General features: G+C 36.8%; 1 long non-coding RNA gene and 1 pseudogene across 1 annotated transcript; one reads left to right on the top strand and one right to left on the bottom strand.

Moving 5' to 3' along the window:
• Window positions 1-32,750: 32,750 nt before the first annotated feature.
• On the top strand, window positions 32,751-32,864 carry LOC150065844 (U6 spliceosomal RNA; annotated as a pseudogene).
• A 34,712-nt stretch (window positions 32,865-67,576) lies between these two features.
• Window positions 67,577-115,825, bottom strand: LOC150065843 (uncharacterized). The gene is made up of 3 exons (XR_016534806.1): window positions 115,762-115,825; window positions 72,213-72,308; window positions 67,577-67,668 (listed from the first exon to the last, which is right to left on the bottom strand). It is a non-coding gene; the product is annotated as an uncharacterized LOC150065843 (long non-coding RNA).
• Between the last annotated feature and the right edge of the window lie 28,354 nt (window positions 115,826-144,179).

Genomic DNA, 144,179 nt, shown 5'->3' with positions numbered 1-144,179 from the left:
CTCCTATTCCTTCTTGTAAAGTTTTTAGTGTGTCAGCTTTTATCAAACAGGATTCGTCATAGGGAGGCAAAGCTGGTTCAACATATGCAAATCAATTAATATATTTCAACACATCAACAGAAGCAAGGCTAAAAATCACATGATTGTCTCAATAGATGCAGAAAAGACATTTGACTGATTTTGGATTTTTTGAATGAAGGATATTCCATTGGCACTGTAAGAGAGGAAAGGGGGAAATAAGTGGCTTACAATATTGCCCAGTTGTTATACTGAAAGATTTGGGCTAAACATCTGTCTAAGTCTAAGCTCTTCTGCTTCCTTGTGTCAAAGCTTTTCCTGTTTTTTCAAATGAAAACTGGGTAGATGTTACACCAATCTCATCAAATAATTGTGAAGATAAAAATGAATGTAATTAGCCTACAGAACAAGAAATAAGATGTGTCTGATAGACATTTGTATAATTATCAATATTTATGCAGATCATCTTTCTATAAGAAGAAATTGTCTTCTGGCCTCTCTCTTACTGTAGGAATTCAGACAAGGATTTAGCAATCTTATAGGGTACAAGAAGACACCAGAGAAATCCATACCAGGCGAAAAGTTACCCTTGTTTCCAACTTGGTTTTTTAAATATTTTAGATAGCATAATGGGCAGGATGATGAGTAGTGGTAAAGAATGAAGAGAGCGAGGGAGAAACAGAGTCAGAAAGAGATTGAGAGACAGATACAATCTTCAATGACCAGGTTTCCATATTTTAACATAACCTCCAAATAATCTCTCCTGACACCTAGTAAACAACATTTTACCCCATTCTTTTCTAACTTCCTTGTCTTAGAGAAACTCATATTTCAGAAAAGGACTAGAGGAGACACTGGGACCTGGAAAGATGCTAACTCAGCTCTTCAGTATTTTCAGCCCCCACTCAAGAAGCCATGAGGATGAAGGCCTGCTGAGATTCTGTGCCCTCATCCTTCTCTTCCTCTTTGCTGCTTCCCTGCCCCAACCCTCTCAGTGGTTTTACTTATCTAAGTCACCTTGGAGGTAGACAAGGGGTCTTGACACCTGGGAAAACATCTGCCTCTGGGTGGAAAATGGCATTTCCATAACTTCATAATGTGCTTTAGCAAGAAAGTTGGGAAAAAATTAAGTGAGTAAATGTATCCCTAAAGGCTGTTGCATTCATGCAAAAGAAAAAAAGTTGCAATATTCTCTAGGTTTATTACAGGATCTTGTCCTTGGGAAATTCTCTCTTCCAATACACTCCAGAAAGTACTTCTTTTCAGTACAGCTCAAAAGAGCTCTAGCACTACCCATACTCTAATTATTTTTTAACAGGACTCTGTCATACCAATTGGAGAGAGAGTATAATGTTAACTGCCAAGATGTCCCTAAGTTTTCAGACAGGTCATTAAAATGCTATGCATGGGAAAGTTATTTTTCCAAATAATACATACCTTCCTCACACCTACTCAATTAGTGCTTTTACTCATATATGCTTCTCATAGAATTGAGAAGCAGTAGAGGTATGGACCAATATTCCACTTAGATACTGTTGTGGTTGCCCTAAGTCACTGAAGTCTTAGGGATAGAAATGGCCTTCCAGGAAGGATGCCAAGGTGGAGATGATCTAGGAAGATGAAGAACTCAGACCTGCTGAACTCCAAAACTATGTTCTTATGCTTTATCGCTTCTTTTACTTCCTTGTCTTTATCTATCACACACATACAAGGTCACTTTACTTTCAAATTTTGGTGAAATGAATGGACTATTAATACAGAAAGGGTAGCACAAACATCCAGTAAATCATCTACAGTTAGAAAGTAATCATATAATACTGCTGAGATTGTCTTAGATTGTTTAGTTGATCCATTGTCTGGAGACTAATTAAATTATAATATCATTTTGATTTATTGGTCTCATTCAATAAATATCTACTGAGCACATACTTTCCTATAACCTGTGGGGTATATTTAATAACCAATAGAAAAGCCAAATGAAATAAGTTTAATAACTTACATGCCCTTCCAATGGAGGAAAGTATATGCTAACCATGCAAAGAAATTCTTAATTTTAGCTGCTGAAGTTGTTCTGTTAGCCTCACTCACTTGAAAATATACTTAATAACTCCAGGCTCAGGCCTGAGACTGTCATTACATGAAAGCATTCCATTCTGTCCTTTGCTAATTGGGTTTCATAGTCTCTGATGAGATTATACTAAACAAATAGAATTCTGACACTCAAAAAGCAATGATGAGCCTTTAATATCTCTTACCCTTATATATTTTTGGTCATCAGAAACATTATGGTTAGCTGGGCACAGGTGGTTCAAGCCTGTAGTTGTAGATACTTTGGAAGCTGAGATCTGAGGATAGCGATTCAAAGAAAGCAAACCAGGCAGGAAAGTCCATGAGGCTCAACACACTATGCAAAACAACCCCCCCCCCAAAAAAATACAGTTGGAAGCGGTATTGTGACTCAAATAGTAGAGCCCTTGCTTTGAGCAAAAAGAAGCTCAGTGACAGCATCCCGGCCCAGAATTCAAGCTGCAAGACTGGTAAAACCAAAACCAAAACCAAACCAAAAAATAGAAAACACTACAGTTTAGGAATTACATTAATTTTTAATTTGGCATCTCATATTTTAAAGTGTATTAAGTTTTCAATGTAAGCATGCTTATACATAGGCAGATATAATGAAGGAAGATTTTTTTTAAGCAATGGATTTGGGACTGGGTACAGGTAGCTCATGTCTACCTAGGTCTAACAAGGCTGAGATGTGAAGATTTCAATTCAAAGCCACCCTGGCCAAAGAAGACCATAAGACTCCAATTAGCCATAAAAATGTTGGGAATGGAGTTGTAGCTCAGTTGCAGAGTGCGAGCCTTAAGCAATAATGCTCAGGGCCAGTGCCCAGGCCATGAACTCAAGCCTCAAGACCCACACATAAAGAGTGTGGGGAAAAAATAAATGAAATCTTATTAACTGTGGGTTATCAAAGTTCATTACTGAAGTTGATGCTTAGAATTTAATTATATTATTGCATTGTATCTGGGGAAGGGGTAATACTTGTACTCTCCTGTTATAAAAACAACATATTAAAAGAAATTTTATTTTTCACAGTGGAGGTGCTTCAAACAAGTAAACAACATATGGTAGGGTCCATAAAATTAATGTATATCAAATGCCAATGTTTTCATTGTTTTAGCATCAAGTTGGGATTTGCTTAAAGGCCTTACCTCATTTGGACAGAGAAAAAACTGTACTCTCTCAGGTAGGTCTAATATTATCAAGATGGACGTGTCCAGCATGCTGAGATGTGTTTCATTAAAAAGATAACAGGCCAGGCATCAGTGGTGCATGCCTGTAATCCTAGCTACCCAAGAGGCTGAGATCTAAGAATCTCAGTTAGAAGCCAGTCTACACAGGAAAGTCCATGAGACTCTTACCACTAAGTAATCACACACACACACACACACACACACACACACACACACACTCACGTGCTGGAAGTCTCAAGGTAGCTCAAGCGACAGAGTGCTTGCCTTGAGCAAAAGGAGCCCAGGGACAGCTTTTAGGGTTTTCAGCCTTATGCAAGACCGCCCAACTGGATGGGAAAGACTTAGGACAGGTTTTATAGTCTTGTACTCTCCCCTGCCTTCGAAAATGCAAATTGCTCCTTTGCACATTCACATTTGAAGGAAAAGAAAAAAGAGATGTGCTCTCATAGTGAGGGATTGTAAATGAAGCCTACAGAAGTGGCTTTTTCTATGTGAAAGTGACATTATCACATTTTTATCATCTTAAAGTTACTTACTGACTCCATGCATCTACACTATATTAACTGCATTTATAGGCAAAAGCTATTTCCCTTCCAAACATAACTTTACAAGCCAAACAAGCAACAGGCATTTGATGTAGTTGGTGGCAAACAGGAACTATCTGTTGACATTTTTGTGCTATTTTATGTACGCTGTGTCTGTGTGTTTATGCAATTTTTTTACATTAATTTCTCCTTTAAATATATCTGCCAGCTAGCTACATAATTGGATTTTCTTTTGTTATAAGAAGTGAACATAAATTACCCCTGTTGGGTGCAGATTAGGCTATAGAATTTCTTTTCTTCTGTCACCATCAAAACCAGGGTGTCAGAAAGCTTTAATATTTAATGCAAGCCTAATTAGTCTCCATTGGGCCCAGGGCACTTAGCAAAACCTGACACCAGCCACAGAGTCAAGTTCATTCAGAAAGCATAATTACCAGTTCTTTCCATACTGCAATAAATGCCCCTATTAGAGTAGATTTCCTCCTCTCCTCCCCAGTTATACTAGTAAATGGTAAAATAAAGAAGAATAAAAATATGCCTTTGATTATGGGTGCTAGTGGACTCTGATTATATAATTTGGTTTGGGGTCTGACATCTCTAAGCAAAAGAACTGGCAAATATATAAAAATAGAATCCAGGCTGGCTAGTTAAATATGAGGAAGATGAATTTCTAACAGATTGTTAAAAAAAGAAGATGTAAGAGCTTCGGGGGAATGAATTGGCTTCCAGGAATGGTATGCTGAATACAGCTTTTACATGTCTGATAAGTCATTCAGAAAATGTATATTGAAGGTCTGTTATGGGCAGATGTAACACATAGTGCTAGAGATACAATGGGAAAAAAGAAAAGATTTTTCCTTTCCCGGGGCATGTATTCTCATAAAGAAACAAAGAAATTAATCAAATATCATCATTTAGTTTGCATTTATACATTTTGGTTACTTCTTTCAGTGAATCTTAAGATGTTTGGAAGCATAGTAACCTGACCTCATTTGGGATTTCAAGAAAAGCTTCACTGAGGTGTGACTGTATTAGCTAACAGCCTGGAGAGGAGAAGTAAAGAGGATTAAGGAAGCAAGCATAAAGGGGTCCCCAATAGGGAAAGAGGAACTGAAACGTTCCCTCTTTGCAGATGACATGATTCTGTATTTAAAGGACTCTATAGACTCCACTCCTAAGATGCTTGAGCTGATTCAAAACTTTGATAAGGTAGCAGGGTATAAAATTAACCTTCAAAAAGCAACTGCAATCCTATATACCAACATTGAGAGGAAAGAGGCAACAATCAGGAAAGCAATTCCTTTGCAATAGCCTCAAAGAAAATAAAGTACCTAAAAATTAGGTTAACTAAGAATATAAAGGACCTTTTTAATGAAAACTTTAAAACTCTGAAAAGGGAAATTAAAGCAGAACTGAGGAAATGGAAAAACGTCACATGCTCCTGGATTGGAAGAATTAACATCGTGAAAATGGTAGTCTTGCCAAGGGCTATCTACAAATTCAATGCAATACCCATCGATATCCCAATGTCACATTCTTTAAAGAAATAGAAGAGGCAACCCAAAATTTCATATGGAATAATAAAAGACCCCGTATAGCAAAAACAATTATTAGCAAAAAGAACAGTGCAGAAGCAATTTCAATACCAAACTTTAGACTCTATTACAGAGCTATAATGACCAAAACAGCTTGTACTGCACAAGAATAGGCCTGAAGATCAATGGAATAGAACTGAGGACCCAGATATTAACCCACAGACTTATGGCCACTTAATCTTTGATAAGGGAGCCAAAAAAATAGAATGGAAGAAAGACAGCCTCTTCAACAAGTGGTGCTGGCAGAACTGGTTAAGTATCTGCAGAAAACTAAAGTTGGATCCTTCTTTTTCCCCCTGCACCAGGATTAACTCCAAGTGGTTCAAAGACCTGGAGGTAAAAGAAGATACACTTAAAACTTTACAAGAACGAATAGGAGATATACTAGGTCTCCTTGGCACAGGTCAAAACTTTCTTAATAAGGAACTTCTGTATGGCAAAGACATTGCTAGCAAATTAACTAGAAAGCCTGCAGAGTGGGAGAAGATTTTCACTAACCATACAACAGAGAAAGGTCTCATATCTAAAATATATCAACAGCTCAAAAAATTGAATCACTCCCAAACTAATCTCCAAAGTAACAACCATCCCATTAAAAGATGGGCCAAAGTCACAGTGTCAGCTCCTGAGTCTGCACTGTGTCCCTGGCTGGTCAGTTCACCATCTATTTCCCCAATAAATTCACCTTTTTATATGAAAAAAAAAGATGGGCCAAAGACTTAAAGAGAGTCTTCTCTGAAGAAACAAAAATGGCCTACAGACACATGAAGAAATGCTCAACATCTCCCGTCTTAAAAGAAATGCAAATCAAAACAACTCTTAAGATTCCACCTCACTCTTGTTAGAATGGCCAGGATCAGGAAAATGAATAACAACAGATGCTGGAGGGGATGTGGTCAGGAGAGATCACTACTACACTGTTGGTGGAAATGCAAACTCATTCAACCACTATGGAAAGCAGTATGGCAGTTCCTCAAAAGACTAAACATAGAGCTCCCCTATGACCCAGCAATTCTACTACTTGGCATTTACCCAACCGTCCAGAAACTAAGACATACTAAAACAACTAACACAGTGATGTTCATTGCAGCACTATTTACTATAGCAAAGATATGGAACCAACCCAGATGCCCCTCCATTGATGAGTCAATCAACAAGGTGTATTTATACACAATGGAATTCTATACTGCTGTCAGAAAGAATGACATTGACCCATTTGTTAGGAAATGGAAAGACTTAGAAAAAATCATATTACATGAAGTAAGCCAGACTCAAAGGAACATAGGCTCAATGGTTTCCCTCATTTGTCATAATCAGTAGAAACCTTGGGCTCTCCTAGCAGAGATTTACAATAGAGCAAAACCTGAATAAATAAGGTACATAGTATGAGGCCAAATGAAAGGACCTCCAGGATATAGAAACAAAAGCCATATAATGAATGATTGTTGTCCTTAATGTACTATGTTATCTCTCATCTTTTTTACTGTTGCTTGGTTATCTCATATTGTTACAATATTTCACTTTGTTATCTGATATATTGTATATATGTGTATTTGGTTATTTGAAATAGGATAGGGAAGGGGGGAAAACAAGATGAGGGATGGGGGTGGGGGAGGAAAATGGGGACCAAGACATGAGAAAAGGTATCAATGTTTGTGAAGTAATGCACCTTCTATCTGGTAAATATAATGTAACTCTTCTATTAATTACAATTGTAATAAAAATATATGGAAAGAAAAAACAAAGTTATAAACAATTTTAAAAAAAGAGGATTAAGGATAAAGTACTCCTGCCCTATGAAGAGTGTACACAGAATATTTAAAAAAAGTATAAGCCACAGAGATGACCCCACACTATCTTCATGGCCTGGGAGGTTGAAATAACTGGGATGTAGATAATACAATCCCAGAAGAGCCAAGCAAACAAACCATATAGCTCATTAGGTAAATATCTGCACAATATTTTTCTTACATGAAATAATTAATGTTTGTCTTATTTAATTTCAAAATCTGAGTAAACTAATACTGAGTGAATGAATGACTGGATTTGAATAAATGTTGGACAGTGACAAAGTTCACTAACCCATTCTCAGTTATTTGTTGGCTTCATTTTACAGTACAAAAATTGCCCTCATTTCTATCCAGTGTAGTTCGTTCTCACCATAGAATGTAATTAATACATGTAAACAAATTCAACTGTACTGAGTCACAAGAATGTTCAGGTTTGGGGCTGGGACACAAATAAAGAGAAATCCTCATTAAACCAGAAAGAATGTTTAAAAAACAGTATTTCCCCAAACAATCTCTTCCAACCTTCATTAATTTTTCCTACTTGTTGATCATCATAGTCATCTTAAGTATCAGTTTGGGCCTAGACTTTCTTGGGGAGACCTCTTAGTCTCCAGAACTTTTACGATAATTCAAATCTGTATTACAAATTTGATCACTTGATTCTATTGCTTTTTTATTTTTTACTTTTAAACTTAAATTTCATTGTAAAGTGGATGTAGAAAGAGATTACAGTTGTGTAAGAAAGGTAATAAGTACATTGTTTTGTGATCAGTGTTATCCCCTCCTCATTTTATTCCACCCCCTCTCCAAAAAAACCCCTTCTCCCCCAAGTTGCAAAGTTTATTTCCAACATAGTGTCTGCAAAGTATCACTATTACATTGGTTTACCCTTTGTCCCACCATTTCTGTAATTCCTCTTCCCTCCCTCAAATCAGATGAACTTATATCCAAGACAAAGGGTAAAGACATCCAAAACAGTGAAAACAGAATGAATCAAAGTTGATTAAAAAAAAAACCAGAACTGCTGACAGTACACCTTACAAAATCTCTAATTTCAATTTCTTAGAGATCATTTCAGTAAACATCAATATATCAGGTCATATTCATATAGCTATTGAGCCATTGGATCAGTTAGTTCTTTGATCCCATTCTCATTCCTTTCTTTTATTCCATTTTATGTGACCTCGGTCCTAACACAGCATATGGCTCCCTGAGGAAAAAGACCATCTGTTTTCTTCCTAAGCCAGCATACAATGCACTGTAAAAACTCAACAATAAACAGTTGCAGCTGAATTGTTGTCTGGGAGAAGCAGATTCTTCTTCAGAAGATTCTTGTCTCCTTTTCTGTTTACCTACAAAAGTTAACTATTCTAGAATTGCTAGCGATTGTGTGGGTTAGAGGAATAGTGATTAGAGGGAAGGATGGATCAGGAATGGCAGAAGTTATATCCTTGACATAACTGTCAACATTCCCAGCAGAATTCAAAGTTGCCAAGGTGATCTTCATATCACCGTTGACCCTTTTAGGCAGAGGTCTTTGCACTTGTAACTGGCTCTAGCTCTTTTTCTCTTTCATTAGGTGACCATTGACCGTTGGCTGAATTCAAAGATTTTCCTAAAATTTCATTCCTACTTGACATTTAAGGAATACCAGTTATTCTTGCACATTACCTCCCCTATTTTAGAATTTCTACCCCAACTTATTTTTAAGAAAACCATATTAAGAAGTACTTTTTTAATCAATCCTATTTGTATCTTCTTGTTACTCTTTTTCTTTTCTATTTGTTGTGTTTCTCTAAATTTATTCTCTTTTCCTCTTCAATCAATGAATTTAAGTATGTTTGTCGTTTAAAAAGGCCAAATCAGTTAAAGTCCACATTCTGTCAATTTTGTCGTCATTTTTATCAATTCATTCTTGTTTTACTTTTGATGATTCTGTGCAATATATATTTTGAAGTTTTTATAATATTTACACACATGTTTGGAGTTTGGATAGTTGTATGTTGACTGTCATTTTTCACTATAAAATAAGTCACAAATGTGGAAGAGAGAGGGAAAGAGTGATGCTTAGAAAACAAATATATTCACTACATGACATGTAATCATAATCCTTCTGTCCATCACCTTTATAATAACAAAATAATAGGTCACTTTATTATTTATATTTTTACTTTGTTTCAAATCCATGTGCATAACTATTGTAAATTTATTATCTAGTTCCTGGTCAATATATATCTTTCTACTCTTTTTACTTATAAGCAAATAACTGCTTGATATGTCTTCTAAAGTCATAAAAAAGCAGGTATTTTAGTTGAAAGATAGCTAGCAAATATAACATATTCCTACCTGGTTCCAGCACTGCATTTTTTTTACTTTTATAGGCATAACCATCAATACCTGAAAGGGGAGCTTTAATGTGCATTTCAAAGTGTTTATCTCTGGAATATTATTCTATCAACAAAGAGTTAAATATTGTCTGTCTTCTTTACATCCATATTTCCCACACGCTCTTGAATGTGAGTTGAAATGAACAACAATGAATCCTATAAACTCAATACTTCAAACTTTAAAAATGCAGGTTTCTACCTTAATGCAAAACACAACAAATCAACCAAAAAACCTACTCCATTTTTCCTAGAGCTAACTTCCTTCAACATTTTAAAGTAGTTTTAAGTATTTATATTCCTGTTTATAAGACATTAAGGCATGCTGCTTTGCTTATTAAAATGCTTAACTATCTTGAATTTATATTGTAAAAGAAAATAACTTACTTTTTGCAAGGCCCACAAAATGAACTCCTGTCTACTTCCTTTCAGTGGAGCTCTGTTAATATTTTCAAGGCATTGGAGGTCATAGTTGACATTATTATAAAATGAAAACATTACCAGCAAAAGCATGTAATAAATGATGATCATACATGTGCTTTGTATGTATACATATATTTATATTTTTTCTGAAATTAACATTTGAGTCTTTGTTTTCTTTTATTAGCTAAATTGCTTACATTCTTACTATAAATTTAGTCCCAAGAATTTTTTCTCAAGGGACTACATCACTTCATGCAATAATAATATTAACTTGCTTTGTTTTGTTTTAACTGTATTTTTGTCTTTTCTATTTTGGCACTGGGGAATCAAACCCAGGATGTTGAACTTGGTAGGCAAACACTTTGCCATTGAGCTACATCCTAGCCCTTAACTTGCTTTCTTTTCTTTTTCCCTTCCTTTGTCTTTTAATCAGGTACCAACAGTTCTCTAACACCTTTTTATTTTCACCTCTGCTGGTCAACAGGCTCTTCAGATTTGTACTTATAGACTCTACAAATAGACTTCCCTCTACCTTCATCCTTTTGGGTTGACTATTTCCTATTTCTTCTATATTCCTTCTTCTTGCTTCATTTTCTCACTTTAATGGCATACATTCTAAATCCCCTTAGTAAAATTAACTTGGAAGTTAAGTTTTTCAGATCCTTCATGCTCTAAATGCTTGACATTCCTTAGACAGTTTGATATTATTTGATCTGGTTGTCATTTTCTGAAACCCTATGATGAGGCTTAAATATGTTTGGTACATAACATTGCATTATTATATTCTTTTCTTTTTGCGCTTGCTACTTGAAAGTTGAATCTCTAAGAATAAGCCTTGAAAGCCATGCATGATATTCTAAGTAATTTGGGCACATATCCACCAGTTTAATGTTCTATTACTACTGAATATTACTGCCGAGTATTAGCAGAGCCTTGGGATTTCATTTATTACTTAACATACTCAAATATGTCACATATATACACATAGGCACTCCACATGTTTTAATAAGGGACAGATTTAATTTATAGATGTGTGTGTGTGTGTGTGTGTGTGTGTGTGTGTGTATGTGTGTAAGAGGGCTTGAGTTTAGGGTCGAGGGGATGCCCTTTAGCTATTTAACTCAAGGCTGGTCCTCTACCACATTATCCACAATTCCACTTTGACAATTTGGCGGTTGGTTAGTTGGAGATTACAGTCTCATGGACATGCTTTTTGTCCTTGTTGCCTTTAAACTGCAATTCTCAAATCTCAGTTTCTAGAGTAGCTAGGACTATATACTTGAACCACCATTTCCCAGTTAATTTCTGGATTTTTTATTCTCAATGTCATCCTGAAACGAAGAAAGGAGAGACAGGATGTTGGGGCTGGGGCTTCTCAGGACATAGGATGTATTTCCATAGCCAGAATAATCAACATAGGATAGAGTATACTTCAAGTGTCTCGGTAGGGATCAGCAGAACAAACACATGAGGGGCCTCTATGAACCCACATTGATCTTGGTAGCAACGGGGCTTCCTAATTCTAAGGTGGCATCAGCTCTTGGCTCCTATCACTGTCAGCAGTAGTCGCTCAGACATTCATAGAGTGTAATGGAAAAACAATTATTGGAAACACATTCTGTAAATAATCTTTCCACCTTTAGAAAAACAATTACAATCTAAGTCATATGAAAAAATTAACTTGTCTTAATTTCTGAGTTCTAGAAAGAGTTTATGGGCCTCTGAATTCTGGGAGGTCAATAAAAAATGATGATCAGTCTTGAAAAAGCAAAGAAAGCAAGGAGAGCATATACACAAGCTGTTGATTATAATTTGTAATGCCTGGCTTGTAATTTGTTGCTTATATCTTGAGAGAAAGAGAGAGGAAGTGAGCAAGAAAGAGAGAGACACAGACAGAAATACAGACAGAGGGAGAGAAAGTATGCATCATTCTTTACCTTTAGACCTAAGAAAAACTCTGCAGGAAGCTGACTTTTGCTCAAGGTCATACACATAGAATGTCACTGAGTTCCAGTTAGAATCATGTCTCAGCTCCACCAACCTAGATTCTACTTGACACTGATTTCCTCTCTTACTGGGTGTAGATCTAAAATCAGACTATCAGGACTTAAACCAGTTAACTCCTTCCTCACTATTCCATTATAGCCATGGAGAGGATGACAGACTAAACTATTTAATAATCATTGAAACAGTCCAAGGCACATATGTGGAGTTTATTTCTTAAATCTTATATGCATTACTCTTCATGAAAGCAGGAAATAAGGGGTTAAAAAGGAAGCAGAAGGAAGAATAATTGACATGTGGGTCTATTGGTCTTTCCTCAGGCCATCTGGGAACTTAAATAGCCAACAGTTAATTAAAAATAAACTGACACTTTACTTTAAGGATAGTTTTAATAACCATTTATAAATGTTACATTAAAAATTCATGCACTGTTATCAAGTCCTGCTAAGGATTTACAGCACAATGAAGGTGTTATGAATGTTTTATAGGTTCTGGGGAGAAAGCTTTTCCTGTAGAGATATTTTCAGAAGACTATTTGTCTTTTCTGGGCCACATCCTAAGTACTTAAGACAACAACTGCTTTTGGACTGAAAACAGTCCCAAAGTTCAGGCAGAGATCTTTCCTTTGCACTTGTAACTGGATCTAGCTCTTTTGTTCTTTTCTTAGGTGTAGTGTGTTATAAGTAGGGTGTTTGTTCCCAGTAATGATTGATTTATAGAGGGAAATAAGGCCAGCATAAAATGGCATAGACTCAATTCACCACCCAGATACTAACAGATAATAAGTAGGTAAGAAAGGTGAAAAGAAAGAATCAACCATGATGACATAATAGCTGAAATTCGTGAATTCTGTTTCACCATAGTATCTATTCCAAGTTTTGAGGACTGTGCCTTACTGTTAAATACCAGGTCTGATCTACCTTGGCCACATCCGTGAGTGTGTCTAAGATCACAATTACTGGAGACACAGCTCTGGAACCAGGAGTTTGTCTATACAGGGGTTCGACTCACAGCAGTTGAGCATCAGTTAGTATCAAAAATAAAGGCAAGTCTATTCCAGCAACTGCCTCTGTTTTTTTTTTTCCTGGATAGTAATGATAAGGCTGCATAAATTGTAAGGAATGCACAAGTGGACCTTAAATTGTGTGCTTCACAGTTAACAATTGGAGAGCAAATTTCCTTTCCAAGGATCAGAAATTACAAACTGTACCTTTTAGCAGTTTAAAGACTGTAACTTTGTACCAATGCATGACTGAACTTTAAAACACTAGAGGATTGTCTTCAGTGGTGGCACACTTCTAAGATAAAGCAAAAGGAACAGAAATAAAAGTCAGTGAAAACTTTACTTTTATTTCTACCTTTCTTTGCCATTTTGTAAGTACCAAATCTCTAGCCTGTGGACTAAATTATTTGATGGTATTACAAATGGCTAAATGCTCATTAGAAACTTTTGCTAATTTAGAAATACAAAACAAGCTTTATAAGTAATAAACCACTGTATATAAGATGAGAACTATGTTAGACCATTATCAGTTTATATTTTAGTCATCATTCATTTTCAGAATTTCATTTCTTCTTCCCCCCTTTCCTTCCCTCCCTTCCTTTTTCTCCTTTTCTCTTCTTTATTTACCTATTCGCTTTTCCTTTCTTTTCTCTCCCTCCCTACCTTTCTTCCTTCCTTATTTATTCTTTCTTTCATTTTGACAGTACTGAGGATTTTGAACTCAGCCTTTTATTTGCTTGGTTTGCTTGAATGGCTTACACGCTACCACTTGAACCATACCTCTATCTTAAATTCTTTGGGAACTATTAGGTCCCATTTTTATAATTTGTCATTGAGTTAGTATATCTCTATGTGTGTGTTTATATGTGTCTACATGTATCTTTGTATGCAGTATATCCATTTTTCTTTATCATCCATGACATAAATAATAAACAAAATAAACAGAAGTTATACTTACCATATATTATAGTACTTATGTGCATATAGAAACTTTGAATTCTCTTTATTGGATTTCTTTGTGGACTTGGAAAGAAGGAATTACTAATTTTTTGAAAGTTCAGAATTATGACAAAAATGGATTAGGAGTCATGTACTTTTAATTTCTTCTACAGTAGAAGAAATTTAAAAACTGACAGGAAGGGCATCAGACAGATAGATAAGAAACCAGAATAATGGAAGAAGCAGAGAGAGAGAAAAAAATAGTGTAAGAACAAGACAATGCTCAAGGAGGAAAGAATAAATAAAAGATAGGCAAAGGACAGAGAAAAAAATAGTTGTAGGTAAGTGTAGATTATTGGAACTAACAAAAATAGCACATAGAACTTAGATCACAGAGTCTTTAAAACATCAGCTACAAAATATGGGAAAACACCATTAACTTGGTCTCAGGTTTTCCTATATTTGAGAGAGTGCTATACTTCAATATGTCTTATGTTTGTTCTACTACAGTGTTCAAATACATACCTCAGTCTATCAAATAACATTGCTAAAAGCCCAAAGATTTCCTAACAAAACACAGGTAAAATAAAAGTTAATAAAAATAAATTCCTGGCCGAGAGTTTGGCCTAGTGGTAGAGCGCTTGCCTAGCATGCACGAAGGCCGGGGTTCAATTCCTAGTACCACATACATAGAAAAAAAGCCAGAAGTGGTAGTGTGGATCAAGTGGTAGAGCTCTATCCTTGAGAAAACCCAAGCATAGTGCTCCAGCCCTGAGCCCAAGCCCAGGACTGGCAAAAACAAAACAAAACCAAAAAACTATCCTTATCTGAGACTAATGTGAGAACCAAATGTGATGGGCATAAACATAAAATAATCCTTTGGCTACATTTCCCATATGAAAGATATCATCATATATTATGAGAATGATGCAGTTACATTTTGCGAAGTAAAAATAAGAAAGTATAGATCTCCTGATCCAATCTCCACTGGGCATGCTCACTTTTTCCTTTCCCCACCCTCTTTTGGGGACCTTTGCCTACAAAGATGGCTTTCCTATTGCCGTCACAGACAACTACGTTGTTCTGTACAAATCTATGCCAGGGAAGGCAAATTCACTAAAGTGTGCATGAGAGGGATTATGGCAGCTCAAGCTTCAAAAGTTTATTTCCTTTATTTCTTCCTTTCATTCAAACAAGTTGAATCAGATTCCCACTGCTCCTCAGCCTTATCAGCTACCAGGTCTGCCATGGATTTTCTGAAAACACACAAATCAAAAGCACCCACACTGACTACATTTTCATTCAGTTTCCAAACAGATGGCCTTTCCTGTGCATTTCTCACTTCTGTCCACCTTACACATTCTTACACCTTGACCTGTGGGAATCTACCATGTGCATCTAGACCTATACTCATTTAAAGATAATAAGAAAACTTCCCCATCCACAGTGTGGATTTATTGGCACATTCTGCCTATTACAATTGAGGAAAACCATGCAACCTGTGTTTCTTTGGATCTGACTGACTTCGCTTGATGTTAACTTTTCCAAGTCTTTCCATTTCCTTATGTATAGGGCGATGCCATTCTTTCTGATGGAAGCATAGAATTCCACTTTATATACATACCACATTTCCTTGATCCATTTATTCAATGAGGGGCATCCAGGTTAATTGTATAACTTAGCTATGATAGTGCTACAATGAACATGGTTGTGCTGGTGGCTTTAGTGTGGCCTTGTTTGTGGTTAGTTGGTTAAATACCCAGAAATGGGATGGATGGGCCATAGGGAAGCTCTTCATTTATTCTTTTGAGATCATGTCTTCTTATATTGTGATAAAATATAATTATAGCTGTTATTCTGTGGGAGATGAATACTGAATTCTAATCCACTTATGGTATTTCTTTTAAACTTTATATAATGATTTTAAATATATGTCACAACTCACCCAAACTTCCTTTTCTTCAAACTTAACATTCCAGTGCCCCTCAACTGGCTTATATAGTATAAGTAAAGCAATTGTAAAATTGTTCTCCAACTCTATGGCTCATTATTAATACAGTGCATTCTTTCAAAAACTGAATTTCTTATTTCTGATTTGAGCTAATTTAGTGAATCTGAATGGGTTTTCAAAGTTTCCTTTCTTGAGGAAACAGACTGATGGAAAATCTGCTGCCTGTATTTTTATCAGTTTTACAGCCAGACTCTACAAGCCACTGGCTAGACTTGATGGAAGTCACTTCCATTCTACTTCAACTGGCAAAACCAAGTGAGAAGGCCATAGGCGTTTTCAAATTTGAATTACAGTGCAAAAATCTCAATGCAAGTCAAGGAGAGGAAAGAAAGGAAAAATAATGATCAACAGGATCAAGTCAATTTTTTTATGCAAACTCAGAAGTGCAAATATTTCTTAAAGGAAAATGTCAATAGCAACAGCAAAAAAAGGGTGGAAAATAAGGTGATGATGGAGAAAATAAAGGCATGTTGAATAATTGCTGGGATTGATAATACTCCATATACCTCTAAAGATACAGAGGCAATTCAATCTCATTAATTCAAATGTAAACTTTCTTAAATTGCTTGGAGGTTTTCTGTATCTAACAGGAACTCTTCCTAAAGCTCAGAATTCCAATTTAATGAAAATAAGGGTTTGAATTTTCAAACAGAAGTTTTAAAAACCCATTGTCATGTAATCAGGGAGTCTCGTACTTCCTCTAGGAAATTCTTACTTTTCCTTAACTCCTCTGAATCGAGGGAGAAATTATTGGCCATACTTAGTTCAGAAGAAGTCTGGTTTACTTACCAAAAGTCAGAAACTACTAGAAACTGCCACTGCCACACAGTCTTGTGGGACTAAAGAGCCCCATCTACACTCACACTGTCTACAACTGCTATTTTTGATTCTCTGAACACATGCTAAGACTTGTGATCAAGGTTTATTCCACACACTTAAGTGCTGAAAAAAAAAAAAAAGATCATCCTTTGTTCGAGTTCTTCAACTTGTCCGACTTGCCACTGGCCTTTTCGTTTGTAATTCTCTCATCCGGCTATGCTTCAGCAATAATGAGTCACATTTCGTTACTGAAATCACTGCTTTTGATTAAGAAGCAATGTCTCCAATTGTTGTCCTTAATGTACTATGTTATCTCTCATCTCTTTTGCTATCCCTTGGTTATCTCATATTGTTACAGTATCTTACTTTGTTATCTGATATATTGGATATATTTGTATTTGGTTATTTGAAATTGGATAGGAAAGGAGGGAAAACAAGATGAGGGGTGGGGGGATGGAAATGGGGACCAAGACATGAGAAAGGGGATCAATGTAGGTGAATTAATGCACCTTCTATCTGGCAAATATAATGTAACCCTTCTATTAATTACAATAAAAATATATGAAAAGAAAGAAAAAAAAGAAGCAATGTCTCTTTTCTGCTTGTGAAATCCCAAAAGTTCTATTTGATCCCTTTTTCCAGATTATAGAACTGTACTTTCTAGAGGCTGTTTTCACCCTTCCAATTCCTTGAATGTGGAAGAAAAATGGAACAATGTTGCTTTCATTAGCTTCAGATGAATTTATGCTTCCAAATTTGAGCATATCAGCTTTCAGTCACAGCTCTTTCCTAGAAAAGCAAATTAAAACAGAAGAAAAACAAATCAATATAGAAGCAAAACAGACCCCCTGAAGGGCTTCCCACTGCATTGTTCTAGAAAGTCTTTGGTTTTTTCATTAGTGATCATTACATAATTTGTAATCAATGCTTTTAAAATGCAATCTGTTTAGAAATAGGAAAGGAAGTTTAAACATTGTGATGCACCTAGAAATCCATGTTTGTTGAGTGGATGTGGGAATAAATATATATCCACTATTTCATGCTGTTTATAGCTTTAAATGATAGCATGCAATATTATCTGAATTACCTGGAAACATTATAGCCTGTGCTATATCAGTAGTTATTTTTCCAGTTGTTCAAAGACTGTGAAAATTAACATAGACTGGTAAAAGCACAGACAATGTATCTGGGAGCCATTTTTGCTTCTAAAAAGATTTCCTTAGATAATACACTGTCTACAGGATCACAGAAGATGAGAGGCACACTGGGCAGAGACCAGCATTAAACAAATACTAAGAACAAAAAAAACACCATCGGAGTGCTCAACACTGTGTGCTACAAAGCAGACTTCAGCTAAGATGTGATATCACACAGGCAAATGTGCTTTGCTTATCCATGACACTGTGGCAACTAAATTCTGAGGTGGTTTAGGAGAAAACTCATAAGGAGCTGTTGTAAAGACCCTGCATGACTGAACTGAAACAAATTAAATAAATGGCTATTTATACTTTCTTAGGTATGGGCCTTATCACCAACTGTTCACAGACTTGAAACTCTCAAAGCCCTGTGATTAGTAAAATATTTTATAACAATCTCATTTGACAAAAACTAGGAGTACAGAAGAAAAATGAGTGAAATTGAATGGCCTATGGGAATAGTACACTTAGCCCCCAAATACAAGGTCCGACATCACAACGTATAGTTGGCCACCTCTTCCAATGGATTCCCTATCTGAAGATGAGAAACATTCAGACCAGTAATGTTCATCTATACTATGTACAGACTATTTTTGGTCTCTATGGCACTGTCTCAATAATACTATATACCTACTTTATACGTAGTATTAAAGAGAACAGTTTCATATGTAACCTCAAGATCATTTAAAGCATAATGGAAGAAGCCAGTAGGTTATATGAAGTACTATAGTATCTGATATAAATGACTTGAACACCTGCAGCTGAGTATTTTACTGGGTCCATCTCTCTGTATATATCAAAGGACACCTGTATTTATCGATATCCAACTTGTTTCTTCTTTCTTATCTTCCCTATCCCCTTTGCATAGGCATACCTTATTTTACCCATTCAGATTTTATTGATGGCTGTACATTCACATGGCTTCACTGTTCATTCCCTGATGGGTCTCAAGTCTCCTTTTTCCTCATCACTTCCTGATTTTCTTACTTCTCAGTTCACTCATCTGTGTCTCCCTGCAGCATTTTTAATCTAATCTCCTTTGCTATTCCAAGATGAGAGTCATTTATAGACATTCTCTTTCATAAAAACAATATTTCAGAGAAAATACAAACTAGCACTCAGTGGTCACAAAACTCATCAGTGCAAATCCAGAGGTCTGTCTCCCTCCACTGTTCAGCCTGGAGAGCAACAAGGCATTTTCTTTTTTTTCATATATTTTTTATTGTAATTAATAGAAGGTTTACATTATATTCGCCAGATAGAAGGTGCATTACTTCACACACATTGATACCCTTTCTCATGTCTTGGTCCCCATTTCCCTCCCCCCCACACCCACCCCTCATCTTGTTTTCCCCCCTTTCCTATCCAATTTCAAATAACCAAATACAAATATATCTGATATATCAGATAACAAAGTGAGAGACTGTAACAATATGAGATAACCAAGGGACAGCAAAAGAGATGAGAGATAACATAGTACATTAAGGACAACCATCACTCATTATCCAGCTTTTGTTTCTATATCCTAGAAGTCCTTTCATTTAGTGCCATACTATATGGCCTTATGAATCTAGGTTTTGCTCTATTGCAAATCTCTGCTACGAGAGCCCAAGCTTTCTACTAATTATGACAAATGAGGGAAACCATTGAGCCTATGTTCCTTTGAGTCTGGCTTACTTATCCTGGAAATGCCATCATTCTAACTGGCAAAGGATATCCCAGAGATCCCTTAGCTGGAAATCTGGCACCAGCGCTGCTGAAGTCCATCCCCTGCACCAGCCACAGACCTGGTAAACAAAGCCACCCGCGGTTCTTTCAGCTTCGTTTTACCAATCAAGTAATCTGATCCAAAAAACCGCAAAGCCAAATCACAAGAGAAAAAGATTTTGTGAAGTGTTTGGATCCCAAATTCAGTGGAGACACAAGTTTCCTATCCTGCCCCCCACCTCCAAAAAAACTGAAGAATACCCTTTTTTTTTGTTCTTCTACCCCTTTTGTTTTTTTAAATAATTTTTTATTTTGATTAATAGAAGGGTTACATTATATTTACCAGATAAAAGGTGCATAACTTCACAAACATTGATACCTTATCTCATGACATGGTCCCCATTTCCCTCCCACCATCCCCCTGCTTATTTTTAATAAGAAAATTTTATTTTTAATTGCTGAATATAGCAATTAAATTACATATGGTTTTCTTCCAGTTGTATATTTTAATTCTTTTCATATATTTTTATTGCAATTAATAGAAGGGTTACATGATATTTGCCAGAAAGAAGGTACATAAATTCACGCACATTGATACCCTTTCACATGTCTTGGTCCTCATTTCCCTCCCCCCCCGACCCCTCATCTTGTTGTCCCCCCTTCCCTATCCATTTTCAAATAACCAAATACAAATATATCTGATATATCAAGTAACAAAGTGAGATACTATAACAATATGAGATAACCACGGGACAGCAAAACAGATGAGAGATAACATAGTACCTTAAGGACAACAATCATTCATTGTATGGCTTATGTTTCTATATCCTAGAGATCCTTTCAATTAGCGTCATACTATATGGCCTTTTGTATCAAGGTATTGCTATATTGCAAATCTCTGCTAGGAGAGACCAAGGTTTCTACTGATTATGACAAATGAGGGAAGCCATTGGGCCTAAGTTCCTTTGAGTCTGGCTTACTTCATTTAATATGATTTTTTCTAAGTCTTTCCATTTCCTAACAAATGGGGCAATGTTGTTCTTTCTGACAGCAGCATAGAATTCCATTGTGTACAAATACCACAACTTGTTGATCCATTCATCAACTGAGGGACATCTAGGTTTTTTCCATATCTTTGCTATGGTAAATAGTGCTGCAATGTACATTGTTGTGCTGGTGGATTTAGGATGTCCGTGTTTCTGGATGATTGGGTAAATGCCAAGTAGTGGAATTGCTGAGTCATATGGGAGCTCTATGTTTAGTCTTTTGAGGAGCTTCCATACTGTTTTCGATAGTGGTTGAATGGGTTAGCACTCCCACCAACAGTGTAGTAGTGATCCCTCCTGGCCACATCCCCTCCAGCATCTGTTGTTATTTGTTTTCTTGATCCAGGCCATTCTAACTGGAGTAAGGTGGAATCTTAGAGTTGTTTTGATTTGCATATCAAGCTCTTCAACGAAATTGAAAATGAAGGTTCTTTATCAAACTCATTCTATAAAGCCAGTATAACCCTCATCCCCAAACCAGACAGAGACTCATCAAAGAAAGAGAACTATAGACCTATTTCTTTGATGAGCATCGATGCAAAACTTCTCAGCAAAATATGGCCCAACCATCTACAACAACTCATCAAAAAATTATACACTATGATCAAACAGGATTCATCACAGGGAGGCAAAGCTGGCTCAACATACGCAAATTCATTAATATAATTCAACACATCAACAGGAGCAAGGACAAAAATCACATGATTGTCTCAATAGATGCAGAAAAGGCATTTGACAAGATCCAACACCTCTTTATGTTAAAAACTCTGGAGACACTAGGATTCCATGGAACATTCCTCAGTATAATAAAGGCTGTGTATCACAAACCCACAGGTAGTATTATACTTAATGGCGAAAACAGCTTGGTACTGGCACAAGAACAGGCCTGAAGACCAATGGAATAGAACTGAGGACCCAGATATTAAACCACAGTCCTATGGCCACCTAATCTTTGACAAGGAACCCAAATATATAGAATGGAAGAAAGATAGCCTCTTCAACAATGTTGCTGGCAGAACTGGTTAAGCACCTGCAGAAAACTAAAGTTGGATCCTTCTTTGTCATCCTTCACTAGAATTAACTCCAAATGGATCAAAGACCTGGAGGTAAAAGCTGACACACTGAAAACTTTACAAAAAGGAATAAGAGATACATTAGGCCTCCTTGGCACAGGTCGAAACTTTCTTAATAAGGACCAAGAATCACAACAAATCAGGGAAAGGCTGGATAAGTGGGATTGCATTCAACTGCAGAGCTTTTGTATGGCAAAGGACATAGTAAATTAATTAGGAAGCCTACAGAGTGGGAGAATATCTTCACCAACCATACAGCGGACAAAGGCCTCATATCTAAAATATATCAACAGCTCAAAAAATTGAATCAATCACAAACTAAACTCCAAATAAGCAACCATCCAATTAAAAGATGGGCCAAAGACTTAAAGAGAGTCTACTCTGAAGAAGAAACAAAAATGGCCTATATAGTATGATGCTAAATAAAAGGATCTCTAGGATATAGAAACATAAGCCATATAATGAATGATTGTTGTTTTTAAGGTACTGTTATCTCTCATGTCCCTTGGTTATCTCATATTGTTAAAGTATCTCACTTTGTTACCTGATATATTTTATATATTTGTATTTGGTTATTTGAAATTGGATAGGGAAGGGGGAAACAAGATGAGGGGTGGTGGTAGAGGGGAGGGAAATGGGGACCAAGACATGTGAAAGGGTATCACTGAATGGGAATTAATGCACCATCTATCTGGCAAATATCATGTAACCCTTCTATTTATTACAATAAAAAATATATGAAAAAATGGCCTATAGATACATGAAGAAATGCTCAACATCTCTGGTCATAAAAGAAATTAAAAAAAGAAATGCAAATCAAAACAACTCTTCTTCCCCTTTTCATTTGCATTTTTAGGTGTTCTGATTTTCTCTTCGCCATTTTACCTGCACCTTTTTTTCTAATGTTATGATTCATTCCTTTTTTTTTGCTCCTCTCTTTTCCCGCATTCCTTTAGTCACTGTGGTCGTTCCTAGAAACACAGTGACAGCTCTGGGTACAGTCTGAATAAAAATGATATCTATAGTGATACAGTCACCTACTTTTTAAACTCCTGGTTCTCAACCTTAGTATCTCTTGGGTAAGAACTCACAATAGTGAGGAATGTCCCCCCATCTTTTCTTTTGTGTCTCTGTGTGTATGTTTGAGTGTGTTCTGTTTTCTTTTCTTTTATTGTTGTTTCGTTTCCTTTTTCTTTTTAAAAGTTGTATCATTGAAATCTCCTATATCTATCTCCCTCTTTTCTCTATATATTCTTCTTATTACTCTTCTTATTTTCATAAGTTTTATCTAAGTTCATCTAAACTTTCTACTCAAATATTCTACCTGTTTATCACCTTAGGTCAGTTATCCTTACACGATACCTTTTCTTCATTACTATAATAATCTTACAGTCCTGCATTATTCTTTCCCTACCTCCCTTGTTTTCTTTCATATTAATTTTCTATCTCCGGTCCTCTGTTCATCCTTCAACTCTTATAATGTTTGGATGTACATTTGATGGTTGTTGAGCAATGCTGTTTATCTACATGTTCAATTATACTCTAGGTCCCGAGGGACTTAAATACAATAGAGATTGGATTGAGGGGCTTATTATTTTGGTCGTAAATGGGTAAACTGTGGTTGTATTAGATTTGTATGTAGGTGCAAAAAAACAAAGAGATGGATATTACCAATCTAAAAGTGAGAACCTCTGTTGTCAGCCAACTAAAAAGGTCTAGGTTGGTTATATCTGAAAAATTATAATCTTGTTTAGTATTAATCTTGCTCCCATTTTCAAATGGGGAGAACAAGAAACTCAAGAAAAATGTCAAATCAAGAAACAACATCCCCCACCCAACATAAACAGGCAATGGAGCAGTCAGTGGCAAATCTAGAGGAGAGTCATCCAAGTGCTATACAAATGCAATTGATAAACATCATTAATGAAAAGTGTGAAAAAAAGAAAAAAAAGGGAGGAAGCCATAGCTAAACAAGAGGAAACCATAAATAAGGTGATATGTGAAAAGGGGGAAGCGATAAAGGAGGTCATAATAAAGGTTTTTCAAAGAAAAATGGACGAATTCAAAGAATCCACAAACAAAAAGTTGATCGAACTCCAACAAATGTCCAATGAGAATAAAGCTGCTGAGCTAACCACTCAAATGGAAATGAAGGAGCTAAAGAAATCCATACATGATCTAAAACAAGAGATGCAAGGCATCAAAAATGAGCAATGAGAAGCAAGGCGGTTGAAAAATAAAGTGGAAAGCTTTGATAGCAGGTTAGACAAAGCAGAAGAGAGAATTTCCAGGGTTGAAGATAATTTAGTTGTTATAGAGAAAGAACATAAAATGAGTCAATTCAAATCTAGGAAATATGAGAAAACGCTACAGGAGGTCCAAGATAAAATTAGGAAGCCTAATTTGAGGAGGGTCTGGAAAAAGAGGTCAATGGTATTGGAAATATACTTCAGGGAATCATCTCAGAGAACTTCCCAAACATCCAGAGGGGCAGGCCCATCCAGATGCAAGAAGCTTTTAGAACCCCAAACAGACCTGACTAGAAAAGGACCTCCCACTGCCACATTATACATAATCCAAACTGGATCAATAAAGACCAAAGAAAGGATCCTAAAAGCAGCCAGGTAGAAGAGAACAATCACCTATAAAGGCAAACCAATCAGAATAACCCCACTTCTCAGCAGAGACCATGCAAGCAAGAAGAGATTGAAAGTATATATGTCATGCCCTGAAGTCAAATAACTACCAACCAAGAATACTGTACCCAGCTAAGCTCTCATTCATAACTGAGGGAACAATAAAAACATTCCATTCCAGGAAAAGCTGCAACATTATGTAGCAACCAAACCAACATTACAGAAAATTCTCAAAGATGTTCCACACATAGAAAACCAACACAAATGTAATACAGAGAAAGTAATGGCACCTAAAACTAATACTATCTAAGTACCACAAGAGCTGTCAAGGCACAGGCCCTAATGAAAGCTTTTAAAAATGGCATGAACCCATAAATATTTCTTAATCCTGACTCTCAAAATCAATGGACTTAGCTCTCCAATTAAATGACATAAACTATCTAGTTGGATCAAAAAGCAAGATCCATCGTTCTGCTGTCTTCAAGAGACACATTCTATGCAAAAATAAATAAATAAATAAATAAAAATTAAAAAAAACATTTTTTGAAAGTGAGAAGTTGGAATGAACTTTATCAAGCTAACGGCACCCATAAACAGGCTGGAGTTGCCATCCTCATATCAGATAAAATTAGCGAGAAAAGACAAAGAAGGTTACTACATACTACTAAAGGGATCTTTCCTCCAGGAGAACATAACCATCCTAAGTATCTACACACCTAATCCCAGAGCTCCGAACTTCATCAAGCAAACTTTACATTCACTGAAACCACACATAGATCGAAACACAGTGATTGTTGGTGACATTAACACACCACTCTCACCTACGGACAAATCAACCAGGCAAAAACTCAACAGAGAATCCTTAGAAATGAACAACTGTATAGACCAACTAGATCTAACACACATCTGCAGATTATTCCATCCAGCAACAACACACTATATGTTTTTTTCAGTAGCACATGGAACATTTTCCAAAATAGACGACATTTTAGGCCATAAAACAAACCTGGACAGATTCAGAAACACTGAAATCATTCCCTGCACTCTCTCAGACCACAAGGGCATCAAGTTGGAACTGAACACCCATCTCCACCAACGAAAACCCTGTAACTCATGGAGATTGAACAACAAATTGTTGAATCACCAATGGGTCATTGAAGAGATCAGAACAGAAATCCAACAGTTTATGAAATTTAACAATAAGGAGCACACAAAATACCTACTCCTTTAGTACATGGCAACACGGAATTTTCTAAGTTGCCTGTGCCCAGAGAGCAAGATGCATTGATGTATGCCCGATTGCCCACTTGAACAGGACAGACCAGTCAGAGAGAGGGTGAATGAAGACTCACATTGCTACTTGGCTTGTCACTCTTTTCTCCCTCATGCTGAGATCACTGATACAAAATTCAATTCCAGAGAGCAGACAAATTGCATTTTCCTTTCACAAATGCCCTGAGCCTTTAGCTCAACTGTTTCTGGTAGTAACAGTTTCACAATCCGTGACAATGCAACAAGTAGTAGAAACACTGGGGAACCCATTCAGACACTTTTACTTTTTCTGTGGTCTGACTTATTTGCCTGGGGGAAGCTCACATCCATGATCTAATCCTCTCTCAGGTCATCTAAAAAGGAATGCAACATCTAAAGATAAGAGGTAAAGTACAGAAAAATAAAGTTTGGGAAGTCACACTAGCTGCTCAATTACCCTAATTCCCTAACTATCTGTATAGGAAAACTAAAGCCATGACTTTAGGTCATTTATTAGAAATTCCTGAGCTCTGTGGACAAAACCCTTCACAGCTCACAATAGTAAATGGTTTGGAATAAGGCTCAGCATCAGCACTTTTGGAAGACTTCCTGTGCAGTTCCAACACACAACCAAATTTTTAAAACAACATACATGTGCACATGAATTCACACAAAATATAGATTAGGAGAACACTGTCCAATATCTGCTTAGGGACATGGATATGGATATTCATCTTCTGCTCTGTGTATTGTAAGCCCATGTTATCCCTATGATCTCAGAGGGAAAGCAATCCCTCTAACTTACTTTAATTTTTAATTCTGCCTGGTAAAGTAACTTGTTTATACCACTATATAAAACCTCCTAAGATTATGAACTTGGAATTGTAAAGACCACATTTAAATCTTTTATTAATAGTCTGGGATTATACCAAGGTTTCCTGCTCACTACAATAGATGCTGAATTCTATGCATCACCATCAACACCTCCCCCTACTCATATCCTCCTTTACCTGAGCCTTGTTCTCTGCTGGACTAATGCATTCTGTATTTCTCATTATTGAAATTTACAGCTCTGTATCTATCTATCTGTCTATCTATCTATCTATCTATCTCACATCTCTGTCTAATATGCCTCTTCTACTTTCTTTTTTTTATCCATTGCTCAAAATAATCTGATGGATCAAACATTCTCCCTAAATGGCCATTTATAATTCTCAAGACAATGAAATCATCTTCATTCTCATGTGAATACCTTCACTCTTCACTTCCTCCTCTGGAGACTATGCTTAAAGAATTTTAAAAGGAAAAGCTGTTTCCACCAAGGATAAAGATAAATTCCCTTGTGGCAACCGCAAAAATAACCTGTTATATATTATTTCTTTTTATACTTACCAGTGTACTACCAATCATGCTTTGGCTTTTCTGTGGATATTACACCCCTACCTACTACCTACCACTTCCTTTCCCTCTCTCCCTTTCTGTATCTGTCTCTCTTCATGCTCATGCACATAAACACATACACAGACACATCTATCTTGCATTGCACTAGGCTTTTAAATAACATTGCTAAATTTATTTTCCCACATCCTCTTTTCCATTAGTACATTTCTTATCCATGATCCAGGGACAAAAAGATCTAGCTCTCTTTTAAGAAACTTTCTTTGACCTCCCTAACTACTGTCTGTCATCTCCACAGAACTGCCTTAAAACAATTTTCTCAACCATTGTCCATATATTCAATAACAAAGTATCCAACTAGATTATAAACTCAAACTCCATATTGAAGAAGATGTTCCTCCTTTTCTTCTGCACAGCATAACTCAGTCTCCATCAAGAAACACAAGGGAATGTGCAACTGAGCCAGATGCACTACATATCGGTAGTTCTAGAGTTTAATCTACTCACTTTCAATAATTGACTAATTTAGTCCTTCACCCCTAAGAGATCATGACTGTGATGATTTATAATCATTGTTCAGGAAAAAAACATACAAAGATATCCACTAATTTAAGTTTATGTACCTAGAAAGTAGAAAAGACAGTATGTGAATCTAGTCCAACTATCTCCAGAGCCTGTGGTGTAAATTTCTCTTTAGTGTAATATGCACATATTGTGTTGTGATGAAGACCAAAAGACATGGTTCTATAAATCCCTCACAGAAGTCCATTGTCAATAGTCAAAGGAATATTCACAGGCTGGACATGGTGATTCACCTCTAATTCCAGCTACTCAAGAAGCCCAGGTTAGGAAGGTCACAGTTCAGGGTCATAAGTTAGTCAGACCCCTATATTTATAACAACAACAAAAACAAGGCAAATATAGGGTTTCTTGTGTGTAATTCCAGCTAGGTTCGAGTTGTATACAGTAGGATCACAGTATCTGGAAAATAAATAAAGCAAAAATGATTGAGGGCATGGTTCAATTGGGAGAGCATGTGCTTTCATTGCAAAGAGTTCAAACTCTACTACCTGCCTTCTCTCTACCAATAAAGAAGAAAAGGAAAGAAAAAAAAAACTAGAGAATCATTTTGACTCTGCATCCTACCATGTGACATTGAATAGTTCAGTTATCTTCTCTATACCTCAATAGCTACGCAGTAGTTCAAAACCTCTGTAAAATACTACAAAACCAATTGGAGTAATCATCAGTCTTCATCTGCTAGTAGCCCTCAAAACCTGGCATCAAACTTATGGAAGTTTTCTAAGGTGCATACATACACATTTCTGGTTCCTATGCTGACATGGGAGAAGGACAAGCCCTGAGCAGGTGAGGAAAGGAGAATGCTAACTAGTGGGCTATTTTCAAGCAAGTCTTGCCCCAAATGCAAAGTCATCCTTATTGCAAGATACTGTGTCATAAAATTCTAATGTGTTTTCAAAATTAACACAACCACAGTGCTCATATTGAGCTTTTTGCTGAGATGTGCTTCCCTGCCAAAGGTTTTAACCTTTATCACTTACTAAAAATTTAGCTCAGCACTACTCATCAATTACCCAGTACTTAAAACACCACTATTATGCATTTATAATTAATATGGATTTGATATTATTTTCCCCACAGTTTGGGAGACAAGTCAATTTGGAAAGGTACACAGCTATTCAATAATGCAAATGAGGCTTATTTAAATTAATGCATTATGGGCTTTTAAAAGTATGAGATGGGTCTGAGTAGTAGTTGGAGAAGCACAGTCTGTAAGTAGAGAGCCCCAGTTTCAAGCGTGGCTTTATCCATTATTACTAGGTTAAGTTGGACGTTCCATATTACTTTGTGGACTCCCAATTCCTACAACATGAACTAGAGACAATGAGGCCAGCTTCAAATGATGTTGTGAAGAATTAGATGAGAAAGACCAACGCATATTCATGGCAGAATAAATGGTACCCACATTCAATTTTATTATTCTTTTTATCATGTAAACTGTATTATTGGTTCTTCCCACTCTGCTAAAAATAGGAAATGCAATTTTGGATCTGAGTCTCAGAAAATAATTAAGTTTTGGTCTGGTGGCTAAGTAGGCAACTTTATGGCCACAGGATGTAACAGTACTAATGCATGCTTTTTATTATTATTATTTTCACAAGTATTTATTGGGTTGCTGCTGCATGTTAGGCACCCCAATAGGACCTAATGATAGATGGGCTCTATAATCACAGATTGAGAAATGGGTCTGTAGCAAGAGGATGTAATGATAGATTTCATTTTCAAAACTAGTTTAGAGCTGGGTGACAGTGGATTAAACCTGTAATCATAGCTACTCCGGATGCTAAGATCTGAGAATCATGATTCAAAGCCAGCCCTGGCACTAAAGTCCCTGACACTCTTATCTCTAACTAACCACCAGAAAATAGGAAGTAGCACTGGGATTCAAGTGGTAGAGTGCTAGCCTTGAACTGAGGAGCTCAGGAACAGAGCCCATACCCAAGTTCAAGCCCCAGGCCCAAGTTCAAGCCCCAAGACAGACAGACAAAAAATAAATAAATAAACAAGATTTGATAAGTTTCAGGAATGCAATTGAGAAAAACATCATCCTTTAGCATATGGAGATCCTCTTCTGTACACCAGAAATATATATTTTTTCCATTCAAGAGCAAGTATATTGGTGGGTATATTACTCATACTAGCCTGGATTTTTCTCATTACTAAATTTTATTCATAGATCTTTTTGATCTATTACTTGAAAAAAAATAATTAGCTATTAAAAGAATATAGGATGGGTCTCACAAACACTTTTTTTTTAAATTTTTTTTATTGTAATTAGTAAAAGGGTTACATGATATTTGCCAGATAGAAGGTGCGTTAATTCACATACATTGATACCCTTTCACATGTCTTGGTACCCATTTCCCTCCCCCCCCCACACCCCCCACCTGTCTTGGTTTTCCCCCCTTCCCTATCAAATTTCAAATATCCAAATACAAATAAATTCAATATATTAGATAACAAAGTGAGATACTATACCAATATGAGATAACAAGGGACAGCAAAGGAGATGAGAGACAACATAGTACATTAAGGACATCAATCATTCATTATATGGCTTTCACAAACACTTTTGAGCTGAGGAAACTTTCAAAATTTGTTTCAAGCATTGTATCAGATTTAAACAAATGTGAGAAATGCTTCCATACCTATCAGTTTTTTTCTCATAGAGATTTCTCTGCTTTATAGCTCGTTAACATTTTATTTGAGTATATTGAATGTAGTATTAGTTTATCTTTATTTTTTGTAGTTCATGGAATTTAACTCTGGGCCTGGGAGCTGTCCCTGAGCTCTTCAGCTCAAGGCAACTGCCCTATTTCTGAGCCACAGGCACATTTCCCATTTTCCAGTGATTAATTGGAGATAAGAATCTCAGGTTCTTTAGTGCCTGGGCTGACTTTGAACTGTGATCCTCAGATCTCAGCCTCCTGTGTAGCTAGAATTGCAGGTGTGAGCCACTGCACCCAGGTAATTGATCATTCTTGAAAAGTAGGAAATAATTTTAATTGTTTTGTTTTCAGCCTGTGACTATAACTACCTCAGTATTTTATTTTCAACACCAGATATCAGGTGACAGTGAAATATATTAAATACTTAAATTCTTTCATTTATGTCTGTTACATGCCTCTGTTCCCAAAGAAAGTAAACTTTGATTGACAGAAAGCAAATGCTCAATTTTGTTAATGTGCATTCTGTGAATAAATAAATTCCCATTGCACATGTATACAAACCCAGTATAGTTCATAAATGCAAAAGGAGATATTGAAGTCAAAGAATTAAAGTATAGTTCATGTTTAAGGTGCTTATTTAATCTGAAGATATAAATTTATAAAACCATATTACTAGAAAACATTAATATTATTCTTTGTGTTGGTAATATTATTCTCTTACATTTTATATTGTTTCATACTCTAATATATTGTTCATAAGAAAATTTGCTCATTGGTTTTTACTTTTCATTTTATCTTATTTTATTTTATTTTTTGGTCATGAGGTTGAACTCTGGGCATGTGCGCTGTCTCTGAGCTCTTCAGGTCAAGGCTACCACTCTACCAAGTGGAGCCACAGTGCAACATCTGGTTTTGTGGTGGTTAATTGTTGATGAGAATCTCATGGTGGCTGGGAGTTTGGCCCAGTAGTAGAGTGCTTGCCTAGCATGCACGAACACCTGGATTCAATTCCTCAGTACCACATACATAAGAAAAAAGCCAGAAGTAGTGTGAGCCACAAGCCTCCACCTGTTTTGTTCATTTTTCTAATTGAGAATAATATATAGTCAATAAGTCACTTCACATCACAGATAAAAAGCAATGGGCTCGAGGCATAGTGTGTCATCTTAACTTGAGTATTTTGTTTCAAGCAAATTTGTGTGTGTGTGTTTGTGTGAGTGTGTGTGTACACATGCAAGTACAAGCACACACTTGTGTATGTGAAGCTGATGGTAGAGCTAAACATTAAGGTGTCAGAATCACCTGTGATGATGTGGGAAGAGCTAATAAGATTTGTGAACTAAAGATTGCCTTAATTCTCAAATTACTAGTTACTCTTATTCAGAAGGTGACTTCAATATTTTCATCAGGCTTCATGCCAGCAATCTCAGCTACACAGAGGCATGGGTCAGGAGGATGGAGATATAAGGGCAGCTTCACATAAAAATGTTGAGATTAATTTGGGAAGTGGAGAGGAAGAGGAGCAGAAGGAGGAGGAGGGCAGTTGAGAATAAAACAGAAATGTGTCTGATTATGATACATTGCATGTATGTATGGAAGTGCCAAAATGAAGGCACTTGTAAGACTAAATGATGCTAATAACATGTGGTGAGAAATGTGATGATACCATCCAAAAACACACTAAGAAAGAAAGAAAGAAAGAAAGAAAGAAAGAAAGAAAGAAAGAAAGAAAGAAAGAAAGAAAGAAAGAGAACCGGGCAAGGTGGCTCACATCTATAATCCTAGCTACTCAGGAGGCTGAGATCTGAGGATCAAGGTTCAAAGCCAGCTCCAGCAAAAAAGGACCTGAGACTCATCTCCAATTAACCTCTAGAAAATGGAAAGTGGAGCTAGAACACTAGCTTTGAGCTGAAGAGCTCAGGGACAACGCCCAGGCCCAGGGGTAGGGTAGTAGCCTTGAACTGAAGGTCTCAAGGCCAGCACCAAGGCCCAAGTTCAAGCTCCATGATGCACAAAAAAAAGAAAGAGAGAGAGGGAGAGAGAGAGAGAGAGAGAGAGAGAGAGAGAGAGAGAGAGAGAGAGAGAGAGAGAGAGAGAGAGAGAGAGAGAGAGAGAGAGAGAGAGAAAGGAGGGAGGGAAGAAGGAAGGAAGGAAGGAAGGAAGGAAGGAAGGAAGGAAGGAAGGAAGGAAGGAAGGAAGGAAGGAAGGAAGGAAGGAAGGATAAGCTGGAGGTATGGCTCAAGTGGTAGAATCTGCTGAAATACTTAGGAGTATGATCTCAGTATCCTGTTCTATCCAAAATATTTTTAGAGCCATTATCAGACAAAATTTGCCTATTGGTCTACCATATATTTCCTTAGGAATTTTTAATCATTTTATAATTGTAAATATTAATCTTAGAGTGCTCAATTCAGCAGCACCTATACTAAAACTGGAACAGCACAGAGAAGATTAGCATAGATTAGCATCCCTGCTCAAGGATGACATGCAAATTCATGAAGTGTTCCATATATACATATATATATTTACCATAGGTAAGATATGCAATCAACTCAGATTCCCTTTGGTGGATCAAGATAATGTGGTATATATACACATTCTCTATTTCTGTCAGAAAAACTGATCTTGCACCATTCATAAAGGATATGGAAAGACTTGGAAAAAATTATATTAAGCGAAGTAAAAAACATAGGTTGCATGGTTTCCCTCATTTGTAGTAACTAGGGTGTGCCTATAAATCTACAAATAAACACACTGGGTAGTAAATGACTGAAAGTTACACTTGGACATGCTAAATTTTTCAGGAATCTAAACATTCACCCAGGGACACCACAAGGAGGGGCTCACAAAAGCTCAGTAGCTATATGCATATGATCATGTAAAATGAACTCCAAGAAATGGAAACAAGAGGTTTGTGTCATTTTTTTCCCTCTCCTTGCTACTGTTCTTATTTCTGTGCCTTTTGTCTTGTATGTAAGTTTATCTGTTTGGAGGGAGAAAGTGTGAGAAGATAAATGGTGGCATAGATGGTGTACAAATGCAGTATTGTTAGTCACTAGATACTATATTGAAAAAGAACTATACAACTTGAGGGACAGGCAGGATGGAGGGAAAACCTGGGAGAAAATAAGGGAAGACATGACACTTCAAAAAGAAATGTACTCACTAACTGATTTATGTAACTATTACCCCTCTGTACATTACCTTTACAATTACAATAAAAATCTTTTTAAAGAAACACAAAAAAATCCACAATATAATTTTATGCTATAAAAATCTTGGAAATTATATAATCCACTTAACTGATGTATCATGATTACAAAAGTTAACAGGTAACACATTCTTAAGATGTTTTGCTCAAGGTTGTGTGAAATTACAGCCTCATTGTGTATAAATAAATCCATTTCTCTCACCTGCTCCAGAAAGCATAGTGGGGCTCAAATGAATGACAAACAGCACAAAAAATTTAAACCAGGAGATCATGAAAAAATCAGTTATTTCTAACTGTATCCTTTACCTCTAAAGAAGAAACTTAACATAATGCATCTCATGATAGAAAAGACTAACCAGGGTGCCATAACACAAGCTTTTAACAGATATTGCATGTATTGAATAATGTTTTTCTTCTATCTTTATTATAAACTAATGCTTAAAATGCAAGCTAAGCTAGACTCAGAAAGGCAAATCGCATATTTTCTCTCATGTGCAGGGACTTATTTATAAAATAAATAAAAAACATGTGTGGAGCAAGGGAAATGTTCACAGAAAAATAGAAAAGGACAATTAGAATTAGGGGGATAGAGACAATAAAGAAGCAAATATGAGCAAAGCATATTCATATGTATGTATAAAAGCATCTTAATTAAACTTATTATTTTGTGTAACTAATATGCACTAATTAAAAACACCTTCAAATATAAACACAGTAATATGATCTTTTGTTTGCAGTCAATCTCATTTGGAATTCTTCAAGACAAAGCTTCTTGGAAAGTTTAATAACTGAATGGTTGAATCCCTAGAATTGTTTCAGCATTTTATAATTTGTCAAGTAATTTCATGCCCATTACACTTGGTCCCCCAGAATCTTGTGATATATGCCACATTTCTTATTTCAGGAAATGCTAAAAAGATGTTGGGAATATAGGAGACTATATTTACTGATAACTTGGGTATTTTAAAAATAGAATTCTCATAAAAGCAAGAGAAAAGTCAGAACTTTCAAATCCAGGGAGAATTACCACCAAATCAGGAATTTAGCATTAACCTGAGATTCTTCATTCTGATTGGTTAGTTCCGCATCACTACAGTTAATTAATATACAACTCCAATTAGCTTTTGCAGGCAAGGAAATGTCAGTGGGTTTCTTCTTGTCCTCCCCTGAAGGGGAGGACATTAAATCATTATTCTAGGTAATAGTTCCTAATTTCAGAAACTATAGGAGCTCCTGCATGTATAAAAACATCACTCTGAGCCTGAAGGTCACCAGTTACACATTGGATTGTTTTGGTTTCCTGCTGGTCATTTTTGCAACACATGTTAATGGTTACCATAGTATCTTTCTTCCAAAGCAAATTTATGACCTGAACTTCATCTTTTCTTTATGATTTCAACACATGGTAGCTAGGAAACCAGACTGTCAGCTGCATTTCCCTCACAGAAGAGAAGAAGCCCAGAGAGGTTAAGTGGTTCACCAGAACTCACACAGATAATTGGACTTTACACTGGACCTCTCTGCTTAGAACAAGCCAGAGAGGGAGCTTAACAACCTATTTCTTCCTCCTTATCTAAGTGTCTTCTCCCTCCTCTTATATTTCTCCACTCCATGACATTCAAGGGGACAGGAGAAAACACATGGCTTCACCAGCAGCCAACATACTCTGTAAATAAGACTGCAATTACTGACTGTGAAGACTGGAGCTCTCTACTGCAGTGTTTTATCTGTTGGATGGGCAATTCATTAAAACAGATATCTAGAGTGTTAATCACTCTGCCAAACCACCATCTGTTTTCATCCCAGCCTTCTCTCAACCCTAACCCCCCCACCCCGCTCTACCTCCTGTCACAGTCCCAATCAGGTCTCGTAGGGTAATGGACAGCTTGTGAGAGGAATGTCTGGGGCCTGTGCAATAACTCATCGCTGGGCATGACAGAGCAAGCTGCTGGGTGCTGTGAATAAGCATAGCAGGGCACACTGGGCAAAAAACTATGGATCTGGAAAGAGGATACTCCCTCTGGCTGGGAATACATGCTCATACATCTTTCCATACCCTAGTCAAGATTGTCACCAATCCACATAGAATTCCAGGAAAGATTTCAGACCCTAAGCACAAGACATCTGGATGAAGAGATCTCATTGTTGCCAATCCTCTGGAGTATAATCAAGATCAAGGGTTTTAAGTTATTGCTAAGTGCCCCCATATGAGTTAATGTGTTTCCAGAATGAGTCAGGACCATACTGATTACTGTATATAAACATTTGAATTTCTACAATAATCTAGTTGGACTATAAACACCACTCCCCATTCAACAGATAAATCAACTGAATAATACTCTGATTTTTTACTTCAGTCATTAATTCATAGACCCTATAATTAGGTGACAGAGAATGACAAGGGTTCTTCTTTCTCTGACAGCAAGTCATGTATCTATCATCCATCAGTCTTCACAAAGCCATACAAGCATTAGCTAATGTGCTTCCTTCAGTAACTCTTGCATGCCATGTGCTATGGTTTAGCATATTTATTGCTTTGCTTCCTTATTTCAACCAATGAGGCTTTGTTTTTCTTGTTAACTTTTATTTTTATGAAATAACATAAGCAAAGTCTTAAAAAAGTCAGCAAAATCTCAGTAATGTAGATTATAAAAAGCATTTTCTGAGCAATATTTCATCATAAGTGCCTACCCCAGACCTTAATAAATTGGGCAAATCTGTAAAATTTGTTGCTCAAGATTCAATCATAGCCTTGTCCTGTTTCTTAACCAGGAGAATCAGGATACACATTTTTATGGCCAGAGACATTAAACCTCCTTCATACTGGTTCACATGCTGGGCTCCGGGAGGTCAGGTTTGTAGATCACATCCAAGAATATAGTTTGCAGGGCCTAATGAAAAAAGACAATATGGAGACACTTGTTAAAATGTCAAGGACTTCACCAGAGTGACATGGGAACTCTACACCAAGCAGTGGGGCCTGGAGAAAACACATATTCTCTTCTGCCTAGAAGTTGACCTTGACTGGAGACCTGCCACAGTCGAGTCCTCAGAAATGACCCTACTTCCCTCCTCCCTTGTCTGATGGCAACTCAGAGTGGACCACATGATAGACTGAGAGGATATAGCCCTGCAGCCTAATTTTGAATGTACTGATAAGTGACTCTGTAGTCCTGTACCTTCTGTCATTTAATCTCTAGTGCTGAGAAGTCTTCCAAAACTCTGTGTTTAGGTATATCCGTTATCCTAACTACTCAAGAAGCAGAAGGAGGTGGTGGAGATGAGCCCTTGCTAAGTAAGTGAGACCCTGTATTTAACAACATTCAAACACAATAAAGTTGGGAAATGTAGAGCATTAAGTAAGTGCTAGACTCTGAATTCAATCTGCTATAGTGAAAACCAAAACAAAGCTTCAAAATCTCTAAAATCCAGCTCATGACTACTCCACCCTGAAAGTCTTCATCCACCATGTCATCTCTTGTCCCTTTCTCAGCTTCCTATGTCCTTTTCAATTCCCTTTCTGCCACATCAGGCTAAGCTGCCCAGCCTGCACAACACCTGACCACAACCAACCACAGTCTGCTCTCCCCAGGACCTACTCTTGACACTTCAATAACGAGGTACCTCTGGCCCATATCAGCCTTCCCAGCGACTCGAATGCCTATCTCAGGACATTAAAACATCTTAAACTATTAGAAGAAAAATATATCTACCCTGTTTATTATCCTTCTACAGGTTGGATCTTCTAAGATAAGTAAGGAAAATAACAGGACTTTTTTTTTTCCTCCATAGGTTCATAGTTGCTGAAAGCTTGTTTCTCAGTCTTCTGTAAAACAATACTCTCTGTATTAGGTAGATAAGAAAAGGCATACTGAAATGGCTTCCTTATGTATAGGAAAGAATAAAATTACTTTTGCAAACAAAAACTCTATGCTATAAAGTACAGCAACTGTAACATAACCTCACTTTTCTTCTTCTCTAAAAGGAAAGCTAGGTCTTGTGTTTCAGTTTTACTGCCTTTCTAAAGTCTAGGTTAAATCATACTCGATTCTTTTTTTCAAACTTTCTCAAGCCTCCCCATCCTGCTATGGCTACAGCCAACACCCAATCACTGACTACCCAGAAACTTTTGGAACTTCCCTCTCCTCCCTGTCCTCAGAAGCAGACTTCATTAACCATACATTAGCAAATGTCCTCAGTTTAGCTCCAAATAGATTGTGAGTTTTGTTCTTTGTGATGTCTCCCTGCAAAGCACTCAGATTCTTTTTTATAATGAACATCTGATTGCTATCTATCTTCTATTTAACAACCCTCCCATTTATATCACTTTTTCTCATTAATTTTCAGTTCTGGTAAAATATACATAATATTTACCATCTTAACCACTTTCAATGCATGGTTCAGTGATATTAAATCTGCTCACTATCCTCCTCCTTTCACTTTGTAAAATGAAATTTGCATACCTTCAACACAATTACTCCCTGATCCCTTATCCTTGCCTCTCTCAACTTCTGGTACTTTGATTTCTACATTTCATTTTTATGATTCGTGCCACTCTAAATATCTCATAAAAGTGGAATCCTACAATATCTGTCCTTTTGTGCCTGGCTTATTTTACTTAGCATAAGTGCCCATTATTGATCTAGGCTGCACCACATTGTAGAATGAGTTTGGAATATATGTAAGACTTTTTTTTCTTATAACATCATTTAGTACTGTGCACTCTGATCACTTCAACATTTTAACCTTTCTGAATTATACTGCTGTGAACATGATTGTACAAAGAGTTTCTGGAGTGGGATCCAATTTTAATTTCAGTGGTGTATTTTCAGGCCATCTCTCCTGCTGTATTTGTTTGAAACTTTGAGTTTATTGTGTAAATGCTCTTGGTATATTCAGAGTTCTTACCCATACCCTCTATACTTTAATTCACATGTGCAAGACATAATTATTTTTCAGGTATTATATTAGCCATTAATTATCTTTCCCAACTACTATAGATCATCATGGTGCTTTGATCTTATTGCAAATGGATCATGGTGTTTTAGAGCTGATGGGAACTGTAATTTAATCATAACCTATAACTACCTTTTGATTAAAAAATTATCATGAATGAAAAGTTAGAGTATTTACTACTTATTTACAGTGTCAAGAAAGGTTCTGAGCCATTGAGTTTTGATAGCTATTGATAGAATATATGCAGTCATCGGAAGACTGAGTTTCTGCTCCTGAATGCATCTTTAATTTCTTTGAGGAGATTGAATAGTCAATATCACAGGCATTTAATGGAGTTGGTTATAGGATGCCACTGGGGCCAAAATCATGAATGTGAGTTCTAGAAATGTAAAGAAAAACAATCTTCATAAAGGCACCAATGTATTTGCTTTACCCTTAGTGTGTTGTTTTCAGTTTATTAGAAAATGATCTTTCATTGTTTATGTTTGCTTCAGTACTAGAGATTGAATCCAGGGTTTCAAGCATGCTGGGTAAATACTCTCCCATTAACTTCTATATATCCTCTTTCCCCTTGTAAATTTCATTTCGTGACAGCATTTTGCTAGTTTGTCTGGGCTGGATTTAGTCTTAGTATTATCTACTTTTTCCTCACCAGTAGTTAGCTTGTGCCATTCACCTCAGTTTATTCATGTTTGTCAGGCCAGCACTTCCCATTCTATTTATCCTAGGTTACTATTTCATCATCAGAGATTTACTCCCTTCAGACTCACTTCTGCCATCACACATACTCTATATGAGTTTATTTTATTTTAATACAAACCACCCAAAGCAAAAACTTTCTCCACATTGTATCTTATGTAATTTCTAGTGCATTAAAAATTTCTCTGAAGATATTAAGCTCCTCAAAACAGTTAATGTTTTTACATTTATGATGCTGAATACTAGCTTTGGTCTTCACATATGTACAGCAAATGCTCTACCACTAAGCTATGTTCTCAGCCCATAGCAGAAGAATTTTCTGTATTTGACTTCCTGCCTTATCACCGCAACTATCTGTATTCTAACTATCTGTATTCAAATTTTATTCAACAAAATTCGTTCTAATTTTTCTTGTCAACTTTATCAGTGACCTCCACATTGCCAACTTTGATAGTAATTTTTCAGTTTGTCATATTCAGTTGCCTGGGCATAGTTGATCACTCTTCTCAATATGCTTTTTCTCTTTGATTCTGGAACATGGCATTCTTTTGATTTTCCACTAATCTCATTGTTTATTTCTTCTCTAGTCATCAGTTCTGTATCTTGTTTATTGTCCTGGTTATTTCTCAGGGCTTATTTCTTAGTTATTGTCTTTACACACAGACACACACACACACACACACACACACACACACACACACACACACGGAGGGGAGAGAGAAAGAGAGAGAGAGAGAGAGGGAGAAATTGTATTTAACCGTCTCATGATTTTAAATACTGCCAATATAGTATCAACTTCCATATTTTCATGCTAAATTTCAGTATTTCTTATAAAGTCTCTCCCTTCTATTTTACTTGAATGTCAAATATTTCAAAATTAGCTTGATCAAAAAAGTCAGGCTCTTGATTATTTTCCCTCATTTTTTTGTTTCCACATTAATGTTTTCAATAAATGATTCAATCTAATCTCCTTTCTTGGCTCAAATATATGAGTAAAATTTCTACCGTGACTATGGATTGAATATAAAAACTATTTATATCATTATTTTTAGGGCATTATTCTGATCAAACTTATATCCATTCAGACTTAAGTGCATGAGCATGAAGAAGAAATAGAAGGAAATCAAATCTAGTTAAAGTATCCTTATTAAGGCAAGAATTGCTAAGAAGGGGTAAGATATAATGTATTATATATAGGAATTAATTTTGGAGCAGAATAAACTCATGTACTGGTACAGAGTAGCCTAGAAAAATTCTACAAATAATCAATGGACTCACAGGTATTTCTCTTTTCAGAGGGGGAACTGATTATTAGGTGGACATAGGTGTTGCATGTGAGAAAGGGTGACATAGTGCCATCTGCATAGCAGTTAGGATTCAGAACCAATAACCTAAGAATATATGTGCATACTTCATTAATTTTCCTTTTTCCTCCACTGAACGCAGCACATTTTATACTGATGAAAGCTCAATCACTGGAAGAAAACAAAGAACAAAAGTCCAATGGATAAAAATAAAGCAAAAAAGAAACAGAGGATGTCCAAGTAATTTACTGGGATATAAGTGGATTTTTATGGGTTTTGGTCCCAAGGTCTGAGGGATTTTTAAGGAAACTGCAAGATATTGATTTCTCTCCTGACTCCCATTCGGATTAAGTTATGCTTTGCTGTATTTCTCATCCTAAGTGGTGATAAGCTTAATCAAATTAACTCAATAGTACAATACATTACTTTACACACTTCTTAGGTTTCCAAAATGAACAGTGGACAGGCCCTGGGCTATGAGTATATGTTACAGCTCTGGAAAGTTAAAAGCCATTCTATGCAGAGGAGTCTGCTAGGTGTCCTCATGTTCTTGTTCCTAAAATTGATATATTATTTCTGTGGATACTAAAACAAATTATAAATGATGTTTAATTGCTTTGCACTCTATAATGGGCTACCAGAAATTCTAAGCCTTAGCTGGAAATCAGAATAATATAGGGAACAGATAAAACACACCAGTTAGTCCTTCCCTCTAGACTGTTTTCATTTAAGTTTAACAGATGGTATAGAGGAATGTGGATTTTTAAAACAAATTTTCCAGGTTAGTGAGCTGCATCTGGCCTGTCAAATTTGTTGTTTTAAGGAACTGTTTTGTGTGTTTTTCTGAAGTATGTCACAAATGCTTGAGAAATGAGTGTTTAGAGATAAGAGGATAAAAGTTATTTTCTCCTTCATCTGGTATCTCTTAGAGAGATCTTGCAATTTGGGACAGCTTATTAAGTACCAATGAACAGGTGACCATCTACTGCTTGCTGTAGAGACATTTGGAGGTCGCAGAGGCTGATCTGGAGACCCACACTGAAAACATCTGCTATGCTCTGAGTCCAGGGCAGGGAGTCAGGATTGATGTTGTCTTTTATAGCATTCTTTTGCTTTGAGACAAGATGTAGGACTTTTAATGGACTTAAAAGCTTGGCTCTGATAAATTATCACTTAACCCAAATTAACAGTACAAAGGAATGATCTCAAAGACACAGACACTGTATTTGGGTTTTGATACAGACAGAAGTTAAGAAATAAGAACAAGGAACACAAGAGAAGAGAACTAGGTTGAAACGAAGTGTTCATGTTTTCACTTGTTACTTGTTCATTTTCACTGGATACAAATTGTCCATCCCTTCACTCAAGAAGCACTTCACAAAACTGTAATCAATGTAATTTTTTGTTATTGTTGTCCCATGAATTGTTCTTCAGCTTTTACTCAGGTGAATAATTTCATTGAAAATTATGAACTGGTAATGATTGGGAGAATATTCTGAGAATCTGCCTCACCAAAACAACAATTGCACTGGCTCAATCAATTTACTGTTGATTATTTGGAAATTCTATGTCTATTGAAGATAGAACAGTTCCTAACAAATGATATTGGGGAACTGGATATCTATGTGGAAAAGTTCATACAAATGAGGCAAAAAAGTCAAAATGTGGTCCTGGAGTATGGCCTAGTGGTAGAGTGCTTGCCTAGCATGCACAAAACCCTGGGTTCAATTCCTCTGTACCACATATATACACAAAAGCCAAAAGTGGTACTGTGGCTCAAGTGGTAGAGTGCTAGCCTTGAGAAAGCCCAAAGACAGTGCTCAGGCCCTGAGTTCAAGCTGTAGGAATAGCCAAAAAAATCAAAATGTACAACTAAAAAGATTTAAACTATTAGAAATGTTGAGTAAAAGCTACACATCACCAATTGGCTTTGTCAGTGACTCTTTGAATATTATCTAAAAAATCATAGGTTATAATAGCGACTGGACTTTCAATAACACAACATTAAAAGTTCAGAGCATATATAACATCTCATGCTTGTAAATTACAGCTACTAAGAAAGCAGGAACAGAAAGGATCATAACTGTAGACCAGCCCAGGCATACAGTTATTGAGATGCCATGTCGAAGAACAAAACACAGGGTCATACATGCATGTAATCCCGGCTACAGTGGAAGCAGAAGTAGACAGATTGGAGTCTGAAGCTGTCTTGTATAAAAATGGAGGACACTGTCTAAAAACAACTAAAGTTTAAAAAAAGGAAGTGGCTATGGCTGTGAATTCCTGCCTAGCAAGCATGATGTCCTTTGCACAACCTCAGCATGGCCATACATTTTTTTCTTTTCTTTTTTTTTTGCCATATATTAGACACTCAGCAAAGTAGAAGGACAATACACAGAGTGGTTTAGATACTTGTAAATCATATATCTTAAAAAATACTGCTATGGAGAACATAAAAACCACTCCTAAAACTCAACACTGAAAGAAATAAATGAACAACCTGAATAGGCATTTCCCAAAGAAGATATACAAATATCCAGCAAACATATGAAAAGATGCTCAAAAATCTCTAGTGATCAGGGAAATAAAAAGTAAAGTTGCTGGCCAGGAGTGTGGCCTAGTAGTAGAGTGCATGACTAGCATTCATGAGCCCTGTGTTCTATTCCTGGGTACCACATACATAGCAAAAGCCAAAAGTGGTACTGTGGCTCAAGTGGTAGAGTGCTAGCCTTGAGAAAGCCCAAGAACAGTGCCCAGGCCCTGAATTCAAGCCCCAAAATTGTCAAAAAAAAAAGTAAAGTTGCTGAAGCCTACCTAATAGAATGTTGGCTACCATAAAAAAAAAGAAAAGGAATATATGAAATAGTGTGAGAGAAGGCACTGGATTTTTTGCACTGTTGTCAGGCATGTAAAGTACTACAATTGCCAAACAATAAAGAGAATTTTAAAATATATATATATATACACACACATACACTCATATAAACTTATATGTATTAGTATATTTAAAATTATATAATACAGTATCATTAGATATTATATAATAACACAATTTATTATTATATATCATATAATATATTCATATAGAAATTCATAATGTATGTAACATTTATATTTAAAACATATAAGTATATATGTTTTATAAGTCAGCATACATAATTATAATTATAATTTATAAATATCATATATGCAAACTTTTATTTAAAACAGATCTACTCTTATCATTCAAGAGAGATCAGTTTATGTCAGAGGAAGAGGATCTTATCATATCACATAGGATTACAGCAAAAGGTTAGATTTTTAGATGAAAAATATAAAGAAGAATTTGAAGTAGGTTTGTTCTATGGATCAACTAGGACTCATCTGTAATGCAAAAAGATGATTTTGATTTGATTTGTATACTAAATATGTATTTTATTAGCATTCATTAATTGTTCCAAACCAGAGATTTTAGTATTATAGTTCTCTGCATGGATATAATGAATTTTGATCACACAATATTCAACCCTAGTTCTAAGGTACTTTCATTTTCTTCTCCCCCCTCCCTATTCTCTTCCCTCTTCCTTAAACCCTCACTTCAGCTCCTTCCTCATTGTAAATCTACCACCAGGTTGGAAGGTTCAGCTTCACCCAGGAATGTCAAGAAGGAAAAGAAAATATTCAAAATTGGTATCTTTTAACAAGGAGACATTCACTCCTTTAAAACGAACAGAATATGGTGTGAAATATGCTAATAACATTTATGCAAATGAGAGTTCACTGTATTAACTACAAGATCAAAGGATAACTGCAAGTAATTCAGTAATGTGCTGTAATTACTCTTCCATCTCAGCACGGTAGATGAGGGTAGCTCACAGATCAAACACTGTTACTAAACACTTTCTTGTTTCACCAAGGCCTCTTCTTTATCATTCTATCCAGTGCACCTGAAAAAGTGCCACATAATTAGGTGTTTTGAGCATCAGATTCAATAGTGGGGGAAAAAAAGAAAAGAAAAGCAGTTAATGTTTAATACTCATTCGCCCTTTCTTCATCCCTTCCTTAGTCTGTTCTTCTCTTTCTTCCTTCATTTTCTCCTTCTTTTACTTCTTTCCATAACTTAATAATGTATGACAAAGATGAGATTTTTCTTATATGATTAGCAAGTAGGATTATAATCTCAGATTTGTCAAAATGTTAGCTGTGTAACTTTTATTAATGTAACTTTTCCTAACCCTATTTTGTTATTTTTATATAAGAATTATGAATTTGTTATGATTTCTTCAGAATGTGTCAGAAATGACTATCTTTTGGTTTAGCTTAAGACAACTTTCTACTTCTATGAAATGCTTACAAAGTAAATTGCAAGCATCATGTGAAAGAAGATATTTTAACATTGAATTATTTGTAAATAACTTATTCATGTTTTCCTTGAGTGTATCAGTAAACTTTCTTACAAACAAGGATATTATCTTACATAGAGTACAGTATGGTCAACAAAATTGGGCTGTTAACACATGCTATCCACCATTGAGGCAACAAAATGCACTCAATTGCTCTCAGCTGTCACAGTGGTATGCTGTGTAGAAATATTGTTCAAGCTGGGATCATGTGTCTCATTGAGTTTCCATATCTCTGTAGTCTCCTTCAATTTGGAAAAGTTCATCAAGTCTCTCTATGACATTCATGACCTTGATATTTTTGAAAATTGAAGCAAATTGCCTCATAGAATATCCATCAAATTGAATTTGTTTGATCATTCCTCATAATTATATTCACGTTATGCCTTTTTAGGGGCTGACATATGACAGGAATAATTTGAGGTCTTACTGCATCCTACTGGGAGAGTGCTCCATTACATTCATGGTGAACCTTTAACTTAGTTGTGATCTGTCAAGATTATCTTTACTCATTGCTTTTGGCTCATTACTTTTCTTTTGGGGATTAATAAGTGTTTTGGTGGGAGCTATTTTGAAGCAGAATCTCATTCACTTCTAGATTTTTCTCAACTGGCTTTAGTGTTTACTATATGTATTTTAGGTATAATTTGTTTTTACTTTTTATTGTGATGATTTAAAATGGTGTATTGTTTTAGTTCCATTACTTATTTTATATTCAGTAGTTGACATTTTACTTCTAGCCACTTAGTTATTAAATTGTATTATTATAAAATTCATCTGTTTGTGTTTTTTGGTGATAAAATCAGCTATGTCTTTTTTGCTATTGTTAAGAATTTTTGAATGTTTTTATTATTTTTTATTTTTAAATAGTTGTAAAAAGGACTTGCCACTCACCAAAGTAATTTATAAATACAGTGCATTTTTAACAGTGTCACCTATTTCAAAATTCTCATCCTTCCCTCTCAACCCACCTTTTTTCCCAGTTGTGGAACTTGAACTCTGGGCCTGGGCATTGTTTCTGAGCTCTTCTGCTAATGCAACCTCCCTACCCCTTGAACTACAGTACTACTTCTAGTTTTCTAGTGCAAATAAGAGTTTCTCTCTTTTATGCCGAGAGATGTTGAACATTTCTTCATGTGTCTATATGGGGACCAAGATATGTGAAAGGGTATCAATGTATGTGAATTAATGCACCTTCTATCTGGCAAATATCAAGTAACCCTTTTATTAATTACAATAAAAATATTAAAAAAATAAAACAATGGAAAAAAAAGTTTCTCTCATTCCCAGTCTGGCTTTGAAATGTGATCCTCAGATCTCAGCCTCCTTAGTAGCTAGGACTACAGGTGTGAGCCACCACACCTGGCTTTCTTTTACTTATCCTTATTTTAAGATGTATATTGAATTATTTTGCCCTTTAATATCTTGATCTGTATTATCACTCACCCTCCTTCAATCCACCGCTACACATATTTTTCAATTCTCTGGTATATGCAATGAATTCTTGCCTTTATACTTCTCCATTTCCAGCTTTAATCTTCTACTACCTACTATCTTGTGAGTACCCTTAGACTGATACTTATTTTGTTGGTTTTTGACTTAGTCTTTCTAAATAATGATATTATATGTGCATTGCCAGAGCCTGTTATTCTTCATTTAATTCATTTATAACTGCTTGTGTGCCACTCAGTTTATTTCTAGATTTATAGGCACATCCTAGCTCTGTCAAAATCATGAAACCTGTGTTTCTCTGGGTCTGACTTCCTTCAATTATTATATTTTTCTAAGATTTTCCATTTCCTTACAAATGGTATACTATCATTTTTTTCTGACAGATTAGTAAATTTCATTGTGCATATACAGCACATTCTCTTGATCTATTTAGGGACATCTGGGTTAATGCCATATCTTGGCTATGGTAACAATTCTGCAATGAACATGGTTGTGCTAGTAATTTTGGTGTAGGCTTGTTTGTGGTCTACTGGAAAAAATGCCCACGAGTGGAATTACTGGGGTATAGAGAGGCTCTATTTTAGTCTTTTAAGGAAACTTCATACTTCTTTCCAGGGTGGTTGAACAAATAGACAGTTAACTGTATAATAGAGTTCGATTTTAGCCATACGTATTTCTTTTTAAAATGTCTCAATCATTCTGTGAGCTCTGCTTTGCCATTCACACAACAAAATGTTCTAGATTCATCTTGGACTTCCCTTGTCCCAGATTTACATTCGCCCAGTCTTTCATAGACCCTTGACTCTTTTTAGAAGAAGATGATATTTTGATATTTAATGTTGGTTACCAAGTGCTGCTGATTGTATGTGATACAATTTTCAAAATGTTTTCTGCTCAAAGTGCTGGTCCAAAATTGTCCACTCCTACAAAATCACTTCATGTATTACCTCAATCACAAAGCTATCTTACAGAAGGTCATATTCTTTGTTAGAGGTAGTTCCCCATAAAATTACTGCCTTTGAAAAGTGGGCTATCTTTTTTACAAACTGATATGCAAATTCTGGCTTAATTGTGAAATTAAAATGAGTATCCATTTTAACTTCTTCTGTTCTCTAACACTTTTTTCTTTCTTTTTTTTTTAATCAATATGGTTTCCCTTAGCAATCCCTAAGATGATTCCTGTCTTGAAGTATTCTTGTTGAAGACCACAACCTGGGAGAGGTGGAGAGTTTCTGCATTTAGCACTTCTCAGTGAACAAACATAGAAAAGGCAGATTTCTACCTTTGCTTTTCCATATTTTTTCAGTATATGGAAGATTATGACTACAGGAAATAATAATGTGTTACCAAAAATGGGCATCCCTCCAGAATCTAGTTCTCTGTGAGTTATATAGCAAGGGGGAATTGACTATTTAGATAAAATGGCTATGAGTAGGCTGACCTTTGAATAAGAAGGTGGTCTTGGCTTATTAGTATGATCTTAATGTAACTACAAATGTTCTTAATAATAGAGTATGAGACATAAAAATGAGTCTGAAGGGTAAAGAGATACAGAAGAAGAGCAGCAGGATACAGTATAAAGACTTGACCCAAGGTGGAGGGAGAGAACCACACACCCCAGAATATAGATGATTTCTAGACATTGAAAAAGCATAATCACTCTTTCCTTTGCCTCTAAGCCCTCCTTATGAGTAATCAAATCCAAAACCTTCAAGGGGATAGAAGACAGATCACACTCAGGAGAAAAACTCAGTTGACCAATCTCTGCCCAGTACATGTGTCTAGACAAAAGACAAAGAAATAAATTAGGTGCATTGAAACAACTGGGAATAATACGATGCAATGGAGACTTTAAGCAAAGAAATTACACTATGATTGAAGCTAAAAGTATTCAAAAGACATCTATAGTTCCTGAAAATGAACAAAAACAATGCTACCTGACTCAAACTCCATGCAAGAAGTAAGGAGAAAAACATGTCCATATGTTTTACTTAAATGGTTTGTGAAGAAAAAAAAACAAAATTAAATCCTACTTCCAATATCATTGGCCAATTCCTGCCAAATATGGCTCTTCTTTATCTCATATGGTATTTAAGAATATTAGATATTCAATAGCTAAGTTTTCTTCATTGCTTGTTGGAAGAAGCTATTAGAAAGTTAATTTTTTTATTGTTTAACTTGTTCTTGCATGAGTGGGTAAGTTAGCTTAACTCTAAAATCTGCCTCCAGTTATAAACTCTATAATCCTTAAAGCTATTACCCAAGAGTCATTAAATGACCTAAAGGACACTTTAAGGAGAAGGTGAGAAAGATGTTGTTCCCAGAACTTTAAGGCTAATTATATTTACATTAGCCTTTGGATATTATAGTTCACTTATTTTGTCTTTTTCAGGTAAAAACCACTTAAATACACTTAAGATTTTCAAATTTAGTATTATTGTTATTCAAATTTATTCACTCATTAATGGCCAAGAATACAAGTACATTTCTTCCCTCCAAATATCTCACCAAAACTCTTAGACCAAAATACATACCTGAAAATCACTAGGAGAAAGAATGTATAAGTTGAGCTCTTTAGAAATTATCAGTTACCACATAAGCAGTTATGTGCGTTTATTTGTGTTTGTGTGTGTGTGCCCATGTGCACACATGTATACTGTTACTGGGCCTTGATTTCAAGGCCTCGACACTCTAAAGTCTCTGTCTCTGTCTCTCTCTCTGTCTCTGTCTCTCTCTGTCTCTGTCTCTCTCTCTCTCTCTCTCTCTCTCTCTCTCTCTCTCTCTCACACACACACACACACACACACACACACACACACGTTCATACACAATTTAATCACAGTATTTATCTTTCTTTTCTTTTCTTTTTTTTTTTTTTTTGCCAGTCCTACCTTGAGCTCGGGGCCTAAGCACTGTACTTGGACTTTCTCAAGGCTAGAGCTCTACCACTTGAGCTTTAGCACCATTTCCGGCTTTTTTCTATGTATGTGGTACCGAGGAATCGAACCTGGGCCTCCATGCATGCTAGACAAGCACTTTACCACTAGGCCAAACTCCCGGCCCCCAGTATTTATCTTTCTATACCTCCATATTTCACTCAGTGTAATGTCCTCTGTGCTCATCTATGTTGACATAAATGGCAAAATTTCTTCTTTTCATTACTGAATATTATTCTGTTCTCAATAACTACTCTGATTTCTTAATTCATTAATTTCTCAATGCACACTGAGATCGTTTCCATATCTTGGAAGTTGTCAATAGTGTTCTAACAAATGTGAGTGATGGGATCTCTTTAAGATAGTGATTTTATTTTGTTTTGGGACTATATACCCAGATATAGAATTGCTGGATCTTATGAATAATTACCTGAGTTCTTTTAATGTAAAGAAGCAAAGACGCTGGCAATCATGGCTGATGCCTGAAATCTTAACTACTCAAGAAGTTAAGATCTGAGGATTGTGCTCCAGACCAAGCCAGGAAGGAAAGTCTGTGAAACTCCTATCTCCAGTTAGCCCCCAGAAAATCAAAAGTGGCACTATAGCTCAATGTGGTCGAGTACTAGCCTTGACCAAAAGAGATCAGAGACAGGGCCCAGACTGTGAATTCATGCCCTATGACTGACTTTAAAAAAAGAAAAGGAAAGAAACAAATAACGGCTAGAGGATTTAAGTATATCTGTCATAATATAACAAAAGAGAAGCTTAGGAACAAGAACCAGACTTCGCTTCATTGCATTGCAGAAATTAATCCTTTACTTTTATACCAAAATGTCTAATGACTCTGAGACCAGAGGGCTTCATCATGAATGACTTTCATATTAAGGCCCCACAGAAAATCATTGCTGTTTTCATGCTTCAATTATTCTCAGGCTTAAATGTGTCAGTGAAGGTCAAGCATCTATCTAGTGGATTTCTACTTCTATTTGGATTCATAAGGCAACACCTATTTCACATAAAAATTTGATTTGACTTACATACAAGAAATAGTCCAGACATACCATCAATTAACGATAGTTAAGAGCAGTGGGAATTTCACAAAAGCCAAAAATCCACAGTACAGTGTCCTCAAATGTCAAGGATTTGTACTTTGTTAGTCTCTGCATTCTTAGCATGGAGTATTTGAGACTAAAAGATAGAAGAACTTCGGTGAGACTCTTGTGGGCACTTGTATTCCTAACCCTTGGGTGTCTTTGCAATCATAGATAGCGGAACAGAAAGTGAATAAAGTGATGAGCATATTGATGGGAGCATAAAATCAATCTTTTTCTTTTTTTTTCCTTGGTTGATCCTGGGGCTTGAACTCAGGTCCTGGACACTGCCCTTTAACTTGTTTTGCTCAAGAGTAATGCTCTACTACTTGAACCACAGAATCACTTCTGGTTTTCTGGAAGTTAATTGGGGATAAGAATCTCCTGGCCTTTCCTGCCCTGGCTGGCTTTAAACTGCAATCCTCAGATTTCAGCCTGTTGAGTAGGCAGTACAGACATGTATTTGGTCAACCATCATTTGTTCAAGGGAAAATTATTGACCACAGAGGTCTAACTCTTTCATTCAATGATCCAACCACAAAAATTAATTATAAGGAAGAGAGTGCTATTGCAATGTAGGCAAACTGAAATCAACCTAGTAATTATTCAACTAAAAATACTAATTCAATAAATCTTGACAAAGTAATGTAATGGATTTGTAATATTTTTTTCTTTCTTATTGTAATTAATATATTTGCCAGATAGTTGGTGCATTACTTCACACACAGTGATACCCTTTCTTATGTTTTTGTCCCCATTCCTCTCCCCCTCAGTAAGATTTTTTTAATGAGTTATGTCTCTTTAAGTTCAAGAACATGTAGTTATGTGGCTTTGGTTACAAGAGAAAATGGTTACAAACAAACATGTATTTATTTCCCAAGAGTATAAATATCTATGTCATGGCTCAATGCCTTGCATTGTTCCCATTGCATCTCTGTCATGCATATTCTGCATGTGCTTTTGTTTTGTAAATATATAGAATAAAAAGCATCTATACGATCATTCACATAATGGTAAATGAATATCATTTAGGTACACTCTTTCACATATGTTTTTCTTGTCAGAAATATTCTTAATTAAAATGTAATTAGTATGTATTCTATATAATTGGGAAAGACAGATTCACGCAGAAAAATGTGCAAATACAGACCACTGAAAGCAGTACACATAGACTTTTCACCATGATGGTTCCACACTAAAGGACCCAGAAGAGAAAGAAAGATATTGAGAACAGTACAGATGGATGCTCTACCTTCTCAAGCAGTTAAAGAGACAAAACGCTATTCCCAGTGAGAATCTCAAACAGAAAAGCTGTGACTCAGTGGGAGTGCTTCTGAGTGGCTGAAGCTTTCTGAGCCAGAGAAGCAGATCCATGAATTACAGTTAATTACAACTTGTGAAGCAAACCTAGAAGTAAACTTTATCAACTGTCTCCAGAGCTCAAAAATCACTTCCTGGGTAGATCTTAGCAAGAAATGACATTGTTCACCTGGTCTCTGCAGGAGGCAATGCACCTGGATTCCTAGAGGAGGTCTTTGTTCTGGCATGGATATACAATTTATAATCCCTGTCTTCCCAAATATATCTTTCAAGGAAAGGTCTTTAGAAAAATACCAACATAGGTATGAAATATATCCATGATCCAAATAACCCGAGGTGGAACCAAATCTGAGCATAATTTTAAAGTCATTTGGAGATTCTAAACATGTAGCCAACACTAAGAACCAATAGCCTTAGATAAACAAGTCTTGCATTCTCCATATATTACTATATCTAGTTAATGTCCCTTTCCCAAATATGTCCTATATCCAGTGTCAGTAAAATAGGTTTCTGTTTAATATTGTGATTCATGAATTACCTGTTTCGGATCCATGTGAAACCATTTGTTGAAATTACAAAGAAAAAAATAACAATAATATTTTAGGGTCATTAGATCTAGATCCCAGATCTACATTTTGAAAAGGCTTTTCCATGTGTTGTTGGGAAATGATTGGGTTGATGCTGAATCTGTGCATCAGACTGTGGTCACTCCATGGCAGGTGAGAGATACTTCAAAACAAAGCGTTCCTAGCATCATCAGTTTTAATTAGCTATAACAAAAGCACATCAGAAGATGTTAAATCTGTTTTTCAGCCTTCCATGTCAGGGTGGATTCCCTTCGAACCCTACTTAATTTCTGTGATAGATTTCAAGACAAGATTTTGTATCATCAACAGGAAAGAATAGTTTACCATTCGAATTTAAACCAATGTAATACTGGCATATTTCTTTATATCACTTTCCCACTACCCTAACAGTAACCTTTGCCAGCTTTCATCGATGGGTGACTCTGCTCATTCTGCTACCTACAATCCCTACTTCCATGGGCTGATTTCAGTCCCTTGTGAAGAACACTGATTTACCTTTCCTGTCCTCATTGTCTCTGCTTCCTAAGTAGTACAGGCCCATGTTTTGGTTGGAAGTATTCTAAGATCTTCCTAAGAAAATGTCAAATTTTTCAATGTTGAATACTGTCCCCCAAGAGTACAAATACCTCCTTCATGTCAGACAAAGTGCTGGGACACTTGAAGTCAATATGAATAATTCCTACTTTCCTAGCTTCTGAAAAGTATCACCTAGTAGACATTTGGTTAAGTAGCACAGAGTGGGGGAACAGTTTGTTCAATATGCTTTTCTGTGGGAACCAAGAGCACTGGACTGGGAAGCTGATGGTTTGGGATTTTCTGAATCAATCACTTGTAAGGTAAATCAGCAGGAACAAATCACCTCACTTTCCCAAGCTTCAATTCATAAATCTGCACAACTTAGAAAGCAAAATGTTTTAAGCATTTCAGTTTCTCCTCAAGAAAAACAAAAGATGTTCTGAGGTTAGTTTGGGGAAAATGTTAAAGTATTGCATAGAGAAATTATAAAAATATTAGGTAAAGTTGTATGATTTTGTCTGACTAGAGTCAAGGTAAAAAAATGGCTAAGTAGGTTCTTTTTCAAGTAAGATTATTCCTTGTCAAAAACTTCTGAAATGCTTTCATAAGAGGCAAAAGTCCCATCTTCCATTCATCACAGCCATAATTTGGAGTGTGCAGGACTTGCAAAGCATCATGAATCACAAAGGGCAAGTTGTGTCCCTCTTAACTTCCAGGAAGACTGTAGAATACTAGGGTCTAAAACTGAGAAAAAGGAAGTGGGAAAATGATGGTGAGAAAAATGGGGTCATTCAAAGTTTATGAGTCCAGGAATGACCATAGAGAAGGAATTTAAATCTTATATTAATTTAAGAACACCAGGCAGGCATGATGGAGACATGCCATCCAACTGTTTGAGAGGTAGAAGCAGCATTATCACAAGCTCAAGGCCAACCTGGACGATTTTGAGACTATCTCAAAATTGTAAACAAGGAAGTAAATATGAGGCTCAATGGTAGAGTGGAGAAGCACAAGATTTTATTTTCAGCAATGAAATAAACTATTATTATTAATTGTAGTAGTAACAATCTAGTTCTTCTTCCTCCTCTTCCTCTTCTTCTTTTTCTTCCTCCTCTTTCTACCTTCATCTTTTCTCTTCTACCCCTTCCTCCTCTTCCTCCTCTATTTTCTGACTTCTCCCATGAGCCATCTTTTCTCCATAGGTCATTAAAAAAAAAGGAAGCTGAGCTCTAGGCAGCAGAGTAGATTAGTGACAGGTCAGCTCTTTCATAAGGATGAGTTATTCTGTGATAAAAGTATGCTGCCCTGAGAGATGGAGAAGGAAACACTAATTCACGGGCTTTTAGTGGCTGACAGACACTTCCCATTCATGGCTCACTTTCTGCCTGCAATAGCCATTAAACCAGTGGCTGTAGGACTGAGGCTTCCAAAGAGAACGAGGTGGACTTGGTCAGAGAGCAAGATGACCTTGGTCAAGGTTGGTAGAAAAGAGCAAAACAGGCAACAAAGAAAGATACTGAGAGCTGCTCCACTATCATGGCAACAATAGAATTATTAAATTCTCTAAGAGTACTGTCATGTGCCTCTGAAAACCTCTCACAAGTCCAGTCAACTGAATATTCCAGGGCTGGACAATATAGTCAGTAACAAATAGGCAGTGTGAGGAAAATCTTGAAACACAATCTAATTTCTCCCCTTTCTTTGTGGGATGCAGAGAGAATATCCAGTTATTCCATATTCAGAGCCATATTCAGAGTGGACTGCATGACATATATGTTGAAATTATTTCATAGAGCGAAGAACAATTTATTATATTTATTTAATATGTTTACTTAATATATTTGTTTAATGCATTTAAACTTATTTAAAATATAATTTATCATAGTACATTTTAAATTTACCTTCTGCTTTGTAAATAGCCATAAGGAAAATAGTCTAGCTACTCATTTCAATTACAAAGAAAATGAAGTACATCCATGGGTTTAAATGTTGCTAGCATTTACCATGTGTATGAAATGTATATGTGCCAGGCATCAAATATGCCAAATATGCACAACCTTCTCTAGTCTTCACAGGAAGCTGGCCAGGCCAGGACACTTGTTTCACATTTGAAGAAAGTAAAACAGAGACTCAGTAAAGTTAAGCCACTTCCTCATAATCTCCCAGTGAGTAGGGAGTGAGCCTAAATGGAGGAAGAACTTACAGGCCCACCGTGATCCTGGAGATCAGGCAAAACACAGTAGCAACAAGAGGAAACTCTAAAGATAGGCCCTCTTGTATACTATAGAGTTTTCGAGTTGCTATTTTTAACACTTTGGCCAAGCTATCTAACCTCTCTTTACCTCAGTTTCCTCATGTGGAAAATGGAGCTGTGTATTGGCAAACTATTACACCAAGTCCAAAAAGTAACAAATTTAATTTTGAGAGGACATCTCATTACGTACCCAAGCTGGCCTCGGACTCAGTCCTCCTGCATTGCTCTTTTGGTGCTGGGATTGTAGGCCTGAATGACCATACTCAGTCCATGGGAACAAATCACATATGCAAAAGAGGTAGATCAATTTATAGTGCATATTTGAGGTTTTGCAAGTGTTATCTAAAATTGACACTCATTAGAACATCAAGAGAAAATGTATGAGAAATAAAATATAGTAAGGATTGGATCCACTCTTTATAATTTAAAAATATGGAAAGCTACTATGAGACTTGCACTGACTACCCACCCAGAAAACAATGAAGAAATTTTTGATTACATTCAGTTACAACATAAAAAAAGAGTTTATAATAAAATAAAAATGAAAAACACTACCTATGACTGTCATAAATGTTATGAATTTTGTGGTAGGTGTTTTATAAGTGAGGAAATTGAAGTTTAAGGGTCATAGCTGCCTAAGATTAGAGGAATAATGAAGACAGGTACCAGAAGTAAAATGTTAAGTCTTTATTTTTTTGATTCCAGAAATCTTTATGCTCATCCTCTCTAATATTCTATTCCACTAAATTTGGTGTCATTTACAATTTTAAAAAAGATAACAAATGACCAGGATGATAGAAAAGAGCATGATATCTGACTTTCAATTTAAATAATTTCACACAATTCATGAGGGTTATGAAAGTGCTAAAAATTAAAGATGATCTTGAGATTCTCCAAGCCATTTGGCTTAATTAAGTTCGGTTCAGATTGAATTGCAGAAGGAAAGGTGACTTCTATCCGATGGACAGTCTCTGTGTTCACCCTGTCTGCCACATCTCTTTCTAAAGCAGTAACCCAGCAACTTATGACTTTAACTACAGGGAAAAGGAGTCTGAGTCCTACATTCATCCTATGCACAACAAACAAGTATTTAGTTCAAAAGTGGAAATCAGACTATATATCTTTATGATAATACAAATGTATTTCTAAGACCAAGAAATACAGTACAAATGGAGGTGAATTGAACAGCTAATTTTTAAAAGCATAAATGTCCAACACATTCATGAAGAAACATTCAACATCGTTAGCATAAAAGGAATGAATATCAAAAGTAAAACTATACTAAAAATTGATTTCACCCAGTAGAATGGACCTCACCAATAAATAGATGAATTAACTTATAAATAAGCAAACAGGTAACAACAAAACTTATTCAGAGGCAGAGAAAAGAATATCCTACACTGGTAGTGTTGATGTAAACCTGTACAACCACTATGAAAAAAAAGGAAATTGCAGATTCTTCTAAGAATGTAAGAGCGACATTATGACTTTGCCATGTCACTCAAGTACATATCCAAGCGAGTAGGTAATTTATGCCAGAGAGATACCTGCATTCCTGTACCCTGTTTACAGTTGCTCTGCTTACAATAGCCAGATGGAAGATCAATCAATGTTTACAACAACCAATGAATAGAAAAAGAAACTATGGTATGTGTGTATGTGTATATTTTACGTGTATGTGTAATATTACATATATTATATGCACCCATACATACATACATGCATGTGTAAACTGGGTGCTGGTGGTTCAGGCTTATAATTCTAGCTACTGAGAAGACTGAGATCTAGAATCTCAGTTTAAAGCCAGCCCAGGCAGGAAAATCTGTGAGATTCTTTTTTTTTCATTTATTTTATTGTAATTAATAGAAGGGTTACATTATTGTGAGATTCTCATGTCCAATTAACAACCAGAAAATCAGAAGTGGCGCTGTGTCTCAAAGTAAAAGAGCACTAGTCTTGAGTGAAAGAGCTTGGAGATAGAGCCCAGGCCCAGAGTTTAAACCCTTTGACTAATAATAACAACAACAACAAATATGTGTGTGTATATGTGTGTGTTTGTATGTTTGTCTGTCTGTTTGTATGTCTGCTATGTCTGAGTTTCTGTATGTGTGTGACATACACACAATCAAATATTAATCAGCCAGAAAAAGTAGAATACAATCATTTGGAGAAAAATAAAGACAAGTGGAGTTCATCAAGTTGAGCAAAATAGCCAAGTTCAAAATGCAATATCACACATTTTTGCTCTAGATGTAAAATTATGATGAGGGTGATGATATGATGATGATGTTGATAACAAAACATAAAAATAAATAAGGACATGCAGCTACAGTGATCAGCAAGAGAGGGAAAAAAGACTGAAAATAACTGAGGGGAAAGAGAGTCAAAGAATGTGTTTATGTTTATGTGTGTGTGTGTGATTGTGTGTGTTGTGTGTGTATGTGTCATGTGAGAGAAAGAGTAAAGACAAAATTAGTATAGTGTATGCATCTATGGAACTATTACAATGAAATCCTCTCATCCTATGAAACTATGCTAATTAAAAAATAAAAATTTTAAAAAGAACGCAGAACTTTCAACTCTAAAGGTAGTCACTGATGGACTACCATATGTCAATGTTAAATACAACTGTTTAACACAAGAGAGTGTAAATAAAGCTAACAGACAGGTGCCAGACTTAGAGAAGCTAATTGCCTATTTAATAGCCTATTTAATCATCAGTTAGAATTCTTACAAAGCAGCAAGCAAAGGTATAAAGCCCCAAAGAAACCATATGTGCAAATTGTTTGGTTATCACCTAGGAAAAATTTGAAAGGCTACTTACTTGGAAAAGATACTTAACCCCAAAATTTGCATAGTTAGAAAGGCCAACAGTGCAAAAACCCCACAACTGTTGGGTTGTAAGCTAATAAACCACGTGGAACAAAACCCACATCCCTTTTTCTTCCATTAGTTTTCCTGTACATTGCAACATTTTGATGACATTACTGTGTGTAGCCACAGAGTAATTCTACCCAGGAGCACAAAGCACCATAAGCATATTACATTACATCACATCACATCCTTTTACTGCCTGACACATGGTCCCTACTTTGTAGATTGTAATCGTGAGCTCAGGCCTCTCACTAAGAAGTGAAATTAATTTGGCATTGGTGGCTTGTCCTTATGATCCTAGGTACTTAGGAATCTGATGTACAGAAGATGGCAATTTGGAGCCAGCACATTTGGAAGAACTTGTGAGACACCATATCTAAAACAGCCAATAGAGACTTGAGTTAGAAGGATGGCTCACATGATGTGAGTTACGGGCACAAGCAATCAGAGGAAATGTAAGTACCTGTGTTTCAGGCCCACAAGAATGACCAGAGTTCAGATAAAGAAAATGGTGTACATGCCTAAGAATTGTGTCGTACGATGATTCAAGGAATTGAACTCCATCTATATGTGGCGATGTTTGTTCTCCAAAATAAAAGGAAAAGAGTCATGAAAATAGTATTTCATCTCAATAAAATGTGTTATGTGTTAAATATTATAGATCCACACAAAGGGTATGTATTTTCAGGAATGTACATGCATGTGTATATATGTATTTGTATATTTAGAAATATATAGATATGCATATATGTATACTATATAAATGTTCATATATAAAATTTTGTATGCATATATGAATTAAAAAAGAATCTATGAAGAAAAAATTCAAGTATTTCAGGAGCTGGAAATAAGATTATAAATGTGAAACTCAGGGGAAATAAACTACACATTGACTATACACTGCAAATATTAGAGTAGCTATGACTAATGACCAAAATAAAGTAATTAGAGACAATAATATTTTGTCATTCATGGAATATTTACTATATCTCTGGCTCTCCAGTGTGTATTCTCCATAAATAATCATTTTCAACTGGAAGACAGGTAAGAGTAATGAAGAAGTAACTGTTTCACTGAGAGTAGAACTGGCAACAGGAATGGAAATTGCTAAAGGTTGCAAAAGCCAATCTGGAATGAATATGTAAGTTGGTATTTTTCTGAGTTATATATGGTATTTGCTCTTCACCATCCTGTTCCCTGACTATTTCAAGAAAGATTTCTCTGTGGAAGTACACAGAAAAGAATAATAAGATAAAAACAAATTTAAGCTCAAGGCCTCTGCAAATCATTTCAGTTTTGGATGGCCAGGCGCTTATCACCATGGGAATTTAGTGTAGCACCACAAACCTAACTTGGATATGCTCTGATCTATTTTACACAAAGAGACAACAGATGATGATGAGAGCTTAACTCCCAGCATGTTTGGTACAAGTTAGGTAGCAGGTGCTCCTTTTCCAAAGGAGAAAATGGCTCAATCGAGATATCTGTTTGTGTTGAGGCTGAAATGGGAAAAAAAAGCATCCCATATTTCAGACATCAGATATGTCTAGATGGTGATGGCTTGATTCAGAAAGTAAACTAAAGGTTTTATCACAGATGGTACACTTATAAAGTTTAATTTATTGATCTGGACATTTGAATAGCCATTCCAAGCAAGTGCCAAGACTGAACTTGTAGCAAAGTGAATACAATTTAAGGTCCCAGAAAACTGTAGGCCAAATGCCAGGACTAACATTTTTTCAGCACGAGGAAAGGGCACAGTGAGTCTTATGAAGATCATTGCACTGTGTCAGATGAATCACCTAATTTCTTCCAGCTTAATCCATGCTGATGTTCTTTGGGCCTTGAAGAATTCATATTTCCAGAGTCAGGTCCTATTGTTCTATATAAAAGCTACCATTTACCTTCTTCAGAGCCTGGGTGCTGACCCTCAGCTTTGTCACTCAAGGCTAGTACCACTTGAACCATAACGCCACTTCTGGCTTGAGTGTGGGAATCATCTTTGTCAATACTCTCCTTATCTAGTTATTCTCTCCCTTTACTCCTTGGGCTTAAACCGAAGGGCAGCTGTTCTGATGCCCAGAATGATACCACTGAGTTAGGACAGGAAACCTATTCTTACTAATGCCAAGCTTTGTGACTCAAACACAGAGATATTCATACAGGGGTATTAAATGTGTACCTGTGTTTCCAGTCGCCACTACTGTACTATCAGTGAGTAATCCTCTCATCCCAAGCATAAGAAGAGAGGGAGAGTGGGGCAGGGGAAGAGAGTATTCTCCATCACAGAGAAAAGGGAAGTAAATCCTATCACCAGGTAAAATGAGGTCAAAAGTATCATTTAAGTGGCACAGCAACAACAGTGGTTGGCCAGGGATTCAATGTAGAAAACAAATGAATTGAGACAGCAGTCAGAGATAAAATATAGAGCGTTAATCATGCTTCAAAGAACTTTCTCTCTTGCCACTTCTTTAGATTAGCCATTCTAGCCCTTGATATGAATTACAGTGAACTACATATGCTAATTCATATATACCCATACATGCACATGCATGGGCATATATGTATATATATAGAGAGAGATATATATACTCATGCCCATATATGTATATGTGTATACATGTATATACACTTATAATTAGGCATTCATCCATCCACTAGGTAAAGGATGGATTATATGCAAAGCCCATTCCTAGAACCTGCAGGTTCTAGTCATTTACCATTATTTACCATTGCTAATTATTTACCATTAGTGAAGTGTATCTAAGTGCTTTACTAAAGGCATAGCAATCATAAACAGCTGCATTTAGCTTGGGAAAACACAAGGAAATAAATTTTAGTTTTTTTGGTCTGAAGTTCCTAGTATTGAGCTAGATGACTTTCCATTAGTCAGATAATTATTAATCAGGCTTATTATCTTATATGACAAATATGAAAAATGCAGATTTTCTTAATGTCTCTCATGTCTAGGGAGAGAAAGGAGAATATATATGGATACCAAAAGCTACTGTTGGAACTTGATAGAAAATTACTAACAGTACTATGTAGCTAAAGAATGTTTATTTGTGTATGTTTGTGTGCGTATCTGTTCATGTGAGTTTATGCTGACTTTAAGTTTGGAACTAAGGTCCAGATTGTTATCTTTAGTTTTTATGCTCAAGGCTGATGGTCTAGTTTTGGAGTCAAAGCTCTACTTCCTGGTTTTGGTGGTTAATTTGTGATAAGTCTCACATACTTTTCTCCCTAGGTTGGCTTTGAACCATACCTTCAAACCTCAGCCTCCTGACTAGCTAAGGAGATACATTTTTGTTGAAAAAAATGGATGAAATATCGAGAGGGAATTGTAGCCAAACATTCACACTTTCCAATGAAAATGTTATAGTACTTTATGCATTGTGATCCGTGGAGATGAACCTTAACCTCAGTGCAAAAAGATTTAGATATGACTTCAGTCCTTATCATTTATTTCTATAATGCCTTGCCCACTTACTGCTCTGTGTGTCTCACGTGTGTGTGTGTGTGTGTGTGTGTGTGTGTGTGTGTGTGCTTGGTTTTGTCCAAACAGGAATTTTACCTACTTGTATCATATGGTATTGAAAGAAAAAAAATAGAAATGAAATAGGACCTTGTCTCCATGTAAATGCTTCATAAACAATAAAGTGTAATGCAAATGTAATAAGCATGACTATTCTAATAATCAGATGGGTTGACACAGAACAAAATACTCCATTCTGTAATTACTAAATTCAGTAGAAATGCATTATATTGTAACAAATTAAAACAACAGTGATATCACTCTCAACCATTTATTGAGGATTTATTACTTGGCTGGCATGATGCCCAAGTGCTATTACAAGTGCTTTCTCTTTTGGTTACTGAGGCAGAGACAGCCTGAGTTTACCAAATCTGTTTCACCTTCCTTTTAAACACATGGCGAAATTATCTTTTCCCACTTGTCTCTTGGTTAACTGGAACCCCATGATTAAATGTTGGCTTATCTAGGCTTGCCTGTAAAGTGCCCCATAAAATCTTCTTTCCCAGGGTCTATTTCACTAAAATGTTCATGTCAGTCTCTGATGCCAGCTACCCATAAAGGAAGAATGGCAGCTTCTACATCAGTTTTGCTTTCTAAAATGCAACAAATCAGTGATTCCTCTTCAAAGCTACCATGGGAACCAGGACAATATTTTGAGCAACAAATACTGCTTTTTGAAAAAAAATATTGTAAAGGTGATACACAGTAGAGTAACAGTTAAGTCAGGTAATAAGTACACTTGTCTTTGAACAGTCTCACACCCTTCCTCATGTTCTCCCACTTTTATCCCTTCCTTCCCACCAAGTTGTATAGTTCATTTCCAACATAGTGAACTAATTCTCTGGTAGGTTAAGCTACCTAAATCTTTTGAGTTGTTCATTACCAAAACTAGCATCAATGAAACCATCCATCTGAGTTCCTCACAGCCTTTACTGAATGCTTATCAGAAAAATAGTAACATAGTGATAGTTCACCAAAAAGGCTAGCAACCTACCAATAGTTACAGTCACGCAAATCATTTCCACCCTTTTCTGCTGCTATGTATTGTGGTATACTTTGCTAATTATTTTTACAAAAGCTTCTGGGAAAATTATTTGAGATTTATTCGATAATAATATGCATATACAAAAATATGTTCATGTGAATGGCTATTTTTCAGTCTTAGCATTTCAGAGAAGAAAAGCAGAATATTGATTTGCTGATATGTATTTATCTTATTCAAGAGTTCATATTCTTAGATGTGGTGGCACGTACATTAAGTACTTAAGAAGCAGAGGTGAAAGGTTCAAGGAATTAGAAGTTTGAGGCCAGCAATATTATGTGAGACTTTTATCTAGAAATTAAAAAAAAATGCCTAGTATGTGGCTCAAGTGATAGAGTGCTTACATAATACATAAAAGGGATCTGGAGTCAAGTAGCCACATCCTTTTGCCGGTGATATGGAAGCCTTCCACACGTATTCTAACTTGAGACTGCTTTAAATGCATTCTTCACATAGGGTCTCATACTTTTGCCACAGAACATTCTAATAGGATAATTACCCAATCTGTGCCATCCACCTAGCTGTGGTTACAGATATGAAGCACGATGATCAACTTGTTTGCCAAAGCAAGATCTCACTACCTTTTGCCCAGGCTGACGTGAAACTGTGACCCTCCTGAAATCTGACTCTCAAGTAGATGAAAGCCAACCTAAGCATACACTTAAACATTCTATTAAATTGCCCTAATCTACGTATTTTACTAATGGCAACATTGTATTGCAAGATCAAATTCTGTGGCTCTTAAGGCTTATAAGAATGGTGCTCTGGGTTCAGTAGGCTGCATTTAGATTATCTGGCAAAATCATTAAACTCAAAATAGCTTCAACATTAATAAACCTCATTCAATTTCATTCAGTTAACCAGCCAAACTTTGGTGCTTCCTGGAACATCAGTCCCAGTTGACTGTCCAGAGCCAGTTACAACAGATTAGTTATAATTGAATTGGGTTTTAGTTAAAATTCATGGAATGGAGGATGCTTTAACTCTACAAACTAGAACTTGTGATCCCTCTGGACAATAGCAGAGAGGCTAGCTTATAGGGTGTGATCAAGGAAAATAACAAGAAAGAGTACAAAGACCTGATTGATGGGTTAACATTAGGTAACTTTCTTTGGTAAGGGTCAAAAGAAGCATTCCCTACTGCATCATCTCAGGTAGACTGGAGTCTTCTGCTTCATGGAAAAAAATTGGTTTGTTTAGGGATCGGTCTGTTTCCTTAAGGTCTCAGATGGTTAGTATTTGTGACTCCATTTTCATTGGTCTGGTCTGTTGGGACGTAGTGCATGTTACTTAGTCCAAAACTATGGCCTTTGTAATTTGTGATTAATAAGATTAGACAGAAAAAAAATAGATGAAATGTATAAGAAGGAAATTTTAAAAAGCATTATCAATTTAAATTTTCTCCAAGCTACTTTAAGGTATAAAAAGTAAGAAATATACTATTAATTAAATGCAAGAAATCACATTAAACTATAATAACATAAGGCATATCATTTTCATTGTCTCTCTGAATGAAATCATCTTGGATTCTGCAAGATGAAAGCTATTGTCCAGATTCACAGAACTGTTACATGATAGACCATGCTTCTAATCTATTTCTCTAAACTTGAAAGACTTCAGCTCTGTGAAATAATGTGCTTTTAATTGCTTATTATCACACATGTGTTAGGAACAACTGGTAGAAGAAACACTATTCTTCAGGGTTATAGTTAAGGGCAAAATTTGTAAGGCAGTCAGAATTGGGTTCAAAGTCTGGATCTGTTATTACCTGACTAAAAGACTGAGCAGTTATGCAGACATGAATTGTTCTTAACTATAGAAGAGTGGTAGGATGGAATACGGGTGTTGTTTAATATTAATGGGCTTAATGTGTTACAAATCTTCCATGGTGACTTCACTTAGCAAATGGTCAAAGAGTGTAACTATTTGTATCCATTGTTAGTATTTCAGTCAATACCCCATGGAAATAATTTTTATGTCAATGATTTTATAGTCCACCAAAGCATTTTCATATTAATAACATATTATTTTCTTTCTGAGGATTTATTTTATTCATGGGACATAAATTTATCTAATGCCTATTAAGATGCATGAGCAGTACCAGAGAGCTCTATGCACAATGCCAGGTACAAAAGATAAGTATACATTTGCAATACACTTCCACCGTAGGTTCTCATTGAAGAGACATGCCAATGGTGGCCCCTGCCACCAAGAACAAAAGGAAAGTTGAACCCAGAAAAATCCTCACACCCAACACGGCAATGTCTTCAAACTATAGAAGTCCCCATTTTTTGCAGAATGGAATTTTAAGTCACCATGTGGAAAGACTTCTGATTTCGAAAGTCAGACATAAAGAGCTTGGAAGCCATCACCCCTAACTGAAAATGTTAAAGACTCTCACTGGACTCGGGGGTTATTGGGAAAGCTCAGTCCTGGAATCTGGCGGTTCATCTAGAGCTGAAAGAATCCAAAAGTTGATTTTCTGAACAGAAGCCACCAAAACCATAAAGTTCTAGAGATATATGTGTGATGATCTCAAAAAATCAAAGATGATGTAATGGACATAAGAAAGAGAAAACCTGAATATTTTGGCTTCAAAATGTCGAACTCCAGACACCAATGACCTTTAATTTCAAGGATCACTAATCAGTTCTTAGTATGAGAAATACAAAAAGAGTTTCTAATAGCTTTACCACAAAAAGAGAATGACTAATCACATGGAAATATATACCAAAATTTATCCGTGGCAAAAGACCACAATGTGCGTAGTGATGACTGTTTTTTGTTTTGTTTTGTTTTAAATTTCTACCTTACAATCATCTCACCAGTACCTTCCAATTGGAAAGCACATGCAGTGGGATAGACCGATAAAGAAAACTGAGATTCATAGATTTTAATCTCCCAAACTGAGAAATGGCCTAATGTGGTAAGAAAATGACAGTTAATATATCTGGGCATTAATGTTTGTCTAATGTTTAATGTGACTGACAAGACTACTACCACTAAAGAAGAAAACAATGAATAAATGAATATTATCAGTGTGGTTTGAAATTGCCATGGTAGACTTTATTGGAAAAAAATGGAATCAGGAATTATTCTTGAACTTTGAGTGAAATGGTCTGAAAAGAAATTCCAAGGATAAAGTTGCATGTATCTGTTAGCTTTTGCTGCATAACAAACCATTGCACATTTGGGGCACTGAACAAGAAACCATTATGTATGTCACAGTTCTGTGGGCTAACAATTCCTTCTGCATTCAGCTGAGGTTGTTCATGTAACTGTGGCTGCTGCCACAGGCTTCAGATCTGATTCACTCAGGATGTCTTTGATTATTGTAATTTAACTTGGTTCCCTGGGTCCCTTACCTTCAGTCTTCAAATCTCACCCTGTTTCCTAGAAAAATGTTATATTTCTGAGAAAAATATTTGGAACTCACAAAATCAGGGTAGTCTAGATCATTTACATTTTATCAAATCAATGGAAAACTGTTGGTCATCATAGGTCATAGGTCTAAATGTCATTTAAGAAGCAGGGAATCAGAATCAACTTTAGGATATAAATAGGGAAATCATGGAGAATAAGGAACACTTTTTAAGCTCCATCTACTACAGTCTTCTCATGGATTTATCTGATATTCCAAGGCAATATAATCATTCATTTATTTTGCAGGCTGTAGAACCGTAGAAGTGTAGAGATTAGATATGTGAGCATAGTTTCATTCTACAGTATGATGTAGTATTAGGTGTATAGACCCCTGTTCTCATAATTTTCCTAAATGACTTTGTTTCATAGAAGTCAAATGTTGCACACAAAATATTAAGTGAATTTCTCAAGATCTTATATCTAACACGTGAGGTCAGAAGGGATTGCTACCTTAATATAGTTGATAGCCCTAGTCCTTAAATAGCATAAAAACTAATTTCAATTTATCCAAAGTACTAAGCTGACTTTTAGACATATGTGGGGATAGAAGTAGATGAAAGTGAGAAGGTAGATATATTCAAACTATATTATATATACATAGATATTTATATGTGTGTATGTGCATTTGTGCATGCTTGAAAATGGCAAAGCGAAACTGTTAAACGTAAGAAAAGGGGTAACAATATTCAAGAAGTAATGTACCCACTATCTGATGAATGTAACTATAACTCCTCTATACATCACCCTGATAATAAAATAAAATGTAAAAATAAATTAGAGTAAAAAACGTAGGAAAGATATAGTCAGCATAATCTCACCAAACTATTATTTAGAGTGAGGATATTGAATTATTAAAGAAAAATTTAAATTAAAGGAAAGATCTAATGGCCAGGAGAGTGGCTTAGTGGTAAAGTGCTTTGCCTAGCATGCATGAAGCCTTAGGTTCTATTCCGTGTTACTACATACACAGAAAATGCCAGAAATGATGCTGTGGCTCAAGTGGCAGAGCGCCAAATCTTGATGTAATTCTCTGATCCCTAGTACATATTTTTCTGTACTTTCCTTATCATAACGTTGCTTCTTTCCACATATTTGGAGCTTAAAAATTACTAAAAGAAAAATGTGACCTACATGCAAATTAACTTTGTGTTCATTAAGGATAATGAGAATACTTTTGAATTTTTTTGGAAATTATTCTTTTGGACATCTGAATTTTATGAGTAGAACTTCATTGAGTTACTACATGCATCACCTCTCTGTTAGGCTGCTCCACTTGTGGTCTGACCTTTTCCTTAGCAGATGTACATAGATTTTATCCTTACAGCTTCATTCATTGGCTCTCAGAGACTGCTTGTGGAAACCAGGAGCTTGTCACACATTCACTGGCCTCATAGGCTTGCCTTTGAAATCTGGGTTGCAATCTCGAAGACTCTCCATGCTTACAAAACCAGTGTCACATGGATGACCTTTTCTAACTATCTCTTGCACATCAATTCCAAAGATCTGGAAACCCATGGTCAGATACAGTCACAGCAATAACTCCACACCTCTGGTGGCAGTTGTCTGTATCCATTACTTCTTTCTCTATTGTAACAATTACAAAGTAGAAACACTCTAAGAGAGGAATTCTTTATTTTGGATCACAGATACTTCAGTCTATGGCTGGGTTTTTGAGTTGTGTTGGCTCTCAGGAACATTACCCATGATGGTGGTAGAAGCATGTGGAAAACACTGTTCACCCTGGAAAGGAAATAGAACAAACGTTGTGCTGTGTAAAGTGGAAAGAAAATAACCCATGACTCAGAGCATCAATTCCTATTTCTTTAATTTAAATATATTTTACACTGACACATAAAAATGTACATATTAATGGGATGCCATGTGATGATAGATACACATGCATGTTACAGTATTTGAATCTGGGTAGGCATACCTATCTCCTTAAGTAAGTGTCATGATGGAATAGGTGTCAGCAAATTCATTACATTTCAAATCCTTTCTTATAGCTTACTTGAAATAGACCACACATAGTTTGGTTGTCTACAGTTACCCTGTTGTGAAAGAGGACATCAGATTGCATTTCTCTTACCTTGTTTAACTTGTTACTCACTGGCCAACCTTTCTCTATCCAACACTCTTTTTGAACACTCTGTGGCCTCTTTTAACCACCATTCACTGCTAACCACAAAATTAACTTTTCCCGATTCCATTTATGAATGAAGTCATGCTGTGTTTCCCATTCTCTCCCTGCGGATCTGACATGCCATCAACAAGTTGAACCCCTGTTGTGGCAAATGGCACAAACAAAATTTCATCTTTTTTAATGGCTGACTAGTATCCCAATGTGTAGGTGCACAGCATTTTCCTTGTCCATTCATTAGTTAACAGATATTCTCTTTGAATGCATACTCAGTTGTGAAGTTGTTACAGCACTTTAAGTACTGAGTTCAGTGACCGATACTTGTTTGGCTGTCACTTGAGCCACATCTCCAGCCCTTTTAGTTATGAGAGGGGCAGTATTTTGCCTTCATTGACCTGAATCATAATCATAACATATATCCACTATGTACAGATGTTAATTGAAATGGGCTCTCACAAAAATCTCATAATCCTTGTAATCCGAGCCTCCCAGAGGGCTAAGATTACAGGTGTGAGCCACCTTTTGAGCTCTCTTGTCTTTTTGAAAGTAGACATTCTAGCTAGAAGGTAACTATAACTTACAGTGATTTTTGAATTTCATTTCCATAATGATTAGTAAGTTAGAGATGACTTTTATGCAGTTATTTGTAAGTATTATGTTGGGAAATGTCTAATTAGATCTAACACCTATTCTTGATTGTATTATTATTATCATTGTTTTTTGCGTGAATTCTTTGTATTCTGTATATCAATCCTTTATCCAATGTGTAATCTGCTTTCACCCCATTCTATGGACTGTCTCTATTGACTTTTCCTTTGCTGTACAATAGCTTTTGATTGGATAGGATTCCATTTATTCAGTTTTGCTTATGTTTCTTTCATTTCTAGGGTGTTATTCAAAAAGAATAATGAGCCACATCAATGAGCTGAACCATTTTCTCTATTTTCTTATAGTAGGTTCATAATTTTTGGTCCTTGATATAAGTCATCAGTTCATTTCTGAAAAGATTATGTGTATAATGTGAGACACAGGAATCTAGTTTCATTTTACCTGAGATATTCAATATTGCCCAACTCATTTTTGGAAATGACTCCTTTCTCCTATGAAAGTTCTCATTCTCAAGATCTTTATTAAAAACCAGTTTTATATGGCTGAAAGGAGTACTTGAACTTCTTTTCCCAGCTTTCTGTCAAATATTGAATTATATATGTATATATGTGACAATAAATCTTATTAGATTAATTATTCTTCCAGTGAACTCACAGGGTATGCTCAAACACAAACTAAACTGATAACTATATATGTTACAAAGACATACAGTTTTCATCTCTCATGGGTCAAGCTCAGGGAGAAGGCTTTTTGTGTGTGTGTGAGAATCTGAAGCAAAGTTAAATAAGCTCTTCCTTTTCTTTTATTTGACTTCACTCTTTATCTCTGGCCTCTCAGGTTTGAGGCCTGAAAAGGTCCTGCTGCTCAGAAAGATGTAAGGCTCTGAGTTAATTTATAAGATCATAGACAGCTAGAGAGTTGGTATAATTGAAAGATATAATTACTAGGTGTTAAAGGCAAAGGGGTTCATTAATTTAACAGGCACTGTTGGCTGAACTGTCCTAATTTTAAATTTTTCATGACACATGAATATGGGGTACATTGTGGGTCATGAGAACTGACCAATCCTGAGCTGGCAGATCCTTAAAATGCCACCCCAGGGGCAAACAATCATTCACAAGTGGAAGGCTGAGTTGTTTCTCTCCTGTTTAAGACCCCATGTGATAAAACTCTAATAATCTTGCATTGCCCTCTGAAGCTCCTCATAGCCCTTGATAACCTGGCCTTTCTGTACTTCTGCCTCCATTTTCTTTATGATTTCTCATCCTTACACTGGTCACTTGAGATATTCTGAACTGATAATGACACTAATAATTATTATTGCCATAACAACCTTTTAAAAATTATTATTCTTCCCATTAGCATTTACTGTACTTTTATTACATCAAAAACAGTCCTAAAATGCCTCATAGGTATTTAGTTCTCTAGATTCCCCTGAGCCAAATTATCTACTGTGGTAAATGCTATCCTTATTTTGTAGATGATAAAATAATGCTCAGAAGAGTCCAATAAAGCAGCTAATGAAAGCAACATATAGATTAGATTGAAAAATTGTCTAACCCCTAAATTTGTCCCTTTTTTATTTTTCAAAGTATGTCGTTTAAAAGTATGCTTTGCTTGTTTGGGTCTTATCTCCCAATCACATTCACAGCATTCTTGAGGCCTGGGAACTATTTTGGTAAATGGTGTGACTCCAACAACTAGAAAGATGCCAGACTTCCAGAAACTATCAGGGTATCCACTGATACAGGAAAAAACAAACCAACTCTCCTCTCCATGCTCAGCCATAAAGTAGAAGTACAAGTTTGCCTATACCATGATTAAAGCTCAGGAAGAGATTCAAGCAACAGTACTTCCAGATGCAAGAGATCAAAGGCCCATGGTCCATAAAGCAAAGCAAAGCAAAACAAAGCAAAACAACAAATACATATACACACAACAACAACAACAGAATTGCTGCAGTGGTCTTATTTGAGAACCTGAGAGGCATGACCGAAAGAGCTTAGCATCCCACTCTGCTTGTTTTGACCATACAATCTGTTGTTGTACAACTTGATACATATTTAGGCATGGAAAAATTATTATCTCATGAGAATAATGAGAAATAATTTCATGTATGTTGAATTTGGAGCTTTTTTTGGTATTGGTAAATGACACACTTTGGATTAAAATCATACTATGAACAACAAAAAAATGATAGCAGAATAGCAGAAATGATTACTTCTCTTTTATGTATTTCTTGCTATTCAAACATTGACAAAAAGGAAAGCACAAACAGGGGAATAAACTGGAATTAGAAACATTCTCATAGCCTTCTATCATTTTCAGGGACATATTACTTTCTTAATACTCAAAATGAACCTATGGCTAGAAGTAATTCTATACACTAGATGAAGGCATAAAATGATTCTTACTCATGTGAAGAATTTGACCTAAATTTGCTTCTGGTAAGTAACTGGCCCTTCTTCTCTATGTCTTACCTCGCCCAGAGGTTAGAACAAAAAAACATCAATAATTGGGATCCCCAGAGACTAGTTTTAAATTAAATACAAGAAAGATTACAAAAGCAAGAACAATCCAAACGCAGAATTGGCTTCTCTCATTGCTGAGATTTCTGCATCACTGCAAACAGTCCCACAAAGCCAGGAACCCATTTGCTCTGCATATCACAAAAATGGATTCTCATTGGCCAAGAAGTTACTTGATGTTATTACAAGGGCTTTTACAATCGTGAAGCTTGGATTTCCAACCCTCATTTAACACTTGGATTTCCATTCCAGTCCTGTTTCATAGGTTTTATACAGCTGACTTTTTAAAAATATTTTGACCTGTCCTCAGTTTTTGAGTGAACATTTACCATTAATAATGACATTTCTATCTTCCATATTTTAATAATTCTCACTTTCAAAGAAAATACTCAGTTCCTATGTTATTCCAGCATAACCAAGATAAAGTAGCAAATTCTTGGCATGCTCTTAAGAGTGTTACATCCAGACAAAGCTAATTTAATTTCATGTGCCAAATAATTTGAAATATTAGAAAGTCTATGGAATATTTAAATTTCCAGAAAACAAAAAGAGGTGCTATGCATAAAATCAAGAGAAAGGACGTTATGAATGTATTTATACTTCAAAGTTGAAGTTGTAGTTGTAGTTGTTTGCTAAACTTTGTCTTTTCAGAAAACCTCAAACTTCCCCACAATCATATCAGGCAAGGAAATTCCCTCTTCTGTGGTAAATCTGTTCCTGAGTTCCTATTTCTCTTTGCTTTTTAAAACAAGTTGATGTCTCCTCTTCTTCCAGTAATCACTGGGCAGAAATAAGGTCTGGTCCAGATATTAGTAATTTTTTTCTTTATGATTCTGTGACTTCATTTTGGGCTTTGAACTTTTAAGGCAGACATTATACTACATGAGTCACACCCCAATCGTTTTGTGTATTTTCAGTTAAGGACTTACATATTTGACCAAGACTAGCTTCAGACTATAAACTTCCTAGCTACTCCTTACTATATAGCTAGTATGCCAGATGTATACCACAAGACTGGCTTCTTAGTTGAGATTCGATCTTGGTAACATTTTGTCCAAGTTGGCCTCATATCAGAATCTTCCCTTGTGCAGACTCTCAAAGAGCTGGAAATAAAGACATAAAACCATCATTCCTGGCCACAGAATAGTAGTGATATTTTGTCATTGAACTTCTTGAAAATCTTTACAGACATCTCCAGATTAAAAAAATAACTCAAAGAAGCCTAGAATAACAACCCTGTTCATTTTCAATTTGAATCACAACCCAATCTTAGTTTCAGTCCTTCTGAGAAGGAAGAAATATAGAATGTCTGGCTAGAGTACTAGCCCACAGTGACAATGGATTGTTTTCCCACTGTGAGGAGGATCAGCCCTCTTCTTTGTCTTGAATTTGTTCCTGAGGTTTTTCTCTTTGATCCTGTAGCCTATATTATACTAGGCAATATTTTCTGCAGAGACCAATTTTCTCACAGTGCAAGGAACAGGATAGACAGCTTCCAATTGCGTTTTGAAAATCACCTGATAAAAGGAAAAACAGTGAAATATGCCTCATCTGGATCACATGTCATAGTTTGAGGATTCTGGAAAATATGGAATAACCTCATCCTCCATAGGCTCGCATCTTATCTGGGAATTCAGGCTCAGGTTTTCCTTTTGATTTGTGCCCAGGGAGATGAAATGGTCACCTTCCCTTCCCATCTCAACCATTTTCTTTTCTTTAATTAGCATTATTAATAGCAAACCTTTGGTGGAGAAATCCGAGAATGTTTTTCAACTCTTGGCTGTAAATTGTTAGTGCACTGAGCTGAGCTAGGAATTTGTGATCCTCCAAGCCTTTTCCAACCCCTGATGCCCAATTACCAGCCACAGAATTCCCCTGGCCTGGAAAGCTATGCGGCTTATAACTCCCCTCCTTGTCATTGTGAGGCCATGAACTAAATACAATCATTGCTGTACTCCTTCATTTTCTCAGAGATTCAGTCAGGCTGTCCACACTAAGGCACATCACAAAAGAGCATATAAAAGTCCTGAGCCTGGTAGCCTCATTCAATTAACAACATCTCTCCTCCACCTCTTCATTAGCTGCAAGTAGTATTCACAACTCAAGAAATTCGTTTGTTCGTTTTCATCTTCACACATTGATATTGGTTGTTATCTTTGCACACTGTTGTGTTCTTGAAAAAGCAGTAGTCAAAGATGTTTTGACACAAAGATCATAACATCAACACACTGCTTAATAAAAAAAAATGAAGTCTGAAACAGGATGCCAGGCCTAGGCCTTATAGTTTAACAACAAAAGTTTTCTGTCTCTATCAAATGCACAAAGCAAAATTTAGAATTACAACCTTCTGAAAGAATGGAACAAGAAATATGGGGACTATATACACAAGAGAGCTTTATGCACCCCTCAGAAAGAATTATATATCATTTGCAAAGAAATGGAAGAACCTGAAAAAACTGTCAAATAAAGTCAGACCCAGGTTGCATGTTTTCCATTGTCGGTGGAAGCTAGAATCAGGTTACAAGCGTATGTGTAAGTACATGGATGGTATACAAGTATACACAAATATATTAACTGAAATGTGACTAAAGTCAAGGAAGAAGATCAACAAAATTAATTCCAGGAAATAGGTACTTGACAGAATAGGACAGAGTCAAGGAGTGAAAGGTTGATGAATAAAGAAGAGAATGGGGCAGGATGCAGTCAAGAATTCAACAACAAAACTAAGAAAATTGAGGGTGGGGAGTTGGAAGGGATGAGTGAAAAAGTCGTAAGAAGCAGTCCAGACTCATTGTATTCATAATCTGCTTTGTTAAACGACAACTCCTTTGTACAACCACTTAAAGATAATTAAAAAAGATGAAATGGAAATAAATTTGTATCCATATCCTAGAGTTCATTTTGTTTAGTTTCATCCTGTATGACCATATGTACATAGTTTTTGAGCTATTGTGATTTTCTGCAAGGAAAATACTAGATGTATACTAATTATTACAAATGAGGGAGACCATGGAGCCTGTGTTCCTTTGGGTCTGGCTTATTTGGGTTTATCTTTGTGATTGATGTTCTTAATGTACTGTGTGAAGTTGTTTCTTTTCTCTTTTTTTCCCTTATGGTTAAACTCATGTGGTTACTGTATCTGACTTTGTTCCCTGGTATATTGTATATATGTTTATTTGAAATAGGGAAGTGAAGGGGAAAAACAATATGATTGTAAGGGAACTGTGGGAGAAAAAGGGGAACAAAAACATGAGAAGGGGTGTCAATGTTCAAGAACGAATCCCCCCATTACCTGATGAATGTAACTGTAACCCCTCTATATATTTTCCAAGAATAAAATACAATAAAAAAGAAAAAGAATGAAAATAAATCTGTAGGTAGCCTTTGGTGGGACTGCCATTTTCACGATGCTAATCCTCCCAATCCAGGAGCATGGGAGATTTTTCCACTTCCTTAGTTCTGCTTTAATTTCTTTTTTCAGGTTTTTAAAGTTTTCATCATGGAGATCCTTCACTTCCTTGGTTAATTCCTAAGTATATATTTTTTTAAGGCTATAGCAAAAGGAGTTGCTTTCCTGATTTCAGCCGTGGTCTTCTCAGTACTGGCATACATGAAAGCCATTGATTTTTGAGGGTTAACTTTATACCTTGCTACTTTGCCAAAATTTTCTATCAGTGCCAGTAACTTGAGAGTGGACCCCTTGTTGTTACTATATCTGACTTTGGTACCTGGTGTATTATATATACACATTTACTTGTTTATTTTGTACAGTGAAGGGAAGGGGAAAAACAAGATGACTGGGAGGAGGTGGGAAGAGGGAAAGTGGGTGAAAAGCATGAGAAGGGATATCAATGTTCAAGAAGTAAGGTACCCACTACCTGACTAATGTAACTGGAACCCCTTTAAATATCACCCAGACAATAAAATAAAACTTTTAAAAGAGAAAATAAAAATAATGAAGTAACAAAGAATAAATAAAATTCTGATATTTTTAAATTTAGGACAGCCACATAGTAGTGAATACTGTTTACAAAGCGAGACTTATTGATACTTTATACCATATATCTAATCAATAGAATTGAAATTAACACCAAATGTCTATGTTATGAGAGCCACATATTAATTAATTCTTTTGGAATTTTATCTAAGATAAAATTGGTCTAAGGTAAAAGCTTCCACCTTGAGGAATTCTATGTGTAACATTCATGAGTTTCCCCTTTTCGTGTTTTACAATTCTTCAGGATATCAAAGCAATATAGGGGTCGGATTATAGCAAAAATATACACAACTCACTGAGGCAGACATATAATTCACATCTTGATTCTCCTGCTGAAAGGAGGGAGGGTAAACCATTTTTTCTTTTCTTAATTATAATTAATAAAGGGTGACAGATAGAGGGTGCATTAGTTCACACACATTGATACCCATTCTCATGTTTTCGTCCTCATTTCCCTCCCCTCACCTTCTCCCCTCATCTTGTTTTCCCCACTTCCCTTTCCTATTTCAAATAAACAAATAAATGTATATATAATATACCAGATAACAAGGTCAGATAGTGTAACAATATGAGAAAAACCAAGGGACAACAAAGGAGATGAGAAATCAAATAGTACATAAAGAACAGCAATCACACGTTATATAGTGCTTGTTTCCATGTCCTGGAGATCCTTTCATTTAGCCTCATCCTATATGGCCCTATGTATCTAGGTTTTGAGCTATTTTAGTCCTCTGCTAGGAGAGTCCAAGGTTTTTACTAATTATTACAAATGAGGGAAACCATTGCACCTGTGTTTCTTTGAGTCTGGCTTACTTCACTTAATGTGATTTTTTCCAAGAATCAAAGAAAGTTTGGATAAATGGGAGTGCATTAAACTACGGTGCTTCTGTATGGCAAAGGACATAGCTAGACCTCTCACAGAGTGGGAGAAGATTTTCACTAAACATACAACAAAGGTTTCATATCTAAAACATATCAACAGCTAAACAAATTGAATCACTCCAAAACTAATCTTCAAAGAAACAACCATCCCATTAAAAGATAGGCCAAAGACTTAAAGAGAGACTTCTCTGAAGAAGAAATAAGAATGGCCTATAGACTCATGAAGAAATGCTCCACATCTCTGGCCATAAAAGAAATGCAACTCAAAACAACTCTGAGATTCCACCTTACTCCAGTTAGAATGGCCATTATCAAGGGTGAACCATTTTTGACAAATGGATTTCATGGAATTCCATCATCTCTGAAGCCACATGAGATGTTTCTGGCCAGTGATTTGAGCACAGTGAAGCTATAATTCTACTCAATACCTGTGGAATGCAATACCCCTCCAACCAGGTGACTCAATTTTTTTCTGACTTTGTATTCATCCCTTTTTTACCTTCTTCACTGATAATCATGCAGCCACCTCTTTGACTTCCTTTGGCATCTTTTTATTCTGTATAACCACTTTCTATCAATAATTTTGCATATAAAAGTATATATTTGTGTCCATTGGCCAACAGTAATGTTCTGTAGGCTCAGCGAGCATGCATCTTTAAATTTCATTGATCAAAGCACATAAATGTTTATTTCAAAGTATGGCTTCATTAGCCCTCAAGACCTAATGGCATTAATAAAGCTATAGCATATGAAGATATCTGAGGACCACTCAAGAACACCTCTCAAAAACCATTACTACTCTTATTGATTTAGCATCTCTCCCAGATATATAGACAAGTTTATTGATTTCTGTCACGACAAAGATACATTCTTTCCTCACTTGCAAAATGAGTATTTCATTAGTGTTGAAAATGAATACTTCACTTTTTAAATCTCAAATCCCAGATGAGATGTTTCTTCCAGAATAAAACCAAATATTATTTGGTTACCTCATTTTACTCCAATGTTATATTTTGAAGGAGCTTTCATCTTGGCACCCAAACATATTGAAAATAAATGTATATCTTATTTGAGGGCCATGCACAGTACATCAAATTGATGGTCAATTTTTAAAAAATTAATTTTGAAACATCAACACTTTACCACAGTCAATGATTGCTACATACCTCATTCCTGACCTCTGAAATGGCAATACTCTTCTTTCAGACCCATAGAGACCAAAGGTTCTAATCTTGTTCTCAGTACTCTCATGTGCTCCTCTAATCCTTCTCTCAAGATTTGCTCTGTACTTTCCAATATTTTAGTTCTCCATTATATGCTCTAGTCATTGCCTTTTCTTTTTTAAAATAGTTTATTTTAGTTTTAATTGATGGTAATTGCACATATACATGGCTCATAGGTAAAGCACACAATATGTAATGGTCATATTATGGTAAATGACATGTCCTAGCATGTCTGTTGCTGCAGACAACTCAAAACCCTCACTACTAGCTATATTGACACATTCAATTAATTGTCAGTTTATTGTACTTTTCTACAGAGCATTAGGAGTTATTAATCCTTTCTAATTATTGCCCCGTACCAATCAATCTATCCTTCTTTCTCTTGCTTTCCCCATTCCCTTCCCAGGCTTAGATGCTATTCCTTCTCCAATGAAAGCAGGGTTTTTTTTTGGTTTCCACAGCCAAGTGTGGGCACACAGCAATTTTCTGTCTGTGCCTGAAATAATGTTCTTCAAATACATCCATGTTGATGCAAATGTCAGAATTCTGTTCTTTTAATGTCTGAATAATGATCCATTGTGTATACATGCCACATTATTTCACTCAGTTCTCCACTCATGAATGCATAGTTTCATTGCATGCCTTGGCTATTAGTAATAGTGCTATACTCAACATATATGTACAAATTGTTCTTTTCAGCATTCTCATTGCAGTTTCTCTGGATCGCAAGATCTTGATGAGCATATGATCATAAAATCAATTTCAATTTACTCATGATCCACCATACTGTTTTCTGTCATGGATGTGGTGGTTGACATTTCCACCAATATTTTATCAGCAGTTCCCTCTTCCTGTACACTTGTTAGCATATTTTTATCTTTTCAATAAGGATCATTAAAACACAGCTGAGATGAAACAGAATTGAGGTTTCAGTCTCATTGCTTCTTGTCAGTGAACACAAAGCCTGACAGAAGTCTAACATTATATAGTAACAGTATCTTTCTCTTGATGGTCCTCTACCTAAGGAAGTGGTTTTCCATGTCCACAGAATTAATTGTAGCACCTTTCATAATTCCAACATATTTGAGGCATGTAAGAAAGGAAGCTTCTCCATTTTGATAAAGGAAAAGAATAGGATTTAATTTTTTATATCAATATATAGTACCTAGTAATAAACTTGGAATGCTAGTGGACTGGGAATTAGTCCTAGTGGTAGAGTGCTTATCTTGCATGCATGAAGACTCGGTTTCAATTCCTCAGTACCACATACGCAGAAAAAGCCGGAAGTGGTACTATGGTTCAAGTGGCAGAGCTCTAGCTTTGAGAAAGCCCAAGGACAGTGCTCAGGCCCTGAGTTGAAGCCCCAGGACTGGCAAAAAATAAAAAAATAAAAAAAATAAACCTTGGAATGCTAGAATAGATTATAAACTTAATCATAGGCATTGTCTTATGAAAATGTATCTCTTCCTCACCAAGGGAGGCGGAGGTGTCCCAGCCCCCACCCGCCCAATAGGCTCCTCTCCCAGGCCTCTGACTGGAGTCCGACAGGCAGACTACACTAAGACCCAGCACACCACCAAGGGAGGGGGACCTGTCCCAACTTCCACCCGCCCAACAGGATCCTCTCCCAGGCCACTAGGTCTGGAGAGTAGGGGGCGCTGAGACCCTGCCTTACAACAGCAGGTGGGATGTGCGGGAAAATAGGAGCCAGAATCTGTCCCCCTCAAATCTTGAGCCGGGCATCCTCCAGCTGGGAATCCTGAGCAAGACAGCACCAAGGGGCCCCCCACAGTCACCACAGTCACAGACTCTCTGACAAAGCACCAGAAACACAGCAAGGAACTGAAGGGCCGACCAGCAGCCAGGCTCCCCTTGTGAGAACAGAGCTGACACCTGCTGGTCCTGCTGAGAGCCCCTGGAAACTCCCAAACCCCAGACCCTTGGCCCAGGGCCAGCCCCTGGAAGCAGCACAGGAAAACCATCCCTCTGCCCAAAACTCTCAGAATGAAGCTTGCAGATCCATCCCACGGCCCACTGTGAGGCCACTGGTTGGGCCTAGAACAAGTCGTGCAGCAACACATAAGTTTTATCTAATACTTTCCAAACTTTGTACTCAAATACGCTACCTGCTTACCAACTTAGGTCAGTGATCCTTACGCTATACCTTTTCTTCATGACTATAATAATCTTACACTCCTATGTTATTCCTCTTGTACCTCCCCTGTTCTCTCTCATACTATTTTTCTATCTCTGGTCCTCTGATCATCTTTCAACCCTTATAATGCATGGATCTACATCTGATGGCTGTTGAGCAATACTATATATCTAGGTGTTCAATTATACTCTAGGTCCAGAGGGACTTAAATACAATAGAGATTGGATTGAGAGGCTTACTGTTTTGGTCATAAATTGGTTATCAGTGGTTGTATTAGATTGGTCAGTAAGTTCAAAAAAAGAAAGAGCGATAATACCAATCAAAAATTGTGAACATCTAGTGTCTGCCAGCTAAAGAGGTCTAGGTTGGTTATATATGAAAAACTATAATCGTGTTTAGTATTAATCTTGCTCCCATTTCAAATGGGCAGAACAAGAAACTCAAGAAAAATGTCAAATCAAAGAATAACATCCCTCAACCAATATAGACAGACAATGGAACAGTAAGTGTTTATCATTAATGATGATAAACATCATTAATGAAAAGTGTGAAAATACAAAGAAAGAGATAAGGGAGGAAGCCATAGCTAAACAAGAGGAAACCATAAACAAAGGGACAAGTGAAAAAGGAGAAGACATAAAGGAGGCCATAATAAAGGTTTGTCAAAGAAAATGGATGAATTCAAAGAATCCACAAACAAAAAGGTGACCAAACTCCAGAAAATGTCCAAAGAAAATAAAGCTACTGAGCTAACCACTTAAATGGAAATAAAGGAGCTAAAGAAATACATACATGATCTAAAAGAAGAGATGCAAGGCATCAAAAATGAGCAACTAGAAGCAAGGGAGATGAAGAATAAAGTAGATAGCTTTGATAGCAGGTTAGACAATGCAGAAGAGAGAATTTCCAGGGCTGAAGATAATTTAGTTGTTATAGAGAAAGAAGAGAAAATGAGTCAATCCAAATCTAGGAAATATGAGAAAATGCTACAGGAGGTCCAAGATACAATTAGGAAACCTAATTTAAGGCTAATTGGTATTTAGGAGGGTCTGGAGAAAGAGGTCAATGGTATTGGATATATACTTCAGGGAATCATCTCAGAGAATTTCCCAAATATCCAGAAGGGCAGGCCCATCCAGATACAAGAAGCTTTTAGAACCCCAAACAGACATGACCAGAAAAGAACAACCCACCACCACATTATAATCTGAACTGGATCAATAGAGACCAAAGAAAGGATCCTAAAGACAGCCACGGAGAAGGGATAAATCACCTATAAAGGCAAACCAATCAGAATAACCCGACTTCTCAGCAGAGACCATGCAAGCAAGAAGTGACTGGAAGCATATATGTCATGCCCTGAAGTCAAATAACTACCAACCAAGAATACTGTACCCAGCTAAGCTCTCATTCATAACTGAGGGAACAATAAAAACATTCCATTCCAGGGAAAAGCTGCAACAATATGTCACAACAAAACCAACACTACAGAGAATTCTCAAAGATGTTCTACACATAGAAAACCAACACAAATGTAATACAGAGAAGGAAATTGCACCTAAACAGCATACCATCTAAGGACCACAAGAACTGTCAAGACACAGGCCCTAATAAAAGCTTTTAAAAATGGTAGGAACTAATAAATGTCTCTCAATCCTAACTCTCAATATCAACGCACTTAACACTCCAATTAAACGGCATAGTCTGTCTAGTTGGAGCAAAAAGCAAGATCCATCGTTCTGCTGTCTTCAAGAGACACATCTTACCCAAAAAAACAAACATTTTTTGAAACTGAGAGGTTGGAATAAACTCTATCAAGGTAATGGACCCCATAAACAGGCTGGATTTGCCATCCTCATATCAGATAAAATAGACTTCAAACTAAAATTAGTGAGAAAAGACAAAGAAGGTTACTACATACTACTAAAGTAATCTTTCCTCCGGGAGGACATAACCATCCTAAATATCTACACACCGACTCCCGGAGCTCAAACTTCATGAAGCAAAGTTTACTTTCACTGAAACCATACATAGATCGAAAGACAGTGATTGTTGGTGACTTTAACACACCACTCTCAACTTTGGACAGATCAACAAGGCAAAAACTCAACAGAGAAACCTTAAAATTAAACAACTATATACACCAACTAGATCTAACAGACATCTGCAGAATATTCCACCCAGCAACAACACAATATATGTTTTTCTCAGCAGCACATGGAACATTTTCTAAAATAGACCACATCTTAGGCCATAAAACAAACCTGCACAGATTCAGAAACACTGAAATCATTCCCTGCACGCTCTCAGACCACAAATGTATCAAATTGGAACTGAACACACATCTCTACCAACGAAAACCCTGTAACTCATGGAGATTGAACAACACATTGTTGAATCACCAATGGGTCATCGAAGAGATCAGAACAGAAATCCAACAGTTTATGAAATTTAACAAAAAGGAGCACACAAAATGCCAGCTCCTTTGGGACACGGCAAAGGCAGTACTCAGAGGAAAATTTATAGCTCTGAGTGCCTATAACAACAAGATGGAAACATCGAAAACCAACAACTTAATGTGCCACCTTAAGCTCCTGGAAAAAGAGCAACAAACCAACCCTAATCCCAGTAGAAGGAAGCAAATTATTAAAGTCAAAGCAGAATTAAATGATTTGGAATAAAAAAAAACTATAGGAAGAATCAACAAAACAAGGAGCTGGTTCTTTGAAAGAATTAACAAAATTGACAAACCCTTAGCAATTCTTACCCAAAAGAGAAGAGAGCATACCGAAATAAACAAAATCACAGACGAATATGGTAATATCACAACAGAAATTACGAAGATCTAGAGTATCATGAGGGAATACTTCTCAAACCTTTACGCCAACAAATTTGAGAATCTAGACGAAATGGATGATTTCCTAGCCAAAATTAACATACTCACACTGAACCAAGTAGAAATATCCTAACTAAACAGCCCTATTTCAAGCACTGAAACAGAAATGGCAACAAGAGACCTTCCACCTAAGAAAAGCCCAGGGCCAGATGGATTCACAGCTGAATTCTATAAGGTTTTCAAAGCAGAGTTCACACCATTACTCCTCAAGCTCTTCAACGAAATTGAAAATGAAGGTTCTTTACCAAACTCATTCTATGAAGCCAGTGTAACCCTCATCCCCAAACCAGACAGAGATTCATCAAAGAAAGAGAACTATAGACCTATTTCTTTGATGAACATCGATGCAAAACTTCTCAACAAAATACTGGCCAACCATCTACAACAACTCATCAAAAAAATTATACACTATGATCAAGCAGGATTCATCAAAGGGAGGCAAAGCTGTTTCAACATACACAAATCAATTAATATAATTCAACAAATCAACAGGAGCAAGGACAAAAATCACATGATTGTCTCAATAGATGCGGAAAAGGCATTTGACAAGATCCAACACCCTTTATGTTAAAAGCTCTGGAGAAACTAGGAATCCATGGAAAATTCCTCAATATAATGAAGACTGTGTATGACAAACCCACTGCTAGTATTATACTTAATGGTGAAAATCTAAAGCCATTCCCTCTAAAATCAGGAACGAGACAAGGATGCCCACTCTCTCCACTCCTCTTTAACATAGTATTAGAATTACTAGCTAGCGCAATAAGGCAAGAAGCAAGCATAAAGGGGAGCCAAGTAAGGAAAGAGGAAGTAAAACTATCCCTCTTTGCAGATGACAAGATTCTGTATTTAAAGAATCCTATAGACTCTACTCCCAAGCTCCTTGAGCTGATTCAAAACTTTGGAAGGGTAGCAGGGTATAAAATTAACCCTCAAAAATCAACTGCCTTACTCTATGCCAACAGTGAGAGGAACGAGGCAACAATCAGGAAAGCAACTCCTTTTGCAATAGCCTCAAAGAAAATAAATTACCTAGGAATTAGCTTAACTAAGAATGTAAAGGACCTTTTTGATGAAAACTTTAAAACCCTGAAAAAGGAAATTAAAGCAAAACTAAGGAAATGGAAAAACCTCCCATGCACCTGGATTGGAAGAATCAACATCATGAAAATGACAATCTTGCCAAGGGCTATCTACAAATTCAACGCAATACCCATCAATATCCCAATGTCATTCTTTAAAGAAATACAAGAGGCAATCCAAAATTTCATATGGAATAATAAAAGACCCCGTATAGCAAAAACATTTCTTAGCAGAAAGAACAGTGCAGGAGGAATTTCAATTCCAAACTTTAGACTCTATTACAGAGCTATAATTATCAAAACACCTTTGTACTGGCACAAGAACAGGCCTGAACACCAATGGAATAGAACTGAAGACCTAGATATTAAACCACAGAACTATGGCCACCTAATCTTTGACAAAGGAGGCAAAAAAATATAATGGAAGAAAGATAGCCTCTTCAACAAGTGGTGATGGAAGAACTGGTTAAACACCTGCAGAAAACTAAAGTTGGATCCTTCTTTGTCACCCTGAACTAGAATTAACTCCAAATGGATCAAAGACCTCGAGGTAAAAGCTGACACACTGAAAACTTTACAGGAAGGAATAGGAGATACACTAGGCCTCCTTGGCACAGGTCGAAACTTTCTTAATAAGGACCAAGAATCACAACAAAGCAGAGAAAGGCTGGATAAGTGGGACTGCATTAAACTGCAGAGCTTTTGTATGGCAAAGGACATAGCTAGTAAACTAATTAGGAAGCCTACAGAGTGGGAGATCTTCAGCAACCATACAGCGGACAAAGGCCTCATATCTAAAATATATCAACAGCTCAAAAAATTGAATCACTCCAAAACTAATCTCCAAAGTAACAACCATCCCATTAAAAAATGGGCCAAAGACTTGAAGAGAGTCTTCTCTGAAGAAGAAACAAAATGGCCTATAGACACATGAAGAAATGCTCAATATCTCTGGTCATAAAACAAATGCAAATCAAAACAACTCTAAGATTCCACCTCACTCCAGTTAGAATGGCCAGGATCAGGAAAACTAATAACAACAGATGCTGGTGGGGATGTGGCCAGGAGGGATCACTACTGTACTGTTGGTGGGAGTGCAAAATTGTTCAACCACTATGGAAAGCAGTATGGCAGTTCCTCAAAAGGCTAAACATAGAGCTCCCCTATGACCCAGCAATTTCATTACTTGGCATTTACCCAACCATCCAGAAACAAAGACATACTAAATCCACCAGCACAACAATGTTCATTGCAGCACTATTTACCATAGCAAAGATATGGAACCAACCTAGATGTCCCTCAGTTGATCAGTGGACAACAAGATGTGGTATTTGTACACAATGGAATTCTATGCTCCTGTCAGAAAGAATGACATTGCCCCATTTGTTTTAGAAAAGATCATATTAAGTGAATTAGCCAGACTCAAAGGAACTTAGGCTCAATGATTTCCCTCATTTGTCATAATCAGTAGAAACCTTGGGCTCTCCTAGCAGAGATTTTCAATAGAGCAAAACCTTGATACATAAGGCCATTTAGTATGAAGCTAATTGAAAGGACCTCCAGGATATTGAAACAAAAGCCATATCATGAATGATTGTTGTCCTTAATGTACTATGTTACCTCTCATCTCTTTTGCTGTCCCTTGGTTATATCATGTTGTTACATTATCTCAATTTGTTATCTGATATATCAGTTATATTTGTATTTGGTTATTTGAAATTGGATAGGGAAGGGGGGAAAACAAGATGAGGGTTGGGGGGAGGAGGGAAATGGGGACCAAGACATGTGAAAGTGTATCAATATATGGGAATTAATACACCTTCTATCTGGCAAATATCATGTTACCCTTTTATTAATTACAATAAAAATATTTTAAAAAAGAAAATGTATATCTTAATTATTTGTGAACTATCTTTATATTGTCTTTCAAGGTATTTTAAGTTACGTATGTCTACATTTTATCTTTAGAACTGCTTCTTACTTGGGTGTTCCTTTTATAAAAATTGAGGCATAAGGCTATGTTGTCTGATAAGGCTTTCTATAACTATGGCTAGATGTCTCCCAACATGGGCCATTTTGGTTTTGGGCGTCATTTCTAAAGTTATGCCATCATTAACATTGTAGGCTGTTTGCATATGAGCACTGTTAGAAAATCAAAACGCAAGGTGACCTCAACTTACCTCACCCCATTGAATGTTGACAATGGAAGGAATATCTTGCCTTTAATATGCTATTACTTCTGGACTGATAGCTGAGGAAGAACCTTGATTTCCTTCATTACAGAAGTCAGGAAAACTTATCCTTATTGGGCATAGGCTTCTTTTCACCTCAGTAGATGAAGCAAGATAGATGATAGTGTTAATTCAGGTTTAAGAAACTATCTGAACCTTGGTTTGCATAGATTTACAATATACCTGCAATACTAACAAAATCAGATAACTTTTACAGTTCCTTATGTACACATGCACTTCATCTCACATCTACTAGTTCCTGAACTTGGTGAACTGGCATTGCAGCATTACAACAATGTTTGGTTGCACCAAATTTATAAACTTTTACAAGGCAATACTCGCTATTATTCTGAGGTTAACCAAAGGTATATTTCTCAAGGTTCACATTGCTTTCACTAGCAGAATTTGACAGATGATCTTCTAAATATTTGTAGTATATTTTTTAAAAGCATTGCAATTTGTTTTTAAAAATTGTAAACCATGTACCAACTTTTTAATTGAAATTGTACAGGATAAGTTAAAACATAAATTGCTGTCTTTTAGCTGATATGAGTATATTTCTATAAGCATAGTTGTGTTGAAACAGTTTTTAAAAACAGAAAGGATGGCTGACTTCAGTATTCTTCCAAGTGAAGAAATCATGAAAATAGCCTACACAGTAGTGACTTAGCATCTTTCACGATGAAAAATCACTTCATCTGAGAAAATGTAGAAGACAGCAGAATGTCCTGACTTGTAGCTAATTCAGCAATGATCTCTCATTCATGCTACTGAGATCTGGCAGGTTGGTCGGGAATTAGCCAAGCCTAGAAGGGAATGCAATTTATTCCTGCATACTAGTCATGGTCCTTCCGATTTCACAGTCCATCCCTCCCAGTTTCACATCCCATAATCAATCCTGGCCACCACTTCCTGCTTGGGACCAACTAACCTGAATTGGTATTCTTTCCACCTTAGCAGCCTATACTTAGATTTATGATTTATTTAGAGCTGGATTATATCAAGGCTCAAGACCAAGGCTCCATAATCTGTCATAGTCTCCACTGTGGCCAAACACAAACATTTGTTTTAGCTGCATCAGCATCCCCACACTGTTTTCAAAGATCCTTATAGTTAATCATGATAGCATCTGCACCTTCTGGTGTTTTATTTTTCTTCACCAACTTCACCCACTTTGCCTTTCTCGTTCCCTGTGCTGAATAAAAGCATTGACTCCGTCAAGTGAGAGACCTTCATAATTTAATAGAATGTTGATAAGCTTAAGTTAACCTTAGTGGAAATTCATCACAACCACAGCTTCATGGCTATTTGTTTTAGTGCTGAATAGCAGAAGGATTTTAAGTTATATGTCTCATGCACACACAAGGTATGAGAGAGAAGAATATGTCAGTATTTGTCACCACACTTAATGAGGGCTTCTGTCAACTGACTAAATTCTAAGGAAGCAAAATATAGTGTTCTTATTTTACTGGCATTCATGTGTTTAAACTCTATCATTTATTGATAATAGGAAAGGAGTCAGATCTAATTGTCCTGTACCTCATTCAAGTTAAACAAGTAAATGCTAACTCATCTAAATTCTATACTATCTTGATAAATGAGGATATTTGCGCTCTGTTACTTGAATGAGGAAACTTGAAGTCAGAAAAAATGTGACAGTGGACCTAAGTGATGAGGGATGAAGAAGAAAATAAATGCAGATCTTCCTGTTTCAAGACAAAAACTTCTGCTACATAATTATGACTTTCTTTAAGAAGCCTATATAAACTAATTAACTCACACATTCATTTAAGAATTGCCTATTTTATTCAACAAGTGGTGCTGGAAGAACTGGTTAAGCACCTGCAGAAAACTAAAGTTGAATCCTTCTTTGTCACCTTGCACTAGAATTAACTCCAAATGGTACAAAGACCTCGAGGTAAAAGCTGACACACTGAAAACTTTACAAGAAGGAATAGGAGATACACTAGGCCTCTTTGGCACAGGTTGAAATTTTCTTAATAAGGACCAAGAATCACAACAAATCAGAGAAAGGCTGGATAAGTGGGACTGCATTAAACTGCAGAGCTTTTGTATGGCAAAGGACATAGCTAGTAAACTAATTAGGAAGCCTACAGAGTGGGAAAAGATCTTCACCAACCATACAGTGGACAAAGGCCTCATATCTAAAATATATCAACAACTCAAAAAATTGAATCACTCCAAAACTAATCTCCAAAGTAACAACCATCCCATTAAAAGATGGGCCAAAGACTTTATTAAAGAGAGTCTTCTCTGAAGAAGAAACAAAAATGGCCTATAGACACATGAAGAAATGCTCAACATCTCTGGTCATAAAACAAATGCAAATCAAAACAACTCTAAGATTCTACCTCACTCCAGTTAGAATGGCCAGGATCGGGAAAACTAATAACAGATGCTGGAGGGGATGTGGCCAGGAGGGATCACTACTACACTGTTGGTGGGAGTGCTAACTCGTCCAACCATTCTGGAAAGCAGTATGGCAGTTCCTCAAAAGGCTAAACATAGAGCTCCCCTATGACCCAGCAATTCCACTACTTGGCATTTACCCAACCATCCAGAAACTAGGGCATACTAAATCCACTAGCACAATGTTCGTTGCTGCATTACTCACCATAGCAAAGATATGGAACCAACCTAGATGTCCCTCAGTTGATGAGTGGATCAACAAGATATGGTATTTGTACACAATGGAATTCTATGCTGCTGTCAGAAAAAAACAACATCGCCCCATTTGTTAGGAAATGGAAAGACTTAGAAAAGATCATATTAGGGGGCAGGGAGTTTGGCGTAGTGGTTAAAGTGCTTGCCTAGCATGCATGAAGACCCAGGTTCGATTCCTCGGTACCACATACATAGAAAAAAGTCGGAAGTGGTGCTGAGGCTCAAGTGGTAGAGCTCTAGCCTTGAGAAAGTCCAAGGACAATGCTCAGGCCCTGAGCTCAAGCCCAGGACCGGCAAAAAAAAAAAAAAAGAAAAGATCATATTAAGTGAAGTAAGCCAGACTCAAAGGAACTTAGGCTCAATGGTTTCCCTCATTTGTCATAATCAGTAGAAACCTTGGGCTCTTCTAGCAGAGATTTGCAATAGAGCAAAACCTTGATACATAAGGCCATATAGTAGGACGCTAAATGAAAGGATCTCTAGGATATAGAAACATAAGCCATATAATGAATGATTGTTGTTCTTAAGGTACTATGTTATCTCTCATCTTTTTTGCTGTCCCTTGATTATCTCATATTGTTACAGTATCTCACTTTGTTACCTGATATATCGTGTATATTTGTATTTGGTTATTTGAAATTGGATAAGCAGGGGGGGAAAACAAGATGAGGGGTGGGAGTGTGGGGGAGGGAAATGGGGACCAAGACATGTGAAAGGGTATCAATGTATGTGAATTAATGCACCTTCTATCTGGCAAATATCATGTAATCCTTCTATTAATTACAATAATATATATATGAAAAAAAGAATTGCCTATTTTATGTTAATGTTATACATCTCTTTTAAACTGTACACAAATGCAAATGCAATGGGTTAAGCAGCAATTGTTGGGAGAATCTGGGGCATACTTAGGAATGTGGCAATAAAACAAGTAACACATGAAATGAAAATGAAATGCACTGAGGAATTAACTCCCTGCAAGTTGTTTTGTTCTTGCATGTTAGATTGCTGTAAATAACATGTTGGTATTACAGTAGGTCATGTCTGAGTTTAAAAGTTTTTAATATTCCCTAAATTGATCTGAAGTGCATCCCCGTTTCCTTCTCTCCTCTTTAGGGACCTCCATAGACCCACTTTTTGTTTCTCAAAAGTTTTTTTAATTTTTTGACACCCAACAGGCTTATCTGTCTACATGGAAGCGCCTCCATCCTCAGATTTACCTCTAATGTTTTCTCCTGTTTAAGATTTTCAACACAAGGAAGTGTTATTTTTCTTGAAAGAACATTTTTAAGTCTTCAGACCAAGATGGAGAAAGTAGCATCCTTCTTACTTTCCCTATTGTAACATGAATCATCTTTAAAATTACTTTTTCAGAGTTTATGTGCCCAAAAATAGATTATGTCTTATTAGTATTCTTTCTGTGGTATTTCCCTAGTTTTCAATAAAAGTCATTGAAATGCAGAATCAGGCCAATTTGTAAGGGGTCAGAATATTATTCTACAGTACGAGGATCTACTTTAGATGTTTCAAAACCAGGAATGAAGCACTAGCACGGCTAAATTAGAGAACTAGTGCTGTGTAGATGATGCTAGACTAGGCCTAGCCTGTGGCTTTCATGCTCCTTCTCTGTGTATATGATTTAAGAAGCTCTATTAACATGTCTATCCCTGGAACACAAGGCTCTGTTATTTTTGCCTTCCTCCCCTATCCTATCCTGTTCCCAACTGATGCAACACACACACACACACATACACACACATACACACACACACGGCCAATCAGATGAATCAGAGATAAAGGAGGAAAAAGAAGAAAAACAAAACAAAAACACCCTTTCTTTCAATCTCTTCCAAGATCTCCCCCGTGCTTTGATTTGCGTTCAGAGAACACTTTAGCTCAACAAACAATTGCAAACTACCCAGTTGCAAGGTAAAATGGAAAGCCCACAGGCATTAATTATATATAGAGATATTAAAAAAGAAGCTACTGCTTAATTATTGTTTGCAAATCTCAGTATTTAAATTGACTTATTTGCAAATGTCTGTTTAGAAATTGACTTTGTAATTATACAGTCATCGTAGGGATGTCTCAGACCCTGGAGGAGTCTCTAACGAGGAAAGATAATGTAGCAGCCAGAGTGAGACATCCTGAGCTGCATTTTAATAACTAGAAGTTTTGGCAGGAAGGCTGAGATTCTTCATTGAAAAGACTCTCCCTGCAAATGAAAGAGCCAGGGTCTCCTGTGTTGGAAAGCAATCACTGGAGGATATCTGAGGGCATACAGGGAGCAGAAAATCCTAAAAAGTTAACTTTGTCTGTGGGGTTGGAAGCAATTGAGACAACATGCCAAAGCCTGTTGTACTATTTGTGAGAATGAGTGAATCTCTGACAGACTGTTGTTTAGAGGGAGGTTTTCAGGAGGTCCCAGGACACACTGAATGATTTGTGAATCATGCCTTCCCTTATGGCTAAATTCTGAATGTACATGTCATCATTATCAGTGACATGTCATAAGTGTGCAAGAAATCAGAGATGGATCTGCCTGGAGGTCACATGAGGTCAACTCAAAATATTGGAATACTAGACATGGAAGAGACTAAACTTTAAAACCAACTAGAATGATCAATAATTCATCAGATGTAGTTACATTTTTAGAGTCACCTGGGGTGAGTCAAAAATACAATGCCTGTTCTTTTTCTTAACTTTTTTTTGCTTTAATTAATCTGGGGTACCTCCTGGGCATTCGGCTTTTAAAATCACCCCAGGAGAGTCTATTTTGTAGACAAGGGTAAGAACTTGGCTTCCAGACGTTAGACTACAGCATCCATTTGAAAGGAGGTAAGGGTAAGTGAGTTGAAAGAATAACTGCAGAGGATCATAAGAAATGAGAGACCACTCGTAGTTCACTGTTGATCACGGTGTTTCTTTTCTCTAACTCAATGTAGAATGAAGGCGTGATGCCCCCTTTTTGGATGTCATCCAGTTCTAGACAAATGGTGACTTTAGCCAGTGATAATTATGGAAAGTTGCCAAGTGCCCACATACACATAATTCCTTTCTGTCACTGCTCCATACCTCTTCTATCATAATAACTTAATGATGTTCAGTGGAACAAATATGTTCCACATGCTAAGAATTAGCAATCCCAATCTTCACTGTGCGTTAAAGGCAGAATCAGGGCTCAAACTCTGGCCTTTCTAAAACTATACTTCCAACAGTTTTCCCTATGAGAGCCAAGTTAAACTCTCAGTGCAATTTTTGCTTAAAAATTGTTCTGAATTCCTTTCTCTACTTCTCTGTCTCTGAGTTTAAAAACAAAAATGTACAATGATGTACTTGATTCTACTTAAGTAAATGTGGAGCCTTAGTTCTCCAAACATAAAATACTTGAAAAAATGCTCAAGTCTCATAGTGAAAATGGACAATATGACTATTGCAATGCAAGAAGAAATACCAAAAACAGAATGGGACCTTTTGCATTTAAAGATAGCCTGATTCTCACTATCAATGGCAGCAAAGTAACTCAAATCTGAGTTACCTTATTCCCATTTCTAATCTTTCTAGTATATCAATCCCAGTCTTTCCTGATGAATTGAATAGAATCAAGTTTTGTAGTTATTCACAGATGAAAGGTCTAAGTCATATGTCCACTATTAACTACATTTAGAGATGTACAGAAGTATTTTGAGCTTTGTATTTAATTTCTTCAACTGGAGAAAAATGTAAAATGCGTATTTCTTGTTTGTTGAATAAAGTGAATGTGACTATTATTCCATATATGTTTATTATTCCATATATATACATATATGGAGATCCTTAATGTCAACATTTAATTTTCCCCAAGATTAAATGTATTAGAAAAGCAATAAGTAGGGCAGGCATGTTAGCCTAGTGGCAGAGTGCTTGCCTAGCATGCATGAAGACTCAGGTTCAATTCCTCAGTACCACATACATAGAAAAGGCCAGAAATGGTGCTTTGGCTCAAGTAGAAGAGCTCTAGCCTTGAGAAAGTCCAAGGACAGTGCTGACATGGACCCTGAGTTCAAGGCCCAGGACTGGCAAAAAAAAAAGCAGTAAGTTCAAGGCAGTTAAAAATTGGTCTTAATTTGGCCCATTTGATTAATTGTCCCTGTTCCATAATGTTATTGTGCCATTATATTTTTTTTCTTCCCAGTTTTAAAGTCACCTTCAGAAATATCTTCTGGAGATATATTTTTTTAATTTGAATCAAGTTTTCATATATCTTTGTGGTTGAATTTTACCATGGTAAAGCTCTCGTTTTCTTTTTCCTCTATTTTCCCTGCAGAATATCAGTCAGGACCCTACTCTGTTCTGCCGGCCTTCTATGACATTTCCTATCCTTTCACCCCTGCCTGATCTTCATAATATAACAAGACACAAGTTTTAGTTATTTTACCCAAAAGCCAGAATGTGAATGGGACAATACTGATAGGAGAAAAACTTATTATCAAAGGCAAAGAGAGAAATAAAGAAGGATGGACTCATAACACAAAAGATCAAGTATCCACAATAATACTTTAGCACTTGTTATTAATTAAGTGGGAGAAATGTCCTCTGATTCCCTCTGGTAGATAGCTCCTCCTTCCAAGAAGACTCCGGCCTTGAGTCTTTTACTGTATTAAAACAACCTGCAGAAAATAATCGAGTATGTATGACCATGGAACAGCATAAAGCTGGAAGGAGTGATTTGGTGTAGGAAATATCTTGAGAGTTGCTATCTTGCTGTCTGACTGGATACACTAGAAGATTTTTAGGCATTTTAACTTTCATAATTCCATATGAAAATCCTCAATAGTATGCATGCCCATTATTTCTGCCTAGCAGAGGAAGAAATATCTCTTATAATTTTGTGAGAATCCACATATAAAATATTTAATGTTAGACATTGTAATTGGTGGCACAACGTGTGTGCCAGCTTAGTCTGAGTCATCATACTGCCCTGTGACCAAAAACCAAATATTCTTTGAGAACTGAGACATGAGAAAAGTGAGACTAAGGGAAAATCAGCAAGTTATTTAGTGCATAGAAGCTCTTCCAAAATGATATGGGGAGAGGCATTCGATAAAGTTCTATGTGATTTCCATGTCCACATTCTAAGATTCTCAGTCGCACTCTATTTATGATACATGCAATGTCTCACCTTTTTGTGTCAGTCCTGGGCCTTGAACTCAGGGCCTGAGCATTGTCCTTGGGCTTTCTCAAGGCTAGAGCTCTACCACTTGAGCCACAGTGTCAGTTCTGGCTTTTTTCTGTGTATCTGGTACAGGGGAATGGAACCCAGATCTTCGTGCATGCTAGGCAAGCATTCTACCTATAGGCCAAACTCCGGGCCCCCAGTGTCTCAATTTTTAGCAGAGGATGGCTTCAACTATAAAATCCTTCTGTGTCAACTTCCATGTGCTGCAATAACTGGCATGTGCTACCCTAGGAAACCAAAATGTGCTCTCTCTCTCTCTCTCTCTCTCTCTCTCTCTCTCTCTCTCTCTCTCTCTCTCTCTCTCTCTCTCTCTCTCTGTTTCACACATGTACCACTTTCTTCTATCTTCTTATTACTGTCACCTATGGAAAAAAACAAATAGGTCTTCAGCAAAATTACTTATCTGTTTACTGACAATCTTTCCAATATCATTTCCTCATTTGTGAAAGTAGAAAGCTGACCTCATCTAGAAAACCCCTTGAAGCTTCCATTTTTGTTATTCACATGCAAATACTCCTAGTCAGAGCAGCCACTTTCTTGCTGGAGGGAAAGAATTAGCACTCTACAACTAATACTGCATTTCATTAACAATTAGGTATGTTAAATGTCATTCAATTTGTTTGCACCATCAATTCCTGGGAAGGTATCCATGATTCCTGCAACTTTCTATTAGCTTTCCATCACCAACTGTGTTAATTATATATGCAAGCAGGCAGGCAACACAGTTTAATTCTCAACCTTTAATATCCTCCAGCCCCTTAGGCTTTAGTAGACCTAAGTGACCTGATACTATTGGCTACCCTCTGAATCAAATTTTAGATACCAACTTTGAAGTAAAGGCCATACAACACTGTCTGAACAGAAAAATATAAATATTATCAAAGTCCAGGTATGGGAATTTTTTGAATACATGGACACATGTCCTTTCCTACAGTGCTACTCAGAGAGCCAGCACTCTAAATTTTTTAGATGGTGTATCTTGGATCCAATATAAATATCACTTCCTCACTAAGATTTCAACCATCACTATAGCCTGAAGTGAAGGAATCATAAAAGGCCAAGTTTAAAATAAGACAAAACAGCAATAATGTTAGCAGCAAGAACATTAGAAAAAAACATGAATTTATGCAGTTATACAGGCCAAATATCATGTTTAATGCTTTATATGTATTCTGCCATTGGTCTTGATAATAGTGAAGTGGCTATAGGTATTCTCAATTTATTTGGGAGAAAAATAATGATTATACTAGTTGTTTATATACTGGTTATTTTATTAGTTCTTGGTTATTTATTGCTGCATTGTAAAATTATCTATAAATATTACCAACTTAAAATAACAAACACTGTCTTCAATGATTTCTTAGAGTTCATTAGGAATTGGGAAGCAGCTTAATGGTGTGGTTCTTTTCATATATTTAGGTACAGAATAGTATTCATGAGCTTGGAATGGTGGCTTATGCCTGTAATTCTTACACGTACAAACCTGTAATACAGGTAAATTTTGGCTTGTGGAAGCCTGGGGGAGGAGAGGTAGTAAGATCCTATTTTCACAAACAAGGTAGGCACTCTTGTGTGTGGTAATGCATGATACCAGTTGTCAAGGAATAATGGGATGAGTATGTTATGATCAGAGGCCAGCCTTGAGCAAAGATATGTGAATATGTGACCCTATCTGGAGGTATGGCTCAAGTGATAGAGGATCTGCCTAAGATGCATCAGGCCCCGAGTTCAAACCCCAGCACTACTCTACCTCTTCCTAAAATAAGACGGTGTGCAGGCACAATGCCTCCTAACAGAGTGAAATCACAGAATGAACCTGGGAATTAATCTCATCATTGTTATTGGGAAGCTAATATTATCCACAGAATCTCTCTCCTCAGACAGTAGTAGCCATTTCTGAAAGAGTGTGTAAATTAAAAAAAAAATCAGAGTTTGTGAAGTAATGTACCTTCTATCTGGTGAATATAATGTAACCCTTCTATTAATTCCAATAAAAAATATATGGAAAAAAAACAGTCGGAGCCAAATTGTGACAATGAGGGATGAGGCCCTCTCACTTGGGCAAGCTTCTACTGGTCCAAAATGCCAACATCACTGAAGAAGTTGAGACAGGGACATAGAAACTGGTACACTGAATTACCAAGGTCTGCTTGTCATACAAACCAAGGTTATATGACTAGTTACATAGCAGTAACTGAACATCTGAATCAGATGTTTGCTCTTTTTATCCTTTCTTTAAAGCACAGTTGCAGATTTTGGCATGTGGTATTGGGAAGGAGAAATGGACTTGAAGTGGAATTATTATTTACTTCCCTAATATGTGCTGAGTTGGTTTATGACATATTGACACAAGTGGGAAAACTAACCTGGGAATTTTTTGTTTAGCAGACTGTTTCCTTAGAACAGGCATGTTCCAAAACATGGGACTTGGGCTTCCAAAGCCAAGACAGTTTGTCAGTTTGGGTTATAAATATGAGGAAAAGGGAGAATTGAACCCATGAATGTAAGTGGTCTGCTATTAATGAGTCATCGGTGTCACCTCAACCTAACATAAACCAGCCTTTAAGCCATTATTAGTGTGTATTGCCTTTTTTTCCCTTCAACTAAAATATCAGACATAGCCATGGAAAGGGAAAGGAACATTTTTAAGAAATGTGGTGGTGAGTTTTGTTTATGTTTTAAATTCTCATAGAGCTAGCTTTCAAATTGGCAATAGGCGTCCCTTGGTTAGCTTTTCCCTAGAGTATTTGTAAAACAAGTCCATGTGCTTTCCAATTAAACCCAAGTGAACTTACTGCTGACCTGTAGCTGGAGCACTGGTGTAGTGTCAAAAGAACTAGATTGAAAATGTACTTGGCAAGAAGCAGATTTGGGGGAGGTTGTTTGTGTTGTGTCTCAAGAATTCCCAGTCAGTTAGGGGCAGGGTTTTGTTTTCTCTTTTTCTTTTAAAAATGTTTTTATTTTTTATGTATCCTTTCTTAAGCTTACTTCCTCTTATATATGACCAGTCACAAGTCAGATGGAAGTTTTTATGTGGTTGATTCTTTTTTTTTGTTAACATGTATTTCTGTGTAACAGCATCTGGGGAATCATGTCAGATTGTAGATTTGCAAACATGTATTGCACTTCAAAATGAGTATATTTGTGAAAGACTCATAGGTAATTTGATAGCCTATTATCAACTAGACATAATTCTAGCTTCTGGGGTTGACTACCACCTCATTGCTCAAGGAATTTACTGTGGAACTAGTATTATTAGTGTATCAAGAACATTCAGTTCTATGTTAGCAAGGTTTCTCTTTGCTTCTCCATTCAATAGTCTAACTAACATAGACTGAACTGAATTACTCCAGGAATTTTGTCAACATTTGATTTGTATGGGAGAACACTTGAAAAAAGCAAATCAACTCCACGCAGAAGGTAAAAAATGATTTTAAATTCTTAGGTTGAATTCAGAGACAGCAAGCTACAGAATGGTAGAACTGTGATTTGAAAGTGAGAAGGGAAATGGTTGTGATGAACTATAGAAATCATGTGTCATTTGGCAATGCATCATAAATATTAGGAATGAATATTTACAACTTAAAATATTAAATATTAAATTATTGAATACTTAATATTTAGAACAGGAAATCCTATTTTTTCAATAAGAACTGTAAACTTGAAGCTCATGCAATCTCTTCAGGGTAGGAATTGTGGAATGTGTGCGGTTTTTTTTAAAGAATAAAGAATTCTCTCCTAGTTAAGAGTTTGACAGGGATTTATTTCATAAGGTCCCTTACCAGTTAAAAACCCCAGCCACCTATATTTTCAAACTACCGCAGTTAAAAAACAACGTCACAGCAACCCCATAAGTTTTAAATACCCTTGTTAAAGTGATCACATATTTCCAGTTAAATAATAGCCGTGGGAGAGGGCAATTAGCAAATGCGGTCAGGAAAGAAAAGGATATGTTTTCAGATGAGATTGGAAATGAGATGGAGAGTCAATGAGGCAGAAATATACAAGACACTTTTTTCCCCTGAAGTTTCTTGAATTCTATTACTAATATCTTGCTTCTGAGAGGTCTGACCAGAAAACACACACACACACACACGCACACGCACACAACACACACACCCACACAAACCAAAAAACTTGTGATCAAGGAAGTTCAACAGTAACATGAAGTCCAACTGAGTTTCCTGATATTTTTCTAAATAGCTGTATTTGTGACTCATCTTTGTAACATATTTCTATCACTTGAAAAGATCAGGAATCAGTTGTCATGTTCTTGTACTGACTTTAAAAAAAGGCGGGCTGGGAGTTTGGCCTAGTGGTAGAGTGCTTGCATAGCATGCAGGAAAGCTGAGGTTCGATTCCTTGGTACCACATACATAGAAAAAAAGCCAGAAGTGGTGTTGAGGCTCAAGTGGTAGAGCTCTAGCCTTGAGAAAATCCAAAGGCAGTGCTCAGGCCCTGAGCTCAAGCCCAGGATTGGCAAAAAAAAAAGTGGAGAAGACACAAGTCTAATTTTGCAAGAAGAAAGAAGTTGACCTTGGAGTCATGATTATGGCCCTCAGTCCACTTTCTGTATGCCAAATTAACCATACAAGTGAAAATCCCATCACTATGATGCCATAATGTTGAATTTTGACAGTACTAGATCCTTTAGTCAGTGAAACAGTGTTTTTAGCTTTCTCGGGATCTACTCTGTTTTTAGTTAAGAAAGACATAACGATACCGTGAATTCATCAGGTGGCCTTTGGAACCCCTTTGTACAGCTTCTTAAAGTTTCTTTCAAAAAAGAAAGATAGAAGAGAACAAAAGAAAGGAAAGAGAAAGGAAGACAGAAAGGATGAAAGAAAGAAGACAAAATAAAGAAAAGAGAGAGAAATAGAAAAGAAAAAAGAAGGATGGAAGGAGAGAAGGAAGGAAGGAAGGAAGAAAGGAAGGAAGGAGGGAAGGAAGGAAGGAAGAGAGGGAAGAGAAGAAGAGGAGAGAAGAGAAGATAAAGGAAAGAAGAAATGAAAGAAAGAAAAAAAGAAATAGAAAGACAGAAAGAAAGAAAAAGAGAGGTAGAGGAAAAGGGAGGGAGGGAGAGCAAGAGAGCAGGGAGGGGAAGTAATAGAGGAGGGAAGGAGAGAAGAGAAGAGAGGAGGAGATGAGAGGAAAAAGTAGAGGGCATAGGAGGGAGGGAAAAGGAAAAAAAAAGAAAGAGAAAGGAAGAAAAAAGAAGCAAAGAGAGAGAGAGAGAGGGAGAAGGAGGGAATGAGGGAGGGAGGGAAGGAGACAAAATCAGATAGTAGAAATTTTCCTGAGTAGTAGGGTGACAAAGGCCTTGATGTATGTTCAGATGAATGTCAGTTGCTACTATGACTCCTACACTTACTAAATGCTCCAGTGTGGATGTGGTTTGACTCCATATGAGCTTTGTGATGCTGAGAGGAGGTGGAATATATTCAAGGATGGGTCTGCCAAGGCACTTAGTCTCTTAAAGGGACATGCTACTTCAATGGTCAGCCACACAAATAAATACAATTAATAAGCTTTTTTAAAAAAAATTCCTACTCTTAGCTATTCTTTATCACACTGAGGAATTAAAAATTTATTGGGCTACCAATACTTTTACTAAAACAACAGAATATTAAGTAATGCATGTCTAACAGGAACAGCTTCTTTTCTCTTTCATTCTAATTTCTTTACTCTTGTGGATATGCCCTATCCTCACAACAAAAGCCCACCAATAAGAAAATTTGAAGCATTTGGTTGAACACAGACTATATGACTCTATCCTGATCCACAATAAAACTCAAAAAACTGTATACCCCTGCCTCTCAAAATAAAGAAAATTCAACTTCTAACTGTACTATGTACTGATTCTGCCTTTGGCTGCATCCATCATTCCTTCTGACTTTTGCTTTAATTACTGAAACCAAGGGAAGGATAAAGGTTAGTTTCATCCACCTCTCACAGTTCCTATAAAGATACAAGAGCAAATGCAACTGGGTTCATTCAGCAAATAGCACAGTGGTGTTTAAAGCCTTGTGACCAATATCCCTGTGATAGTTTCAGGGTTGGGTGAAATTCTCACTTGAGACACATGTTTCTTTGGTATAGGTTTTCATTAACTCAAGTCTACCGCTCTGATGCCAGCTGCTTCCCAATACATCTAATTACATAAAGCAAAAAATCCCGAAGGAATTTATTTGGCCTCAAGGAGCATTATTAATGGGGTTCTTTCTCTGGGTACAATTTTGGAAGTAATTTTCCATGAAATTGCTGGATGTGTGTATCTATATAAATTTCAGCCCATTTGGTACAGTTTTCACTTAGCCAATAATTGCACTAATGATCAGTTTTAGTAGACATTCTGGTTTAAGGGAAATACATTCATTACATGTGTCTGGAAAATGGACATTAAACTGGATTGGGAGATAAACATTCCTATGAGAGCTCTCATATTTCTTTTTTTTAATTCTTTTTTGAAAAAACTGTATTTTTTGTCTTTTTTTTTCTTTTTTGGTACTGGGGATTGAACCCAGGACATTGCACTTGCTAGGCAAGTGCTTTGCCACTGAGCTACATCCTAACCCTTCATATTTCTTTTTCTATTCATCTTTACTGATATACCACCACCATAGATTTTACATGGGTTTAATACCTATGAAAAAGGTCTACATCTCTGAGTTATCTTTAGTAAAAGCTGAAATATAGCTCAACCAAAGGAATTATATTGCACCAATTTTGTGATCTGACAGACTAACACAGTTAAAGTTATTTAAAGGCTATATTTTGAGACAAGGCATTTTGAGTCCTGAATCTGCTCTACATCAAGGATTATACTAAATATTTGGTCTTCATCTTTGGAAAGAAAAGAAAATACTACTAATCTCCAAAAGCCTTCAGAGTTGTTAAAAGGGGACATAAACATAAAATGTTTAACACAATGACTGGCATGTAATGTTCTCATCAAGTAATCAATGTATATGACTTTACAGGATATTCATTCCTGGTGCTGAATGCAACAACAAAAACAATGTATGAATTTATTGGCTTCCAAAATATAGCATTCTTCCTAATATTCTTTCTTCTCATTTTTTTAAAGGAAGACAGATGTAAATTTTTTCAACAACAAGTTAACTTTCTGTTTTGTTTCTAGTTCCCCTCAACACACTACCTCCAACTATTTAGGCACCATTTAAAGCTCATCCTTCCAGGAATTCACAGCTTTCCAAGAAAGCCATGAGTCCCCATTGGTGAGGACAATTAACTTCAGTCTTTAATTAGGTTTCCCATTAAATATCCGTCACAGTCCATCTCCCTAACTCCACTGACCTCTAAATGTGAGGCTTCTTTGGGGGGAAAAAAGCCTACTCATCAAAGAACAATGAAAGGAAGAATGTGAATTTGCTGATATTATTACTGAAGGAAAATTCTGCTGTTATTACAATACATATCAGGCCAAAGGTAAGCTTAAGTTTAAGTTTAAACATGAGCACTTTGGCCTCATAGCCATTCTCCATTGTCCAAGATTGTGTCACTAATCAAACCTCATCTCCAAGACATTGCCTTCTCCCAAAATTTTGGCAATCACTTTTGTACCCCAGGTCCTCGTGCCATAGTATAAACAGCACCAATAGCAATATCTGTACCTTTTCATGATGGGTTTTCATTTTCTTACTAGTTATATTTTACGCTTTATACTTAACAGAGTTTGTGTGAATATTTCTCTAGCAAAAATAGAAAAAATCCACACATGTTCAATATGGATGCATTTTTTTTCCTAAATTCCTTCTCTGGATCTATAATGGTTGAATCCATGGATGCAGAATTTGCAGACATGCTGATAAGAATGTGCAACAGCTAGGTTTTATGATAAGGAATTTCAGCATCTGGATTTGCCCTATTACTTTTGTGTATGGGGCTACCCAAACAAAATAATGGCGACAACTAAACCACTTCAGGGTATCAATTATGCCATAACATGAATGGAACCAAATCACTGTTTTCTCAAAGCTATTATGGAATAGTGCCTATTTTTGTAAATTGGCCATTTTTTAATTTATCATTGTTGTTTACTACATTTTTTTTTTGTGGGTGGTGGGGCTTGGCCTGGGTACCTGTCCCTGAGCTCTTCAGCTCAAGGCTACCACCCTACCCCTGGGCCTGGGTGTTGTCCCTGAGCTCTTCAGCTCAAGGCTACCCTTGATCCAAACCAATTTCCGGCTTTCTAGCTGTTAATTTGAGATACGAGCCTCAGATCCTTTTGTGCAGGGGCTGGCCTTGAAGCTTCATCTTCAGATCTCAGCCTCCTGAGTAGCTAGGATTACAGGCATGAGCCACTGCACTGGTGGCCTGTTTATTACATTCTTGAAATACTTGTACAAGGGACTTTCAGTGTAAGATGTTCATTAGTGTATATAATACATCTTAGACTCATCCTTTCCATCTATCTCCCCTCTTCCTCCACTTACCCCTACCCCTATCATTCTCATGGTTTCCTCATTCCATTTTCACTGATGTACATTGAGTATTATGACTGTATTACTCTTCTCATTTCTTTTCATTTCTCTACCAGCCCCTGGTTAGACTCTATCTGTAGTCTTGAAGCATTTCAGCTACCTGATACCCATTTTTTTAACTATTAATTGAAGGATTTCTTTTTTACTGAGATTCCATAGATTTTCTTTTATCTGAACTCCAAATTTAATTTCTTTGATTATAGAATGTAGTCAGTCTAGTGTGTATTTATTTGAAATTCACTGAAAGTTTATTTGCCCTTTATCCCTTAATATTGTTAGATGGAGAGAAAAATCATAAGTGTTTCTTCTTGGTGTGTTATTAGGTTTATTACTCAGAAATATTCTTTCCTCTGTCATAAAACTTTTATCCCTAAATTTCAGTTTGTCTCATATAAAGCTTTCATTTGGTTTATATATCCTGGTATGATTTTTCCATTGTACTTTGAGAGAATATTACTTAAAAGAAGCATAATACTGGCTGTCTTTGTTATTGCTGTTTTTATGTTTATCTACTTTTTTCTTTGCTTTGGTCTCCCTTTCATGTTTCTGCTAACCAGATAAAACTTTTGTTTCTATTCTACATTTTTTTCCTTTTTTAGTTTGAAAATAACAAATTCAATTCACTGTGCCTATGTCTTTCCCATATATGGATTCAACACACCACAGTTCCAAAGTAGTCAAAGAAAGAATTCAGAAAAAGTTTGCATCTTGTACTAGACATACACAGACTTGAATTCTGGGCCTAAGCAATATCCCTGTGCTCTTCAGCTCAAGGCTCTTGCCTTACCCCTTCAGACACAGCACCACTTATGTTTTTCTAGTGGTTAATTGGATAAAAGAGTCTCGTGGACTTTAGTGCCCATGCTAACTTTGAACTGTGATTCTCAGATCTCAGCCTCTTGAATAGCTAGAATTACAGGTGTGAGCCACTATTCTGGCAAGATATATACAGAAATTTTTCTTGTAATTTGTGGGAATTGTTCATAACACCAGCCATTTACAAAGCATTTATGTTATAGTATGTGTTATAGGTCCTCTATACAATAAAAGGTGATGCATAGATTTCATGTACAATACAAACCATTTTATAAACGGGACTAATGTTTTGTGGATTTGGCACCTGTAGGAAGGGCTTCTGGGAACAATTGTTCCATATTAAAGGGAGACTGCATCTGGTTTCCATTGTTTTGTGAGTTTCCCTAAATTGTTACTAAAAATTTTGGTTATATTTCCCTATCAACATCTAATGCACCCTCAAGATGCAGAAACTGATTGTGATCTTCTCTCTGACTCCCATTAGCTGACTGTTAGCACTGGAATTTTGTTTCTGTATATCTGTAGGAACAAATGTATGTATGATAGATATTGTATCATTTAGTTTTCTCATAGGTAAGAATGAATGTAGCCAGGCCCTGTGGCTCACACCTGTAATCCTAGCTACTCAGGAAGCTGAGATCTGAGGACCAAGGTTCAAAGCCATCCCAGGTACATAAAGACCTGAGGCTCTTATCTCCAATTAACCTCTAGAAAACAGGAATTTGGGGCTTGGCTCAAGAGTAGGGTAGTAGCCTTCAGCTCAGCCTTGCTGAGCTAGGACTACATATATAGTGAATTGGAAGCTAGTCTGAGCTGTCAAAGGATCTGTCTCAAATAATCATCTCATCATCATCATCATCTCAAATATTGTTGCTCATTTTCAAGTGATAATTTATGTGGGAATCGAATTCTTCCTTTGAACTTGTTTTGTGAAATATTCTCAAGAGGTGAGGACTTCATGGCAGTGATGGCAAATTTTCTACCTTGTGCATCTGTGCATCCTTGATCCATGCTTCTTTACCTCTCTTTCACACTTTCCCTATACCTTTCATCAGAAAGTTGCTGTAGCAACATCAGCTCTTGAGGAATCCAATGCCATGGTAGAGTTAGAAGTGCTAAGTTTGTGGAGCATAACTTATGGATGAAAGGGTCTGTGGTAAAACAAAAAGTGAGTAGGGAATTTGTCAAATACTATTTATACTTTATAATCCCTTACAGTCTGAAAGGAAGAAGAATCTCTTGTGAGTGACTTCCCATATTGCTGTGGTCATAAGCATTAGTTACTGGCTCTCCACATCTCATATGACCTTGCTGCGAGAAATGCTCGTGAGACTGATAATTGAGGTATGTTGAATATGTCCCTTAAGCTAGGCCCTGCATCCTTTCTTGAAGACGATCATATTCATATCACCGAATATGATCTAGGAGGTTTTTTTTTAACAGCTTGGTATTCCAGACCAACAATTTCACTTGGACACAATCTATTCTGTCATTCATCTCTCCTCTGTGGTTCTTATTATTATTCCTGCTTTCTAACCATTTCTAAGGTTCCCCAACTGTTTGTTGTACAGCTTCTTTGCTGGCTTTGTTTCAAGCAAGATCCATCTTCCTATTTCATTGGATGCTGTCAGTCATACTTACTGTAAGGTTACTTTCTGCTATTCCAATCAGCCATGCTTTGCTCTTTAGTATTTCCCATTCATTCTGGTAGTTTTTACATGCCTTAAAATTTTTGTCTGTTACATATGTGTACTGTTTAACTTTAAGATGCTTAGTTGACTTTTTTTAAGGATAGAGACTTGTCTTTCCAATGCTGTTTGCAGTGTTAAGCAATAGGTGGAACATAGGCATAAGAAATGTGTGCACCTTTCTGCTTTCCTCTTTCTTGTTGAGTATTTTCCCCTTATTTCACACATAGAGATAGACACTCTGATCACAAATGTTTATTGTTTTATTTCTTCCTTTTATTGGTCTGAGATTTGAACCAACTGAACCATGCTTCCAACACTACAGCTGCTTATCCTAAAGGCCTAAAGGATAGTTAGTTCACAAAACCTGGCCATCTTTCCTTTTTTTTTTTTAGTCAAGACATATGATTGTTTTATTTTTTTTCTTTTTTTAATTGTAATTAATAAAAGGATTACATGACATTTGCCAGATAGAAGGTGCATTAATTCACATATATTGATACCCTTTCACATGTCTTGGTCCCCATTACCCTCCCCTCTACCCCCACCCCCGCCCCACCCACGCCCCCATCTTGGTTTTCCCCTCTTCCCTATCCAATTTCAAATAACCAAATACAAATAAATCCAATATATCAGATAACAAAGTGAGATACTGTAACAATATGAGATAACCAAGGGACAGCAAAAGAGATGAGAGATAACATAGTACATTAAGGACAACAATCATTCATTGTATGGTTTTTGTTTCAATATCCTGGAGGTCTTTTCAATTAGCTTCATACTATATGGTAATCAGTAGAAACCTTGGGCTCTACTAGCAGAGATCTGCAATAGACCATCTTTCCTTTCTGTTACTGTCCCTAAACCCTTATTTTCTTGGCATTCAAAGCCAGTGGTAGAAATTTTCCATGGCTCTGCCCTTGGGCCCACAAGTGCAGTCCACAGTCACTCTTAAGTATCCAGAGCTGTGGATTCCTGGTACAGATCTCACCTCCCCTCTGACTACATGTTTGTTGAATGAACCAACTGAATCAAATTACTCAATTTAATATTTACTTGGAGACATTCCAGGTGACAAAGACCAAGGCATGAACTCTAAATACTTCAATAAAAAGAAAATTAATTTATCCAGTAAAAACAGTGAGCTGATGTTTTTGAATAGAAAGAAGGGAAGCCAGAGCCCTCTCTCTCAGATATGTTTTTGCATATCTCACCTGCTATCCGATAGAACACAGTGACTAAAATACTGTGGGGAGTAATCTTCCAGGTCGTTTCTACACATGTATTTTGTGATTGAAGGCTCCAGGAGGCACAACACTATTTGTAAGAACTCTGAAGCTTCAAAAGAGAGGGATAATAGAATTCTCTTTCTTACCTCCAATTCCACAGACAGAATGAAAATCCAGGACTATTTTACAGGCAGTCCATGTTGTGCAAACTACTTAAAGTATCACTGGCCACTATATAATGCTTACAAAAAAAACCCACTTCTATTTGCATTCTGAAAAGAATTATTAAGCCAAGTCCTATTTCATCTATTTGGGTAGTCACTTTTTCATACGTTTGCATTAATTGTTGAGTTTGGGGGAAAAAATATTCCTGAAAAGTGTCAAGTGACTGGCTTTGTTATAACCCTCTAGTTTAAAAAGTAAATCCTTATAATTGTTTTAGAAACAAAAGTGTGTTTAAGAGAGTGAGGCACAAAATTTTTAAGAGGGGCAACTTGTGAACACCATTAGTGGTTACCATATGACTTGGACTTCCCTGAAGACAGATTTCCTCCAGATGTTCAGTGAAACTCACAGCTTGCCCAGAGATAGAGAGCCTAGTGAAAATAACACCTTAGAAGGGAGCTCATTACCTCAGTCTTACACCCTGAGAACTCACATTTTGGTACAATAATAATGTAAACTTTGCTCCAGTTGTACATCTGTCTGCAAAAACACTTCTTAATATGTGCTACACAGAAGAGTTTTCTGACAAAATATGTCATGAAAAAAAATGGGAGGTAATAGTTCCTATGTACGTAATCTCATCAAATAGTTGAGTTACACTCTCATCTTGTATGTCTCAAAACTAGTTGTGATGACCCACTTTTGTAATGGTAATTTGATAACTCTTGATTTGTGCAGACCTTATACTATTACTGAAAAATAATAAAATAAAATAAATAAATATAGTATGGTGGTTGAGCAACAAGGATATTAGGAAATAAAAACATGGTTTCAACTCTTGGTTTTTGCTCCATGTGGTAGCTCATACCTGCGAGCTAAAAGTAGAGATGGGGAAAATTATAGTTTAAGGCCAGTCTAAGCAAAAAGTTAGTGAAATGATGTACCAATCCATAAACCTAGAATGGAAATATATGCTTTTAGTCTGACATATGTAGGAGGCCCTAGCTAGGAAAATCATGGTCTCCAGATGGTTTCTTGTATGTGTGTGTGTGTGTGTGTGTGTGTGTGTGTGTGTGTGTGTGAGAGAGAGAGAGAGAGAGAGAGAGAGAGAGACAGAGAGACAGAGAGAGAGAGACAGAGAGAGAGACAGAGAGAGAGGAGAGAGGAGAGAGACAGAGAGAGAGAGAGAGAGAGAGAGAGAAGAGAGAGAGAGAGAGAGAGAGAGAGAGAGAGAGAGAGAGAGAGAGAGAGAGAGAGAGAGAGAGAGAGAGAGGGTATCCACCTGTAAATAACTGAAAGGGAAAAGGGTTGGAAAATGGTTCTATGGTACATTACTATATCACTTGACTAGCCAACAAAGGCCCCGAGTTCAAATCCTAGTATTGCCAAAACAATTTTTTTTCTACTTAGCAGTTGGACATTTCTCTTCGTCTATTAATGTAAATTACTGAATTCACAATAACCTAGCAAAGAAACCTGAGCCATAGCTATATTCAAATATCTTGGAAAATAGTGGTATGTAGTGACTATGATGATATTAAAAATACTAAGTAGAAAATCATCAAAAATAAAGATGAGGAAGTTTGAAGCTTTACAAAGACATGGATATTTCATTATTCTTCAATGTCACTAGAAAGGTGGTAGAATGAGAAAAAAAGACTCCAAAAAATAAATAAATAAAGGATTGTTGGAAGGGATGAATTGAAAAGGACAGAGTTTTTAAAGCTTAAATGTTCTTCACAGTATTCATTTCTGTTGCTAGCATGCTTCCCACTCCTGTTTTATGATGTCACTACCCAACAAAATAGCTTCTCAATTTTTTTTCACCCTACAGTTTCATTCTCAATGATGAACTCTTAATGCCTTAATTTTATAAAGCTGCCCTCTGTAACTGACAAACTTTAGCTTTGAAAGGATCCTAGGGAAAGACATATTGAACCTGGGGAAAAATTTGAACTAGGGGTTTCCAGCAGTTTGATTTAAAAAAATAACTTCCCCCTACTTATCAAGAGGTAGGAGGTTTGAATTAAGTATCTGTTCTTTATTACATGATTGAATAAATATAAAACATAACAAACAAAGCATCCAAATGGATTTCACAACTGGCTTAATAACTCTAGTATGAGTTTTCAGGCTTTCAATGTTGTTCCTTTCCATATTGATTCCAATTCTCAGGAAGATATTTAATGTAAGATAGCCTCAAAAACATGATGCTTCATGCCAAAGACCGGAATTTGATTACACTGGATAAGTCAGCTTCACCATCATTTTCTGTAAAATGTTTAATTTTTAAGATTGTTAAATTTCTTTAGATTTATGCTGTGTATGAGTACAATTGCTTTTCTGGTAGTTTGCAGATGATCAGGTTTCAAAAAATTATGATATTTGACAGATTTTAGTAGTCTGTAGGAGTTACATTGAATGGAATGAATTTATTTTCTTATCATTGGGTTTATCTACCCACACACTGAGACATCCTTTGTTAAAAGAAATTTTATATTTTCTGATATTCTGTTCCAAATAAGGAAATGTTAGGCAAAAAAAAAACCAAGCAAGGAAACAAACAAAACTTAAGTAATCTAGACAGACCTTCAGTTTTCAGAGTCCATTAATAGATGAGCACTTGTTTCTAAACATAATTTATAGAAGACATCTAACATGAAAATATTTGTTCACTTAAGTGGATAGTTTTGAAGCAGTCCTGTAGGAAGGAAATAGGAATAGTGTTTACTCTGATCTAGGACCCAAAGCTCACTCTACTTTCAGGTATGAACTAGTGAATAAATCGACGAAACATAACTAGGCTGAGTTTAGGGACTACAATTCTTCCTTTGTCCGTGTCTACACTGTCGATTTTAACAATCTGATAAGTATTTTATATAAAGATTATTTTAAGGTTGATTTTTCATCTATTCACTATGCTTTGTCCTATTTTATTCATATTTAATGTATGTTTATGCCCTTCATTTTTTAACATTGGTTTGAGAGTTTGTAGCCTATGTTTCTATTAATTGAAATAATAGAATATCCATATCAGCTTTTCTTACATCTGTTACTTCTGCTCTTCAAGAAATATATTCTTTGATTTTTTTTTAAATTTGAGGTAGCAAGCTTATTTTCCTGCGAAGACACAGAGAATAGCTGTGTTGGAATTTTCTGTGTTCCCAAAAGGGACCAAAGACCCAGGGTCATTTGTATGGAAATAGCAAAAGCTTGTGGCTTCACACACCACAAAGATAATTTAAATTCAAATCCTACACCCAAAAGAGAAACAGGATTATGATTTTAATTTCACAGATCCTTGGAGAGTTTTTTTTTCCCCATCCAGAGCCCAAAGTGAGAATGGACATATTTTTTTGAATTTGTTCTGTGCATCAAGGTGGTTTGAAGCTCTGCCATTCATTGTACCTTCAGTAAATTTTCACATTTACCTTTTGTGAGTCCAACCTTGTGTCCTCTGTCTCAATATATATATTAAATACCTTAGTTTCTAGTTCATGTACTATACTCAGCCAAGCTACAGTGTTAGCCCATATAGCTCATCTCATATTTCAGAGTCCATTTTTATTCATGATTCTAAGAGTTTTCCCTTTTGTTTCTGCTAGTCAGGTCATTCATTTGAAAGATCATCTGGACTGGCAAGCACACTGGCACACTCCTGTAATCATAACTATTCATTAGGCTGAGATGGAGAGGATGGAGGTTTGAGGCTAGCCCCAGCACCATATTTGCACAAATCTTTCTCAAACAATAGCTGGGTAAGAGGGCACACATCTATTATCCAGCTATGCCAGAGGCTGCGAGTGGGAGAATCATGGATCTAAGCCTACATGGTGAGGCAGGAGGGACTTTCATGAGACTCCAACAGAACAAACTGGGCACAATGGGGCCCATCTGGTATATTACTATAATGAGACACATGAAACAGAAGGACCATGGTCTAAGTAAAAAGCAAGATCTTATCATAAATAAGCAGTGCAAAAAATGGGCTTAATGGTGTGGCTCAGCAACACAGAAGTGCCTACCTAAGAAGTATAAGAGAGAGAGAAAATACATTTGCATCGTTGATGTGCATCATTGTGTTGACAGTACAGTGCCTGAGTGCTTATTACAGAAGGTAGTCTTGTTTTCTCCTAAATTTTATTCATGGAATGTCTAACCTCATAATTAGGAAAGTTATTAGAGATGATTAGAGCCTGAAGTAGAGTAGTCATTAATGTCACTGGTGCTGCTGTAAGAGAACTACCAGAGCCGTTCCTTTCACTATTGTGAAGATGTCATAAGGCAACATCACCATTGGTCCTGGAATTGGGCTGGGATAGATCCTGGGGTATTGACCAAGTCTTCTAGTAACTTAATCTTTGGTTTCAAAACTTACAGGACTATGAAGAATGAATTGTTACTTATAGGCCACTCTACATGGTGGTGTTTTGTGATACATCTTCAATGGGCTATACCACATGATTTTGACTTTCTATTATCTATCATGTGGCTTTAACCCACAGTCAGATAGAGTGGTTTAAAAGTTAGTGTCCTGCAGTAGAACAGGGGACGTTAGCAATATTGGATGTGGTACCTCTGGTATCAATGCTTCGCTTAATTTCAGCAGAGCTTCTTGGCATATGTTTGTTGTATACACTGGGCTGTTGAATATCACTGGTCTTACATAGAGATCCAGCCTTTTCAAATAAAACTGAGAATTCAGTATCACAGTTTACAACAGAAAACCTTGAGTTATGGAATGAAGCGTATGAATCTCATTGTCAAATAGTGTGAACATCTGCCATTCAAAACAGTCTAACCATACTATAAGTAAAATGTACATCTACTTTTCTTACATCCTCAGAAGCAGTTGAGGCAAAGTCACTTGTAAATAAGTTGAGTAAGGCCAGAGGCCCATTCACTCTTGTAACCTGGGAAAGGTTCCTTCATTTGTGTTGGCAGCTGTGGGGACCTTCTGGCTGTAAAGTCAATAATACATTACATTACTTAGGAAGCAGACAGACTTCATTGACTATGTCTTTTTAAAGCTTCTCTTCAAAGGGCTTATACCAAGGAGGCCAGAACTCCCCTAGTCCCCAGAGTCTCCAAATAAGAGAGAAAATTGACTGTGAGACCTTGGCCTAAATAAGCTCAGCAAGGGAAACAGAACACATGCAGGGAACTGGAGAAGTTTGGTAGGGAAAGAGAAAGTAAAAGTATAATGGGGAAGTAACTGACTCTCAGAGTGGACATGAGTATAGATACAATTTTGCAGTGCTAGATATATGATGATTGAACATGTCTAGAACACCCAGGAAAGCAGCCAGTATAACCAATATATAATAACAGATAATATAGATAGGTAGGAAATATGTCTTTTAAAGACAGAATACCAATGGCCAGGCCCATTCTAGTAAAACACGCTCTGAAAGAATAATAATTATACCAGATTGATCTTCTCTGTGGTTTTGGACCAAGTCAAGTTCCTTCTGTCACTGAGGCAATGAGCATGCTGACACTCTTCCATTTAGACTTCACAACTAAAACAAAAAAGTACCTACTCAAGAATTCTCTCACTGCCCTGCAGAACAGCACACATGTACTTCTGCTCAAGCTAAATTTAATTCTCTTCGAACATACACTCTGGGAGAGTGTTCCTTTAGTATACTTACTACTATGGTTGATAGTATATTTTTTCCTTTTTTTAAGAAAATTTTTTTTCTACACAAGAACATGTATTCCACAAAGACAGTCTGTTTTCAGTGTGTGGGACAGTCCTTAGCATCCAATAAGTATCTTTTCATGGAACAAAGGAAAAGATATGAAAGAGGAAAACAATTTTAATAAGTATAACTGGTATTATAATGAATTAGTTTCAGTGGAAACTCATTTTGTTTTGTCGATCATGGAGTCTGGGCACTTTCCCTGAGCTCTTCATCTCAAGGCTATAACGCTCTGCCACTTGAGCATTAGCACCACTTCCTCAGAGGCAACTCCTGATAACCCAAAGAAAACTTAGATCAAGACAAGCTAAGTTTATTTGATTTGGTTCCAGGAAGAGAAAGAGATTATTATTTTAAAATAAGAATACCATAAAATACACAGAGCATGGAATGGGAGAACTTTAGAAAGATCTAACAAAATGTAAACTAATTGGAAGAGGGCATAGATTATGCCATGATACCATTGGATTGATAGTTCCAGCGGTGAGAGAGTCTTGAAATCATTCTCAATGAATCATGGTATTATTCCTGATAAATAAGCTAAGCAGTTGATTTGTTTTACTGTCTTATCTTCAAGGAGCAGGTATTTCCTACAGCAAGCAGCTAAATTATTTTTGTTTATTCTCAGCATTGTTTAGCAAAGAAAGAGATAGAAAGAGATATGCCTAAATCATGCTAGAATTCTCTATCCAGAGAAAAGAAAGGATATGTGTTTCCTTCCATTCTCTTGAGCATTTGTTGAGTGTGAGGTCTTAGAACCTCTTTGCTCCTGAACTTCAGAACAGTCAATGATAGTCAGGAAATGTTCCACTCATGTTTAATAGCTGTGTTACCTTCCACAGTTTTTGATGGTCATTGTTCTAACTACAGAAGGAGTTAAGATGGTCTTGTTCTTTCATTCTAGAAGATTATTTGTCAGCTCGTTGGATGAGAAAGTGTCTTCATTTGAGTACTGTGAAGTAACTGCTAGGAGAAAGGTGATGAGAAGCCTTAAGGATCAAATTAAACTGAAAATATATATTCCACCTCCTAAGTGGAAGAAGACATAGGGTGATATACAGGGAGCATAGGTATATAATGTATTGTTTTTAATTTACTCCTTCAAAGCTCACCTCCGAAAACAAAAGTGAAATAAACATGGCAAAACATGGGTTTGAATTCAAGACTCCATGTTCATTAGACAGGTGCTTTAATTTGAGTCACAATTCTAGCCTTTTGATGTGTTGATTGATAATTTATTTTCTTATCAGTACCAGGGTTTGAACTCAGGGCTTCAAGTTCACTTGGCTTGTTTGTTAGGCAGGTAGCTACCATTTGAACCATTAGATCTGCACCTGTAGTTTGACTTTTTCATTGGAGATGGAGACTCATGTACTTTTCTACCCTAGCTAACTGTGAATTTTGAGCCTCTAGAATTCACCTTACTGAGTAGCAGAATTGTGGCAAGGCACACTGGTTATTTTTGAAACAGATCTCAATTTTTTCCCAAACTCATGGCTACAATGCAATACAATCTGACTGCTTTAGACTTCTTGTTGTAGCTGAGATGATAGGCATGCATCATCATTTCCAGCTTCTTTCGAGAGCATTGTGTGGCATTTTCTGCATAAGGCTCAGCTAGAACTGAGATCATTATAATTTCAGCTTCCTGTTAAGCAGAGAAAACAACTATCTCGCTTTGCCCAACTTTGAGTAGAGATGTGATCTCACATACTTTTCTCCCTGGGCTAGCCATGAACTATGAAGTTTCCCATTTTCCAGCCTCCCAAGTAGCAAAGATTACCGATGTGAGCAACTAGTGCTTGATCAAGATATTTTATGTGATACTTCACTCTTGATATTTAATATGAATAGCCTTGAGCATCGCCTTGAGAAGTAAATAGGGAAAGAAGTTAAAGGAAATGATATTTAGTTTTTGAGAACCTAGGATGATAGCTTAGCACATTTGTTATTTCCCACAGTAGAAGTTAAGAACTACAAATAGGTCATTAAATAAAGATTGAAGCCTGGATATGAATCTGACTTCTTCCCACTGTAGAGGCTGTACATTTCAATTGTACCATACAATCTCTCTTTAAGAAATACCACCACAAGCAATTATCAATGAACTTCAGGTGCATATATATTTTCTGACACTACAGTTATAATCCTATTACATTCTTTCAATTTTTTAATTTTCGTTTGAAGGATACATGGCCTTTGGCTTTTCTTCCATGGGAAGATGCCAGAGGAATAAGAAATCTAGACAAGCTTTATTCTTACTGTAACAATGCCTGGTGCAACAACAAATGAAAATGGAGTCAAAACCATCCCTTGTCCAGGCTCCAGTGGCTCACTCCCATAAGCCTAAATATTCAGAGGGTTGAGATCTGAAAACCATGGTTCAAATCCAGAATGGATAGGAAACACTGCAAGATTCTTATTTCTAATTAACCACCCCAAAGCCAGAAGTGGAGCTAAGGCTCATGTGGTAGAGCACCAGCCTTGTAGAAAAAAGCTAAGGAACAGTGCCCAAACTTAAAAAAAAAAAAGGCTCAACACCTGCACAAAAAAATAGAAAAAAGAAGAAAAGAAATAAAAAGAATAGGAGCAGGGAGGTTAGCCTAGTGATAGCGTGCTTGCCTAGCATGCACGAATACCCGGGTTTGATTCCTCCGTACCACATACATACCGAAAATATTGCTGAGGCTCAAGGGTAGAGCTCTAGCCTTGAGGAAGTCCAAGGACAGTGCTCAGGCCCTGACGCTTAAGGCCAGGACTGGCAAAAAAAAAAAGAATAAAAGTGTATATGTGAGGGGGGAGGTGGAGAATCTGATTCTAACTGTGAAGAGTTAAAAGCAAACATTCTCATTTTTTCAGAGACAAGCGTATCTGTATAGATTCACCGACAGCTACCATGGCTGTTGATTTCCCCCCTTAAGAAGGATACATAATTTAGGCCAAGATAATCACCAGTGATGCATACAGCAGAGATTAATTTGAAAATTTAATATCAAAAGATTGGAGGACTTGCTTATGAAGCCACAGCTTCTGAATTATATTGAGACATCACTTGGTAACAAGGGCTCGGGAGCCTCAATGTGCAGAAGAATATTAAAAGATACCACATGTCCTCTAATTAAAACCACAACAAAATGGAATAATGATTGTAGATATGTTAGCCACACATAGGGAGATGACCAGAGAGGAGAGCCAGGAAACCAACAGGGTCTGGAAACTATGATCTCCGTGGGGAGAAATCTTACTCCAAATTGTAGCAAAGATTTCTGGAAATTAGCAAGCACTAGAGAGAAAGCTAATGCTTGTTGCTGACTTTAGAGGAAAAAAAATATTGCTCTATCACACATGATTTGAGCAAAAGTTTGTTCTGTTCACCAATTCCAAATTGGGAACAATTAAAATTTGAGACTGTGTTTGCAATTGACTATCACATAATACAACAATGAAATGGTCACAGTCACTGATGGCTTAGAAATATTTGATACCATCACTTTTGTATATTGTGACTTTTTTTTCTTTTTTATTTCAAGAGCCAGTTGGGAAGGCCAAGCCAGCAGGAGAAGAAAAATATCCATTCACTTTTCAAAGGACAATACTGAAGTTATTCCAAAGTATAAAAAAAATCTTGCACATACACAGACATGTAAATGAGACCAGAATGAAAATAAGTATCTCTAATAATCTGTCTTGAATTTTAAAGAGATGAGTTTTAAGGCAATGGAGTATATTTTGGATAAAGTCAGAGCAAGTTCTTTTTAAATGTTTATTGTATAGGTTTTTCTCAGCATATTGGTAGAAGTTGATTGGACTTATCATAGGTAGTAATTGCTATAGACATTATGTGAAAGCAGGTGAGTTAAAGCTCCCCTCTCTTCATTATCCTATACCTTCATAATCCTTCTAAACAGATGTTCTTCTATCCATGTTAATACTTCTCAGGACCTAGCCAAACAATGGAGCAAAACTAGACCAAGATCATACTTCAAGAACAAAGTATATCACATAAACTACATATAAACTGCTACTGATCTTCAGCTGATGCTCATAGCAGAGGTTGTGAATCCCTTGCAAAACACTCACCCACTGCAGAAACAGCTTCAGCACCTTCCTCAATAGAGTGTTCCAACAATTGCTCCATAGTCAGGAAGAGCCTGCAAGATGCTAGCCACATGCTGGAGAAATCCTATAAGTTGAAGAAATGACTGGATAATTCTCAAGAGGAAAAGGAGATCTAGACAGGAAGGGACAGTGAAAAAAGGCATTGGATTGGTCATGAGAAGGCCTGGCACCCCCATCTCATCTCTTGATTGCCAGGCTTGTGGTTTGAGACTAGAAACAGAAGTCCTTCCTCAAACCCTTTATGTGTCCAGCTGAACAATACCCACCATGCTTTTGTGATGCTTCTGTAACTAAGTGCAATGGTTGGAGACTATTTGGGGAGGACCACTAAGAACTATTGTCACTATTAAACTGTGGTCATCACACAGCCTGGATGTGTGACACTGTCACATCCAGAGCAAAACAGCAGGCAGAGCACATTTGGCAGAGCTTTGATTACTGTCCTCCAAACCACGTTCCCTGAGGTTAGTTGACCCCCGATGGAATGGCCAACAGAATATTCTGAAGAAAGGGTGGGGAGGAGCACAAGTTAAAATGTGGGTTACTAGGCCACACCCTTCAACATTTAATCTATGATACCAAAGTAGACCCAGAGAATCTGCAATTCCAACAATTGCCTGGCTGATGTTGGGGAACTAGAGATCATACTTTAGCAATCTCTATGTGACCTAAATTCTGTAAGAATTAGTTCATTTTCCCATCTCTTTTTGGAAGAATCTGAAATACGCAGTGCACTCACCCTCAGAGAGTTCTTATTTCCCCCAGATTGGTTCAACCACGGCCTCTCAACACTCTTTTTTGCCATTCCTCTGAGGCTTAGTAGGTTTCTGTTTCTTTAGAAACCTTTTAATTTGTATTTGTCCCACCTTCCCAGGCTGCAAAGTCCCTGAGACTTCAATTTTTATTAATTTGGGGTCTGCTTACTGATCTTCTTTCTTGTTTCTAAAATGTACCCCAGTCTCCAACATCTCCTAAGGAAATTCAGGAAATGCCTTCGGCTGCTTCCCAAAGTGGAAACACCAGAATAACTTCCAGGGCCTCCCTCTCTCCTGGGTGACATTCATACCACCCTGCATTCATGTTCTAAAGAGGATCACATGTCACTGGACACATGTCCTTCACTGGTGACCAGTGCCATCACCCTGTTCCTCGCAGAAGAGTCTTGCCCCGAACTTGTTCTCTTTTTAACTTGGTTGTCTCCATACTGAGGCTCACCCTTTAAAAAAAAAAAGAGAGAGAGAAGAATTAAAATTCTATAACATCACAGATAAGGTTATAAGAAAATTAGAAAATGTTTATAGTTATGTGATCCACAAGGGTGAATCACCAAGATTGGTTTATAGGTACAGCCTAAACCCACACTCACACACCCCCAACTAGGGTTGCATTCTGACTTGCTGTGCGTATTGGCTGGTGAGCTTTCTTATGACCAAGTCCTGCCACTGGGCGTAATCCAGTCTTCTATGCTGCTTGGACTCTTATATCTGGATGAGTAGCATCTCCCTCTACTGTAGTCTCAGTTCTTCCTCTCTCTGTCATCCTGATATCCTTTGAAAATGGCAGCAGCCAGATCCATTCAGAAGAGTTTTGATGGTACCCAAGAGAAACAGTCTGGCTCCATGATTCCACTGACAGTCATAGTAACTATACATTGAAAGAAAACAAAAATAATCTGTTAATATCCTATAAATACTGATATCCTTTGCTTTAAAAGAAACCTGTCCATCCCTTTCCTAATATCCTTTCCCCAGGATAAAAATTTAAAATAATCATCATAATAGTAATGATAATCATAATGAAACTTGGTGTTCAATTTCACCCTTACTCACCTTATTATCTACACAGAAGCACATTTAGCATGTAGTAATAAACTCAGGGACATAAATGCATATTAATTAAACTTCTTCGTATCCGACTATAGGTGCTGTGTGGAGAAACATTTAAATGGCTCAAACAGGACTCTAGATTCTCCAGCCTTCCCTCTGTTCCTAAAGCTTTCCCTCATTAATGGCAGCCAACTCCCACTGTATGGAGGTACTTTTGCAACAGATGAAAGTCCTTGAGCCTATTTGGCCACACAATGGGCCAGCCTTTTATCAATTCTGCACCCTTCCTGAATAATTATGTGCTTTGCATCTGCTGATGTTGTTACCCAGACACCCTCAGGTCCTTGCTTGAAAGGCCCTGCCTCGTGCAAAGACCAAGGTTTGAGCCAGCACAGTTTGTCCCCACTGCTTATTTGTTAAGATGAGCCTGTCCATCTGTCCACATGCTACAGACCCTGGGTAGCCAAAATGCAATAAAAGGAAAACACTCTTTGACAGCCCTCTCGGCATAAAGCCGGCGTGAGCAGTGGTTATTATCTTGTAATGTCACTGTTATTTCCAAAGGCCCCCAGTGGATCTGCTGACTGTGGCAGTACAAAGAGAAAACTCATGTTAACACAGCCCCTGCATTTTTGCAAAGGGTAGCACTGGGCTGGACTTCCAGAGGAGCTTTTATTGACAATCGATGGGCTTATTGACTATAATTCGAGGGCTTTTGTCTCATTTAAGTTATAGGTGGTGTATTATTAATACATTCCCACTTGGTCCATGAGCCAGGGATAGTAGATTTGATTTCAGTATATCTTGCAATACTTTGGAGACAAATGGGATCAAGAACACTCCTCAATCCAAGATTTGCCGCTAAATTGCTATATGACCTTGGGAGAAACACTTCTCTCTGGGCTTCCAGTCTCTTCTCTACACTCAAGATCTGACCCAAGAGAAGCTGACAGTTCCGTGATTGATATTTCAAGACTTCCAGTTCCTGTGGGTTGGGCATGAACTGCTTGAGCAGGTCCCCAAAATAGCAGCAAAGTAATTGCAACGTATATTCTAATAACAGCAGCTGATGTAACAGAGTCATCCCCCTTCCCAGATTCCCTCTTTAGGGGTGATATGCCAGAATGAAAAACAAAATTACTGAGTCTGTTCAGCAAATTCCTCCTGACAAAATCTTTAAGCGTTGACAAGAGTAATATAGTGAAAATTAGTTTAGAAGTGTTTCAAGTTTCAAAAATCAATCAAAATCAAATTAGGTTCTGAAGACGCTGTTGGTTGAGTTTTAAGAAAGAATAAAGATTCACTTCAGCAACTCAAAAAAGTGGCTTTGACCCCTCTCTATCTCCCCAAAGGTGACTGTCTCACAGAAAGTAATTGTCCTTCACATCTACTCTTAAGGTCTTTGCCACAGACTTAACAGTGCTCTTTTCTTATGGTCCTAAGAGTTTTTAAATAACTTACCAGCTGACCTACATCCTAACCTTCTTACTCTGCCTTCTAGTTCCCAACCTATCAAACCCAGGGAAAGGAAAACAGTAAGGTGATGATGGGGAGACATACTAGCCATCGCATCTCTTAAGCAGGTTTTCAAGTGCTGAAGAGCCATTTAGATTCAGAAATGTACTGGGTACTGGTGACTCATGGCTGTAATCTTAGCTACTCAGGAGGCTGAGACCTGAGGATCATAGTTCAAAGCCAGCCCAAGCAAGAAAGTCCATGAGACTCTTATCTCTGGTTAGCCATCAGAAAGCTGGAAGTGGTGCTGTGGCTCAAAGTGGTAGAGTGCTAGAGTTGAGCAAAAGGGCTCAAGGACAGTGTCCAGGTCCTGAGTTCAAGCATCATGACTGACCAAAACAAATGAACAAACAAAAGAAGATAGAGAAAAGCGTACCTCTATGCAAATAAGAAACAGATAAGAGCTTGGAAGTTGATTTCATTTCTTCATCAAGCATTTCCTAACCCAGAAAGGCAGAACCGATCATTTTGACACTGTGACTCACACCACCTCTCTGATTGCCCTTCTCCCCTTCTTAATGATCTCTGGGAATTCTTAGACAGCTTCACAGGTGTGCACAAACCAGGCTTACAGCCACCCTCAGCACAAAGAGACTCACTCATCTTTCCTCTCCTACTTGATGTCTGTTATCTGTGAATCTGCCATAACTGACATGCCCCTTGAGAGCCTCTAGTGCCTGAGCCCAGGACACATTCTTTTTCCATATTTCCAAAGTCTCTTATCCTCTGAGTAGAACTGACAGGAAAAATGTTCCTCTAGTTTGTGCAAACTGGGCCTCCCAGCATTTCTGCTTGGGATCAGAATTCCTTTGTGCATGGATACTTGGCTAACATTCTAAATTAATTTTGGATAAAAGTTCTAATCATTAAGATTCTGACACAGAACTAAACATGTATGTGGGGGGTGGGGTATACCCAGTGATTCTAGCTGATACTCTAACTTGTCAGAGTTCCACTATTATTCACTGTGTTCAAAGGTTATCTTTGGATACATTACTACAGGGTATTTATAGTGAGTACAAATGGTTGGAATGGAATATGCTTCATATGTCATAATAAAGGAACCCTTTCAGCTCGTTGCTTAGAACAAGAGAAGTGTTTGTTCAGGAAAAGTAAACTTCTCCAGTATGTTATTAGGAAAAAGGAAATGTGCTAACCATCTTGAAATGAAAAATAACCAAGTTTCTAAGTCTCACCAACCTTAGGGTTTTTGAGACCAAGTGGGCAATGTTTCCATTATCTGTGATTTTTCTTGGTTTATATTTTTATTCATTTATTTATTTGTGAGTCAGGGCTTTTGATGTTAGCACAGGAAAGTTATTTCTCAACCATTGTTTCTCAATTCTTTTTTGGTTACTTAACATTTGCTTATTGAAAGCAATTTGTAATAAATAAAATTAAGCATATTCAACCTTTTCCCTCATAAGCATATACAAATAATGAATGGAAACTTAACAGGAAAAGCTAACATATATCTTCTTCCTTTTAGTCATCCTTGGGTTGTTTCTCAGTTTTCTTTATGCCTTGATATCTTCTATTTCTTCTGTGATCCTTCTCCAGGAAAAATATTAGTTTCACATCCAAATCACAATCTTTACAGTATTATGCTTGCCATTTCCTGTGGTTTACTTCTTTATTCATCTTTCAAATTCCAGTAATGCTTAGTCTACAAAGCTTTTTTTTTCCAGTCCTGGCCTTGACCTCAGGGCCTGAGCACTGTCCTTGGACTTTCTCAAGGCTAGAGCTCTACCACTTGAGCCTCAGCACCACTTCTGGCTTTTGTCTATGTATGTGGTACCAAGGAATCGAACCTGGGTCTTCGTGCATGCTAGGCAAGCACTCAACCACTAGGCCAAACTCCAGGCCCCATCTACAAAGCTTTTTAAGAAAGAACGAATGAAAGAAAGAAGGAAGGAAGGAAGGAAGGAAGGAAGGAAGGAAGAAAGAAAGAAAGAAAGAAAGAAAGAAAGAAAGAAAGAAAGAAAGAAAGAAAAGAAAAAGAAAGACGGAAATATCATTGATTCTGTCTTAAGAATTCCATGACAAGCAGGTTAGTAACTCCTATTTTTCAGATGAGGAAACTGAAGTCTAAAGAAGGCTTTTCTTAAAATTACTGTGCAGGGAAAATGAGAATATCAGCTGGTGACATTGTGGATTATCAGCATACAGCATGGCCTTTGGTAACAGTGTGATTGCATATCTAGGTGACAGGACAATAATGTTTTGTGAGGAGCAGTGACTGATTGGGGCTTTTCTAGACTCTTAACACAGACAAACACTGAGTTCAGATGCAAGACACCCTGATGAAATTCTGAGGTTTTATATAGCCATCGCAATTGCACCTGGCATGTTTAGTACAGTTGTGGGCATTTAATTTAGCTGGCAAAGAAAGTTGTATAAACTCAGGAAATAGGATAAGAAAAAGTCCAGCTATTAAACTCATAAAAATGCATTGGCCATAATTACAGTTTGTGAGAAAATGTCCATTATGGCTCACTACTCAGTCACCATTAACTTTTTTAGTTCTCCCCAAATTAGCTGTTGGAAGATTTATTTGAAAATGAGAATTTTCAGGTTCTGACAAATGAAATTTTCTTGTAAGCATAAGGCATAATCCTATTCACAACATACATGTTATTGATGTGTGTGTTGCACTCTATAGAAGGATTTTGGTGTCTTTCTGTGGTTTTGCTAGACCATTCACCAGTATGTCCATGTTATAGACTGGAAGATGCAGACACACAACCCCCTAAGTGATTCTCTGAGGTTGACAGAAAAGAGGAAGGGTAGAGTTAGGTCTGGGACTCATAGAGTTTCAATTCAGTGATGCTCTAAAGGCTCTCAACATGAAGAAAATTAGATCACTGATCAGGAGCTATTACTAGGTTTTTAGAATTGCCTTCATGTTGGTCATCAGAGGAATCTATGAGTCTGCAGGAAGGAAGATATCACCAAGAAGCACGAAGCTGTCCATATGGTGGGCAGAGGGCAGGATCAGAGCCTTTCTTACTGTCTCACATTCTTTTCCCTGTCTCTTATCAGGAATGCGATTTTACCCATAGTAATTTAACACCATTCTGATTTTTACTAGCAGCTGGAGCTGTACTAAATTTACCCCTGATTCTTTCAGAGGGGTTTGATGTAAGATTTGACTATATTTGTAACTGAGTAGCTAGTTGTTATTAAGTCTTAAATGATGACATATAATCCCCTTTTTCACAGAAAAAGTTATAGCACTCGGTTCGTTGCCGGTACTGGGGCTTATAATCGGGTTCATGCAGTCTTGCATGGCTTTGCATTATGAAGGTGATGCCATACAACATTTCCAAGAATTCCCTTCACTCAATGAAGTTCTAGTTTTAGGTATGACAGTGGTACATTAGGTTTGGAGGGACGCCTACGGCTTGTCAGAAGCACCTTAGTAACCACAAACTCTGGCTTGTGTGCTCTGAGAGAGGTGGTGAGAGCTACCCAGAGATTCCTGTGAACAAGAGTAATGCTATGATCAATGTTTGATGACCATCTCAGTGTTTCTGAATCTAGTCGAGGGTCACAACTTCCAAGACTTGGTTCCTGAAGCTTCCACAGGCTGGATGATTCATTAAGTTCCACATTAAATCTTTTGTACTTAGAATTTACCTGCCTGTCGAATGGCTTCGGTTTTCTTGACAGAATGCTAATTGATCCTTTTTTTCAAAGAATAAACTATGGTCATTCTTCTCTAGTCTCTAATGGGTAAACCTTTTCTTATTTTGTAAGGAAAACCAAATAATAAATGTTTTCGGCTTTGCCTGGCAGGTTATTTTTGCAGCCCCTATTCAATTTCAGCCATGTATTACAAAAGCTGCCACAGATAAAATGCAAACTAACAAATGTAGCTGTGTTCCATTAAAATGTTGTATACAAAATAGCCAGCACACCAGAGTGAACCAGAAAGCAGTGGTTTGCCAGCCATTGCTCTAGAGGTCTGAGTTAATCATACTTTTCATTTCATGGTTCATGGTCTGCACTGATCCAGGCAAGGCCCCTCACTTGACTCCTTTTAATTTCTATAGCCCTCGCATTACTACTTCTCTCTTCTGTCACCATTCTATTTTTCTACTCTGACACAAAGTAGCATGTGTACAAATGGATATATGATGGGTAGACAGAGACATAGATGACAATAGGTGATTAAAAAAGAGAATGTAGATAGAAGTTGGATGATAGAACTTAATATGATCACTCTACAGGTTTCCTTTGTATCTATCCTTATAAAATCTGTATTTTTTTCATTGTATATACTTTAAGTTCAGTTTTAAACCCAATGTTATGTCCTAATCTATATAGGTCTTTAAGTGTGAGTGGTACCTTGGCTCCATTAGTCAGTGATTTTTTTGCTGATGTGTAGAGAGTTGTGTGGGTAGATGCTAACATTGTCCGTAAGTATAGGTTCTTATTCTATGGTTTATAAAATGAATCAACTGTTTACTTGGAGAGTTTGTCCAGACACTCACACATGAAAAAGAATTGCGCTACTGTCAGTTATCAAATGTTACTCACAGTATTCTAATTGGATGTGTGTTTTGACCAAGTAGGGAAATATTGAATAAGACATCCACAGGGCCTACTCAAAGATTTCACTTTCCTATGTTCTGACAAAGAATCATTGATTTGCTGAGGGATCACAGTACAGAGAACAAATTCATGGTCTCAGGAATCTATTTCTCTCTGTTAAAATCCTGCAGTTATTACTTATTAAGCATGTAATGCTGTATACATTTCCTTATCTTTTTGGCTTCAAGTCCTACCTCTCTTCCTGTATTATATGGGGCACTGAAAATAGCTACTTTATAGGCTATCACAAAGATCAAATTTGTAGGTTAATAAATTGTAAAAACACTTTTTAGCTTTTAAAAGTAGCATACGTTTTCAATTTCATGTTTTAAAAGGCTATTTGTCAGTAACATTTTTTCAAAATTAAGACTTAGTATCCATGATCATAGGGAACAAGCAAGGGCAGATATTGTTGTCTCCAATTCCCAGAAAGAAAAAGAAGATTCAGACAGATGACATCACTTTCCTGAGGTCATGCTGCTGAGAACAAAGCAAGATACAAGCCTATTATTTCTGACGCTGTAGTGTATAGTCCTTAGCAGTAAGGGAATCTATATGGGAAGAGTTATCCAGTATATCCAGCTACAATAAATACATGTTAAAACAAAAGGCTCTGGAGGTGTGTTGAATTCTAACCAGAAAAAGTTAGGGAGAGGAGGGAGGGAAGAAGGGAAGACAGGAATTGGAGGAAAGAAGCTGCCAGTGAGGTAAGATGTTCCCCCAAGGAGAGAGGGAAGGAAGGTTAAAGGCATATTGATCTTCAGTGAGAAAACATTCCCTTGACTTTTTAATCCTACTTTTAGATCTTCTTACATCAAAAAAGAGTCTGCTACTGAGCTCAGCTTTGGAGATAGTGCTAAAGATATGACAGACAGGAAACCATTTGCTAACATGGACCATACCAAAGTGGCTTTTGATAATGTATAACTTTCAAAGTAAAGGTGATATACATCTGGGTAAAGTGTGCATTAAATGATGGTAGGCAACAATCCAGCACATAGATAGATAGATAGATAGATAGATAGATAGATAGATAGATATCTCAAGTTATAATAACAAAAATAAAAACAGTAATTCATTTCTTGCCCTAAGATGAGATAGATTTCCTTCTCAAAAGAAGGTCCAAAACTTTTTTTTATTGCCAGTCTTGGGCTTGAGCTCAGGGCCTGAACACTGTCCATGGACTTTCTCAGGGCTATAGCTCTACCACTTGAGCCTCAACACCACTTCTGGCTATTTTTCTATATATGTGGTACTGAGGAATTAAACCCGTGTCTTTGTACATGCTAAGCAAGCATTCCCCTATGACCCAGCAATTCCCCGACTTGGCATTTACCCAATCATCTAAAACAAGGACATACTAAATCCACTAGCACAACGATGTTCATTGCAGCACTATTTACCATAGTGAAGATATGGAACCAACACAGATGTCCCTCAGTTGATGAGTGGATCAACAAGATGTGGTATTTATACACAATGGAATAGTGTTGCTTTCAGAAAGAAAGATATTGCCCCATTTGTAAGGAAATGGAAAGACTTAGAAAAAATCATATTAAGTGAAGTAAGCCAGACTTAAAGGAACATAGGCTCAGTGGTTTCCCTCATTTGTCATAATCAGTAGAAACCTTAGGCTCTCCTAGCAGAGATTTACATGAGAACAAAATCTAGATACATAAGGCCATATAGTATGATGCTAAATGAAAGGACCTCCAGGATATAGAAACAAAAGCCATACAATGAGTGATTGTTGTCCTTAATGTACTGTGTTATCTCTCATCTCTTTTGCTGTCCCTTGGTTATCTCATATTGTTACAATATTTCACCTTGTTATCTGATATAATGTATATATGCTTAATTGGGTATTTGAAATAGGATAGAAAAGGGGGGGAATCAGATGAGCGGGAGGGGGGGTGAGATAGGAGGGAAATGGGGACCATGACATGAGAAAGGGTATCAATATTTGTGAAGTAATATACCTTCTATCTGGTGAATATACTGTAACCCTTCTATTAATTACAATAAAGATATGTGAGAAAAAGAAAGAAGGAAGAAAGGAATGTAAAATAATTTCATGTAAAAAATAAAATATTATTTTAAAAAAAGAAGGTCCAAAACTACCTAGGGCAAACCTAGAAGGGCAGGAGAATATGAGGCTTCCTCAAACATTACTTTGCAAGATTCTCAAAGCTACCAGTGAGAGTAGACAAAAGTTCTGTTATTGATCTGGTTTTCCAGATGATGAGACTGACGATGAGAAAAGACCATGACATAAGATCACAGAGGCAGTGAGAGACGCAAATCCTGGCTTTCTCATAATGGCCCAACTATTGTCACACCAGAGCACATTATGTCTGACCCAGCAGACTTTTCACAGAGCAGGGCTGATAGTGTCCTGTACAGACCTTAATATGAACTTAACTCACAGTTATGTATTTTCATTTCCCACATTTTCCTTGTATTCCTTTGCTCTCTGTTTCTTTTTGTCCTCTTTTTCAGATATTTAAGTAGTTGTCCAAAGGAGTTGACATCCAACAGTTTATACAATGCCTCTTGACCAATATCACTACTTTCCCCCAATTCTCACATCCCCACTCCTTCCTACAATTGTCTTAAACTTTAAATTTTTTGACTGTATTCTCCCCATATCCTCCCCTTCTTCCAATCTTCACTATCAAATACCTGTCTAGTATCTTTTATTTTGTTGGACTGTGAGTTCTTCTAAGGAATTACATCTTAAGAGTTCTCCTCAAAAAGCCCAGGGCCAGATGGATTCACAGCTGAATTCTACAAGGTCTTCAAAGGAGAGTGCACACCAATACTCCTCACTCTTCAACGAAATTGAAAATGAAGGTTCTTTACCAAACTCATTCTATGAAGCCAGTATAACCCTCATCCCCAAACCAGACAGAGATTCATCAAAGAAAGAGAACTACAGACCGATTTCTTTGATGAACATCGATGCAAAACTTCTCAACAAAATACTGGCCAACCGTCTACAACAACTCATCAAAAAAATTATACACTGTGATCAAACAGGATTCATCACAGGGAGGCAAAGCTGGTTCAACATATGCAAATCAATTAATATAATTCAACACATCAGCAGGAGCAAGGACAAAAATCACATGATTGTCTCAATAGACGCGGAAAAGGCATTTGACAAGATCCAACACCGCTTTATGTTAAAAGCTCTGGAGAAACTAGGAATCCATGGAACATTCCTCAATATAATGAAGGCTGTGTATGACAAACCCACTGCTAGTATTATACTTAATGGTGAAAATCTAAAGCCATTCCCTCTAAAATCAGGAAAGAGACAAGGATGCCCACTCTCTCCACTCCTCTTTAACATAGTACTAGAATTCCTAGCCAGTGCAATAAGGCAAGAAGCAAGTATAAAGAGGATCCAAGTAGGGAAAGAGGAAATAAAACTATCTCTCTTTGCAGATGACATGATTCTGTATTTAAAGAATCCTATAGACTCTACTCCCAAGCTCCTTGAGCTGATTCAAAACTTTGGAAGAGTAGCAGGCTATAAAATCAACCCTCAAAAATCAACCTCCTTCCTTTACGCCAACAGTGAGAGGAACGAGGCAACAATCAGGAAAGAAACTCCTTTCACAATAGCCTCAAAGAAAATAAAGTACCTAGGAATTACCTTAACTAAGAATGTAAAGGACCTTTTTGATGAAAACTTTCAAACCTTAAAAAAGGAAACTAAAGCAGAACTAAGGAAATGGAAAAACTTCCCAGGCTCCTGGATTGGAAGAATCAACATCGTAAAAATGGCAATCTTGCCAAGAGCTATCTACAAATTCAACGCAATACCCATCAATATCCCAATGACATTCTTTAAAGAAATAGAAGAGGCAATTCAAAATTTCATATGGAATAATAAAAGAACCCGTCTAGCAAAAATACTTCTTAGCAGAAAGAACAGCGCTGGAGGAATTTCAATTCCAAACTTTAGACTCTATTACAGGGCTATAATTCTCAAAACAGCTTGGTACTGGCACAAGAACAGGCCTGAAGACCAATGGAATAGAACTGAGGACCCAGATAATAAACCACAGACCTATGGCCACCTAATCTTTGACAAGGGAGCCAAAAAAATAGAATGGAAGAAAGACAGCCTCTTCAACAAGTTGTGCTGGCAGAACTGGTTAAACACCTGCAGAAAACTAAAGTTGGATCCTTCTTTGTCACCCTGCACTAGAATTAACTCCAAATGGATCAAAGACCTGGAGGTAAAAGCTGACACACTGAAAACTTTACAAGAAGGAATAGGAGATACAGTAGGCTCCTTGGTACAGGTCGAAACTTTCTTGATAAGGACCAAGAATCACAACAAATCAGAGAAAGGCTGGATAACTGGGACTGCATTAAACTGCAGAGCTTTTGTATGGCAAAGGACATAGCTAGTAAATTAATTAGGAAGCCTACAGAGTGGGAGAAGATCTTCACCAACCTAACAACAGACAAAGGCCTTATATCTAAAATATATCAACAACTCAAAAAATTGAATCACTCCAAAACTAATCTCCAAAGTAACAACCATCCCATTAAAAAATGGGCCAAAGACTTAAAGAGAGTCTTCTCTGAAGAAGAAACAAAAATGGCCTATAGACACATGAAGAAATGCTCAACATCTCTGGTCATAAAAGAAATGCAAATCAAAACAACTCTAAGATTCCACCTCACTCCAGTTAGAATGGCCAGGGTCAGGAAAACGAACAATAAGAGATGCTGGAGGGGATGTGGCCAGGAGGGATCACTACTACACTGTTGGTGGGAGTGCAAACCCGTTCAACCACTATGGAAAGCAGTGTGGCAGTGCCTCAAAAGGCTAAACATAGAACTCCCCTATGACCCAGCAATTCCACTACTTGGCATTTACCCAACCATCCAGAATCTAGGGCATACTAAATCCACTAGCACAACAATGTTCATTGCAGCATTATTCACTATAGCAAAGATATGGAACCAACCTAGATGTCCCTCAGTTGATGAGTGGATCAACAAGTTGTGGTATTTGTACACAATGGAATTCTATGCTGCTGTCAGAAAGAATGCCATCGCCCCATTTGTTAGGAAATGGAAAGACTTAGAAAAAATCATATTAAGTGAAGTAAGCCAGACTGAAAGGAACTTAGGCTCAATGGTTTCCCTCATTCGTCATAATCAATAGAAACCTTGGGCTCTACTAGCAGAGATCTGCAATGGAGTAAAATCTTGATACATAAGGCCATATAGTATGAAGCTAATTGAAAGGACCTCCAGGATATTGAAACAAAAGCCATATAACGAATGATTGTTGTCCTTAATCTACTATATTATCTCTCATCTCTTTTGCTGTCCCTTGGTTATCTCAAATTGTTACAGTATCTCACTTTGTTATCTGATACATTGAATTTATTTGTATTTGGTTATTTGAAATTTGATAGAGAAGGGGGGAAAACCAAGATGGGGGAGGGGGGAGGGTAATGGGTACCAAGACATGTGAAAGGTTATCAATGTATGTGAATTCATGCACCTTCTATCTGGCAAATATTATTTAACCCTTTTATTAATTACAATAAAAATATATTTTAAAAAAAAGAGTTCTCCTCAGAAACTATCATGTTTTGGTTAATACACTTTTACACACTTGGATACCACTCTGAAATATTTACTTATATATTTACAAATTAATTCTAGGTTTCACACTTGAGAGAAAATGTATATCCTTTGTCTCTCTGAACTGGGCTTTCATCACTTAACAAGATTTTCCCCCCAGATCCTTCTAATTTTTTGCAAATTATGCAAAATCTTTCTTTTTAGTGCATGAGTAAATTCCACATTTTCTTGTTCTATTCCTCTTGTTTTTATAATGTCTCCTATGATTGATTCCTATTGTCCTTAATATTTTATAATTATCTGTATCAATGTAGCTATGAATTAGTAATTTATAATACCTTACCCCTGTTATGTAGATAAACTGGCTCATGTGTGTGTGTGTGTGTGTGTGTGTGTGTGTGTGTGTGTGTGTGTGTGTGTGTGATATGCATGTGTACATGCATGTATGTGTATGGGGGTAGCTATTTTGAATATGTGATTTTTATTGCTTTTACCAGAAAATTTACGTTTAACCTTAAATTGAACTGAAGGCAGCGATCACCTTACATCATTTTGAATTTAAGTATGATATTGGCTTGAAATGTAAACATATCGTTTTTATATTCTGAAGGCCCACAAATCATTTTTAGCCCTAAGAAATATAGTTTCTGTATTCTGAGTTGGCATTCTCAAGGTACCTGATAAAAACCAAGACTGACCTCTTTTGAAAAGAGCCCAGTGACCAGACTGAGACTTCTCAAAGTGATTTCAACTGACCTCAGTCCTGGACAGGACTTAGATGAAAACCTTGCTATTGATCCATTATTCAAAATATTCTTTCTTTGAATCATCTATTAATTACACTGTCAGAAACATGTTAACTTAGAGCACTTTGACATAAATTGATTCTGTCTCTGATACTTTAAAAAAACGTACATATACTTATTAATATTTTACTGTCAATATCTGTGTAATTGCTTCTGTTGTCCTGTGTGAGTTGGTAAGGGGTGGTTATTTGCTGTTTGTTTGATGAGATGAAACAATAAAAAAATAAACATTTTTGGAAAGATTGTTTCCAGGCACTGCCTTGTCTAAAACAGCATTCAAAGTGTTTTTCATTGACCTTCATGAAATGCCCACATGGTATCAGAAATTAAATATCTAAAACTGAATATTAAGAAAGGTTTTGTTATATCAAGAACGGCTATTGCTGCTTATCTCAAGCCAAATTACCTTTTTGAAATTGTAGCTCGTATCGTATACTAAATCATGTTTTTTAACCTCTAAACTTGTTTCTTGGAGAATAACTACAATCTTGAAAGATGACTAAGCACTTTGCTCAGTCACGATTCTTCTAATGGAAGTTCTGTAAATTTATTTTACAAATTAATATGAATATCTATGTGCTTCTGGGTTTTAAAAAGAACAGTAATGTGTATGGTGAAAAATATAAAGTACCTTACCACTTCCTTCTTTCTTCCTATTTCTCAGATAATCATATTTCTTTAAAAAGCAATGTAAGGATTATTTTCTAGTGCTTAGCACCATTTGTTTAAAGCCTATGTTCCTGGTACTATTCTTTTGTCAACTTCAGGAATTATTTTCTCCACATGTATATCGTTCAATAAAGCAAACACCATTATAAATGTTGAATTCTATAAATTCAGTATTTTTATAACCCCACAATATGTGGCAATTGCATACTCATTTCTTTTCCTAAAATATTGTTTCAAATACTATACAATTTGAGGGAGGTTTGGAACACCATGAGTCAGAGACACCTTGTCATTTGGCTCAATTCTGAACAATCTATACCCTAAAGGTGATAGAAAATTGTCCTAGAAATTCATTCTGAATAAATGAATGACTAATTTTTTTCAGTATGGGATGTTATTTTCCCCTAGATTTCTTCAAGCCTACCTTCAAAATTTAATCTTTATGCTTTGCAGGATCATATCTTCCTACAACTTATTAAGATTTGTTAACTTATTATTGGCAAATCTTTGTTTATTTGAAGCTACTGTTCATTCTCTCTTGTTCATTGCACAGCTATTTAGTAGATGGAAACATTCTATCAAAAATTTAATATCCTTCTTTCTCTTCTCATGTTCTATTTTTGAGAAGTATAATAGTTGTTATTTTTTGCATACTATATTCAACCTGGACCATTTTTAGTTTTCTCCATTTAACCCTTGGTGACAGGTTTTGGAAGTTCATGGAAGGGTAGCATTGCAGAATTGTTTTGTTATTTATGCTGCTGCTGTCATTTTGATAGATTTTGTTTCTTTTTTTTCTTTGCTTGTGATCTGGAAGCTCTTTTATTCAAGAAATTTTGTACATTTGTGTTTTTCTTTATATAATGTCTAACACTCTTCCTAAGAATCTTCTTTGTTGCCCTTTTAATTTCACCACAAGCTTTAGGTCCAGTAAAGAGATGAAACTCACAAAATAATTTTAACAAGGAAGTTTAACATACAGGACTGATTATTAAACCTGGAATAGTTAATGGGAAAATGATATTTAAGCAGCAAAGTTTTCATTAAATAATATAGAGGAGACAAACACAAGCGAAATCCCTAATATCTAGGGCTATGCAAAGGATCTAAGAAAGAATTCATGATATCACCTAAAGGTGATATATAGGATCCAGTGGAGAGGTGCAAGGGGGAAAATCTCGGTGGTAAGGATGAGATTTCTTTTGAGGGGACTGCTCACTGACAATGGAGGTCCCAGAAGTTCTTCACAAAGAAGACTTTCTACAGTCTATGTTCTTCAGAATAAGAGACAAGCTCTTCCAAGGAAGGTATCACACCAAAAACACATCAAATAATATGCAAGACTGTTCTTGGTGCATGCAGTTCCACATAATGTTGAACCCTGACTACCACATTCTGCAGCAAATAGGTTTTCACTAGACACTAAAAAAAGAGGGCCAGCCAAAACTTGGGGACAGAGGCACTATCCTTTCCCCAGTGTTTCTCCCAATTCCACTGCTGACAACGTGTGCCCTCATGCTTAATGACAAAGCAGAAATATTTACAAGCTTCATCTCTACTCTCTCAGGGAAGGTTATGAAAGGAGCATTTGGAGATGGCAGGCAATGTACAGAAGAAAGCAGAGGTCATTCTTCCTTTGTTTGGTTATTTTTTATTATCTGAGAAGTTTCTAAAATTTAGTTTATCATTCTTTTCTCAGATAACTTAATATCTAGATTTCCATTGCATTTTAGTATAAACATTGAGACCATTTTATCTTGTTTGGCACATAGTTAAAGGTTGTTTTGTTTGTTTTTTTTTACATTGTCCTAACAACTTGTATACCATGAAACTTTTAGTAGTACTGGCATCATTTCCGCCTTTGAGGAGGGGAGAAGATACAGAACTGAAATGATCTTCCATCTTGGATGTAAAATGGACACTGGGATTGCAAAGATGTAACAATTTAAATGGACACATAATCCTGCACATCTTCATTTACATGTGGCCAAGTGTCAAATGCCATTGGCCATAAATCCAACCAGATTCACCTGCAGTTACAGTACAGATGAGCCTGGATAAAATCATGGGACCCTATCAAAAAAATTGACCTGAGTGAGAGAGGCAAGAATGATAGCTAAAGTGGAGCCGGGAGTTTGGTCTAGCGGTAGAGTGCTTCCCTAGCATGCACGAAGACCCAGGTTCGATTCCACAGTACCACATACATAGAAAAAAGCCAGAGTGGTGCTGTGGCTCAAGTGGTAGAGCTCTGACTTTGAGCAAGTCCAAGGACAGTGCTCAGGCCCTGAGCTCAAGCCCAGGACTGGCAAAAAAAGAAAAAAAGAAAAGAAATATAGCTAAAGTGTTACAGAGCTACCCGGGCAATCATAAAGCCCTAAGTTCAAACACCACAAATGCCCAAAAGAAAGATAAGAATAAACTAAATAATATGTAAATTTTAGATTATCTGATGATGCTAATTTTTAGCTATTTGATCCCAATGTTCACTGGGTGAACAGCTGGGGAAAAGGGACAGTGCTATAGATGATTTTTTAATTATTATCTGAAGGGGTAATTATAAGCCCATAGAAGATTTGAATGGATCCGGATCCCAAAGGGAAGCTGGAAAGTGTTATGCACTCTTTAGGACAGTGCAGTGGGAAGTGACACTGTGGCCGCAGGGTTAAGGTGGTAGCGTTGAGCTGAAGAACTCAGGGACAACAAAGCTCAGGCCCAGAGTTCAAGCCCTAAGACTGACCAAAAAAAGAGGACAGTATACTGATATGAGCATTGCAATTATGCTCTGTTTCAGAGCATTTGTAGTTTGCTGAAGCTCACAGGAGGCTCACTATAGGATAATGTGGATCTCAGAACTTTTTTTGTCCTCCTCCAAGGTGACCTTTTAACTGTGCCTTGTAGAAGAGACTTGCTGATATGCATTTCTTGGAAACTTTGAGACTTCCCAGAACACGGCTAGAAAATTGCAAAGAGAAACATTTCCCCAGCACACAAACCTTGTCATTCAGGTGAACCAATTTTCTCTTTGTAAATCGGGACATTTGCAAATGTTTCATTAGCTTTGGCCTAGATAGCTCTGTAACAAATGCATTTGCTGTTCAGTGCCAATGATGTATCAGCACAAACAGCACACTGGGCCTCTATTAATTGCACAGGGAGAATGAAGGGGGTATTTAAACAGAGCTGCAGAAAATCCATTTGGGGGTATTTTTGTGGGAAAGAAGAGCTTCCCCATATTGGAAGAATTCTATAAACTGTCTTAACCTCTTCTTTTTTTGTAAATTTGACATTGAATCTTTTATTTGTTCACTTTTGTTTTCTCCACCCATTAAAAAATAACAAGGCACGAAAATGTTCAAGGCAAACGTAGTATTTATTTGAGGGTAAAAGAAAAGGCATGATAGAAAATACTGATATCTACATTGGGAGAGCAGCCCCTAAGAGGAGACAAATAGAGTCCCCCTGAAGGGTAGTTGTTAGAATACAGAGTTCCTGTTGGGTGCCTGTGGCTCATGACTGTAATTCTAGCTATTCGGGGGCTGAGATATGAAAGTTGTAGTTCCTAACCAGATAAGGCAGGAAGGTCCATGAGGCTCTTATCTCCAATAAAACTACTCAGAAAACAGCTACAAGTGGCACTGTGGCTCAAGCAGTAAAGCACTAGTCTTGAGCAAAAAAGCTTAAGTATAATGCCCAGGTCATGAATTCAAGTCTTAGGACCAGAAAAAAAAGAAAAGAAAAGAAAACAAAGAAAAGAAAAAGCTCCTCCAGATCTCCTCTATCCTATGTTTTACATTGATTGGCTGGAATGTGTGCTGCCATGGCTTCTTTCATTGGTCAAGTAGGAACCCATAGCATTCAGGGGAGAAGCATTTGACCCCAAGAGCCGGAAGTACTATAAGAACAAGTTTGGTGGTGATAAGACACATATTGTCTATCACATGGTATATCAATTTTTATCCATATCAGCCAAATACAACCCCCTTTTTATCTCTCACATGAACATTAGATGCGAGAGGTAAAATAACAAACAAATAAGAGATTTTATCCCTGGTACTGATGGAATGTCAGTAATACCATAATCACAACAGGGAATATAAACTTGCCATAAGTGTCAGAATTCATGAAAACAGATAAAGCAATGGAGGAAGGTAGTGAACAAAGAAAAACTAACAAACCACAAGACAGGGGAATTTTTTCAAAGGTGAGCTACATTCGAACTAAATTCTGAAAGATAAGTTAGAAATGACTCAGTGAGCAGCTGGGAAGAGGGATAACATAGCTACAGTGCTACAGATGAAATTTTTCATTTTTACTTGAAGGGGTAATTATAAGCACATAGAAGAGTTGAATGGATACAGAAATTAATTAGAAACTCGTGAAAAACTGAAATTAATTAAGACACTCATTAAAAACAACTCCAGATTAAGAATTGGCATGTGCAGTATATTTACCAAATGTTCCTTGTGTGTTGTTAGATCTTCACACTTTTCTATCAAAGGTCAGATAGTAAATATTTTAGATTTTGCACATCACATCGAGCTTTGTCTTGTATACACTGTCTTATTTTCAATTCTTCAAATATTTTTTTAAAAAACAGCTTATCTTAAGAGAGTGCAAAATCAATGTAAGACAACATGAGGGATGGTAGAGAAATGTAGCTAATTCCTCTGTACATCGACTTTATAATAAATAAAAGAGAAAGAAATAAGAACAGAGCTGTGCATGGTGACTTATGCCTGTAATCCTAGCTACTTAGGAGGCTGAGATCTGAGGATCACAGTTCAAAGCCAGCCCAGGCATTGAAGTCCATTAGACTCTTATCTCCGATTAACCACCAGAAAATCAGAAGGGCTGTTATGGCTCCAGGTGTAGGGTGGTAGCATTAAGCTGAAGAGCTCATGGACACCTCCTGGGCCCAGAGTTCAAGTCTCACCACTGACAAAAGAAAAAAAAAGAGGCCTGGTGCAGTGGCTCACATCTGTAGCTACTCAGGAGGCTGGGATCTGAGGATCAAGGTTCAAAACCAGCCCAGGCACACAAGGACTTGAGACTCTTATCTCCAATTATCCTCTAAAAAACAGGAAGTTGGGCTGTGGCTCTGGGGATAAGGGCTGTAGCCTTGAGCTGAAGAGCTTAGGGACAGTGCCAGGCTGAGTTCAAAACCCAGAAAAAAAAGGGGGGGTGAACTAAGAGCAGTATTTTTGTCTCTATGTGTGTGTCATACCTTACCAATCACAAGACTGTACAATTTATGGGTGTATAAGTAACAGTTCTTTCATTTGATGCAGTGTCTATGTACCATGTACTTCCAGATAAATGGTTGATATTAAATATATTTTAATTAAATGAATTAAGAGTTCACTTACTTTTCTTTAACACTTTGGCCTTTATTTACATTCAGATTACTCTTTTTTTATTGTCAGGGTAATGTATAGAGGGGTTACAGTTATATTCGTCAGTTAGTGGGTACATTATTTCTTGCATATTGATACTTCTCATGTCCCCATTTCCCTCCTTCCTACCCCTCCCACTAGCTTCTTTTATTATTCCGAATTTATCCATAGGTAAGAGGCTAGTATTGTGCTAATTTAGTCTTTCACTATCATCACCATTGTTATTCTTTTTATATTTCTTCACTTGCTGTGCAAAGGAAAGCAGAAAAATTTGTGTAAGGGTATGTAGCTCCTAAGTGACACAGAAGCCAGGATTGAAACAAACCCAGCAAAAATTTCTAAGCACAGGCTTTTCCTTTCTGATTATTGTGATTCTTAAATAAATTATGCCTAATAATGAAAGATATATATATTCATATATACATTAGATTAGGGAAACACAGCCTAATGTTGTGAGAGGAAGGTCCCATTCAGCATGGGAGAGGGAGAAAGTTCCTACATTTCTTCTTTCCTTCTGAAATTTCTAAAAAAAAAGGCAGAAAGCAATCAGGCAGGGAAGGAAAGAAGAAAGGAAGGAAGAAGAAAAGAAGGAAGGAAAGAAGGAAGGAAGGAAAGAAAGGAAGGAAGGAAGGAAGGAAGGAAGGAAGGAAGGAAGGAAGGAAGGAAGGAAGGAAGGAAGGAAAGAAGGAAGAAGGGAGAGAGGAGGAAAGGATTATAGGTGAGAGAAATAACTTTCCTTGACTATATAGGATAATAGTGAATTCATGGAGAAGCTTTTAAATAAACTGCTCAATTCTCTGCTAAAATTCTGTTAAGTAAGGTTCTTATATTGTTAGCTGCTTTCTCTTTTGCTTCCCTTATACATTCGAGCCATTAGTTGGGTTTTTGAATTGAACTTCTTTTTAGTTGTTATTGTTAAGGTGATGTGCAAAGGGGTTACAGTTACGTAAGTCTGATAATGGGTACATTTCAACATAGTATCTAGTGAGTATCACTGCTATGTTTGTTCAGCCTTTGTCCACCATTTCCATATACTCCCAATCCCCCAGAACAGATAAACTTACAAACCAAACAAAATGTATAGAAAACCAAAACAGTGACAAGAAAAGAAAAAAGTAAGAAGAAAAAGAACCAAAAAAGAACCTCTTGTTTCCATTTCAATAAACATCATTTCTTTCAAGCTCCTTTCTATTTGGGGGGAAAGGGTATAATTCTGCATGATTATCTCCTCTCTATTACATTGACTCTAGAATGTATCTCATCTGTTCTGCTGCAGAAGTTTGTGGAAGTTAGAATTTGTTCATAAAACTGTTAGGTGATGTGCAAGTGTTGATGAATGTATGAATGGGAATATGGTAAATTCAAAGGAAAACTCAAATAGTGCAATTCCTTAGAAAGACAAATTCAAAGCCCAGCAAAATAAGCAATGGAAAATTGGTACTTGCAAGGAGTGCGGTGGGGACATGGTAGATGAAGAAAAGAAGTGTAGTAGAATGCAGTCAAGGACTCAATATATATCCTAAAAATCTAAGAAAAATAAAGGAAGAGGTACATTGCAATTGATGGGTGAGAATATTGAAAGGGGTGAAATCAAGATGCATAAAGATAACAGCTGAAATTTTGAAAAATGAAAAAAGGAGCAGCTGAACTGCCAATTATCTTGCAGCTATAAATGTCTCTCATAATCCCTTCATCATAGTAAGCAATCCTGCAGGTTATACGGGCTTTTAATTTACAAAGGAAGGAACATTTTGAACTGCATTCTAGTAATTTAGGACTTACATGGGACTTATTTTCTAGGCATTTTCAATACTTGTTCTGGGTATTGCTGTGATTTTCTTTTAGCTCTGCTCATGGAAAGAAGGGAAGAATATTAATAAATAAATTTTATTGTTTTTGAAACCAGCAAGGAATGGCTCAAGTGACTGATGACTCTCAGCCTCTTCTTATGCAGAATGAAGAGTGAGCAAAAATGATGCTAGTACTCACAACCAAAGAATCGCTTATTACTGCTAGAAAGATGTAGAAGTCAATAGAGAAGCCTGATTCCAAATTCAGCTAATTTAGGGATTTTTTTTGGCGGGGGGACTATGATTACCAATGACTTAGAATATCTTCAGCTTTGAGACTCAGATATAATTTGGGCAACAACAAGAAGTTTCATCAAATATCTTATGATAGCAATATATGCAGTTTAGGAATATATTTGAAAATATAACTAGGAAAACTCAGGAGAAAGTTTTCTGAATGGTATTGATGGTCACGATGATGCAATAGACAGGATAATTGAACTGGTGGATAAAATTGAAATAGTAAAAGTACAGAAACATGGAAGGAAGAAAGGTAATCAGAAATTCCAAAAATAAACATATAAGCAAAAAAACCCACAATGTTTCAAAAATGAAATTTGCTGAAGCATGAAATGATATAGTACTTCTGTGTCAAAAAATATAGAAATGCTTCTATAATAGCTTGATGGTGGCCAGTGAAATTAGGGCCAGTGTGAAGATATGTCTTGCAATCATTTTTTTATGTTCTATCAGTTCTCAAGTTCAGCTGTTAAAAGCAACTTGAGAATGAATCATATAAGTCTGAATTAAGAAACAGCCCCCTTCTGGTTTAGACTCAGGTCTTTCTCTGCATTTTTCCTTAAATTTGTCCTTTTACTGCTTTGTTTGTCTTCCTCTGTTCCCAGTCTTATCCAACATTTCCCCACCTATCTGCAATCCTGCATTTTCTTTTTTCTTCCCTCACAAAGGGAAACTGAGTGTCATCCTGTTCCTCAAAGAGCATCTAGGATACCAGCAATACAAAGTTCACATGAAACTTTTCAAGATCCTAGCCTAACCTGTACCCACTATAACAGTATTTACAGCTTCACAAAATCCATGAATGAATTATACATTCGTAGAAACCATCAACCCCTGCCTCACCCATTTTTCTTCCTGAGCAAGGACTTGTCCATCCATTGTTCGATTTTGGTGAATTAGTTATTTGCTGTTGTTTTGGAACTGCTGCAATGAAATAAGAAAGTAATGTGAAACCAGAGCCAGAAGAGTAATAGAAGGGGTAGCATCACACAACTTAAAGTGACACAGGGTAGTCTGGCTACTTCACACTGAAAGCATAACATGTTTGTAGTCCCTCATAGGTGAGCATCTACTTCATTTTTCTCCAAACTTTTCAAATGCTGCGTAAGTCAATTCAGGCTGTGTAATGTAGGACCCACTGTGAGTCAAGATTCATTGCTATGTATCTGTATTATGCCTGACTCTCTCTTTCACTTTGAAGTGCAGTTTGACCGGACAGCCTCAATCTCAGACCTTGCAAATTTGGTGCCAAAAAAAGAAAAAAGAAGATGCAACAAAACAGACTCAGAATATCTTAAAGCTTCTACTGAACAATTCTATCTGACACTTCTACTCACCTTTCGTTTTTCCAAATCAATCTTGTGCGAATTAGAAGCATACACTTCACAGAGAGATGCACAACATTAGAAAATACGGATGGTAGTCAACACAATAATGCAATCACCAGTGGAGAATCCAATGTGTTAAGACATAAGAATCCATGATCCTTTATCAGAAGCTGTGTATTTACCAAAACTTTCTGGACATGAGTTTCCTTATCTATAGAAGGACTGATACAATTACTATATAAGGATAATACTATCACTATATAAGGATAATACTAACACTAGTTAACAAATTTTTGAAAGGCATGTTCATGTGCCTAGTAATCAACATTTAATGAACAGTAAGCATGGAAGCAGTAGGAATATTTATGTCCTCCTGGGCAGAAATTGCCTAATTATCACAGAAAACTGACTTGGGAGTGGTGGAAAAGGCACTAATGGACATAATTTACTTAATCCTCTTTCCGCTTTTGTCTTCATCCTTCCATATGGTAGCTTGTCAAGAAGCCTGCTCTATTTCAGAACAAAGGATAAAAGAGGTGCGTGCGTGTGTGCGTGTGTGTATGTGTTTGCAAAGATAACAAAAATGAGTTCAGGGGTCACTAATTGGGCTTCTGCTTACCATTCATATTCATTCCCAGTCCCGTCCTCACTGTACAATGAGCTCTTTCCTCCATCTCTCCTCCAGCCCCTGTTGATATTCATATCTCTTCCAAACGTCACTTCCCCCATTCAAATTCTAAGTCAGCAGAATCTATTGAAGCTTCAAAAGGGGAGAGAATTAGACAGGTAGGCTATTCAGATATCTTGAGGCTGAATTTGGTTGTATAAGGAAGGCCCACACTGGGAAATGTTATGTTTGTCTCAGAGATAAATCTGCCACACTCATGAGACTGGATAAACATTATTTGAGATCAGAGACTACTTGTGAAAATTCAGAATATGATGTCCAATAGCAATGAACTTTGGAGTTCAGCAATTGCTTCCATGTGGCATGGTTCATTTATTCCTCCCAAAGGTTATAAGGAGATGAGCACAGCAGCTGCCATAGTTCTGCCTTATAAGTTCGGATTCAAAGGGTCAATGCAGTCGAGTGGCAGGCTTATAGGGCACTTCTAGGCAGTGTTAAAGGCAGAGTACAGCACATTAGTTCCATTGCCCTGTCTAAAACAGATCCACCACTCTGCTTTTTCTCTCAAACACCACCACCGATCAGAGTTCCTCCAGCTACATAATTTTGAAGTCAGGACCTAGAAGCAATGACTGGGCAATGAACTGCTTTAATTTTACAATCTACATAATAAGGTTTTGCAATTTCTTATGGAGTCTGAAAGTAATACTACCTGCGCTCCTCTTCTAGCCTCTCCCAACTACCATCCTTGTCTTCAGAGCAAACAGCAAAACCTAGAAGAACATGTCACTTCCAAATGTATACTTTGAAAAGCACCCTTTTCCAAAGAAGGCACTCTTTTCCATGATCTCCAGTGCTTCTTAGGCCCCTTGCCCCTTTCTAAATGTGAACCTCCACAGTTCTCTCTTCCTACATGGTGTTCAAATCCCATTCAAATCAGCCTGAGGAACCTGGCTGAGTCTATGCTTGTTCTTCATGTCTATTTTTCAAACAATGCACCACTACCTGCATGGTCCTTCTTTCATTTTTGTCTACTCACCTGTGGAGACTCACACACATATAACAGATAGAGCCATTTCACAATAGACACATTGTGTCTCTCTATACTAGTATTTCTGCTTATATTAGAACTGATTCTTGCAGCAATATCTAACATAATGCCAGCATTCCCCAAAAGAAGTTCCTGAGGATAAGAACTGTCCTTACTCCTATCTGTACTCACATATTCTAGAATAGCCAAAATTTCATCTCAGTCAATCTGGTTAAAATCTTCCCAGACAGCACATTCCTCTCTTCAGTGCCAATCAGAACTGCAGGATTTGAAAGCACGAGCCCTCCATGTTTTTATCATTCCTTCATTTCCAATTGTCCAAACTGTCTAGAATTTAAGATTCAAGCTGATGTACTACAGAACTACAGACCTACTGGCTTCATCTTCCACTGTCTGTCTTGACCAACCACATAGAAGTATGTCAATAAGGGGACACAAATCCTAAAAACACCCCCATGACTTCTTTGTTCATAACTCCAGTGCTAGAGCCTAGAAGAGTGCTTTTTATTCCATCTGAGTACTTCCATCCCCTAGAAGTGTATGGGAGTTCCCTCATCACAGGACAGCACTCCCAGAGATTTAAATAGAACTATTTAGATGAGCTAGGGAATCTCTGGTTTGCAAGAAGTGCACTAGGTTGCTCTAATATGCAACCAGGATGGACAAACTCTGGCACAAAATAATGCCTTGCATGGAATAGGTATTTAATAAACATTTGCTGAAAGAATGAATAAATGAATGAATAAAAAATCTGTCTTAGGATACATTCACTAATGTGCATTCTTTATCAGCCCTGCCTCAAGCATACATGTGCTCACCAGCTGGAGCAGCTTCGGGGTGGGCACTGCGTTTGATATATTTCTGATTCTTCAATTTCTAACACATAATAGAGATACAATGTTTATTAAGTGAATATGCTGTTATGTTTACTCAGGATGAGGAGATGGAAGATCTATTGGACAGATGGAGAAGAATGATTTAAATGAGGATACATGGAAAGCACTCACTTTGTGAGTCAGATGAAACTGAATTTCAATTCCAACTTTATTACCTACCAACTCTGTGAATGCTGGGCGATTTTTCTCATTTAACAACAATGAAAACAAAGTTTCCTCACACATAAATGGGGATAAAATACCCTTCAGTATAATTATGCAAGTGGGCAAAAGGAATGGAAGTACTTAGTGCTTTGTGCATTCCCTCCTTTGTGTCCCATTCCCTCCTTTCTTTTCCTTTATTTTTCCTTGAATACAATCCAGCCATGTTGATTATGGAAGCATTTTATGAGCTGATGAGAGAAGAGAGAGGAAGAAAGAGGAAATATCAATGGGCAAAGAGCAGATATGAGTCACAGGGAACGTAATGATGGCTAGAGAGGAGAAAAATAATTGTTGGACATACCCAAAGGAAGCCATATCTACAGCTCCTCCATCAGCCATTTCTGTTCCTCTGCCCAGTCCAGACCCATAACAGCTATAAATCACCATCTTTCTTCATAAGCACCAGACGGTAAGTGCCATGAGTGCAAGTGACAACATTTATCACCAGGTAAGCAATCCCATATTGAAGTAAGTTGGAACAGCTAGTGCCTAACCATTTGGAACAATTCCAAACATTATGCCTCATGCTTTCTATCTTCGCCTTCCTTGAAAGGAAGTTTGTTGAAACAGATCTGGGTAGACAATCTGAAGCCAGCTGAGTTCTGTTGCATTTCTTTGGGATGACAAATATATTCAACTGGAACAAAGAGACAGATTCAGTGAAGTGGTCACCAGCTCTCACTTCTATCCTTGCCTAATTCTAGTTACCTGGGGAAGGTTTGTAGAGGCTGTAATTTCCTTTCAGAAATCAGTGTTACATTCAGCTAACAGTACTACTGCTACCTTACCTGATCTCACCTTTAGCTGTGCTAAAATTGGAAGACGGTTTTTGATTGGTTGGTTGATTAGTTGCCTCATTTGGGAATTTTTTTTTTTGGTAATGGACTGAGCATCAAACTTGCATAGTAATGATGTGTTTCTTAAAAATCTAATGTCACCTAGTAATTTACTTAAACTCCCTCCTATTTTAATTACATTGACTCTCCTTTGGGTGATGTCTTCCTTCTTCTGATTTGACTAAAAGCTACAAGAACCAAGTGACCTAAAAAAGGGACAGTTAATGGAAGGTAAAAGATAGATTTGGAACTGCTTACTAGAAGCTCTTCGTTGTTATTAAAGTCATCCTTCCTTGAAGGCCTGAGGTGAACATGTCTCTTTGTGATCCTGGGAGCCAATTCTGTCTTTGTATGATTTCTATTTTCTGTTGCCCCTCCCTCTCGACTCCCACCTCCTTCCACTCTCCCTAGTCTTTCTTTCTACATTTTCTCCCTTCAATTTTTGTATCATCTTTCCTTTAAAAGAATATGATTAAAATTGCCAAATCCTTTACTAAACTAGAAAAGAGGCAGAACCAAGGAAATCCCAGATGTTGACAAATGAGATCAGTTAAGCTCTTGCCAATTCTTTATCTCTGATATGCTTTGACTTGAGTTTCTCCTTGGACTGGCATTTTCTCATTGCAGTAGTAATACATTGGTATGGGCAAAAGTAGTCAGTCACTCATGGGGCTGACTTTAGAGCATTATAGGATTGCCCTGGGGTTTTGAACAAATATCATCTTAAGTACTGTGTTTCCTCTCTGTCCTGTGGGAATGTACACTTCTTGCAGTTCTCATGAACACTGACTGAATCAATGTATCTGAACAATCAAGAATCCTGGCTTACATCAAATGTTACTGCTTCATAATACAATTTACAGATACTGTAGATACAGAAACAGTGGATAAACAAGTGATCCAGGAACTTATTTCATATTGC

This window comes from Megascapheus bottae, chromosome 3 (assembly GCF_031878675.1).
Source record: "Megascapheus bottae isolate mThoBot1 chromosome 3, mThoBot2.hap1, whole genome shotgun sequence".
NCBI classification, from domain to species: Eukaryota; Metazoa; Chordata; class Mammalia; order Rodentia; family Geomyidae; genus Megascapheus; species Megascapheus bottae.
The sequence above is the reverse complement of the archived record's forward strand: the minus strand, read 5'-3'. Positions and strand labels throughout refer to the sequence as shown.